This window comes from Choloepus didactylus, chromosome 2 (genome assembly GCF_015220235.1).
Source record: "Choloepus didactylus isolate mChoDid1 chromosome 2, mChoDid1.pri, whole genome shotgun sequence".
In the NCBI taxonomy this organism is placed as follows: Eukaryota; Metazoa; Chordata; class Mammalia; order Pilosa; family Megalonychidae; genus Choloepus; species Choloepus didactylus.
In genome coordinates, this window is record NC_051308.1 from 66703510 (window position 1) to 66847688 (window position 144179).

At 36.0% G+C, this 144179-nt stretch overlaps 1 protein-coding gene across 1 annotated transcript; it reads right to left on the reverse strand.

Moving 5' to 3' along the window:
- Positions 1 to 3871: 3871 nt before the first annotated feature.
- LOC119511834 (60S ribosomal protein L23a-like) lies at positions 3872 to 105483 on the reverse strand. The gene is made up of 2 exons (XM_037806355.1): positions 105073 to 105483; positions 3872 to 4021 (listed from the first exon to the last, which is right to left on the reverse strand). The coding sequence occupies exons 1-2, from the start codon at positions 105481 to 105483 to the stop codon at positions 3872 to 3874; spliced, it is 561 nt and encodes a 186-aa protein (XP_037662283.1).
- Positions 105484 to 144179: the final 38696 nt, after the last annotated feature.

Below are 144179 nucleotides of genomic sequence, written 5' to 3' on the forward strand. Positions count from 1 at the left end.
GTTGTTTTTGGGCTCTTGGCATTTGCTTTACTTGATAGTGTTCTTTCAGGATATGAAGAATTATTCAAACCTCAATCTCTAATTTGTCAGATCTACAGCTGGTGGCATACAGTTTCTCTAACTAACCAGCAGATGGCATCTGTGAGTCACCTATTCCCCTCAAGTCAGTTCTCCCCAACTTTGTCTTTGTGGTGTGTGGGGGTCTGGTTCTTGTGGGGTCCAATTGGTGCACCAAGTTTGGGTGTGTTGGTGCTGTCTGCCCTGAATGTGGGGTGTGTGTCTGAGTGGCTAGAGGCAGGGCAGCTTTAATAATCAAACCTCCCAGGTGTTCCTGGAGATTTAAGGCTGTTGCAAGAGTCTAAACCTTCATTTCAGTCTCACCACAGATTGTCTCTGCCACTGACATGCAAGTCCTTGGTATTGGCATAGGGTCCCTGGGATTTCTGAGTGAGTCCATCTTCCCAGCCATGGCTCTGCTGGGGAAAGGCTGTGCTACATCACAAGTGTGCACCATCCCTCAAGGGAAGCCCTGGGCCACCGGGCCATGCATGGGAGTTCTCAGCCTGCTGTAAAGATGGCTGAATGTGGCATGTTAACCTCCCTCTTTTTGCACAGCTCTGCCTTCCCAGCTGTGGGTGCGCAAAAGGCCACTGTCCATGCCTGATATCATGGCAGGTGCACAGTGTGTGGGAAATACTTCCTGTCACACTGGGTCCCTCAGTGCAGCTTTGGTCTGTGTCTCTGGTGCCGGGCAGGAGCATTCCCAGCCCACTGGGAAGATGGCTGCAAGAGGCATGGTTTTTTCCTCCTTTAGGCTCACTTCTGTCCTCGCTGCTCCAAGATAATTAGTGGTGGGTCCACGAAAGGCTATCTTCCATGCCAGATAATGAGGAATTTGCACAGCCCCTTCCCACTGCACTTCACTGCGTGGTTCTCACTGCTGTATCTCTGCAGCTGCTTTTGGGTTTTTTTAAAAAGAACTAGTCCGCCTTCAAACAGCAACCCACAGTTTTTCCACACCACAGCATGGATGTTGATGCAAATATGAAGCTGGTCTCTGTAAGGAGAATGCATTCACCCAAATAGTGATTTTTTTGGGTATACATCAAATATGAAAATGCATAATGAATAACCAATTGCATAGTAATGGTTACATAGCAGGAAAATTTGGTGTGTTTACAATAATTTGAAATTATCTTTTTTGTTTAATTAATATAACAATTGCCATTATTAATCTTTGGAAGTGTGTTAAGTGTGTGCAAACATAGATTAAATTTTAAAATGCCCATTATTCAGCTGTTAAGATTGCAAGTTACTAGAATAGTTTTCTTATGCTTTACATAATTTTCCTATATATATGCCTTTAATTTAATAATGCATTCCCACATTTAATAAATTGTAATCTAAAAGTATTTATTTGTGCAATGTGCTGGCTCAGAATCCTGATATTTTTTAATGTGTATTTTTTTTTTCTCCTCTAGTGGTTGCCCTAGATTAAGACACTTTTACATAGTGTATGTCAATTTTATCCATTTAGGTTGTGCTTCAATTTTATCCATTCTTTGTAATATATTCTCACTGCTCCAGGGATATAGAGAATACAGAATACCTGGTTAATTACAACCACCTGGAATTTAGCCAGTTTTACCTGTCCCTTCAGTTGCCTTAGTTTATTTCCAGCTCTACAAAATTCTTGCTACCAAGAATCCCTATTTCTTTTTCTTAGATTGTTCTTTTCTTTTCTACATGCCTTCCATAATCCTTCCACCATACTCAGCAATAACAACAATCAATAAAACAAAGCACACAGTCCTAAAAAACAACATGATCCTGTACCCTATGTTGGAAAACATCAACTACTAATGCAAATAAAACTTACTAGCAACACTATTCCCCTGGCCCCATTTTATTGCTTTTTCTTAAGCCCTTTATCCAACTTTTAACATCAATAGCACTCAAATCTTCATCTTCTGACTCTCTTCTGCAAAAGCAAACTGGCTGTGAACATCTTAACCCATTCTCAATTTCCCTTAGCTAAGATACTGAAAGAGAGCATGTGTCATAAATTTAACTCTAAATTGCATTGGCAATTAAAAGCCATAGGGATAAAAATATCATTATGAATTAAAGTGTATATGAACTATTTATATTAAATACAATTATGATTTGATTTTATTTTAAAATTAAAATAAAATACTAATATTTATATTATTGCAATGATATGCATCTATGAATCATTTAAAATTTATTTTTACTGTGTGATATTTAAATAAACTTTTCATGATAAACACAAATTTCTTAAACTGAATGATGATATAAATTTTTATTTTCAATATTTTAATACACTTTCAGTCACATATTACTTAGAAATGATAATAATTGATATAATTAAATATTTATGGAAAATGTCTTAAACTGAGATGATTTTTAATATATATTTCAGGTTGTTATGCAAATTCTGAAATATTAGTAACATTGCAAATAGACTAATGTTTTAAGTAAATCAAGGTATTCCAGTCTTGTATCTAGCTTTTAGAAATACCCTAGTGATTCAGTGATAAAATAAACCTTATTTAGCGAATTTGTGATTGCAAAAATGTATTATCTCATCATGTAATTTAGAGAGTACTTAATATTTAATGGGCTATAAATTCACATTCTAAAATTTTCCTATTTTAATGAACCAGTTAAATGAAAACTATTAGTAATCAAGTGAAATTCAAATGTCAAGTAAAATTGAAGTTTATTTCAAATTATTTCATTTATCTATGGCTAACTATAAACAATCAAGACGATGAATTAGAGAATGATGACTGTGAAAGTATAGCAGTAACAATGACAACAGTGTATGTTAAATGATGAAAATGTGTTGATGCCTTTGGATTAATTATCTACAACTCATAGCAAGCCTACAAATTATTGTCATTCTTTTTTTGCTTTTGAGCTAGCTGTGCTTTAAATAATTCAAACCCTAAACTTCATTGATGATGGGACGATAAACACTTTCCATTTTCACTAGGATACCTGTTTAAATCCAAGAAAGGAATCTTTCAACACAGTAAACTTCTGTAACTGTACATTAAGTCTATAACTGTAATTAGTTGTGGGAGACCACCAACATATTCAGTGAGTGCCTCTGGTCACTCAAAGGGATAAAAAGCTCATTAAAAGGATGTGATTTCTATTTTGAACAAGGGCACTAAGTAGGATAGAATTGAAATACAATATTATGTGTTTCTCCCACTTTCTCTCTAATATTTATGCTATGCAGACACTATTCTTCTTGTAACAATGTGAAAACTCAGGCAAAGCTTGAGGTTTCTCTGTTCCCTCATATTTAATAAATTGTCCTATGTTATTTCATTCAATAAGAACAGATTCATTTCAGTAATTGATATTACCCCCTCAAAACATGAATCAAACCTTCATTCTTCATTCAGACATACCACTTTCTTCATTTTTCCTCCAGCTAAGATCTCTACTAGGTGAGACAGATGCTTTTATCAAGGGAGTGTGGTTGGCTCCTTCTCTCTTCCAACTCAGCCCCTTCCATCCCATTCCCTTGGGTACATGTAATTACAGACAATCCTGGGGTTTGAGCTCAAATTTTACTTAAATGGCAGTATAATAAGATGCCTTCTGTCTCTCTTGACATGACCTGATATATAAAACTGTTTTTCTTATCAGCTCATCAGATATTTCCTCTGAGGCTCCCCTGATGTGACTTAACAGATAAGATATTTGTGACACAGGTTGTTCCTTTCATTAATCTGCTTCATCACTTTCCACTCAAACTCTGTTGTGTTTGGTTGGTTGGTTTGTTGGTGTGCTGGTTGGTTGGTTTCAGTCCATGTTACAAAGACCTCCTCTTTTATACCATACAGACAAGATAAGGCTCACAAGCAACAGCAGAAGCACCAACTCGAGGACCTCCACAGAGCTGGCTGCAGCTGAGCGCTGGCCCTGCACGTCTTCCTTCTTGCACCTTGCACCTTGCACCTTGAAGCTGCATTAAAGGTTTCTTTACAAAAAAACAAACAAAGGCAGGTTTATTAGGCTACAAATTTACAGTACTCTGGGCATAAAAGTGTCCAAACTAAGGCATCAACAAGAGGATACCTTCACTGAAGAACACCTGATGGCATCTGGAACACCTCTGTCAGCTGGGAAGACACATGGATGGTACCTGCTTGCCCATTGCTCCTGGGTTGCATTTCAAAATGACTTTCTCCAAAATGTCTCTGGGCTCTGTCTTTGCTCCTCTCTCTCAGCTCCTATGTGTTCCTGCTTCTTTCTCCTAGGGCATTTCTCTCTAAAAGGCTGGGGGTACTCTCCTGGCTTCTCCAGGGCAAACTCTCAGCTTCATCTTAGCTTAGCATCTCCAAAGCTCCTTCTGTCTGTATCTCCAAGCAACTCCAAGTCTGTGCTGGCTCCTGAGCTGTCTTAAGTACTCCAGTGAACTAATCAAGATCCACCTTGAATGGGCAGGACACCTGCATGGAAATAATTTAAAAAATAGGTATCACCCACAGTTGGGTGAGTCACATCTCCATAGAAACACTCAATCAAAAGTTTCCACCCAACAAGATTTGGTTAAAAGATCATGGCTTTTCTCGTGTCCATAACAGTATCAATTGAGCCCATAGTCCTTTGCCCAGCTATTCAATAAGGACCTACTATGCTTCAGGCATTATATTAAGAACTAGGAATGGCAACAAACTCTATAAGTAGCAAGAGTACTTATACTAATGTGTCCAAATTTTCCATCTCAAAATTAGGATGTATTCCTAAAATGTGAAGAATCAAACACGAAGAGCAATTTTTAAGTATCATTCAGTGAGATTCTGCTTTGAATGTACTATACCAAGAGAATGAAACACAAATACAACAAAAGAGCTATGTCAGCCTGACATACATTAAAATGATTCATTTTTATTAAAGGTTTTGTCTCTTTATATTTAATGGAGGTAATGCTGGGTAGCACACATCATTTCTCTGTGTGAAATCACTATGGAAACTGCCACAATGCATTATAAACTCGGTGACCCTGCATTATAATACTTTTATTTTTTGAGTTGAGTTTTATTGTTTTTTTTTTTTTTCCTCTCACAGATCTTTCAATTCAGCATTAACAGGAAATACTCACATATGCCCATACCTTAGTTAAAGAAAATAATTAAGATATGTTCAATTGTAGAAAGCAAAAAGCCTTTGAACTCTGTTACTGATTAAATCCTAGCCAATTTTCTTTTCATTTTGAATTATTTTACAGTGATAGGTTATTTTTCTTTCAAAAATCTGCAATTTTTTTCATAACAAATAATCAAAAAATGTTCCCTGGCCAAAAGTGTCACTAATATATAATTGACCAAGGCTGAGAGAGTGGCCAGACAAAGGTAGTATAGCCTCACTATTAAGTAAATGCTCAGGTCATATTTTTGTAATGGAGGTTCATTAATTGCCAATGTAGATGGATATAGGCAATTGAAACTTATTATCCTTTAAAAAAAAAAACACAAAAACATAAAAATGTAGTGATTGCCTGAACCTCTTTTCTGAGTTGAAAATGAGATTAATTTCAGGCATGTTTTATTTTTAAAGTTTTATGTAAATATAACCTTTCTTGAGATTTTAGATGTTTTTGAAGCTCTTCTTGTCACATATCACACTTTCAGCTTTATCCCAGTGTGTGTATATTTGTGTGAATGCATGTGAATTTTATTTAAATTGCGTTTTGCACAGAGATGCAATATTTCCATGGCTTCTATATGGTTCAGTTACTGTCATCTTAATCTCATGTAAGTCACTATTTTAAGATTTCATACTGTTAGCTTTTCAAATGGAAATCTTTTCATTGTTAATGTAAGCTCAGTTATCTGTAGTGTGTCAAGTATCTTTGTGAGCCATAATACCGGTACTGAAAAATTAATATCTCACAGATTTTAAAACCTATTCTCTTAATAAGAATGAAATACTCATTGTTGTATTTTAAACAGACATTGTTTTCTCCACTGAATTATAATATTTTTCATGAGCATTTATCTTTGAATTGAAGAAAAACACATTAACCAGGTTTTATTATATCATATAGCTCATTGCTAGAGGATACTGATGTCAGTACTTTGGGAAAATCAATATCAAGGTTTACAATATTTCAAGAGATCTTAATTTTAGAAATATATGGGTTAATTTTCTGTTAACTACAAAGTTATATTGTAATTCCACCTGCACTCTAATCTCCATTACCCTAGCCTGTCTAGGTTATCCTTATTAAAAGGAGGCTACATGTTGCATCTCAAATAATCTCCTTTAAGCAGACTTAATTTTTTGTCAAAAAATTTAAAGTATCTAAGGAAGAATAGCAATTTGGCAAATTGTGAATTCTTTAATAGCTCATGCTTTAAAAAGAATGGTACTATAAAGGAAAATGCATTTGTCAACATGTTTGTTAAAATAAGAACAAACTATAAACCTCATAATAAGCCTGATGAAAATTTAAACAATAACCCAAAGAGTATGTAATCTAGGTTGTTATTATTAATAAGCTATAGTGACTCTGTCAGAGGTGATTTTAAATTCAACTAAGCACATCATCCAACTATAGATTATGTGTTAAATGTGTCATAATTTTCTCTATTAAAGCAAAAAATTATTATTCTATGTGTTTTGGAATTGAGTAAGGAGAACTAATATGTTACAGTGACTCACTTGAGTTTATCTGGCTAAATAGGAGATGACAGGATTTAAATATAGATTGCTGCTTTTATTCTGATGTTTGCTAAACAGATATTTTAATTTTAAAAATTGTTGAAACCAAGCTAAAATATAACAGAAGCATATGCCTGTTTAGATCCTTCTTTGAAGATCCATATATGAGTTTTGACAAAAAAAAAAAAAAAACACGTTATGACGGGTATGAACATACATTTTAAGGGTGTGTATTTTAAACTAATACTGATTAAAGCTCTATGAAAATAGGAAGCTAAAATAGTGAAAATAGCACATCCAATTGTGCCTGGTTTCTTTTGTTATCAAGTTGGTATTTTGGCATCATCTCTCTTGATTTAAATTTTCACCAAAATTCTGATCTATGCATCCATTTATTTCTGCTTGTTTGTCTAATCACAGTTTGTTCTCACTGCCTCATTCATTGTGTGATAAATAGGAAATGATCAATAATTGTTTGTTGATTGAATAAATGATTGTAGCTAGTTCTCTTTGCAAGTAATCAAGCTGCATCTCCCACACTGTGTAACTAATACCAAATGAGCAAAAAATAGTTATGATATAATATAAGGTTTAAGGAACACTTCAATCATGAATTTATATTCAACTACAGTAAATTCAAATTTTAGTGAAAGATAAACTAGAGATCCCCATTATGTACTTCTTATCCCTGCCTGCCGGCTTAGGCCTGGAATGGATGGATCTGGCTTCCGATGACTCTGGAGTGGAACCCGGAGCCAAGGCAAGCCAACTGGATTTCCTGGAATGGGAATTTGGAATAGGAATGTAGAAATTTAGCCATTTAACAGTGAGGGCTGGTCATATGAAAGCAGATGAATGAGGAGAGAACACAGTCTTCAGAGAAAATAAAATGAAACAGCCCAGAGAAGTAGGACAGCTTGTCTTGGTGGCCCCAGTGGAAGAAAGATGTGGAGATAATGACTTTCCAGTTCCCATGAGGCCAACTGTAATAATTTTGCTCTTAAATCCTGAGATATCCCCATACATTGTGATAAAAACCTCTATTTTCTAGTGTTAACATGAGTAGATTTTGTTCTCTTTTAAATAAAGCAAACTAAATTAAAAATATACACTTAGGAAAATGTAGATGTGAACCAGGTTTTCAATAAATTGTGCTGATTAAATTGTTTAATTCATGGTGTGATCTGAGCACTGTGAAAACATAACTGTACTGAATTCTGCTTCATCAGGCTCTCTGTCAATGCAGCGGTGGAAACCATGCACTTTAAAAGTCTCTGCACATTTGGAATATTTAGAGCATAACCACCTTCATTTGGCAAGAAAACAAGGTAAAGGATTCCTGGGGGATCTTACTCTTGGAGTGTGCTGCATCCAGTGTTCTTGTTTTCGTTCATGAATAAAATGTTGTAAACACCAGACTCTTCCTAAATTTTTGCCGAACATCAGTAAACATTCTAAACTCCTGCAATATGGCATCATATATCCTTCTCCAGTTACCCCCCCCAACCCTAAAACCATTATATTTTTATTTCTACTCATATATACAAGCACTCAAAAACAATACAATAGATAGCTAGTCACATATTATATAAAATAGGCAATACCACTGTATTTTAGCAAAATGAGTTTTATTTGTCTTATTACAATTATTTATCACTGTTTCAGTTGTTCATAGCCTCTCTTTATTTTTTTTTTAATTCAGTTTTATTGAAATATATTCACAAACCATACAGTCATCCATGGTATACAATCAACTGTTCACAGTATGATCATATAGTTATGTGTTCATCACCACAATCTATTTCTGAACATTTTCCTTACATCAGAAAGAATCAGAATAAGAATAAAAAATAAAAGTGAAAAGAGAATACCCAAACCATCCCCCCATCCCACCCTATTTGTCATTTAGTTTTTACTCCCATTTTTCTACTGATTTTTTTTCAATTTTTTAACTTTGTTTATCAAAAAATTAAAAACAAACAGGCAAACAACAACCAAAAAAACCCCACAACATTTCAAACAAAGCAATGGATTAAGGAAAACAAATAACCTAAAATAACTACTTTGCTTCCAATATGTTCCTACCATACCCCAAGAAAATTAATAAACCATGTCCAAACAGAGGAGTAAGAAAAACAAATAATCTAAAATAGCTACATTGCTTCCAACATGTTCCTTCCATACCCCAAGAAAATTAACAACCCCTAAGAAAACAAAGGAATAAGAGAAAAAAAAAAAAAACCTAAAATAACTCTATTGCTTCCAACATGATCTTACTATATCCAAGAAAGTTTACAAACCATAATCATTCCTGAGCATTCCCATAACATTGAGATTACCCTCCATAGTTTATCTGTTCTTATTAGATTATCATTCCCCCTCCACTAATTGGTATCTCTAGGTCCCCTACATTCTACAGTATAAAACATTGTACATTTTTCACAGAATTCACATTAGTGGTAACATACAATATCTCTCTTTTTGTGCCTGGCTTATTTTGCTCAGCATTATGTCTTTTTTTTTTTAATCTTCATTTTATTGAGATATATTCACACACCACGCAGTCATACAAAACAAATCGTACTTTCGATTGTTCACAGTACCATTACATAGTTGTACATTCATCACCCAAATCAATCCCTGACACCTTCATTAGCACACACACAAGAATAACAAGAATAATAATTAGAGTGAAAAAGAGCAATTGAAGTAAAAAAGAACACTGGGTACCTTTGTCTGTTTGTTTCCTTCCCCTATTTTTCTACTCATCCATCGATAAACTAGACGAAGTGGAGTGTGGTCCTTATGGCTTTCCCAATCCCCTTGTCACCCCTCATAAGCTACATCCCTAGACAACCGTCTTCGAGATTCATGGGTTCTGGGTTGTAGTTTGATAGCTTCAGGTATCCACCACCAGCTACCCCAATTCTTTAGAACCTAAAAAGGGTTGTCTAAAGTGTGCGTAAGAGTGCCCACCAGAGTGACCTCTCGGCTCCTTTTGGATTCTCTCTGCCACTGAAGCTTATTTCATTTCCTTTCACATCCCCCTTTTGGTCAAGAAGATGTTCTCCGTCCCACGATGCCGGGTCTACATTCCTCCCCGGGAGTCATATTCCACGTTGCCAGGGAGATTCACTCCCCTGGGTGTCTGATCCCACGTAGGGGGGAGGGCAGTGATTTCACCTTTCAAGTTGGCTTAGCTAGAGAGACAGGGCCACATCTGAGCAACAAAGACATAGCCTCTCTTTAGAGAGTGCTGCTTTCATCTTCAGTGGCTGAGCCAACAGCAGATCACTAGCATAGTAACCACAGATGAACTAAATATGCAGGAGACCCCAGATCATGCAGGGGCACATTGTCAGGTTCAGGAGTATATTGCTGTCATGGTGACCACAAGTCTGAGGAAATTGCATTAAGGCTATGTTTCCTCATTTGATTACCCCAGATTTTACACTGCTGTGCACAAGTGGCTGGAGAACAATTGCTTGCATTTATCACTTCTCCTCTAATTATTAGGTGCCTGTGAATCACCTGAACCCTCTTACTGAAAAATGCTAGGTAAGGGATGGCCCAGGGCAATGATGTGCTGATATGCTATTATTCTGCTGAAATTCATGCTGAAAAACAGCTCACAGTTTTGAGAAACTCAGATGTATCCCCTTCTTTTCATTCCCACAGCCTCTGGCTTAGTGTAAATCTTCATCAATTGAAGTGTGGAATTGTACCAGTTTTCGAACAATCTTAGAAATTCCAAGAAGGGGAAAAGCAACTTCACAGGCTCAAGGTGAGACACAAATTGAAGTTAGCCTTTTAGTTTGGATGGAACATGGATCTTTGAGTAAGCAGGGACAAGAGAAGTCCCTGCAAGGAATTTTTTGAATGTGAACTTACGAAGACCAATAGTCACACTGAGGTATTTTAAGCAAGAAAGTGCACAAGCATACATGCATTTTTAGAAAAATTCCTCTGTACAGTCTTGAAATAGATTATATTAACACTAAAGACTGGAACACTAACTCAGATAAGTTTACTTTCAATTATGCTATCCTTTTTTATTTTAATCAAATGTAATGATGTTTATTTTATTTTGGGGGTTCTGTTTTTCTTTTTTTGTTTTAACTATTTCTTTCAATTATCTATCTATATATCTATACCTATAAATATCTGTATATATCTATATCTATATCTATATCTATATCTATATCTATATCTATATCTAGTCTGATATGTCTGTTATTGTCCAGGGTCTGTTTTAGGATATAGAAATGAATAAAATGAATTTAAAAAGCCCCCTCTCCTGAAATGTGTGAATGTGTATGTGTGTGCTTGTGTGTGTTGGGGAATGTGGAGAGGTAAAAACAACTAAGTAAATATGTATGTAAGTCAGGAGGGGATAAAGTTTTCTTTATAGACTTCTTCTTATAGAGAAAAGTTAAGCAGAATAAAGGGATAGATTGCAATAAGGGTGGTTTTCAGAAAAGACTGTCAGGAAAAGCTCTGATAAGGGGCCACCTGGACAATAATGAGCAGGCATGAGAGAGCAAGCTAGTCCGTAACGCAGCAAGAACAATCCAGGCAAACACAATAGTAAATGCAAAAAGCATTTAGACTTGCAACGTTGTAGAGCCACATGCCAAAAGCAAAAGATTATACTCATTTATGGCTCTCCCCCACCCCCATGGTAAAATGTGGAAAAGTGCACAAATGGACATGATTTCAGAATATTATCCTATAACATATACCAAAGCATCTCTCCTTCACCACACTTAAATAGCAAGTCACTGGAAACTTGAAGAACAACAGAGAAAACGAAATAATTGTCCATAATGATCATCTCCTCCAGTGAATGTAAATTTTGTGAAATACAGAGAAAACTTTTTAAAAAGGAAAAAGAAAAGTTAAAAATAATGGATTTTTCCTCTGAACTGTTAAGAAATACTAATTTAGCTGTATCTAGAAAAGACCACACATTTGACTCACTGTCTGAGCCTAGTGGCAATGGAAATGCCATGGGTATAATTAAATTCCCTTCAAAATGCAGCATAAGACAAGTCAAAAAAGGGAAGTCTGAGTGCAGTCTAATGTTTGTATTCTTAATAGCATTCTTACTCGAACAATTTTTTAAAATTACTTCCTTTATCCACGTATGTAAACAATGAAAGTGCTCATCATTTAAATGGGCAAGTGCCAGTCTCTTTTCATTTGTTTTATCTGATTCCATGGTATTTTTTTATTCTGCAAAAATCAGATATTTCTTCAACTCTAGAAAATGTTCTCAAATTACACAATAATGTCAACTTCAATAACTCTGATATACATTTTTATAAAATTGTATATTTGTGGCTGCATTCTTATTTTACGCATCAGACTCTAAACTATTAACAGGAAGGAAAAATATCTTATAATGGTTTTCTGTCATCCACATTTTTTACCCATGGTGGTTGCATGTGTTGTGAGTGTGTGTATGTATACACATATGCACATGTGTTTATAACCTGCAATAATGAATAAAGAAGTTAAAAAAAAATATTCATCTTTCATACTTATAATACTGAATGAAGAAATTAAAGAAAAATTTTCATCTTTCATGGAATGATGTTGTTCCAGTTTGCTAATGCTGCCAGAATGCAGAATACCAGAAATGGATCAGCTTTTATAAAGGGGGCTTGTTTGGTTACCAAGTGACAGTCTGAAGGCCATAAAGTGTCCAAGGTAAGGCACCAACAATCAGTACCTTCACTGGAGGATGGCCAATGGTGTCTGGAAAACCTCTGTTAGCTGGGAAGGCACGTGGCTGGTGTCTGCTCCGGAGTTCTGGTTTCAAAATGGCTTTCTCCCAGGATGTCCCTCTCTAGGCTGCAGCTCCTCTTCAAAATGTCACTCTCAGTTACTCTCTAAAATGTCACTCACAGCTGCTCTGAGGTCCTCTGTCTGTGAATTCCTTTATACAACTCCAGTGATCCAATTAACACCCCCCCCCCCCGAATGGGTGGGATGACACCTCCATGGAAATTATCCAATCAAAAATCAAATATTTCACTCACAGTTGATTGAGTTGCATCTCCATGGAAACACTCAAAGAATTCCAATCTAGTCAACACTAATACCTCTGTTTCCACAAGATTATATCAAAGATAATGACATTTTGGGGGCCATAATACATCCAAACTGGCACAGATGGCTAAGTATTTTTGTGATCCCAGAGTTAGTGTGTTCTTCAAGGATTCTGTCTTTCCCAATAATGTAGATGGTAGGTGTGAAGTAGACTTTTATAGAAGTGGAGATAATTGTATGCCACCACTCCAAGAAGAAAACAAACATGGTTCCTTTTTTAACTGGCTTTTGCTCCTACATTTATTTTTCTCTACCTAGAAAACCTATTATCCAAAAGAAATGTAAAGAGAAATCATTATCTCAGGCAGGAGAAATAGGAATATGACTGTTCAAGATAGAGGTCAATTTTAGTCACCTATCTTAGTGACAAATCCTTTTAGCCACAGTTCCCAATGTAAAATTGTCTCCTACTCTCTTCCTTTGAGAATCATTTTGCCAAGTCCTTTATCTGATTTTTGCTTTGTGCTTTGCATTGTGGTTTGTAAAGATTAGATTATATACCTTAAAATTATTCTATCAGCAAAAAAAAAAAAAAAATTCTAAAATTTTGTTTATTTTACCTTCCTGATCTCAGTTATATTGTCAAAATACTTTTAAAGTTGTTTTAGAAATATCTATGTAAATAGCTTTAAACTAAAACAAGAAAAATAATTATTATAAGAAAATTGAAGAAAGTTGAGAAAAAGACAGCTTCATGCAAGACAAGACATAGAAACAAATCTCTAGGATGGAGATAAAACACAGATTATTTTATCCCCAGGCTTGCCCCAGGTGCTAACTGACAATTTAAGAAAAAGGTTATGAAAATCATCTGGAAGTTGTTCCTAATTGTCTCTTCTCGAACTTCTGATTTCTAAACTTTAAACCATGGAGAGATTTGAACCCTAGTGTGACTGAATTTCAGAAACTTGGAATGTTTATGTAGTCTGTCCTTATCTGGAGATAAATGCATGATCAGCAAGTATAGCTGCAAATTTTTAAGGAAAGAAGTCCAAATACCATGTACAGTTAAAAATATAACATTTGTGGTGAACTCACATGTAATCTGATTTAATTGCAAAGTGTAAGACTGAATTTTTCTTATCCCTTTATTATAAGACATTTTTTAAATGTTTGAGGGAGATGCAGAGAAGTTGAGGAAGAGAAGCAGGAATGGAGCTGAGGCAGAGAGGGCTTTGTTTACCAGATTCTGTCTGTCCTGCGCTCCTTTTGTTCCACTACTCATTTATCTACTCTCACTCCTTTCATTTCTGTCACCAGCACTAGAGTGCCATGTTCACTGATTAGGGGTTAATGATCACCTACTATTAATCCACACACTGATCTTTAAATTCTTTCACACTTAATAGTTTTCCTGTGGTTATTATTATTTTATTATTATTTCAAGTGCTAATGATGCTGAAAAAAGGTGTATGGCTTTAGAAGGACACTAAGTAAATGAAATATTCACAAACAAATATGGAATATGTAGAATGTCAGAATGGTCTCAGCAACTGAGAATCTGTGAATAAATACTAACGGCTTTTTGGTATTCTATCATATATGGAGTTATTCTTGAGAGGCTTTCTAGCAGTTATTTCCAAGGCTTGTCCTCCCACATGGTGAAATGAAGAACAAGCTGTGTGATTAATTGCTTTGTTTAGGTTGTTGCAGACCTTCTCTAAGTCAGAAAAATGGATGTGATGACCACAGGAAATTCCTTCAGGTCCTTCCCATAGTCTTAGGAAAACAAATATATTGCAAGCAGCCAAATCTATGGAAAAAATTAGCCTTGTAAATATACACATTTTCTATTCATATTGTTTTCATGTTGTTTTGTACTAAGAAATACTCGATTATTAGCCAATCTAATTTTCTGTTGGCATAATATATTTTACTTTGCAGCTATGCACATTTTAGATGTATGCATACTGCAGTTTGGGATTACCAGTGATAATTTTCAATTTTAAAAAAGTCATACACTCTTTTGTATGCAACTGTGTATCACCCTCCATTTTTTCCCCAGAGAACACTAAACAGCTACACACTTACCTGATGCTGAGCATACTGTTTACACACAGCAGATGCTGACATAGTTGTAAACTTGCCTGTAAGAATTAAAATGCAACACCACAAGTTATAAATGTTGCCAAGCCTGTGCTGCTAAAATGAAATATAATATTTTAACACACCATATGCTACATTAGAATAAAGTAAATGCTTGCTTAAGGAAAGAGAAGAATTTTCTTTTCTTTTTTTTTATTAAAAGTATGATACAGTCATTTTTACATAATATTCATCTGCTCATTGGAAATAAGGGAAGAGGTCTAGAATAACTCTTGACACATAATCTAATAAGTGCTCCCATCTTGTCCAATCTAGATCCTTTTTTCTGCCTTCTCTGTTTAACACTTTTATCAGTTTTTATGGCAATTTTATCCTGCAAAATAGAATAATTTTGTCTTTTAACCTGGGAACAGTAGAAAATTAGATAATGTAGATGTCTCTCTTTTTTAAACTGAGTTATCTCAGACATTGAAGCAATTTCTCACATTCTCCAAAGTATGTGATAATCTGCTTGTAATTCTTATACTGTGCAAGATCAAAACACATAAAATGGAAAATGTGTTTTTCAAAGCAGATACATGAACATTAACAAAAACAACAATTGAAAATCCTCTCCACAGCATGAAGCCTGATCTGCACCCTGATATCTGCAGCAGATGGGTGCACACAGCCTGGTACAAGCAGTGGTGGGAGAGGATCATTAGCGATTAACTGGAAGATATCTTTTTAAGCTTTTGATTTGTCACCCACTTTAGTTGTCCTACTTTTTAAGAAGAGACAGCAGAAACTGCTGGTTTTGTGTTTTTACAAGGGTGAGTGCATGTGAAAACGAGTGAAGACCAATAGCAGTCCTAAGTCATGTTCTCTTCCACCCTGGGTTCCTCCAAATTACAAGTCTCTAGCATAATCAATTAGAAAAACCACCTCTTGAAATTTTGCCTGTCCCTAAGATTTTTAGATGAAATCCTGCCTAAAGGGGTTCTCTTCTCTTTAAGATCTTGTTCCTCAAGTACTGTTGTAGTCACAGTTCTCTGAAGGCTTCAAATGGATTTTTTTTTTTTTTCTTTTGGCTTATCTGTTTTTTTTACTCAGTCTTTCTTCCCATCTCTTCATCCTAAGAACAGAATCCAGCAAGCAAATATCAAGGTGTGGGATGAATCAAATCTAAGATATATCAAGAATAGAACTACAGTGCCAAAATATACAAGAGTGCCAGAATAGGGAAAAATAAATACAAGTAGAAAGAAGAAAACAATTGAAAAAAATAATGGAAGTATTTTTTTATTAATTTCCAAAATGAATGGAGAATTTCTAGCTATATCTTTTTTTATTGATTCCTAATTTGTGAATCTACAAAACACCTCCACCCATCGCTCCAAATTATATAGACCAAGGACCAATGTATTAGTTTCTTACTGCTGCTGTAACAAATTACCCCAATCTTGGTAACTTAAACAATACAGATTTATTATCTTAAGTTCTGGAGGCCAGAAGTCCAAAATCAATTTCACTGGACTAAAGTAAACAGGTCATCAGGGTTGCTTCCTTCTGGAGGTTCTAGGGCGACTCTGTCCCTTGCCTCTTCCAGCTTCTTGTGACGGTATCACTCTGGTCTCTGCTTCATCCTCACATTGCCTTCTCCTTATGATTATGTGGGGCCTACCCAGATAATCCATAATAATCTCTCCTTCTCGAGAGCGTTAATTTAATCACATCTGCACACTGTCTTCTGCCATATAAGGTAGCATATTCACATGTTTTGGGGATTAGGTAGTGGAGATATTTGGGAGGCCATTATTCTGCCCACCACACATAGCAAACATAAAAACCAGTATCTTTAATAAAGCATCAGAACATGGGTTCACATGAAAGCAAACACAGGATCACCTTTAAAGGAGTGGTAGGTAGTGAAAGGTGACAACTGATAGGAACTGCAGAGAACAAAATTTGCCAGCAAATGCACATACATAAAAGGGTTGAACCTCGTCTATAGTGAAAACCTCACTGAACAAATCTGAACATAACCAGGGAAATTGGGATAAATCTTGTGAGGTTCCAATATAAGTATGGGTGCAAAAAATTTGGTGGAATCCAAAAGGATCAAATAGAACCTGTTTTAGTCTCCTAGGCTGCTGAAAGCAGATACCATGGAATGGGTTCATTTTAAACAATGGGAATTTATTAGCTTACAGTTTGAGGCCAGGAAAATGTTCAAATCAAGTCACCATCAAGGGATTGATTCTTTCCAAAGACTGGCTGTCCATGATCTTCAGCTTCTCTGTCGCATGACAAGGCACATGGTGACATCTGCTGGTCTTCCCCATCTCTTCCAGGTTCTGTTGATTTTAGCTTCTTGTTCCTGTCATTCTCTCTCTCTCTCTCTTTCTCTCTCTCCGTCCCTCCCTCCCTTCTCTCTCTGCAGTCATTTATTTTATACAGGACTCCAGTAATAGGATTAAGACCCATTTTGAATGAGGTGTGTCACACCCTAACCAAAGTAGTCTCATCAAAAGGTGCTACTTACAGTGGGTCCACACCCACAGGAAGAACTAACTTTAGGAACATGCTTTTCTGGGGTACATACAGCTCTAAACCACAATAGTATCATAGTTATCTAAGCACTTGCAGATGAAAAAAAAACAAAAGATACAGAAAATGCATGCTATCAGAAGAACAGACTTACTCTGAAGAAAGGCAACAAATTTATTTGAGAAGTGTTAAATTATGTGAGTAAAAATGTAGAGAATAATAATTTAAAAATTATAAATTCTGCCTTTCAGGAATTTAAAAGGAAATTAAAATTATTAATAAATATAAAATTCTGGGTAAGTAATGCAAACATCAGCATCATCATCATAGTTGCCTTTCCATGCATAACTGTTGGGAGATTTTCAAGGTCAAATGAGATAATTCCTGTTATATTAAATGTTTTAAATTGTAAAATGCTTTAAATGTGAAAAAAGATTGTGTTTGCTTAACTTGAAGTTTCCATATCCTGGGTTTTCGTTTGCTCATTCCACTCCTTGTTTTCTCTTTCTAGTTAAATTTAGAGTAGTTGTCAGAGTACATGAATGTAAGTCAACGTGTGTCCTGTCCAACAGATATGATCTATGTGCATTGTTTTGATGCTTGTTGAGCAATAACTAACATTTTATTGTTGAAACCTTTGTCTTGTCACTTAGCTTTCAGTAGGAGTCAGTGAAATGATAAAATCACCAAGTAAATCAAGTTCACATAATTGTTTAAAAGTTTGTATATATCATCACAAACATAGTGGTAATTTAATAGCATTAGAATAAAATATATTTTCATTCTTTGTTGTTTACTGCACAGTTTTTGCTTGTTTTAGAAAAGCAATTGTGTAGCATCACTGTAACAATTCACCACAGCTTAGGCGTTCCTTTCCTCCCTTTCTTTCAACATAAAGGTTGAATAATTGAGGAATGTTTATTAGAGAGTAGAAATAAATAACACAATTCAAAGTTCATAGTTGCCCTTGGCCTTGCCCAACTTCCATTGCTGAACTTACAACTTTTCTATTTCTAGAGACATTTCCCCTGATTTCTCCATAGTACACTCCTTGGTGCTGTTCTCTAGCAATGTTCCGAAGGAATATATACAATCACCACATTCCCGGTTGATGTGCCCTGGAAGTACATGTCAACTGTCCAAATTACCCATAAAATGCAATAGATGAACACATCTTAAGTGTGTTTTGAGAATCCAGACCAGTATTGTTCAAAAAGTTAACCTCTAGCCACAAGTTGCTATTTAAAGTGAAATTCATTAAAATTAAAATTCAGTTTCTTGGTTGCACTTGTCCTTTCAAGTACTCAGTAGTCACTTGTGGCTAGTGGCTACCCTTTTTTGGGGTTGGGCAGCTGAGTTATGGCACATTTCCATCACTGCAGAAATTTCTATTGGACAGTGCTCCTCTAGAGTGATACTCTCTTTGGAAACAGGTTCATATGAGCAAATATATTTCTAAAATGCTGTGCACTCCACTTTCTTGTTTGAGATTTGAATGTATAATAAAAAAGCAAACAATTATGTTTAAAATGTTGTAATTATAATTAAACCAGTGTTTCCAGATTAAATTAGCAGATACTTATTTTTACTTCTTGTAGAATAATTCTGAACTGAGGAAAATTAGTGTCCCATGGAACTCACTTTGAGGAAATATGATAAAGGATTTAAGAAACATTTTATTTTGTCAAGCACTAGTAAAAGAAATTGACTTCTACCTGATTTATGCTGAATTTATTGAAGATAAAGAGATTAAGCTTGTAAACATAAATGTAATAACTTTTTAAAGACACATTTTCCAACATATGCTCTACAGTACCTAAGCAGGCTAAGGAAACTTTGCACTCATTTAAAAGCTAGTGCAAAAACGCAAGTCCTCTTTTTTTTATGGGTGAGTTATGCAAGATATCACAGACTTTAATTTGTATATATAAGTGAAGGCATATGGATTACTAGAGTTACAAAAATTGTTTGATGTACATTAAATTTACTTCATAGCTGAAATGAACCAAAAGTTCTGATTCAGTCTTCTACAGAGCTGTCCATAAGCAAAGCAATGTTTGAAAAGGGAACAGGGCTTTCAATGTTTATGTACACAAAAAAATATATTGAAATCCCTTAATTTTGGTGAATAGAAATGTGTCATCAGTACATTGTCATTATTGCCTAAAGCTGGATGGGATTTTGCTTTGTTCCTCTTAGATTTATATTTAACTAACACATTCATAAGTTTGCTCTTAGTTCTTAAATTGGTTGATGATGTGATTATGAGAAATTGCTGAATTTCCTGCCATTCTGATCAGTTGTTTGGCCTCATTTCTTCAATATAGTCAAATTCTTGGGCTAAGTTGGCCATTAGTAAAAAGAATTTTCAAACATCTAAAGTTATGTTATTAGTGAGTGAGGGAATCAGGATTCAGAGCACATTCTAAAGTATAGTCTACTATTCTTTGCTTTATAATACATCTGCCTCAATATCGGACTTAAATATTAAAATGTTATTATGGTAAGTAAATTTTCTGTAATAGAAAAGACAAGAACAACATCTGGAAAAACAAGGGCAGGAACAGGACCAAAGGGAGCAATAAAAGTACTTAACCTGAGAGAGAGATGAAAACTAAACCCCCTCACTGGTGAGGTTAGCGTTTCATGAGATACAGCAAGACAGTCTGCAAGTGTGTACTGAATATGTAAAACCTAGTCCTTTTGTGAATAAACAAAGCCTGTCAGAAATCAGAAGCTAGTGAATCAGAGAAGTTTGCCCTTTGTGGCTGACATAAGAATCATTGTGAATTGCTAACAGGCTTGAAAATATAAGAAGAAATAAGAAATAGAATGCAGAATATTTTAACCTTTCCCACTGGATAAAAAGTTATCTGTGACAAGAACTTTGCCTTCACCATCTATCCTCACATATAAAAGCAAAGATTGTGCAAAATTAAGTTAAATTGAATGTATATAATGGAATGCAAGCTAGTATAAGACTATGTTTAAAACACATATTCATATGAAAGAAAAATTCTGAATGAGGAAATACATTATAAAATGCATCTCTTTGCATTTTATGTCAATTTGACTTGATTATTACATGGGAGCACTACATTGCCTGGGAAACTCAAGCAACTTATGAAAACCGGTATTGGCATCTCCTAATTATCAACTAATATTTTTACTGCATTTAAAAATATTACTTTTCTACATATACAAATCAGGCATACACAATGTTAAATTAGGAGATATAGAAATGTGTAAAGAAAATAACATTTGCCCATGTACTATTTTTAGATATTCTTCTTTTTTGTTTTATTTTATTTGATTTTTACCTTGGATTATCTAAATGAGAAAGCTGCAGAGACTATTTTTTCATGTTTCCCCCCCCAATAATAATGTGTGTATCTATGTATGTTTACATTTATATGGTATTTATTTGCTTGTTATTTCTTACTGGACATCTTTAGCTCTGTTTAGCTATTTAAAGCAGTCTGTTGCATAACTTTAGTTGAATTTTGAAGTAAATCCTGTCAAACAATTGTCTTTATTTGAGTCAAGAAAATGCATACCTACACGCATATATACATACATACGTGCATACATAATATCAATCATTGACCTTAAGCTATTATTTTCCTTGTATCCTGTCCTACTCTATCCCAATTCCAAGCCCTTACTTACATTTTTAAAGGTATTTAATTTCTTATATACTGACACAGCTTTTATGTTACCTTAATATTTTTCAGTTATTTCATTTACATACTTCTTATATCCTCAATAACTCAATAAGCTTTTGAGTACAGGAGTCACATAGTCCACCAACTTTGGATGCCCCAAACACAAGCAAACATTTTGTAGCCTCCTTACAATGAATGTTTATTGAGCCTCTGTAATATATAAGGTACAGTGAGGAATGCAAACAGTAAATGGTGTTCTCCTGAATTACAAACAATTGATAGATGCTTTTCAAAAATTGATGTACATTTGTTAGACACAATTTATCATTGGCATTTAAAGTTCCCACTTCAGCACCTCAGATGATAAAGCTGTGGGTTAGCATTTGTGATGAATGATTTAGTGAAAGTCCTCAGGGTATCATTGTGGAGACACACCCATGTGAAGCCTAAAAGATAAATTTTGACTGTTTTAAATATGTGACATTTATTTACTGATTGTTTTTGCTTGAATAACTTTGTTCTTTTATTCCATGCAGAAAATAGTATTTTGAAGATTATAGCAAATGCAATGTTTTCTGATATCTTCTTTCTCTATTATAACCCTAAGTAAGATGATTGTGGTATGTAGCTTCAGACATGGCTCATGAGGATCCACTCCTGGCATTCATGCTATTGTGCTCTCTCTTATGAGGGCCACATGGCAAGGAGCAGAGGCCAACTTCTACCCAACACCAGCAAGAAACAGAGGCCCCGAGTCCAACAACTGGTAACTGAATCCTGTCAACAGCCACTTAAGAAAGCTTGGAAGCAGACCTAAGATGACTGCAGTCCCAGTTGATATCTTGACTGCCACCTTGTGAGACACCCTGAGCCACAGGTCCCAGGTAAGCTGCACCTGGATTCCTGACTCACAGAAACTGCATGCTAATAACGTTCATTCCTTTAAGTGGCTACATTTTAGCGTAATTTTTATGCTGCAATAAGTAACTAATACAATGATAGTCATGGAGAATGAAAAGAAAAATCCTCATACACAAGGATACAATGATAATAATATATCTATATTAACCAGTAATGAATGCACTTGCCTACTCTAGCAGTCACAAAAGCAGAATATATTTTTAAATCTCTAATGTGATGTCATTATTACTGTTTCTATAAAATATGGTATAAGTGTATTGAAGACTGGGAGAAATCCTAGAGATTATGTATGCCAGTGCTCAAAGTTGTATGGTACCTTGGAAAAAGGACTTTCCTGTTTGTCTTTGGCTCTCAGTCATTCTGCCTTTACGCAGGTTTCATCCTTACTTTTAAAATACATATATAATCTCTTTTGTGTAAATCTATTTGCTTTGAGCAGCTGTTGGTTGGATAACGGGGTGGTTTGCAGAGACTCAGTGGAAACTATGGAAAGAAAAATTCAAATTCATGATTCTAGCTTTTTCTATTGAGCATCCATGTACACGTCACACATGCTTCATGAATTTCCACAAAGGCTCCTAAAATGATGGACTCCACTAAATGTGTAACACTCTTCCTGGACTATGGTCTTAAATTGATAAAAGACCAAAATCATTAGACATTGTGAAGAATAACATCCTAGAATCACAGATGCCTGTTCCATTCATTACCATATCTAGATGCTTTGGAATTGTAAGAGATTCTGCTTGCAAACATTTAATCTGCTTTTCAAAGATTAACTGAAGAACAGATATACTGTGCACTACCATTTTGTTTCCTGCAGCAAGTTCTGAAAGAAAAGTTCTTTATCAATTCTGAAATACCTGTTATGGTAAGGGTTTGTCATTTCAAATTAAACAGATATTTCTTAAATCACACACATTATACAATTTATAACTTCCCTGAAATATAAAATTATAAGCAATTCAAGTATGTAGACCAATAATTAATTAGAATTTATTCCATAGAGTGATACGAAATTTAGCCTGTTGACAGTATTTGACTTCCAGTGTACTATAGGTATTCAGTAGTGTTGCCTTTTAAAATTAACTTTGTAAAATAAGCTCAAAAAGTTAAAATTCAGTCATTTTTATTTCTTTTAGCATTCCTGTTTGCTCTTCATTATTTCAAGACTAAGCCTGTTCAATCCTTAAAACTTTTCCTCTTGAAAATGAGAGACATGATATCAAGATAAAAATAATGACTGAAAAACATTTCATTTTTTTATGTAACACCTGTGTCAAGGCAAAAATAGTTTTATGCAGTATTTCTTGATATATTCATTGTATTAAACATAATTAGATACATTAACAAGATAGGTACAATTTAAAAGAGAAAACTGATCAAATAAAATTTCTAGCAGCATTTTTTACATTTTATGCTCTATTTGGTTCTATACCTGTAATTAATATATATATAGGACTGTTAATCAAGTTATAATGAATATATTGAATTCAAAGCTGCATTAGAATCAAGTGCAAATTTAATAATAAAATGACATTTATAAGCAACTCTCTGCAGTGTGACATTTAATATCAGTTTCTGGCAGAAGTTTGAAATAGGATTTACCCAGTTCCCATTAGGGTTTTTCACACAAGAACTTTAAGGCAATGAAAAGAGAAGTAGTAAAAATTTTGAGTAAGAGGTGGTCCTGAGAAAATTACTGGAGTCTTATTTTATGGATTCTGTAGCTTATAAGGAGGAAAGATAAAGGCAGAAAACCTCTTATTGAGAATAAATAGGGGAGAATGGGGAGGTGACAGATTCATTGGGGTAAAGAACTGTGGAAATTAGTGAGAGTTGGAAAAACTAGTTAGAAATTCCATGTTTAATTTAGAGGTAGAGTTGTTTCAGATCATGATAAGAACCAGGGTATAGTTATGAGACTTGATTAACAGAGTGGAAGTGAACATCAAGTTGGAGGAAGCATGGGACCTCCAAAGGGTGGTCTGTGAGTAGTCCACAAATATACAGAAGTTATCCCAGTCACAAATGTAACAGCAATGGAGAACATGACTGGTACCACCATTTGTGGGAGAAGACTCCTTCAATTGCTTTCTACTCTGGCAAACCAGCAGTTTAAGGAGGAATCTGCTGTTCTGAGGTGTGTGGAGAAAACAGTCAAATTTTTAACAAACTTTTAACTGTTACTGGACTGGGTTGATGGCTAGACATGAGAAGTCCATGTCACAGTTCAGACAGCACTCACATGCTCTGTACATCCAGCAGACTTTCACTGAGTGTAGGCGGTGGTGCCAAGTATGCTAGGACAAGTCAGAAGACCTGAGAGAGGTAGCCCCAGATTGCAAGGGATCGGCACATTAAAGGCTCTAGATGGGAAACCTGTAAGCTCCTGAGGCCTTCCAGCATATAACATAGCAGCCTTCCAAATGCAGAAGGAAGAGTTAGAGAGCTGAAACAATTCTAATGATATCAATGTAACAACTTCTTTTTCCTTATGGTTGATGCTTTCTGTATCCAGCTGAAGTAATATTTGCTTTATGAATTACATGAAGATAATACCTTGTTTTACCTGCAAAAGATGTGTTGTACTGCCTTCCACATATAGATTAATTTTGTGACTAATATGAAGTAGAGGTTAAGATACATTTTTTTAACATATGGATATCCAATTGAGTGAGCATTATTTATAGAAAATGTTGTCTTTCTCCACTTGGATAAATTCCACCTTTGCTAAAATCAGTTGGTCATATTTGTGAGAATGAAATGGTAATATTATTTATCTATTTATCCTTACACCAAAATCAGTTATCAAATTGAGATTATTGAATCTTTATACTAGGTCTTAATAGTGGGTAAAGTACTGTAAGTCCATCTACTTTGTTCTTCAATATTATTTTGGCTATTCTTGGCCTCGTACTCTTCCAAAAAATTTTATGAATGTACTGGATTATTTCCACAAATTATGATGCTGGGATTTTTACTGGAATTTATCTGAATTCACAGATCAATTCAGGTGCAAATTAACACTTTAAAATATTGATTATTCTCATCTTTGAACATGCTTTATTTATCTACTTATTTATATCTTCCTCACTTTCTCTTAATGTTTTTAATTTTCTTTTTACAAGTTTTGCACATGTTTTGCTAATTTTAATCCAATTATCCCTATTTCTACATAAACAGAAACAACTACTAATAAAAATGTTATTTTTATTTTCCAATTCATATTCTGCTTACTTCCCTTTTTTCTGCTTTTTTTCTTCCTCTAGGATAATGCTGAATATTACCAGTATACATGGCCATTGTTTCCTTTTAATTATTTCATCATTAAATGTGATACTTGCTCTAGATTTTTTGTAGTTGCCCTTGAAAGATCAAGGAATTTCTCTGCCACTTCTATTTGTTAACATTTTTAAAAAATATTTGTTTGTTTGTCTGCTGAGGAATGGTGATTAATTTTATCAAATGCTTTTTGTACCTATAGAAAAAATAACATTTTAAAAAATAATTATTCTCTTAGTATGGTGAGTTACATTGATTTCTGAATGTTAAAAGACCAATGCATTTTGACTATGTTGTCTTTATTTCAAGAATGCAAGGCAGGTTGTTGTTGCTGTTGTTTTTTAACATTCTAAAAGCAATGTAACTCACTACAATAACAGAATAAAGGAAAGAAAAAATAAACAGAAGTTATTTTCTCAATAGGCAAAAAAATGTATCTTTATATGCATATATATAATTATTTTAGGTTTCACTGTGAAGCTCTTTAATGCATTTTGTTAGATTTATGGTTTTCTATTGTCAGTGATACTTCAAAAAATTTAAATGGTAAATGACTATTTTTTTAATATATAGAAAGACCATTGATGTTTGTACCTTGACCTTGTATGCTGAGAAATTGCTTAGCTCATGTGCTGGTTTGAATGTATGATATCTCCCAGGAAAGGCCTTATTCTTTGATGTAATCCTGTGTGGGCAGATGTATCAGTGTTGATTAGATTGTAATTTTTTGAGTGTTTCTGTGGAGATGCGCCCCACCCAACTATGGGTGATGACTCTGATTTGATAATTTCCATGGAGGTGTTACCCCATCCATTCAGGGAGGGTCTAAATTAAATCACTGTAGCCATATAAATGAGCTGACAAACAGAAGGAACTCAGTGCAGTTGAGAGTGACATTTTGAAGAGGAGCTACAGCCAAGAGGGACACTTTGAAGACTGCACAGAAGCTGAGAGAGGAGCTGCAGATGAGAGACAGTTTGAAGATGGCTGTTGAAAGCAGACTTTTGCTCTGGAGCAGCTAAGAGAAGACAAATACCCCAAGTGCAACTAAGAGTGACATTTTTGAGGAACTGTAGCCTAGAGAGGAACATCCTGGGAGAAAGCCATTTTGAAACCAGAACTTTGGAGCAGAAGCCAGCCACGTGCCTTCTGAGATAACAGAGGTTTTCCAGACACTGTTGGCCATTCTCCAGTGAAGGTACCCGATTGTTGATGCATTACCTTGGACACTTCATGGCCTTAAGATATAACTGTGTAACCAAATAAACCCCCTTTATAAAAGCCAGTCCATTTCTAGTGGTTTGCATTCTGGCAGCATTAGCAAATTAGAACAGCTCACTTACTAATTCTAGTCTTTTTAATAGATTATTTGGAATTTTCTAGGCAAACAAACATTTCTAAAATGTTGATTAAAAGTGGTGTTAGCATATAGCCTTGTTCTGTTCTCAATCATAGGGAGGCAATTTTCACTGTTTCCCTATTAAGTATGATATTATCTGCAGGTTTTATGAAGATATTAGCAGTTAGCCTGCTTGAGGTTTTCTAAACTTCTTGGATCTATTATTTGATGTCTTCCATTATTTTTGGAAAATTCTATCATCTATTCCACTATTTCTTTTGTCCTGTTTTTTCCCTCTCATTTTGGATTGCAATTACACATATATTAGACCATTCAACATTGTATCACAGAGCTTTAATATTTCCTTCCTCTAAAAACAAATAAACAAAAATCTTTGAATAATTTCTATTTACTAATTTCAAGTTCACAGAATGCCAGAATTCATGTGTAGACAGTTGAATCTAAGATGAAATTAGTAAAACCTAGAAATGGGCACGTCACTTCTGATATTCTCGAATGTGAGAATTGGGACACTCTAGCATGAAGTTAAGCTGGGTTTGGGTTTTATTGTTACATTTATCTTTAGTTGACCACTAGCTTCCAATTCCTTTAACCTTACCCAGTGCTGAGGGTGGGACTGGTATGTTGGAGAGTTTTACTCAGTGTTCCATATCCACCATTATCTGTGCATGTTCTTGTGTCTTGAGCCCAGAAGATAGTCTCTTCTCAAGATTTTAAATCAATGGCCATGGAAAATGGACTTAACACATTTATGTTTGCCCCTTCAACAGGTTCTTCAAGCAGCTTTATTACATAAAAAGTGTGCTGAGGGCAGAGAGGGCATTATATTAGCATTTTTAAGAACAACATATTTAGTAATTTATCTTGGAAATGTCTGTGAGGATTAACTTCTTTTCATTTTTGAGGTGTAATAAATATGAGAGCAAAAGGGTAAGGGCATTTACTTTCAACCAGTTTCTCTTTCGCAGAAAAGGTAAAATTAAGTATCGTTTTATTATGACATGACGTTCTAGCCTCATTTTTTTTCCTAATTTTCCTTATAAGCTTAATAAAAACTTATTATACCCACCTTCACAAAATGTTTAATACCATTGTTTCAGTTTGCTAAAGCTGCCAGAATGTAATTATCAGAAACGGATTGGTTTTTACCAAGGGGGTTTATTAGTTCACAAATTTACAGTTGTAAGGCCATGAAAATGTCCCAATTAAGGCGTCAAAAGGACAATACCTTCTCTGAAGAAAGGCAGATGGCATCTGGGGTTCCCCTGTCACATGGGAAGGCACATGACCAGAGTTTGCTGGTCCTCTCCCAGATTTAGCTTCTGGTTTCCATGATTTTCTCCAAAATGTGTCTGGGTATTCCAGTTTGCTAAAGCTGCCGTTATGCAAAATACCAGATTGGCTTTTATAAAGGGGATATATTAGGTCACAGATTTATAGTTCAAGGCCCTAAGTGTTCAAACTAAGGCATCAATATGAGGGTACCTTCACTGAAGAAAGGCCAATGGCACCCAGAACACCTCTGTCACCTGGGAAGGCAAGTAGCCAGTGTCTGCCAGTCCTTTGCTCCAGCAGAGTTTCAAAATGGCTTTCTCCAAAATGTCTCTGGGCTTCTGTCTTAGCTCCTCTCTCTCAGCTCCTGTGCATCCTTGCTTCTTTCTAAGCATCTTCAGGGCCTCTTTTAACTTCTCCAGGACAAACTCTGGGCTTCATCTCTTAACTTAGCATCTCCAAACATCCTTCTGCCCACAACTCTAAACATCAGGCATCTATATCAACTCATGAGTCCTCTTAAGTACTTGATTGAACTAATCAAGACCCACCCTGAATGGGTGGAGTCCACACCTCCATGGAAATAATTTAATCAAAGTTCTCACCCACACTTGGGTGAGTCACATCTCCATGGAAACACTCAATCAAAGGTTCCACCCAACAAAATTGGATTAAAAGATCATGGTTCTTCTGGGGTCCATAACAGTTTCAAACCAGCACACTGGACTTCTGTCTTAGCTTCTCTTGTGGGTCCTTCTTGCTTCTCCCAGGGAAAACTCTAGATTTCCTCTCTTATCTTCTCTATGCACTCTCCAAAATGTCTCTGCCTTTTATCCTCTCATGGAGGACTCCAGCAAGGGGATTAAGACCTACATTGAATGGGTGGGGTCACATCTCCATGGAAACAACCTAATCAAAAGGTCCCACCTACAATAGGTTTGACCTCACAAGATTGGATTAAAAGAACATAGTCTCTTCTGGGGTGCATAACAGATCCAAACCAGCACACTCTACCCTCTGGACCCCAAATAGATATGTCCTTTCCATATGTAAAATACATTCATTCCATCACAATATCACAAAACCTTAAATCATTTCAGTACAGTATTAAGTACAAAGTTTTATCAAAGTCAGTTACAGGTGTAGTTTGTCCTAAGGCAAAATTATCCTCTGGATATGAACCTGTAAAACTTATAACAAGTTATCTGCTTCCAATATACAAACAAGGGACCGTTATAGGATGAACACTCCCATTGCCACATGGAGAAATTGGAAGGAAAATAGAGGTCATGGGACTCAAACAATTCCTAAAACCTGCAAGGCAAACGCCATTAGATTTCAAAGTTTAAGAGCCATTTTTAGAATGATATTTTATCCTCAGGGTTTGAGAGAGCAGCAGTCCCACCCTTTCCAAGGGCTTATGCAATGGTCTTGCTTTCTTCAAATGCTGGGGTGATTGCTCCAACATATCCGAGTATTGGGGAGAACACCCTGTTCTTGGACCGACCCTCCTGAAGCACTGAGGCAGCACCCAGACTCTGCCATCTCTGGGGTACAGGTTCTCCCCTCTTCAAACAGTACAGTGGTGACCAGGCTTTCCTCAATCCCTGGAGGATGTGCTGCAACCTCTTTGAACTCCAGAGAAAACTAACCTTCTCCACATGAATGAGTGGGTCCACTCTCCTGGCTTGAGATATCTTAGTTCCAGGTCTTGGCTTCCATAGTTCTGCTTCTGAAGTAATTTTCCTTCAATATGTCCCTTTTAGTCCAGACTGGTAGTTTATACAATATCTCACAAAAAAATTTGCTGGCTTGCCATGCAGCATACAGGGATCAAAACTGTCAGACAATAGGACTTTCCACAAATCTTTTCTGGAAAACTGTATTTCTACTCCTGTCCTGCCCTGAAGTGGCTGTTTGGTTCTGTGTTTGGTTAAGTCCTCACATAGGGCACTATTCTCTGGAGATTCATTTTCCAAAGGTTCAGAAATTTCCAAACTATCCATTTCCAGTTTCTTTGTACCCAAGAGTTCAGTTCTCAGCTTATCTTTTCCCTCTTGCACTTTGCTATAAGCTGCAAGGAGAAGCCAGGCTGCATTTTCTACATTTTGTTTGGAAATATCCTCAATTAGATGTCCCAGCTTGTTGCTTCCAAATTCTCCCTTCCATCCAGCATCAACATTCAATTTTGCCAAATTCACTGCCACTTTAAAACAAGGATTACCTTTCTTCCAGTTTGCAATAACGTATTCCTCATTTCTGTCTAAGGCCTCATTGGAAGAACTTTAGCATCCATATTTCTACCAACAATCTCTTCAAATTAATTTAGGTCTTTTCAATCAAGCTCCTCACAATTCTTCCAGAATCTTCCCCATATCCATTTAAAAAGCTGTTCCAGAGTTTTTGGTATTTGCATATTTTAGCACTCATCTTCTCTAGTACCAAATCTCTTTCAGTTTGCTAAAGTTGCTGGAATGCAATATACCAGAAATGGATTGGCTTTTACAATGGGGGGTTATTAGTAAACAAATTTACAGTTGTCAGGCCATAAAAATCTCCCAGTTAAGGCATCAAAATCATGATACCTTCTCTGAAGAATGGCAGATGGTATCTGGTGTTCCTCATGTCAAAAGGTACATGGCCGGAGTCTGATGCTTTTCTCCTGGGTTTAGCTTCTGGTTTCCATGGCTTTCTCCAAAATGCCTCTGGGCTTCTGTCTGAGCTTCTCTTGTGGGTTCTTCTTGCTTCCCCCTTGGAAAACTCTAGATTTCCTCTCCTAGCGTCCCTGAGCACTCTCCAAAATGTCTCTGCCTTTTATCCTCTCACAGAGGACTCCAGCAAGGGGATTAAGACCCACATTGAATGGGCAGGGCCACATCTCCATGGAAACAACCTAATTAAAGGGAACCACCCACAATAGGTCTGTCCCCACAAGCTTGGGTTAAAATTACACAGACTTTTCTGGAATACGTAACAGATCCAAACCAATACAACCATCATTGCTGTTAGAGTTAAATATAGCATTTATATGTTCATTGGATTTCAAAATGGATAAAAATCTCCTTAAATCTTATTCTCAGATTATAATGATATAACCCCACCGACTTATTCTCATTACCCTAACAAGCAAGGAGTGGTAAAGGAGAAAAATTACTTAGAACTTCACCAGAAGATTTATGTTTATCTCTCAGCATCTGTGAGCCTTCTTTTCTGCCTTGTACATGTCAGTTAATTAAATAAAATTACAACTCAATACTGCTATTTTTTGAGACAAAATATACATTTGAAAAACAATCTGTGCAAAACTGTATATGCTTAATTTGAGTTCACAGTGTTTCTACATGTCAACATGGACTTAGATCTTTGGAAACAAGGGAGTTAGCTCAAAAAATATCTAATATAACACAAAAAAACATGAGGCACTTTGCTCTCTAAATGGAAGAAAATAAAATGTCCTTTTTTTCAGTGGTGGAAAGGTACATTTGATAGTTGAGTACAGTTCATATTCTATATCTGAGAGAGAAAGAACAAAAGAGATTGATTCCATGCAGTCTAAGCAATAAAGAAAATATAAGGAACTACCTTTTTCCTTGGCAGATGATGATCATTTAATTGGGTAGAAAATTGGGTAAACTAATTGAGTAGACAAAAATTAATGAAAAGCAATAATGGAAGATAATATAGTATGTAACAAAATACTTTGAAATAACTACTTACAGTCTTTATGCAAAAGTTTACAAAGATGAAATCATTTTGTGCATATTAATTTAGTTTCCATATGTATTTCATATTCACAAATGAGAAATAAGTTCATACAATAAATCCTTCTAAGTAATGCAAATTATGGAAAATATGTAGAAATATTTTTTTTACATTTTAAATTGTTTTGCAAGCTTATATAAAATAACTATTACTACTAACTATAAACCATTTGTTTTTTAAGTTTAATTGTAAAAATAAAGCATACATGCCAAAAATGCATATATCTATAATTATACATATACATGCATACATATACATATATCTATAATTATAGATATATGTCTAATCTACATCTAATATATATCTACATTTATACATACATTTTAATAAAGTAAAAACCCCTGTAACCATCAATCTGTTTCAAAAATATAGCATTCATAAAATTGTATCTTCTTTCTTGTTGACCATACATTTCATCCTTTCTGAGTCAATTAGTACCTTCATGTTTATAATTTTGTTTATCTTTGTAAATTTACTATCATGTTTTTAAAACCAAAAACACAGTATATTTTTGCATTTTTAAATATTTTATTCAAAAGGATCATATTATATGAATCTGATGAGCTGGTAAATATATTATTTTTTTCTTTCTTTTTCTTGCCTTATGTGTGAAAGATTCAGCCCAGTGTCCTACAGCTTTGGATCATAGAACTTACTGCTCTATATATTCCATTGTGTGATTATACCACAATTTATTCATCTATTCTAATGTTGATAAACATTTGGATTATGTATAATTCCCAAAATTTATGAATGTTGATGCTATGAATGTTCCTGAATTACATATGCACTCTTTTTCTAGGGACTACACCTGGGAGTAGAATTGCTAGGTTATGAGATATGCATATAGTTAATCTTATAAAAAATGCCAAGTTGTTCTCAAAAATTTCCATCTTATTTGCATATATGAGAATTCTCAGAGATCCTACATCCTTGCCAACTCTGGCATTGGCAGTCTTCGATGTTACCCAATGAATCTGCAATGCAATATCATCACAGTGTAACTTTGATTTGCATTTGCCTAGTTATTAATAGGTTCTGGGCCTTTTCATGTTTTTTTGTCATTTGGATTTCTTTTTTTGTTAAGTGTCTTTTCATTCACTTCTTTGTTTTTTCTTCATTTATTTGTGGAACTTCTGTATATATTTTTTATACTTACCATTCTTACCTCTTCAGCTTATCTTTTTTCACCTCTTATGGGATCCTAATTTTAATATATATATATATACAATATGTCAATGTATATAACATCAAGGTAAGTGCTTTTGTGGTTAGTCTTAGAAATCCTTTCATTCCTCAAGGTTGTGAAGATAATCTCCTACATTACCTTCTAAAAGCATTTATTGATTTTACCTTCACACATAGGTCTTCAATCACTCTGGCATTGATTTTCTTTTAATTGTGTAATGTAGAGGAAGATTTCAATTTTTTTCCTTATATGGATAGCTGGATTCTTAGCACCAATTATTGAAAAGTCGATCCTCTTTTCTCTATCTGATAGGTAAACATCTGTATATGTCAAGCTTCTATATATATATGGGTATAAATCTGGGCTCAATATTTGAATATTCCATTTGTCATATTGTCAATTCCTATGGTAATATCATACTTCCCTTCTTTCTGCACATCTTGATAATTGGCATATTTTTTCCGTGTTCTTTTTCTTCAATATCATTTGACTATGTTCTAGCTATTGCATTTCCATACAGTTTTATAACCAAGAAATAAAAACTTTGTTGCCTTTATTTTGAAATAAAATTTATATATGTATATACAGCAATCTTGATAATGTCTTGTTAATTCTAAAACTTTTTATTGAATATTGACAGTTTTTGCTACTTCTTTTCTAGTTCTGATATTTTTCACACTGAAATTTTGGGTTTATTTATTAGAGCAACTTGTTTTCCTTAACTAATAAAAGGCATAATGTTTGCTGGATTTATTCAGATTTTGAAAGTAACATACAATATTTGGCTGAATATTTTACTCTACTCATGAATTAAGCAACTCAGGATAGAGTTTAGGGCTCCTGGCTACTTTTCACTCTATTCAGTGAATGCTCTGCTGGTCCAATAGATGTAAAGGAGCCTTGATGCTTCTATGTTGGATGAGGATTCTGGTTAGGGCCTGTGGAAATCCTTTATCAGAAAAGCACATCCCAGACCTCACAAACGGATCAAAGCACATCACAGACGGATCAAAGTTATGCAAATAACCACTCTTCTCATGAAAAACAGTCTGATACTTCTACAGCCTCCTGGCAGTGCCTGAATACCTATTCAAAAGACACAATTGGCCATACCTCCCTCAATACATGTAGTAAAACATGTGCAGCTAGACTCCTTTGACAAGTGGAAATGATATGAATGAGGAAGGACTAAATGTCCTAAAGTCACTAATACTTGACACCAAAACTTAATCATACTGTATTGTCACATTGTCTTCCGCACACACCTACAGACCCATGGAAATATTTTAATGAGAAGTTTCTCAGGAACTCAAATTTAAGCCTAATATTTTTATCTCATTGACTGTCTCCAGCCAGCAGTGTCACGCTAATTCATTTCATCTGCCATCTCAAGGATGGACTTAAGGCCAGTGGGGAAGATCAATCCTCAAAGAGAACCAGCATAACAGATAAAGTCATCTAGCTTCAATAGCTGAATGTGATCCACTGTTGTACTTTGAAACACTTGTCTGTTTTTTTTTTTTTTTGATAGAACTAATATTGAGCTCACAGCATAACACATAAAAGGCAATTTTGAGAAAGTACTAAAAAAGTTGGTATAGACTTAGAACAATGTGGAGTTCCATTTATATAGGTCATTTTTAATGCCATCTGAATGTGCATTAGACTGCCAGTAAAGCAGTCTTTTTTTCCATAATTGAGTAGTTAAATGAAGTATGGCATAAAAGATAAATTAGAATGTCCAAATCACACTCATTGTATCACCTAAGCACAGCTCCACATAGAATATTACTAAGATCAAAGTGATATATCAATAAAGACCATTGTTAGTCTTTCTTTAAAAGATCAAAGAAGCAATGATTTCAAATTCTGAGCAAGATACTTTTCTCACCCCCTTAGGAGCCAGTCTGTCAGGTTTTAGGTTAGATGAAGAAGCAAATCGATACTGATTAATACTTGTCTGGAATTGGTAGGAGGCTATCAGGTTATAAGTTCCCAAATTTAGTACTACAAAAGAGATCAAATTTCAAGTTGATGTAAAAAGTCTAGGGACATTGGACAAGGAATCTCTAAGCTTTGAAACACTTGTCTGTTTTTTTTTTTTTTTGATAGAACTAATATTGAGCTCACAGCATAACACATAAAAGGCAATTTTGAGAAAGTACTAAAAAAGTTGGTATAGACTTAGAACAATGTGGAGTTCCATTTATATAGGTCATTTTTAATGCCATCTGAATGTGCATTAGACTGCCAGTAAAGCAGTCTTTTTTTCCATAATTGAGTAGTTAAATGAAGTATGGCATAAAAGATAAATTAGAATGTCCAAATCACACTCATTGTATCACCTAAGCACAGCTCCACATAGAATATTACTAAGATCAAAGTGATATATCAATAAAGACCATTGTTAGTCTTTCTTTAAAAGATCAAAGAAGCAATGATTTCAAATTCTGAGCAAGATACTTTTCTCACCCCCTTAGGAGCCAGTCTGTCAGGTTTTAGGTTAGATGAAGAAGCAAATCGATACTGATTAATACTTGTCTGGAATTGGTAGGAGGCTATCAGGTTATAAGTTCCCAAATTTAGTACTACAAAAGAGATCAAATTTCAAGTTGATGTAAAAAGTCTAGGGACATTGGACAAGGAATCTCTAAGCTTGTGTATTGATAGATTACAATTTGGATAATGATAAAATAGCATGATAAATTATATTAATGCATATATTTGTATGGTCAATCTTAATGCTTAATTTCTACATTATTTTCAAACCTAACATTATAGGAGAATTCTAAATAAAATGAAATACAAGATAACTTAATAAATCAAAGGTGTTTATAAAAATATTGGCAAATTAATAAGTTGTTTATTAATGTTAAATATTTTCCTAAAGATTATGAAATAACTGTAGAAATTGTAACGTAGTATACTGCATAGGAAAAATGGGATCTAAGTACTGTGAAATAAAATATTTTAAAACCACCAAATACTAGCTAGATCTATACATGCAGCTTCTTTAAAAGCTTTTATATAGTTTGGAAGCTAAGAATCATAGAAAAAATACTTTTCGAGTATTTCATCATTAAATTCTGACATGGTTGTAGTTTCCCAGATCACTTACATCATGTCTTGTCCATTGAAGAAATAATAAGTAAAATGTACAAGTGAATATCCAATGAAAGTCTCATGGATATAGACTGATAAGAAATTTTTAGAAAGCAGAATTGAAGAAATAATTGGTAAAATGTACAAGTGAATATCCAATGAAAGTGTCATGGATATAGACTGATAAGAAATTTTTAGAAAGCAGAAATATAAGAAGAGATAAAATTCAACAATTTGGTTAATTTTGACTTTTAAAAATTAGTTACAGAGATTTTATTTCATTTTTTTTCTAAATTTATTAACAAGGACAGCAGTAACTAAGGCATTATTATTAGCTACAGAGATTCCCCTCATGTCTTTTTGAATTCCAACTTCAAAATATCAGCCCATAAAATACTATACCTTTAAACTCTGGCTACATAATTTTCACCTGTATTTTGGTTTTGATTTCTTAGGCCTTTCATAGGCACTGAAAAAAAGTTAAATTGTATGTTTAAGAAGCCATTTTGATTGAAATGTAACATGCATGTAGAAATGGGTCCAAAGCTTAAGTGTATGGCTTGATGAATTTTCATAAAAGCATCATACCCATTCAAGTACTCATAGATTGATGAATAGTACTCCACACTTACCTCAGAAACACCTTCCTTCCCATATCTTGTCACTATGCCCCCAAATAAATACACTACTGTAAATTCTGTCACAAATTATTAGCTTGGCCTGCATTTGAAGTTTGTATAAATAGAGTAATAATTTTGGAAGCTTTGTGTCTGACTTCTTTGGTTCTACAGTATTTATTAGATACATCTGTTCTGTTGCATACAGTTATAGTTTTTATGAAAATTTATTCTGTTTATTGATGGGGATACATATTTTTAATGTTTTAGGCTATTATGGCTAGTGCTGCTAGGAACATTCTTGAAAATGTCTTTTGTTGAATATATATACATATTCCACTAGAAATATATCTGAGTATAAAACACATATATGCCACACTGTTAGAAATATATCTATACAGGTAAATGCTGAGTCACAGGATTTGAGTGTGCTCAAATTTGCTTGACTACTAAAGAGTTTTCCAATATGGTTATAACTAATTTCATGCCCTATAGCAGTGTCTAAGAGGTCTCTTTGCTCAATTGCCTCAACAGTATTTCAATACTTGTTTGTCATTCTTTTTCATTTAGTCCTTGTGATGATTGTGGTATCTTAACTTACATTTTTCTGATTACTCATAAATGAAATTGAAAACCTTTTCACTTATGTATGAATATATATGAATGTAGATGAATACATATAAATATACATGAACACACACACACACATGTATGTGTTTGGTACTGAATAGGCAAAATAGGCATGTTCAGATCCCAACCCCTGGTCCTGTGCCCTTTTTAAAAAAAAAAAATAATTGTCTACCAAGTTTATAAAGTTATATTCCTATGTTTTCTTCTAAAAGTATAACTCTTTTACCTCTTGCATATATATCTATAATTTACCTGGAATAGATGTTAGTGCATACTGTCAGGTAGAAAGACAGGATCCAACTTTTCTATGTTTGTATAAAATTGATTTTGCACCATTTATGTAAAAGGCCATATTTTTTCAACATGGTGTCCATATTTTTACAAATCAAGTGATGATAAATGGGTGAGCCTATTTCTGGACTTATGATTTGGTTCCATTAATCTATTTGTATATTCTTGCTATAGTTTCATAATAGTCTTGGTAAATGATAATGTATATAAGCCAGTTCTTTTCATCTTTCTTAAAAATCCCTTTGAAATTCTTGACTCTTTGCATTTTCACATAAATTAGAATCATCTTGTCCATTTGTGCACACACACACAAACATACACACCAAAACCACACAAAACTCCATTGGAGTTTTGTTTGGGATTCTTTCCATTAACATGGGAAGCACTGCATCTTTATAATATCAACCCTTCAAATTGAGCATCCATTTAGATCTTCTTTGCTATATCCCACTAATGTTTTATAGTTTTTAGAATAAAGTTGCACATATTTTATTACATTTACTTCTAATTATTTACTGGATTCTGATGCTACTATAATAGCCACCCTTTCATATTTTTTTTATTTTCTGTTTGTTTTTATATATATACTGCTGATTTTGACCATTGGCATTTTATCCAATGACCTTGCTAAATTCACTTATTATTAATGTCTGTAGATTAATTTTTAGTGTTCTATATATCCCAAACCTATTTTCCACAAATAATGACAATTTAATTTTTTCCCTTCCAATTATTTTGATATTTATGTTTTTGACTATTTATATAACTGATAATTCCAGGAAAATGTTGAATGCATTTTAGTGACAACAGGAATCCATATGTAATTCCTTATCACAGGAGACACTTTTAGCAAAATTGTTTGGTTTACCATAATTTTCCATAACTTACCAAATAAAGGAAGTTGATTTCTACATCTTTTTTGAAAAGGGAGTTTCATTTGATGAACCCTTTTTGATATTTTTTTTTAGCCCTTGTTCTTCATCTATGGCCTTTGTAGACATAATCAAGTTAAGATGACGTCACAATGAATTAGAGTGAGCCCTGAGACAATATGACTAGTGCCCTAGTGAGAAAATAGGAGACACAGACACAGGAAAGTTGGCCATGTGAAAATGGAGGTAGGCAGACATAGGAGATACGCTGCCGTAAGAAAAGAAATGCTGGCACCGTCAGAAGCCAGAAGGGGCAAAGGTGGATTTTTCTTCAGAGCTTGCAGGAGGGAGCGTAATACTGCTGATACGTTGATTTCAGATATCTAGCCTCCAGATGAGTTGTTTTTCTCTTGAGGCTTCAAGATTTTCTTTTTGGTTTCTGCTTTCAAAAATTTTGATCATAACATCTCGGTGTGTGGGTCTAATCTGAAAGGATTAGAGGATTGCGAATATTTGAGATTTGCTCTGACCTATTAAGGGCTATTTTTAGTTGCCTCTCTCCTTTGTTCTTTCTGTTGCATTTCCAGCTGGTCTACCATTTTGGTTGTTGTTGCTGGTATCATGGAGCTTTCAGTCATCTCATAATTGGTCACCATCAAGAGCTCCATTGATTTTTAAAATTGCATAGGCATGGATTTCCCCATGTTATTCTAAATAAAGTCTGTTCCCTTAAGGAGAGCTGTAAAACTCTGTTCTCACTGCCTCCCTTTCACACTGTTTCACTGCTCCAGAGCAGAGATGAGAACATTGGCCTGCTTCTCACAGAGAGGCACACAGATTGCCATAGGATGCTAGCTCCTAGACTTCTCATTTTGCTTCTCTTGAAAGGGAGCCTCAATCCTATGAGCTAGGTGGTCAGAGCAATTAGTATCTTGTTTTCTTGAACTGCCATGCCTGGGGTATAACTGTTCTCTCAAAAAGAGGAGTCAGGGCTGGGTTAGGGAAGAAAACTCTTGTCTCCTGACCACAGCTGTGAGGAATAGGTCATCTACAACACGAAGATGGAAGTGGATGAGGAATGTTGATGGTCTGGTATTTCTAGGAAGAAACCTAGCCCTAGCCTGGAAACTAGGGGAAGAGGGAGAATATTTTCTTGGCCACACCAATCCAGAGTAGAGCTTTTATCACACTGAGCTGGCAGTGAACTGATAGCAGATCATGGCTCAATTCCACAGATTCTTGCTGTTCGTACAAACATTTTTACAGATTTTCTTAAGGAAACTTTCTCCATTTAGTCTTTCCTTTATGGAAGATTCCAGAGATTTTAAATGTTTGTTTAAAAAAAAATTCTTCAGTTAAATGGTTGTTTCATTGGGATATGATGAGCTTATCACATTGCTATTTTGGAATTTCTATGTTTATAACCAGTTTTAAAGGTAGAGTCATTTCATATAATAAATGAAACATTTCAGAATGTATCATGTATATTTTCAGTATTATTTTTTCAGAAAAATATGTGTATTTCTTCATGACTTTAAAATTATGTATGCTTGTGTTTTTATTTGTGGGCATGTGTGAGTATTTTAGGGTCCTTGCTATTAGGATATGATCAATTTTATTTGAAATGGGAAAGTGTAAAGGAAAAATTTACCAACTGTGCCTCATATATGTTTACTTCTTCTAGGGCATAAAAAACTTAATGGTATGTTCTTTATGCATGAGCTTCCACTCATAATAATTTTGCATTATCTAATCTAATTCTAAATCTAACAATAATCATAATCTAATTCCTATTTTTAAACACTAATAATGTAATGCTTATCAGCACACTGATTAGAACATAAAACATAGACTAAAAAATCTCTTAATGTCTTAAATGATTATAAAGTGCATAAATTAAAATTCCAAAACCCACATAAAATAATAAAAGTATTTAAGTTGTAAAATTGAAACCTTGAATAAGAAATTAGAGTAAATAAGGTTATGCACATTTTGAAATTCATATTCATATTCTGTAATGACAGGAAGTAATTGTGGTGCAAACAAATAAATCACCATGTTTGAAAAAATGGAATTATAACAGTTGGTACATGTAGCATAACTTTCATTGTACCAATGATTTCTGAAGTCAATCTTAGCTCATATATAGGCAAACAAGCAAAAAAAAAAAAAAAAAAAAAAATCCCAACCTATTTTCTTAATGCAACTTTTAGAATAGGAGATTAGACTGGAACATTATAGACCCAGAGTTTGGAATTTATTATTTAATATTTCTGTCTAAGTGAAGTACGAATTTTTGATGGCCATCTCAAATACTCCAACTCTTACTGACAGGATAAGTGTCTTTAGTAGTCTATTCCACAATTCCACTGTCGTTTTCAGAGAGTTACGGCTTTGGAATTGTCTAACAAATAGCCCCACAGAACAGTCAGCCTTTTTCTTAGATTTGCATTGAAGAACCAATTCGTAACTAAGCAAAAAAGAAAACAGGAGTCTCACAAAACTTGTAATCAACTTTGGTGGAGCTTTACATATATATGGTTTCTGAGTGTTTTTGTGGCAAGCATATTGTTACATCATGGTAACTCTTTCAATGAAAGGATATCTTTCTTCATGTATCCATTACCTTCATAGTGTATCAGTTTTGGCAAGGTTAGTGTGTCACAGATTTATATCACTTTTCAAATTGTTTGCACTAACAGGAACTTGGGAGAACTGGATTATGTAGTTAAGGTGGGGATTGTCTCTAGTATATCCTATACTCAAACAAGGTATTTTTATTAGTGAGATAAAAATGATAGACTAAATTAGAAGTACATAACTTTAAATCATTTAGAAGGAAAATTATGACCAAGAAGATAATAAACAACTTTTACATATAGATCAATCTTGTTCCAATGGTCTTGGGAAGAAGTTAAGTACTCCATGTAGTCATCTGCTTGTTCTGAAGAGTTTCTGCTTTTACAAATTAATGATACAGGCAGTGTACACATGAAGGTGTCAGGTTACCCAATATCTAGACGATTGTATTGTTTTCAAATTCGCAACAGCTGTGTTTTTTTCAAATTGGTAATCAGTCTAACAGACTTCCAATCATTTGCTTCCAGGGACTTTAGAGACTTTTTGGACCTATGCCTCCTCCTGTTCCCCATGAAACAGTACCTCATAAATTCAACTGAAACAAAACAATCTGAAAAGAGGAAGGAAGCACACAAAAAAAGTCTTTATACATATAACAGTCAGAAAACTATGGCTCATGGGTCAAATTCAGCACTTGACTCATTTTATATAATGCTCAATTAAAGATGTTTCTACATTATCTAATAATTTGTAAAAAAAAATAAATCACAATGAAAATATGCAATAGAGACTGTGTGTGAACAAAAAAGCCTAAAATATTTCTTATCTGGCCCCTTACTGTAAAATTTGCAGACAACAACAATATAAAACAAACTGTAGGAGAATAAGCAGATTAATGTGAAATATTTACTCGATTTTACACTTCCAAAACAAAAAGTCTAGTGACCTTCTAGGAAGTCAAGACACACCTAGATACCTAGCAGCCATCTCCCAGTTTTTGCCTACCCCATCTTCTTTTCTATTGTATGCAGATATTTCAATATGCTTCCATTCAACATTCCAGAGGGGAAGTTTGTTCTAATGTACCTTAAACCCGTAACTGCAACAAGGAGTTCCAGCTGCTTATCAGGGTGGGAACTTCCAATGGCAGGGCTGCCTCCCCCTTGGGCCATAAATACCCAAACCTGGGCAGCACAGATTTATCTCTCCTCTCTGTCCTGAAGTGGGGTATGTGGATTGCCATCCACCTACGCTGACCCAAACAACCATGATGGAATCTTCAGAATACCAGCCATGAAGGAGTCTCTTGTGTTGGTCTTTTGGACTCTTTGTTGCTGTGTAAATAATAGAGCAGTCATTTGCTGAAAGTTTCTGTTGTGCCTGAACATGGGTTCCTACAATGTACCACACAGCAACTTGTTCCACGTGACCTTATACAAAACCTAAGTGTAATTATTTACCAAATAGTGCAACTCCAGAAAAAAAAAAAATGACTGCTTAATACAAAACCTAGGCCTGGTTACCTTTTACAAAGAGCAAAGTCTATTTACCATGTAGGATACCTTGAAGTCAAAAAAAAGTCTAATTACTATATATAAATATTGATGCCAAGTTGTATTAAGAAATATGTGGGTCTGAAGACCTTGTGGTGGCTTGGAATTCTATGCACCCCAGAAAATCATATACTTAAAGCTAATCCAATCCCAAAAGTACAAACTTATTGTAAGTAGGATCTTTTGATGCGGTAACTTCAGTTACGGCATGGCCCAAGATAGGTCTTAATTCTTTTACTGGAGTTCTTTGAAAAGGAAATGGAGAGAGAGAGAGAGAGAGAAAGACAGAGAGAGAGAGAGATTGAGCACCACAGGAACAAGAAGATGAAATCAACAGAATCTGGATGAGAAGGGACAGACCAAGAGGGGATGCTGCCATGTGGCAGAGGAGCCAACGTTGATTTGGGCATTCTCCTGACCTCACACTGTAAGCTAATAAATCTCCATTGTTTAAAGCCAACTCAGTCCATGGCATCTGCTTTGAGCAACCTAGGAAACTAAAACAGATTTTGGTACCATAGTAGTGGGGTGCTTCTATCACAAATACTAAAATGTAGAAATGGCTTTTGAATTGGTTGATAGGTAGAGGTTAGGAGAATAATGAGCCATTTGATAGAAAAAGCTTAGATTAACTTGGAGAGACTGTTGGTAGAAATATGAACACTAAAGTATTTCTGATGAGACCTAAAAAATAACGAATGTGTCACTGGAAATTGGAAGAAAGATGACCATTGTTTTCAAGTGGCAAAGAACTGGGAAAAATTGAGTTCTGAAGTCAGATGGAAGGTAGAGTTTCAAAGCAATGAGCTTGGATATTTTGCTGAGATTTCCAAACAAAATGAAATGTACAGTCTAGTTTTTCCTTGCAGCTTATTGTAAAATGTGGGAGGAAAGGATAAGCTTAAAACTAAACTCCTTGGCACAAAGAAATCAGCAACTGATGGTTTGGGAAATTCTAAGCTTTCAGAAAGTGAGTCCCCAGAGAATAGTGCTCCATGTGAGCATTTAAATGAGCATGGAACCAGTCAGCCATTTCAGTGCAAGTCAGGAGTGGAAATGCAGTTACCTAGAGAGGATTTCTATAAAGTTCTTTTGTCTGATTGCTTAGACCTCTGTGTATTACATGCAAAATGGACAGTTTTTGCAACATCTGCATGAACAGAAATACTGCCAGCCTGGACTTAAAGGGACAGAAAAGGGACAGATTGAAGGAAAAATCCCTTCAAAAGTGGAATGATAAAAGCTGAAGTCTGGCCAAAGACATCTTTTGGGTCCAGAGAGGGAGCCTATCCATGTGTGTGGAAAGGGTGAGTCTGCTCTGCCACTTGGATATGGTGAGTCTTCCACCCCATTGCTCAGGAAGAGTGTTGCCACCCCAGCCTTCAGAGAGTGAGACTCTCCCCAGGGATTGCAGAGAGTCTAGCCACCACCCCCACTGTTCAGAAAAGGTTGAACCTGTGCCCTGGAGATTGTGAAGTGTCTGGCCGTCACCCTCGTATTCTCAGAAGTTGGAGACTTCACTCCAGTGTTTGAGGAGAGCATGGTGGCTGCACAAGCACCTGGAAAGGGGGGCTGCCACTCCATTAGGTTTGGAGGAAAATATATTGATCTATAGATGACCCTTAGACCTTGAAATCTAACAGAGTGTGTCCTGCAGGGCTTTGTAATTGTTTGGTAACTGTGGCCCCTGTTTTCATTCCAAGTTCTCCCTATGGGAAGGGATGTTTATCCAATGCCTGTCCCTCCTTTATAAATTGGAAGTAGATAACTTGTTCTCTGGGTATCACAAGTCAACAGCCAGAGGGGAATTGTGCCCCAGGAAAGTCACACCTATCACTGATTTTGTTCGGACTTTGTACTTAGTATTTTTACTGAAATGACTTTAGGCTTTTGGGATATTGGGATGGATTGAATGTATTTTGCATATAGAAAGAACATTTTTGCAGTACAGAGGATGGAGTGTGGTGGTTTGGAACAGAATAAACCCCAGAAAATCATATTCTTAAAGCCAATCCATCCATGTGGGTGTTAACCTTTTGTGAGTAGGACTTTTTGATGGGGTTACTTCAGTCAAGGCATGACCCAAAATGGGTCTTAATCTCTTACAGGAGTCCTTTATGAAAGGAATGAAAAGAGAGAGAGAGAGAGGGAAGTTGAAATCTCACAGATCACTTCCAGAGTCAATATATTTATTTATGTTTTTCAACTGATCTCACTATTTAGACAGTGTGGCTTGATTACATAAAAACTCTGCTGGGAAATTCTTCTTTGAATCCAAGATCATACAGGGAGATTGGCGATTCACTGTGGAAACAGAACTCCATGTGTGCTAATAATGACCCTTGGGAGCCTGCTCATGGAATGCTTCATGCACTATCTTTGTCTTGTAGCATGATATCCTTGCCTTTAAATACAAGCCTTCCATGAGAATGCACTGTGGATATTGTAAGTCCTTTTAAAATAACTAAACTTGGGAATGTGTATTATCTTATTTCACCTCCCAGAACTGGCAAAGATGATGAGACCACAGATCAATATCTAAAATGAAAATATAAAGCTGAATTTAAGACTTATGAGAGTAAGTACTTACTATATATTTGACTCAATCACATTATTTCTAACCAGAGCAGATACCTGTTTAATAGGTCTATTTGGAAGCATGGAAATCAGTGGGTGGAAGACTTTCAGAGGCATACATTGGTTGACATTATTTGCAAAAGTATAGTTGATTGATTGGCATTCAGAGTTATGTTTATTGGAGTGAGTTCTTCACTAATGTGCTGACTTTCAAAAATAGGAGGCTATCACTGACTTGTGTTCACTAATGCAAGTTGCTGTTGATGGATGAACTGGTGTAATACCAGTTCTGCCTGCTTGTTTTTGTCTCTGACTTTTGCTCTGTCCCTCTCTGTTTGTATCTGTCTCTGTCTCTACTTATACATGAAAACACACACACACACACACACACACACACACACACACACTTGTATGTATATAAACACATGAACATTGTATAGTAATGCCCATACTACATTAATAGTCTGCAAAGACTCTGGTCTGTTATTCTAAAAGCAGAAAATGATCCAGAGCAAACACTGAGGAATACACTTACACTATTGCTTAAAAAGCTTTCATGTTTGTACAACCTCTTATAAGTGAGTTGCTTAAAGAATATTTTGTAATTTAAGGGATTTTCAAATCATTCCTGTATCACTTATGTCTTTTTCATTTACTTCATCTCTTTTTGCTGTTTTAGCAGGCAGTATAATTTGTACTAATCCATGTCCATTGACAATAATAATAATTTAAATTTGCAAGAATATAAAGGATGATATTTCATGACATGAGCTAAATCTGTTTAAATAAATAAAATAAAATAAAAACAGGACTAAGATATCAGAGAACTAGTCATTAAACTGTCAATAGCTGAAGGTTCAGATAATACCCTGAAACTTTTCCACATTTTAAAATATGGAATTATGACTAAATAATTTATAAATTCCCTTAAAGCTTAACATTCATTAATACTAAAATCAATGGAAGCTGGGTATACAGTAAAAATCTAGAGTTAAATTGTTGCTATAATCATAAAAATAAGGGGATAGTTCCACAAATTACTATGAAAGAAAGAGAGAGAGAAAGAAAGAAAGAAACAGAAAGAAAGCTGACTTATTTACCCTTATATACAGGGAGGAATGAAAAGTGAGCTATAATGGATTATTCAGATATTATCAGATTTTATGTTATTAAAAATGTCTACAACCAGTTAACTCTCTTTACTTAACTGCTTAAACTAAGCCCAGGAATCAGCTTAGGGCTGCAATTAAATCATTGATCATATTTTTCATATAGGAAAACAATAACCTCATCTAACCTACGTTGCTTAATATCTTGAAATGTAATGACCATGTAGAGAGCTGATTACCATATATTCTTTGTAGAATTTTGGTATCAAAAATGTTAACTGTGTTCATTTTATAATTGATCTAAAGAGAATAATTTCTTTTACATTTCACAATAACTTTTATAAGAGGAAACAATCCTTAATATTCTATTAATTACATACTTAGTCTAGTATACTCTTTGAGATGTCTTGTGGGGATGTTCATTCCAATTATGGAAAGAAAAACTATTTCAATATTGAACAGAGAGCTATATATAAATTATAAAATTTATAAGTTTATAAAAACCTGAAACAACACAGCAAATAAATTTTTTAAAAATTTCTTTTTTAGAGAAGTTGTAGGTTTACAGAGAAATCATGCAGAAAATACAGAGTTCCCTTACATTCCCTACTATTAACACTTTGCATTAGTGTGGTAACTATGTTAAAATAGATGGAAGGATATTATTATATTTATACTATTAACTATAGTCCATAGTTAATGCTGGGGTTCACTGTTTGTGTTATACAGTACTATTAAAACTTATTTAGCAACATATATACCACCTAACATTTCCCCTTTCAACCACATTCAAATATATAAGTCACTGGTGTTAATTGCATCCACAATGATGTGCCACCACTACCACCACAAGCATTCATCACCAACAATTTTTAATTACCTCAAAGAGAAATTCAGTAACAAATAACCATTAACTCCCCATTCTCTACCCCACCCCAGCCCCTGGGACCTTTATTCTAGTTTCTGAGTATAAGAATTTGCTAATTCTATCTATTTCATATCAGTGAGATCACACAGTTTTTGTCATTTTGTGTATGCTTATATTACTCACCATTATGTCCTCGAGATTCATCCATTGTTGCTTTTATCAGAACTCAATTCATTTATGGTTGAACAATATTCCAGTGCATGTACTTAACAAATTTTGTTTATTCATTAATTTATTTATGGATACTTGGATTAACTCCATCTTTTGGCAATTGTGAATAATGCTGCTATGAACATCAATGTACAAATATCTGTTCAAGTTCTTGCTTTTAATTTTGTTAGGTGACTACCTTGAATTGGAATTTCTGGGTTGCACAGTAATTCCCTACTTAATCTTCTGAGGACTCATAAACTGTTTTCTGCAGTGGCTCCACCATTGTTCATCCCAAGCAACAATGAATGAGTGTTCCTATTTCTCTACAACCTCTCCAACACTTGTTGTTTTTCCCTTTTTATAATAGCCATTCTAGTGTGCATGAAATGTTATATCATTGTGGTTTTGATATGCATTTTCATAATAGCTAATGATGTTGATCATCTTTTCATGTGCTTATTAAGCCACTTGTATATCTTCTTTGGGGAACTGTCTTTTCAAGTCTTTTTACCATTTTTAAATTGAGTTTTCTTTTTGTTGTTGAGTTGTAGGATGTATTTTTATACTGTGGATATTAAACCCTCATTAGACATGTGGTTTCAAAATATTTACTGCCATTCTGTAGGTTGTCTTTTCCTCTCAAGATGAAGTCCTTTGATGATCAAAAGTTTTTAGTTTTGAAGATGTTCCATTTTTACATATTTTAATTCTTTTGCTCTTGCTTTTGTGTTAAAATCTAAGAAACCATTGCCTCACACAAGGTCCTGAAGAATCATGATTCCCTATATATTTTTCCAAGTATTCTATAGTTTTAGTTCCTATATTTAGGTCTTTGATCCATTTTGAGTTAATTTTGATATGGTGTTAGGTAGGGACCAATTTTTTTTTTTTTTTTTTTTTACATATGGACATCCAGTTTTCTCATCAGTGTTTGTTGAAGAGAGTATTCTTTCCCCATTGCATGGAATGGCACCCATATGAAAAATCAAGTGACCATAAATGTGAGGTTTTATTTCTGAATTCTCCAATTGATTCCATTGCTCTATTTATCTGTTCTTGTACCAATATCATGCTGTTATGATTAATGTAGCTTTGTAATAAAATTTAAAATTGGAAAGTGTGAGTGCTCCAACTTCATCCTTCTTTTCCAAGGTGATTTTGACTATTTGGGGCATCTTACACTTCTATATAAACCTGATGATCAGCTTTTCCGTTTCTGCAGAGAACACTATTGGGATTTTGATTGGTATTGCATTGAATCTGTAAATCATTTTTGGTAGATTTGACATCTCATCAATAGTTAGTCTTCCAATCAATGGTCATGAATAAATCAACACCCATAAGGGAACTTTATAAAAAAAAAAAAAAAAAAAAAAGGATATGATGACATCAATACCCAAAATACCTGCCAACAGACCCAAAACTGTCTAAATAGTGTCTAGTAAAATGTCCATAGACCGGCCACACACCTGACTCCAACTCAAGATTCTGCTTTTACAAACCCTGTGTTTCAGTGTACTACCCGTAAGGCTGGCAGAAGCAACACTGGATTGTTCTTCCTTAATACAGTGGGTCACCATCATTGCAGCTGACAAATGTGCTGATATAATATATCTTTTATGAATAAAATGGACCTTAATTACCCAGGGAGAAACAGCCCAGAGGTTCAGTAATAGTACCCCTGATGGCATCAATAGCCCAATGTTCTAGTTTGTTAATGCTGCCAGAATGCAAAACACTAGAAATGGATCTGCTTTTATAAAGGAGGTTTATTTGGTTAAGTAGTTACAGTCTTAAGGCCATAAAGTGTCCAAGGTAACACATCAACGATTGGATACCTTCACCGGCCAATGGTGTCTGGAAAACCTCTGTTAGCTGGGAAGGCACATGGCTGGAGTCTGCTCCAAAGTTCTGGTTTCAAAGTGGCCTTCTCTTAAGATGTTCCTCTCTAGGTTGCAGTTCCTCAAAAATGTCACTCTTAGTTGCTCTTGGGGCGTCTGTCCTCTCTTGGCTTCTCTGGAGCAAGTGTCTGCTTTCAATGGCTGTCTTCAAACTGTCTTTTTGGACTATACTGTGACCAAGAGTAGAAGAGATAGTACAGTCCTGGGAGAGTTCAGTGGCTGTGTACTGCTGACTTTTGCACATAAATATGAGCTATTTTTGATCCTCTTTACTGATGGACATTGAGAAATAGTGTATTTGTCATATCAGTAGCAATGGTGGTGTTTCATTTCCAAGATGATGCCATTTGGGCAGTTTAACAAAAGTTCCGCATCCCAATGGCCATGCTTATAATGCAAACCCTGTCCACTGTCAAGAACTGATTGACCCAGGGGAAGACCTGTGACCCAGCTGGGCCAATCAAATTAGTTTAAAAGTAACATTGTATTCAGACCACAGAGAAACAGGAAATGGAAATCTGGAGATTAGCTCTGTTAAAGGCCTAGAGAACATATCAGTAAACTCTTTATAGTACGGTCCCTCCTTGTTGCTTTTCTTTGTGAGTCCTTCCTTCAATGTTGTGTGATGTTTCAATACCTCTCTGAAAAAATTTCTCTTTTTCTGTTAGGTAGATAGTGTTGTTTTTTCTTATTTGTAACCAATTTAATAGAATAACAATAAAAATATTAACCATAATTTAAAAGAGTTAGCAGAGTATACTTGTTTTAGTTTCCTAGGGTTGCCATCAAAAATTGCTACACACTTAGTGGCTTAAAACAACAGAACATTTTCTCTCATAGTTCTGGAGGCCAGAAGTCTGAAATCAAAGTACTGGCAGGGACTTGCTTCCTCTGAAACTCTGAGAAAGAATCTTTCTTTGCCTCTTTCTAACCTCTCGTGGTTTCTAGCCACCCTTGACACTCTTTGGCTCATATGTTTCATCATGACTGTTGCTCTTCTTACAATGAAACCAGTCATTGCATTAGGGCCCAGCCCAAACCAGTGTGAGCTCACCTCTGCATAGACCTTATTTCCAAATTAGGTCAAATTCTGAAGTTCCAGGTGGACATGAATTTTGGGGGAACACTGGTCAACACAGCACAGTGCCAATTCAATGTCACAAAAGATACTCCAATTTTTACCTGTAAGGTCCTCATTTCCCTGTCAGTTATCTTTCCTCACACTCTACTAATGGATAAAGTAATAGCAATTGTATATTTAAAATACACTTATAACTTTATAAATTTGTTTTGAGACAAAGGAGTCAAGCTTCCTGCCAATGGTAGCAAGTAGTTTGATTTTTATTTAGCAAAAATATCTGGCAATTACACTATAGGCACAGGATGGTGATTTCATTCTCCACAGTTAATGGAAGAGTCTAAGTTGGAAAAGGAGCAGAAATAAATAGAAAAGAGTTCTTGGAAGGGAAACGTATTCATAAAATTATGTTTGTCAAACTAATAATTCTATATGATTAGGTATACAGGAATAAAGTTTCCCTCAATAATTATGACAGATAAATGTTGAGTTAAACAAAGTTATCAGATCACTTTAAAGCAGATCTTCTCAAAGCTTCTGATATTCAATGTGTGCTATGAATCCCCAATAAGAGGATATTCTACAGCAAGTTTCCCAAATTCCTTTAACTATGAGACACTTTTCTTTTGAAGCATCAGAAATGATTAGTGTTCTGAAGTACACACTTACGGAATGTTTAACTTAAAAAAAAAGAATTGATTATAACTTTTTCTATGGATTCTTTAGGGGAGTTAAGATGCTTCAACGTGTAACAAAAGTTCTTAGCATGTGTCTCCACACCTTTTCAGTCTTACTCATTGTGAGTATCCATTTCTCAGAATCTCTTTACTTATTATTTTCCCACTTTTTACTTTTAAAAAATTCAATTGTTCACTCCAAACTGTGCATGAATTTGACACACATGCACATACATATACACCTTATCTTAATCTCTTTTGACATTTTTTCTTTATAAATTAATATAATCAGCATAACAAAAATCTCAGAAGTCGTGAAGCAAATGCAATAATGTCCTTGGTTTAGTGAAACAAGCTTTAAATATTGATATATTGATATATTTGCTAAAAAATATAAACATATTAGAAACTATACATATGTGTTTGTTCTATGTGTCTGAATATATATTTCCAACCTAAATAATTATCAAAAAGACAGAGTATAGGAATTGCTGGTAATAAAACAATAAACAATATTAACCATAGTATTAATATTATTAACAATAATAACAGCAATAATAATATATTATATACTTGGCCCTGTTCATCAGTTTATTAAAGTATCTTCTTACTCTACAGATGTGGATACTGAAGCTCAAATAAGTTCAATAACTTGTCCAAGGTCACAGAACCAATGAACAGTTGTAACCACCACATGAACTCAGGCAGTCTGAACTCTATCCCACTGTTTCTGCTCCCACTCTTCCAGAATGCATGCTGTATTTCTGAACTTTCTACAAAGGGCATTACTATAACAATCTGTATGTGTGTCTATCCCAATTTGCACAGACAAGGATTCCTCAGTTCAGAGGTATTTATTCTAAAGTTTCACAGGGAAATAAAAGAAAAAGGATAGAGTTTGAACAGCTATATTGAATTGTAATTATCTTTTTATGGAATAACTAGGTGCGGCAAAGACGAGTGACACCAGAGATGTTTGAAAAAAGTGCATCAGTAGAACAGAGATCAAGGCATGCCTTGAAAGGTCATACAGGGGAACATGTCATACGGTCAAGAGCATAGGCTTTCCAAGTAGGCAGGGAGCATAAGGTTATAGTGGACCTGGGGACTTTTGTCTTTATAATATTGTGTGGGTAGAGTTGAAGAGATTGGCCAAGCAAGCATAGGGATTGGGGAGTTTGTACTTGGCTTTCACAGGGGTGTGAACCTTGGTAGGATGTGGGGAGGAGAAGGAGAAGCTACTTATCTTGCATAAGCAGGTGTCAGTGGTGGTCACTGAGCTACCAGAGGACAGGGTCTAAGATGTTGAGATATTATGATACTGCAAAGACCTTAAGTTTTTCTAAATGCAGGGTCTGAGATGCTGAGGCAGCATAACAGTGTTTAAAACAACTGTTTTATTTTCATTCACTACATCAACCCTGTAATGCCCCTGCAACCTTAGGATTGGATTATGTTTGTTATTTGGGTTGTGTAGCTGTTATAAGAGAAGGGTGTTTGTATATTAGCTGGAGATGATGGCCAACAGGAGTTGCTGTGGATTTGTAGGAGAATATATAGGATGGGCAAGTCCTCCAACAAAGGGTGAGGAGGCATCCTGTGATGATAATCCCCCATGTGATGTGCTTTTGTAAGCATTGCTTGGCTTCCTGTAATATTTATGTGCACCTCAGGGCAGTCTCACAACTGTGGGGTTTATCATTCCCAATTTGGAAGTATGGTAGTATCTGCTGGGGATTGTCCTGAAAGCAGGTGGCAATCTCAAAGATGTGAAACTAGGAGGGGATTTGGTGGAGGGGGGAGTATTGGTGAAGACATTTCTGAGGTTGTTGTTGGATATCTGGGTCAGGAGTAGGAACTGGGTTAGCACAATGTAAGCAAGCAATGTCTGGTAAAAGCAAGTCCTGGGGGAGTAGACTGTTGTTAGTGGCCCCATAGTGAGGGGCATCATCATTTCCAATGATGAATTCTTAGGATGATGTGATGTTGTCTGAGGCAAAGTCATCACCATCATTGAGTTCTTAGGCCAGGGCAATGTCTTCTACAGTGGCCAGTCTGCTAAGGGGTGACCTTCTTTGGTGGCTATCCACCAAGGAAAGGTGAGGTCCAAAAGGCCTTGTCTCATAGCGTACCTTTGAGCAATGAAGGGTGGGAGTTGTCTGTGGCTGACCCTGTGGATTCTGGATTCACATATCTATGCTGGGTGTGCTGGCTTGGATGTATTCTGTCCCCCTAAACACCATTATCTTTAATGCAGTCTTGTGTGGGCAGGAAACATATTGGTGTTGATTGGGTTGGAGACTTTTGATTGATATTTCTGTGGAGATGTGATCACTCAACTGTGAGCGAGATCTTTCATTGGATAATTTCCATGGAGGTGTGGCCCTGCCCCTTCAGCTTGGGCCTTGATTAGTTCACTGGAGCAATATATAAGCTCAGACAGAAGGAGTGAACTTGCTACAGCCAAGAGGGTCACTTTGAAGAGTGAACAGAAGCTGAGAGTAGCTGCAGATGAGAGAACTTAATCGTTTTGACAGTCACAGAACGTCTTGTTGGGCCACTTCCTTGATGACTTCATGCTGACTTGACCCAGTATTCAGGGAGTGGGCAGTAGTCTGGATGCTGTAGAAAGAGCCCTGCTTGAGGTGAGATCCCTGTAATGATGCATCTTTTCCTCACAAATTGAGACTTTGGTGGATTACAATTCCTGTTTCCCAGGGTTATAATCGGTTCTTAGTATCTTTTATGGATAAAAGCTTGTTATTTGGGTTTCTGTGGTTGGGTTTGCTACTTGTTTTTGTTTTTGTGGTTTCGATTTGACTCTCTGCTGAATGTTACTAAGCTGGAGTCTTGGGTTTGGTGCATGTGTTTACATATTGTTTATGGACAAGTGAGGTTACAATTGGGGAAGAAAGTGGACTGTGAGGTAGAGGAAAATTGATGTGTGACTAAAAAACAATTTTAAAATAATAAATAAGAAGAATATAAATCAGAGAAAATATTAATAGATATCAGGTAAATGGATATTAAATTTAAAAACTTAAAGCATGTGGAGGTCAGAAATCACAAAATTAAAACTGAAGTGGCAAACTGAAAGAAATATTTTAAATATGTATAATAGATCATTAATGTCTTCATTTTATAAGTAATTAAAGAAAATCAATAAAATTCTTATTTTCATATTTGGAAAGAATTGCACAAAATACATTGTTCTAGAACATAATATAAAAGTGCATTTTTATATTTATAGTTTCTAAATTTTTGAAAAGACTGTGCTTTATCTTTATAATCATAAAATTAATATTAATGACAAGTAAATATTGATTTTTAAAAATTACTTGACATTTAAATATCTAAAAATTCAGAAGTCCATCAAAAAAGAGAATTTTAGTTCCAATGTGATTTCTCTATATCTTTAAGATACAAATCTTAATTATATTATAAGATATAATATGCTTGATGTCTGAATGTCTGAATTTTGGCTAATTAAAAAAAATACAAAGATGCTAGTGAAATTGATTTGTTTCTCACTAACTCATTCAATGAATGAATATGTAGTTGGGAAGTGATCTTTTATAGATACCTGAAATCTATACTGACTAAAGACATACCATCTCTTTTTATCCTAAACTGAAAGTATTCCAAAAACATTTTAGTCATTTATTAGCATATTTAAAAGTAATGTTCAGATGCTTCTAAACAAAAGTAATATACATTTATTATATTAAACTGGGAATAGCAAACTAAAATGTTTTATTGTGGAAAGAGGCATAATACAAGAGTTAGGATTTTCTTTCTACTTTTATTCCTTTCTCTCTCTCTCTTAGGTATGTGCAAGTAAATGAATTCCCAAGAGCAGTCACTATTGTACAAATTTGGAAAACCATGTCAGATAGAAAAAAAAAAATGGCTCTATAAATGTCCTCAAGGAGTTAATGAACCTGATATTGTCTATGAACTAGATTCATTTTAAAGACACCCTTTCACAAATGAGGTTTGTGGATAATTATGTTTGCACATTTGGCTAGCTGCTTAGCCATGCAAAATAAGTGATATTATGGGCCATGAGTCACCAACATTATTGCCATATGGACATAATTTTCTGAATATTGTATAGCTGTTCAAGACTTTATGACAATGTACCATATTGCAGAATAATATATAAGATTGCTTTTGTAAAATTGTTTCTGTCCACTAAATATGCTTGTAGTAACTTTTTGTTTTTCTTAATGAAGATAAATCCTTTAAAATATCATTTCTGATGAAATAGATTACATTTTGAAATGGAGTTAAAATAACTGCTTATTTTTTTACATGAAAATCTCCAGCAGGAGCTTCATAAGGAAAGTATTGGAGGATTTGGGGGATTATCGTGCAAGAGAAATCAGAAGAGAACAAGATGATTCATACATTCTTCCCCAAAGTTTAATGTAGGAATGAGGTGTCTTAAATAATCATTCTGTGTCAAGTTCTACTTGATTGGAAAGGATGATCTGGGCAAGATTAAAAGTACCAGTCTTCTGTGTTCATTTATGTTGGTTTTGAAACAGTCAGGAAAGAACTTCCTGTGTCTGCTGCTGACTTTATGGGACAAAATTTAATTTTTCAATTAATTCATATGTTACATTTGCCATAAACTGATACTGTGACTGTCAGCATTCACCCAAATGACTGTTACCAGCCAACCAAAACAAATAAATATTGTAAGATAATTGTTGATCTCGAATAATTGGGGATATTTGTAAAGAATGATGGTTAAAATACAATTTTAAATGAATGGTTTCTTGGGCAGCTAGTGAAATGAATAAGTCACATTGCATAGAATGCACCAGTTAGAATTATTTTAAATGCCTAAGAATTTCTTTCCCATATTATGTAGAATTTTTATTTCATGAGATTTTTTAAACACTCATGCTAAATATGAGAACACTCTAAAGTTAAATAAGATACCTTTTTAAAAAATTGGTGACATTAAGCTTTTGTTTAATAATTTACATTAGATTATTAACTAAGTTAATGGTGAATTTTACTGGAAAAAGGAAAACTCGTTATTTTTAGAAAAAATATAGCTATACATGGACATGTATATATATGCCAGTTAGACAACCCTTTGAAGTATATAAGAGAACATATTGAATTAATTAAAGGAAAAAAATTGAGACTGGGGGGAAGTGGTCTTGTATTGGGTAAAGCTCAATTCTGAGGTTCAAACAATATAAAATAGCCTAACTTTCCTTCCGTTTCTGGGATCTGTTTTCTATTTTCTTCTGTCTCAATTTCCCAACAACTCCAGTCTCACATCATCTGTATTTTGAGAATTCTAACCAACAATAGAGAATGTATCTGTGGGTTCTTCTCCGTAGGCAAAGAAGGAAATATTCCATTTCCTTGGAAAGATAAATCCTTTGCCAGAGGGATGTGAAGCTCTGCTTTAGCTGGCCTGACTTGAGTGATGAATCCTAAAGCCCTGGATGAAGTCAGTCACCCCAAGAGTGAAAGAAGGGGCAGTCCTTCAAAATTGACTTACTATTTCCAATAATGCAGTGAATATATCTTGAGGTGCAAAAATAACATCTCCGTTATTAACCATGATATAACCCAAGTTTACACCGAGTCTAGCCCCCTTCTCAAATGGTTTGATGGAGCCATTTGACAGGCTGTGGACATTGGGATGTCATTGTTCTTTCTATATCCTTTTCTTTGGTATCCTGGTTCTCTGCTGCCCACTTATCCTTTCCTCTACACTAGGCTAGTTGATGTCTGGGGCTACTTCATATTTTATAATGGATTCCTTTATTTATTGACTGGTCAGGAGTGACCCACTAATTACAGTGGATTGTCACTTTATGTACAGTTGTTCAACATTTAGAAGACAAATGTATGTAATGCTAAAATTTTAGCTGGCTTCTGTTTTGAAAATAGTGCCTGCTATTCTGATTGGTATTGCATCTTCCTTTCTGTACACTTCATGTTGGATTAGTTTTTTGTTTGTTTGTTTTTCTTTAAACAACTCTGACTTATGGCTAAGGGAGAAATCATAGTGGCTGAGTGCTTTCTCAGAAATTAACCCCATTACATCCAAAAAGGAAGGCAGGAAGATAGGAAAACTGGGAGGTAAGAAGAAAGGAAGAAAGGGAGGAAGGAAGGAAAGAAGGGAGGAACAAATGAAATTAACCAAACAAAAGAATATTCTTTTTGTTGACTCCTCAACTTTCTGGAGTAGATAGGAAGAAATGGTTTTCCTTAAAGTCCGTAAGGTTGCCAAATAACAATAATTAGTCCTTCCATATTTAAGCATCTTATTAGCTAGAAATAGATTTGTGTTGTTCTAGGAACTGATATGATTTCTAAATATGGATTTACTTTGGTAGAAAAATTAATTATCTTGGTTAAAATTCACATAAAATAATCTTATAAAAGTTAGGGGATCATCACTTCCTATCTCTATTTCAAATGATTGACACCTACAAAATATTCAAATTATGTTTTAGTTTTCAAACATTCAAGTGCATATAAAATAAAACAATTATACTTATTGCATTGATGTGAAATTCAACTTTAATATAAAACAAAAATGTGTATTTAATGAACCAGGACTTTGGAAAAATATATATAGGTAGACAAAATGAAAAATGATGACTTCAATCACTTTTAAATGTTTGTATAGTTAGAAAAAAATATCTAATAGTCATAATCTACCAATATATCCCCAAATCCTTAATGTTTACCATGCAAAAAATGCTATGCTAAACCTCTTATAGATGTAAATCCATTTAACTATTATAGCAAGCCTCTTTTTAAAATAAGGAAACCAAGCACAGGCAGTTTAAATAAGCTGCCCAGCTTAGCAGAAATGGAAATGTAATAAAAATGAATCCCTGACACCGAAGTCTTTCTTTTTACCACCATAAATTAGAAGTTTATGGGCAAAATTTCTATCAGCAATATTTATACTCTTTACGTCATCACACCTAATTTTTGTTCAATTTTTAGAAACACTTCATTACTCCAGACAAGAAATAAAGTGAAAGATGAAAAAAAGAAAAAAAGGAAAAGGAAACTCTAATCCTCCCCATCCCTAACCAACCCCCCTCAATTGTTGACTCGTAGTATTGATATAGTGCATTTGTTACTGTTTATGAAAAAATGTTGAAATACTACTAACTGTAGTATATAGTTTGTAATAGGTATATAGTTCTTCCCTATATGCCCCTCTATTATTAACTTCTAATTGTATTGTCATACATTTGTTCTGGTTCATGGAACTGATTTCTAGTATTTGTACAGTTGATCATGGACATTGCCCACCATAGGATTCAGTTTTATACATTCCCATCTTTTGACCTTCAACTTTCCTTCTGGTAACATATATGACTCTGAGCTTCCCCTTTCCACCTTATTCACACACCATTTGGCGCTGTTAATTATTCTCACATCTTGCTACCAACACCCCTGTTCATTTCCAAACATTTAAGTTCATCCTAATTGAACATTCTGCTCATACTAAGCAACCACTCCCCATTCTTAAGCCTCGTCCTATATCTTGGTACCTTATATTTCATGTCTATGAGTTTACATGTTATAATTAGTTCCTATCAGTGAGACCCTGCAATAATTGTCTTTATGTGTCTGGCTTATTTCACTCAGTATATTGCCCTCGAGGTTTTGTCATCAACCCATTTTTTTTTTTAATATTGTTTTGTTCACTCACTATACATTCCATCCCAAGTAAATAATCGATGGTTTTCTGCATGGTCATACATTTATGTGTTCACCACCTTCACCACTATCTATATAAGGGCCTCTATATTTCTTCCACCAGGCAGGAGGGAGAGTCAAAGAAGGTAGAGAGGCAAAAGAAAGAGGAAAAAAAAAAAAATGACAGCTGGGAAGCAGCAAAAGGAAAAATAACCTTAAATCAAAGTAGAATAAAAAATCAGACAATACCACCAATGTCAAGTGTCCAACATGCCTCCCCTATCCCCCCCTCTTATCTGCATTCACCTTGGTATATCACCTTTGTTACATTAAAGGAAGCATAATACAATGATTCTATTAGTTACAGTCTCTAGTTTATGCTGATTGAATCCCTCCCCCAATGCCTCCCCATTTATAACACCTTGCAAGGTTGGCATTTGCTTGTTCTCCCTCGTAAAAGAACATATTTGTACATTTTATCACAATTGTTGAATATTCTAGATTTCACCAAGTTACACAGTCCCAGTCTTTATCTTTCCTCCCTTCTTGTGGTGTCTCACATGCTCCCCACCTTCCTCTCTCAACCGTATTCATAGTTACCTTTGTTCAGTGTACTTACATTGCTGTGCTACCATCTCCCAAAATTGTGTTCCAAACCACGCACTCCTGTGTTCTATCACGCTGCAGTGCTCCCTTTAGTATTTCCTGCAGGGCAGGTGTCTTGTTCACAAAGTCTCTCATTGTCTGTTTGTCAGAAAATATTTTGAGCTCTCCCTCATATTTGAAGGACAGCTTTGCTGGATATAGGCTTCTTGGTTGGCGGTTTTTCTCTTTCAGTATCTTAAATATATCACAGCCCTTCCTTCTTGCCTCCGTGGTTTCTGCTGAGAGATCCGCACATAGTTTTATTAAGCTTCCTTTGTATGCAATGGATCGCTTTTCTCTTGCTGCTTTCAGGATTCTCTCTTTGTCTTTGACATTCGATAATCTGATTATGAAGTGTCTTGGCGTAGGCCTATTCAGATCTCTTCTGTTTGGAGTACGCTGCGCTTCTTGGATCTGTAATGTTATGTCTGTCATAAGAGATGGGAAATTTTCATTAATTATTTCCTCTATTATTGCTTCTGCCCTCTTTCCCTTCTCTTCTCCTTCTGGGACACCAATGATATGTACATTATTGTACTTTGTTTCATCCTTGAGTTCCTGGAGACATTGCTCATATTTTTTCATTCTTTTCTCCATCTGCTCCTTTGCGTGTAGGCTTTCAGGTATTTTGTTCTCCAGTTCCTGAGTGTTTTCTTCTGCCTCTTGAGATGTGCTGTTATATGTTTCCATTGTGTCTTTCATCTCCTGTGTTGTGCCCTTCATTTCCATAGATTCTACTAGTTGTTTTTTTTGAACTTTTGATTCCTGCTGTATATATGCCCTGTATTTCCTTTACAGCCTCTATCTCTTTTGCAATATCTTCTCTAAACTTTTTGAATTGATTTAGCATTAGTTGTTTAAATTCCTGTATCTCAGTTGAAGTGTATGTTTGTTCCTTTGATTGGGCCATAATTTGTTTTTCTTAGTGTAGGTTGTAATTTTCTGTTGTCTAGGCATGGTTTCCTTGGTTATCCAAATCAGGTTTTCCCAGACCAGAACAGGCTCAGGTCCCAGAGGGAAGAAATATTCAGTATCTGGTTTCCCTGAGGGTGTGTCTTAGAAAATTGCTCCACCCTTTGATGCCTCAGGTCACTGTGCTTTTCTGCCCAGCAGGTGACGCCTGTTAGCCTGTAATTCTTGACTGGTGTGAGGCGGTATGGCCGTGTTCCCCCAGGCTCTGGGGTCTGGTTCTGAATGGAAAGGGCCCCACCCCTTACCTCCTAGAAAAGACAGACCCCTCAGGTGGAGGTCATTAGCATTTCAATGGTCTTGCTCTCTGCTTGTGCTGTCTCCACCCTTCCCTGAGTCACAGCCCTGGAAACTAAAAATGACTGGGGCTTTCTCCACTGAGCCGAAAAAGAAACAGATAGTCCCCTTCAGACCCAGTCCAAGGCGACCCTCCATCTCTCCAAGGTCAGTCGTCACCCAAAGCCTCTGTCTGTTTTTTGGGGATGCATACCTGTAGTGAGCAGTTCATACTCGCTACTTAAAACTCCAGTTGGAGCTCAGCTGAGCTATATTCACTTGCTGGGAGAGAGCTTCTCTCTGGCACCACGAGGCTTTGCAGCTTGGGCTATGGGGAAGGGGTTCTCACGACTTGGATCCACAGGTTTTACTTACAGATTTTATGCTGTGTTCTCGGGCATTCTTCCCAATTCAGGTTGGTGTATGATGAGTGGATGGTCTCGTTTGCCCCCTGCAGTTATTCTGGATTATTTACTACTTGTTTCTGTTTTTTTGTAGTTGTTCCAGGGGGACTACTTAGCTTCCACTCCTCTCTATGCCTCCATCTTGCCCCGCCTCTCTTTACGTCATAATGTGGCAAAAGTCCTAAAGAAATCAATCCCTTTTAATGAAAATTATTTATAAGAATGTGACCAATTTCATTCTTGTCTAACGATTAGTTTTTAAATAAGAATTATTCTAAATGAGATATTCAAAGATTGAAAATATCCATGAGAATGTGAGCTAGTAGTTTGTATAGTGAAATACAATTGTGGTTTTTTGACCATAATATTGCACACCTTATGAAAAGAAAAATGCATTTATCATTTGCATGAAACTGTAATAAGAAAAAATAATCATGTTGAAGGAGGAAAGCCATGAATCTGGTTTTCTCACTTTTGATAATTCCACTATGTTGCTCAAAGGTTTATTCTGGAAGTTTGGAACTATTCAAGTGGATAATTGAGTTTGTGGGAACTCAAATGATAGATGGAATCGGTGTTAATTAAAATAGTTGCCTGGGGCCTTTACAGTGCTTTCTAAAAGAAAATAACATGCCCCCAAAGCAGCCATCACCAATTTTTTCTAATATCCTCTTGTAAACATAAAAAATAAACTATTATTTATCTTCCTTCATAAAAATGATTCACAACTTACAGATATATAACAATTCCTTTCCTTCATTTTCAAGTACAGCATTAAGTGAACTAAGACCATAAAAAGATAAAAAAAAATAATATTAAGAATGGATAATCTGAGAATTAGGGGACATTAAGACTTTAAGTTATGGTTTTAAAAAGCATTGACTTTTTATCTAATTTTAGAAACTTTAGAGTTTAGCCATAACACTTAACTGTATTTAAATTTTATTTTAAATAATAAAATAGATATATACCCCAAAACAATATGCATGCTATATTGGGAATATAAAAATGACTGATAAAGTGGTATGCACACAATGCATATTTGTTCTTCAGGGATGAACTCACGGATATTTTCTTTCACATAGTAGCTTTGTATTTCTATAAGACTAACTCCAACCAACTAGGACCAATGCCTACATCCTTGGAACTGCTGTGTTCCCTGCCTTCCCAAAGCCAGGCTGCTAAGGATTTGCTTCAGTTCTATGAACCATTCCACATCCTTCAGTAAGTTTATTTTTACTTTACCGAATTGCTTTCATTTCCTGTCACCAAAGAATCCTAACTGATAAACTTCTTCCTTTATGGGTTTTAAATTTTAGGATTATTATTTTTTTTTTTTTTCTGAAATGCTTAGTTTTCTCCTGCTCAGTTCAGTTATTCTCTTTGGCTCAATTATAGCATATAGTCACAGTTTCCCACTGGAAAAAAATAGCTCAGTGATTAAGACTGTTGAATGCATTCTACTTATTTAGTCATATTCAAAGCATGTTTTTTAAGACTTGTTATTAGGAAATTATAAGTCAAACTATAACCATACAAATAGCACTATAACATGTAAGGCTAAACAAACAATTTAAAAAAGTATACTAATTGTAATGAAACAAAAGAGTAATTAATAAACATAAAGCAATAATATCTACAACTGAAAACCATAACCATTGTCATAACCATAATACCATGAAGAACAGATGACAAATAATCCTTTCTAAAGACAGTGCTCACCAACTGAAGCTTGTTCATTGCACAGCAGGAACTTCACAGTTTTGTCAGCCTTTGCCTGGCATGTGTGCATTGATTAGATTACTTAATAGGCATGACTGGGAAATTATAGGAAGGAAATGATATTATTTAATGATGGCAAAATTTTACTTTAATTGTTCAGTTGATTATTAGCAGGTAAACTTTAGTCATCTGCAAATACGAAAATCACTGAAATTGAGTTAATTTCCCATTAGGAACAGAAAAGAGGAATATTTTAAGTATTTTGTCCATTAAAAACACCTTCACTCTATGGCTATCCATTGTAATACTTGAAATATTACAGTCTTAGTTATCCATTGAATTCTAAGTTTGCTCATTTTCTACTTGAAATGTGTTACCCAACTAGTCCTTTTTGAGTATAGTAGGCCAATTTAACATATACTGGAAGACAAAAGTCTGGCTAGCCTATGTGTTTTCAAACTTGGATATTCTCAGAATATAAACAAAGAAAAAATTGGCTCTTTAAAGCATTCAAAGGGACCATTAGTGGCTTTGGAGCAATATATATATCTATATATATATATACACACACATATATATATGTAACTTTATATGTAATAATATATGATTTATAGCATATGTACATAAAGGGAAAATCAATATGTTCTTTCATCTATTATTTGCATCATCAAATATTTTTTTTAGTTTTCTCCCAATTTTGCATGTAAGTGAATTGAAATTCAGAAAGGGATTATCTCAAGTTCACCTCACTAATACGTAGTGAAGTAAGAATTTGAATATGGATTTTCTAAAAGTTCCATGTTCTTACATGTTTCATGTAGTACGAGAGAGACAACCTACATAGACAGTTACACCAAGTTTGTGGAAGACGTTAAAGTATAAAGGTATGAGGGACAGCATAAGTAATTAATAATGGAAAGACTGATGAGTTAAAACAGAAAATGAAACTCAGAAAAGAGAATGAGGGGGACTGAAGACCGTCTCTATTTCATTTATAATTCTGCCAAGGTCAAACTTGCCTTGAGGCCTTGCATATTGCTTTCAAATTTAGTTTTAATTCACCTGTGGGAAGACTTTATTGAAAGAGATCATATGATTAACCAGCCCGGGCTTTGGGGGAAGGAAGCATTAGGAAAGCATTTTAATAGTGGGCTCAATAAAAGGAATGTCATCAAAGTACACTTATTTTTGAACATAAAAAGCACTTCTTTGAAGTGCTTTCTGATGAGATTCTACTTAGTTACATATTCTTCCAAAATGCTCTCGTAGCATTATTATCCAAATGGGGAGAAGGAGTGCGAACTGGTATGGACTTCCTGAGCATAGAGAGCTTTTGGATCATTTATTTACCTTTTAGAGTATATTATATGCTACATTTGCAGTTACTTCTATGAAAACAATGGTATTTTTTCCTTCCATTGATCATTATGGAATTGTATGTTCCTTTAAGCAAATGCATCAGAAATGCATATACACATCAGTGTGAAAACGATATTTTGATTTTGAACAGGAAATTTGAATTTATTGATCAAGTGGTAAAACAATCATTCTGCTAATTGAGTGAATGCTTACCTTCAAATGACTATTTCCTGCTTAGAGGAATTATGCTTCTCACAATAATGATTAATGGGTTTCCTGTTGTAAACAACCCCATTGATTTTATTTTAACATAGGTCTACATAAAGTGTTTCCCTAATTATGTATGAAACTTTCCCTAGTCCAAAATTTTACATTATGATATGGGATGACCAAAGCCTTTTTGTGGATTTAGTCTTGACAGAAAAGTTAAGAGTAATCTTGTTCCTCAAAAGGGTGACTATAAATCAACATAAACCATTGTATTAGTGATTCCAGTTCAAATCAGTAATGCTTCAGTACTTACTCTCAGTTTGCCCTGTAGATCATGAAGTAAAGTGTTGTTCAACTCTACACAACAAACTAACTCTGTCTGAGAACTGAATAGTGAATATGCCGTTCTGAGGCTGAAGACTCGAGGGGGACCCTTTGCAGATGTCTAGAACTCTTGCTCAGTGGGTCTCTTTTCTCTCTGTATACTCTACCCTGCAAACTTGAGCTGCCTAGTCCTTCCCATTTCCCTATATTCCTCTTTTCAACTCAGAGAAGTGCCTCACTTCCCCTGGCCTGAATATTGTCTCTTGGCAACATACCAGGGCAGTTACAGAGCTCTCCTTCTCTGTTTCCCCACTTGCAGGTATCATCATCCTGTGCTGCCTTTTGTCCAAGGATTGAAAACTATTGCTATATATTGTCTTGTGTTTTAGTTGCTTCAAATGTAGGCTAAATCTGGTCTCCATTACTTCCTCTTGACTAAAAGCAGAAGTGTATTTATAAGCTTTGTGGAAAGAAACAAAGAACACCCAAATGAGAATAAACGAAGGCTATTTTTACAGAGCTTGCTATTATTACTTGCATTTGGCAGAGACTCAATTGTAGGTAGGGGAGTAGAAAAGTTTTACAATGGAAAAGAGGGAAGATTTCAGGTATGCCCTGATTGAATGCTGTCGTCATGGTTTTTAACTGGAAAAGGGGCTAACTAGAAGTGGGGCATCCTATGTGATTGGATGTGATTGCTTAGGGGAACATATTTACATTTTCGGCTTTCTCCAGTTCCTATGTTATAAAGGGAGAAGGGGTCAATAAACAGGGAAGCAGTCAGTTGTTGATTGAGTCCTGGCTATTTTGGGTCAGTTGTGGCTTGACTTACTGGGAAGTTTGCTATAGATGATGGCCAACTTCCTAGATCATTCATTGCATGTAGTGGGCCAGAATTGACCAGTCTGATTACTTGCCGCTGATAATGGGTCAGAACTTCCTGGTATTGTCCATTTGTAAAATCAGTCTCTCAGCTTTTAACAATAAAATAGACATATTTTGGAAATAAAATGGTGAAAGAAATACTGGTGAAAGTAGGTACAATAGTATTAAAAGCAGAAAAAAATAGGCCTTATGGAAAAATAATTATAGATGGTATAAAAGGAAACTGAATGATTATAAAATGGAAAAAATATTAGGGGGATATAAAAAACAACTCTTTTTTTGTTGCTACCGATGGAAGTAATTACATACCATCAAATATGTTGAGGGAAAAGAATACATGTATAATAATTTTATATATTTACAATTACTATCAAATTATTTAATATTAATGAATGTTCTTTATTTTTTGATATTGTATACTGAAATGTTTCAACATATGCAACTTAGATATCTCAGTGAACTGATATGACAAAGATGTTACAAAATCATTCATGGGTAAAAAAAATCCATTCAAAGTTAGTGATATGACGTCAGATTTCACAATTAACCAAACTTAAAGTACTTGTCAAGTTTTGGTGTAAAATCAAAGAATGTCAACAATTACCTGAAGGCTAATAAATATTCTGTGCTTTCCTAATTACATATCTGCGTGAAGCCAGCTTTTCCTCACAAGCTTAAACTAAAACATTATATGTTAACAGTTTGAATGTATCACATATTTAAAAAGATCTATTTCAGTAATGGATCTATTATGACCAACAAAACTTTAGAAAAGGTGAATATACAATATGCACACAAAAATAAAAATGTATTTATTTAAAAAACATGTGAAAAATTTCCAAAAGATAACCACTGATTTATTTCATATTTTTAGTATTATATTTTATTTTTTATTTTTTCACCAGTAGCAACAGGATCATCTCTGGGCTCAGTGGAGTGCCTGCTTTCCTCATGTTTGCAGCATTTTCAGTGTAATGAAAAGTATTCTTAGTTGTTTCAAGCACAGAAATATCTACATAATTGGAAAGTGTCAACAGCTCAATTAATGTTGGTGTCATTGCCATTGGCAATGTATATGGGTCTCGGTCTTCCATGGAAATCCCCCTGAGGCGGAAGCAGGGTCAATCTCCTAGGCCACTGCCAAGCTCAGTGGCTTTGCTATCATATCTGTCAATGACAGGGATAGGATGGCAATGAAACATTAAATAAATGATGCTTTGGAATTCAGTGTTCCACCTAACATCAAATATACATGTAAATTCCAGTTAATGTGTACTTTTCCATAGCATTATTATTTACTATCCCTTTTCTATGGGATATAATGACCAGTTATTCATACTGAAAATGTTACCTTGAATAACAATGTTGGAATACATGAAAATGCTATGTGATGGGAAAAAATAAAACTCTAAATATATATAGCACAAATTATTAAATAGAGGACAATATATTTTTGAGTTTAGTATAGGGAAGAATTTCTAGCAGAAGATATAAATCCCACAAGCCATTAAAAGCACATTTGATAATTTGTATAACAAAATGCAACAAAAAACTTAACAATTCCACTCACAGGAAAATGTTCCATAAAGGTCTTTGCATATATCACAAGAAGATAAAGGAAAACTGTTTTTTCAATAATATCATTTGTTTTAGAGATACTTGAAATAGCTTAAATGTGCATTAGATTAAAATGAATGTTGAATATATATAATTTAAGACTATGTATACATTATGTGTATGTATATAATCTGCTTATATATCAGAAAATGATATATAAATATATAAATATGAATTTATATAGGTATGTATTTATAGTATGTATTTATATAGTCATATATTGGAAAACAGTACAGGAATTGAAATTGATAAACAATATCAATACTAAGAAAACTCAAAAATGATGTTGCGCATAAAAAGAAAATTGCAGTAGAATACATAATTTATTTTATGTTTTATCCCAAGCAAACCAACATTTTCCACACTTTCCATTGGTTAAGCATTCCCCAAATCATTACATATTTTAATTCTAGTGAAAGAGGGAGAATAGATTGTAGAAGGATTCATAGTCTTTTCCATAGATGTAAGTTATTTTTGTTTAAATGAAAACGTGTTTTAACATTACAAAGATGTTTGCCACCTAGTAAGTTTTCAAATAAAATGTTACTATCTTTTGAGAAAAATATTAAAAACAAAACCATGAATTTAGACTCAATTCAAGAATTTATAAAGATTGAAAAAAAAAGAATATGGATATAGCAAAAATACATAATTGATAGGAATAAAATAAAAATTACTTACTTTAAAAATAGAAAAGAAAGATCCAAGGGCTTCAATTGCACATCTAAACCATCAGACAAATCAAAGAGAAGAAATAAATCATTTTAAATATCTTCCACAGAAAGAAACATTTCAATATATTACAATGAGAATGATTAAGACAAAATTCTATTATTGTATAAATATATGAGGTTTGCTAAGAATTAGAGATCCTGATATCATGAGTAATTTGGGGGAAATATTAATGTATTATAAGGTAATGCACAAGATAAAATTATAAAATGACCAAGTGTAAATAAACACCACAATGAGATGCCATTGCATACCCATTAGATTGGCTACTATTTTTAAAAAATTGGAGAGGATGTGGATAAATAAGAACACTCGCTCATTGCTGCTGGGAATGCAAAATGATGCAGCCACTGTGGAAGACAGTTTGGCAGCTCCTCAGAAACTTAAGTATTGAATAACATATGACCTAGCAATCCCATTTCTGTATATACCACAAAGTAGTAAACAAAGGAACTCGAAGAGATATTTGCGCACTGATGTTCACAGTGGTGTTATTCACTATTGCCAAAAGATGGAAGCAAACCCAGTGTCCATCAAATAATGAAAGGATAAAAAATGTGGTTTATACATATATGCAGTGGAATATAATTCAGCCATAAAAAGAAATGAAGTTGTGATACTTGTGACAACATGGATGAACCTTGAAGACATCATGGTGAGTGAAATAAGCAGACACAAAAGGACAAATATTGTATTATCTCACTGATACAAAATACTCAGAATAAGCAAACTCATAGAGTTACAATCTAGAATATAGGTTACTAGAGGGTGGGGTGGGGATAGGTAATCTAATGCTTAAAATGTTTCTATTTGGGATGATGGGAAAGTTTGTAATGGATGGTGCTGACAGTAGCACAATATTTTCAACAAAATTAATGGCACTGAATTATATATTTGAATGTGGTTAAAAGTGAAATATTAGGTTTCATATATGCCTAACAAAAATGCTTTTATAGCAGTATATCATGCCATTTTTTTTTGTATTTTATAAAATTATCAATCTGAAATGGGTTGCAAAAAAATGACCAGGTGGAAGTGGTTTATCTATATTAAAATAGTTGTACGCAAAAAATCAGAGAGCCATATTATCATGCTATCAACCATGTCTAAGTGTGAATAAAACCTATAAAATACAGGTGAATGCTGATCAACTCAAAAAAATTTTAAAAGCATAATTTGTTTAATTACTTCTTTTTTTTTTCTTTGAAGTTATTTCACTGTGTTTCTGTGGGATTAGGCACTCAGAGAATTAGAAGCATATGAACTAGAAGAGTCCTTTTTTTCGATAGAAAGAGGGTACTTATTTCATCTCATGTATCAGTATTTCATACCTCCTGTGATTATCCTTAGGGATAAGAGATTGTTTTATCAGTGGATTGTACTTGTCTTTTACCTTGAGTTTCTTGCTAGCTGCTGTAGTCATGGTTTGCATGCTCTAGTTGTCATGTCAATTGAGATATTTATTTTATATTTATTGTTATCATTTTACACAGATATGCTGCAGTTATTTAAGACCGCTTGTTGCAGAGGGAAAGCAAAGTAACAGAGATAAATCATCTAAAATTTTCAATCTAAGTGTTAATCTTGTAGAACTTCCTTTCATCATAGGTACTTTGCACTATTTTTGGAATAGTTTGTTTATCTGTTTGTCTTATGCAACTAAACTCTGAGTACATTTAGATAAGTACATCCACTGCATGTAGAACAGTGCCAGAAAGTGTAGGTACTTAATAAATGTTTTTGTGTGGAAAAGTATCAGTAGAATTTCCTGTGGATTATGGGACTATGTTATGAGGAAGGAATTATTGCTAATTTGTGGACGGATTTTTGTAACAGTAAAACGTGAAGTATTTGGTATTGGCACATTTCTGAGAATTATTGAACGTATTTCAACAAGCTTTCTATAGCTCACACTATAAGTGCTGCCACATTCTTTTCCTTCTTAACAAAGGCAGAATATGTAACAAAAGTAACAAAAAAGATAAAATGTAGGCATAAATAAAAGCTCATTTTGGCTTTCTAAGATTGATTTTTATTAAATATTTTCATTGAAAAACTAAAACCATATTGAAAATGTTTTTAAAACTGATCATCTGTCATCAGTTAATCTTTTTACTTTAGCTCAAGATATCCTTTCCAGATCCATATTAAATATGATATGTGAGGAAAGCATTGATATCTCCTTAATGACATAAAGGCTCTGGAGACTGACTGGCTTTTTGATATATGGTGCTCTTTTAGAGATTAAGTATTGGTCTCTGCTGCTGGCCAAATCAATATTCAAAATTGGCAGTAGCCTGATTAGCCTTCATGAATATAATCTTTTGAGAAAAAACCTAACTCCCATTACTGTCAACCTAGAAGCCTTTAAGCAAACAGTAGGTTGGCTGGGGAAAAGGCTCCCTGATGTCGTAGAGTAGATTGTCTTTGCAGCTGATTAAGAACTGTCACTGCTGAGGGGTTGGAGAATGAACACTTAACAGGAGGGATTTTCAATGAGCATTTATATGTCTATTCCAAAATCTCCAACCAAATATTTTCTCTAAACCTTCTATATATTAAAAAAAAAATTATTTAACTTGCTGACCATCCAGTGGGTCAAATAATTCCATTAACCACTGTCTGTAAATTGGAGTGGTTCTTTGCTTTCAGGTAGACTGCATTTCTTCTTCCAGAGGAAGTGGGCAACAAACAATACTTGCTGATTGAAGCCTGCCCACAAGGTGTCTCCCTCCCTACTTTCTTGCAGATCACCTTGAGTTGGTTTGTAAAATTAAAATAATCTGATTTCTTCTTGCAGAAGCATATTATGTAGAACCTTATTTTCTGGAGCCCAATACCAAATTAAGAGATGCTTTTTAAAAGGAGAATATGTACCTGTTACGGAGAACAGAGATTTGTTCCAAAATCTAAGGGGACCCTGCTGTGATTAGGAAGTGTCAGATCTCCATAGCACATTTGGATCAGAAACATTCACTTCAAGAATTGCTTGACCAACTGTGTCATAATCACCAAATAGCAGACCTGTTTGCAGCAGAGGGTTCTTTTATCTGGGTCGCAAACAACACTGGCAGTTTTCAGAGTTTCTCAGTACATGGGTCCTAGCATTACAACCAATGTATTACAAACAAAATTAAAGTGACACTGTGCCTTCCAAAATTGAAAGAAGCTCAAGAGTGCAACAACTTTTATTTCACTTCAGAAAATATTCTGACAAAAAAATGCACTAAGGGGCAGGACACTAAAATTTTTTAAGGGAGTTTTGCTTCATGGTATAGCATGTTAGGTCTTAGTAAAACATTTTAGTCAAGCTGCTAACTAGGTCCTACGAGCATAATATCATTAATTCAGGGGGGCAATATGATTTCTGGTGGAATGGTAAGAACAATCCTAAGTGATTAAAAAAAATTTTTTTTAATTAGAGAAATTGTAGTTTTATAGAAAAATCATTTCAAAAACACGTTACCTATTGCTAACACTTTGTACTAGTATGGTACAATTGACGAAGGAATGTTAAAATTGTACCATTAACTATAGTCCATAACTTACATTACAGTGTATTTTTATACCACCTCATTATTAATATCTTGCATTATTGTGGTACATTTGTTATATTTCATGGAAGAACATTTCTATAATTGAACTATTAACTATAGTCCATCATTTACACTATGGTTCACTATGTGCTACAGTTCTATGTTTTATCCTTTAACTTTGATTTTAGTAACATATATATGAGTGAAAACTTCCTCTTTTAACCACATTTACATATATAATTCAGGACTGTTACACTCACAATATTGTTGGAGAGAGTGTGGAGAAATAGGAACACTCATTTACTGCTGGGTGGAATGTAAAAAGGTGAAGCCACTGTGGAAGACAGTTTGTCAGTTCCTCAGAAAACTAAGTATAGAATTACCATACTACTATAATCCCACTACTAAGTATATACCCAAATAATTGAAAGCAGAGACTTGAACAGATATTTGCATGCCAATATTCACAGCGGCATTATTCACAATTTTCAAAAGATGGAAGCAATCCAAGTGTCTATCAACCGATGAATGGATTAAAAATGCTGTAAACACAACAATGGAATATTATTCAGCTGTAAAAAGGAATGGAATCTTGATACATGTAACAACATGGATGAACCTTGACATTATGCTAAGTAAAAAAAACTGAGACACAAAAGGACAAATATTGTATGATTCCACTGATAAGAAATAATTAGAATTAGCAAACTCATAGAGTTAGAATTTAGGATATAGGTTATCAGGGGCTGGGTTGGGGTTAAAGAATGGGGAGTTAATGCTTAATTAGTAAAGAAATCCTAAGTGTTTTTTGATAATATTAGTGCTATCTTTGGTTACCTTAGTTCTGGTTTCTCATTTCTGTTGCCTAAAATTTTCTTCTGTTTTATGGAATTAAGAATGCATGAAAGAGTTTTTATTTTGCCATTAGAATGTTGTTTACTTTTCTTTTCTTCTCTTTCTTTCTCTTTTTTTCGAAATTAATATCCTACTTTTGCCAGGTAAGTTTTCCCTCTGTGGATAATAAGGAAAAGCAATATTTTTAATCCCAATTTGTTCTTTTATATTAGCCTTATTGATCTTTTTCTAGAGTGTACTATTTCCAGGTTTGCTGGTAAAAAAAAAAAAGTGCTGCTTTTCTATTTTAATATTTTTATGAGGGAAGTGTTATATGTTCATATCTACTCCATTAACTTTCCTGGGAAATGAATAACTTCTGAAAATAATCTTCTCTCTTGGGTTTTGTGATCACTTTCTACTTATAAATACATTCATAGTAATCATATTAGACATGCTTCATGGTGTGTGTTTTATTCTTGTGTTTTTCTCAGAGAATCTGCTCTCACTCAGCAAAATCCATCAGAAGATAATCTGGCAGAAACAATACTATATGTTCAATTTTCCTCCTCAGCACATAGGAGGATACATGTCCTTGTGTGCTTTCTACTTGTGCTCTGGCCAAAGGAGTACGGGAAGAAGAGATTTTGATTATGATCTTTCCCATTCTCATCCTGTTTGCATTATAGGACATTAGAGATACCTCATTACTAGAGACACATAATGAAGAATCCTGTATCCCAAGTTGAATATATGGAGAAGACCATCAAAGAAAGCCACCTGACCAAGAATATTCACATCAGACTTTGTATAAGTGGGAAATAAGTTTTATTTTGTAAAGTTACTAATATTTTTGGGTTTCTTGTCATAGCAGTCCATCTTTCCTGATTAATACAGACATAGAGAGTCCCAGAATTTTGTGTTAAACTGATCAAAAAAGGGTGGGGGAGGCATCTGAACTGCACTAGCTAAAAATTGCCTTTTGGGGTAATCTGATTTCTCTGCAAGAAATTTGTAAATGCGGCACTAGTAACCTAACTCATTTAGCAGAATGCACCTGAAAATTATTATAGAACAATCCAAAACCTTCTACATCTGAGATTCCAAAACTGAAGTCCCTCCCACTTTCTTTATAATATACTTTTAAAGCATCAACTTACATTCATTTGAATGGAATTCTAATCCAAGGCCTAATTTTACTTAGAAAGAAGAGACTGTATTCCTCTGGATTCTGTTATTGGGTCAGTGGCCATCTGTCTGTGTAATCATTGTCCAGTCAGAATTCCTAGTCATAACATGAGGAGCTGGCTCTGGCTGCTTTAAGTGGACAATGAGTTCATTAGAAGGACATTGAATTGTTCTCAGAGATGGCAGGTGATGAAGGTTCAAGGCACATTGGCTAAGAGCAAGGCCCTAACCACCACACAGAATTGCTCTTGTATAAACTGCAACCACTCTCACCAAGCCCTAGATGCTATACCTTGTACCACAGTCCTTTCTGGGCCCGAAGCTGAAGATCACAGCAACAATTACTGGAATTACTGCTAATGCACCTGTTAATTCTCCACCAATATCTATGAACCCTTCTGTAAAAATACCACTACTGACTTCTAGTTGACACGTGCCTATCTTAAATTGATTTTTCCCTAGAAAACTAGTGGAAACATGTGGCTACGTTCTGGCCAGTTAGCTGAGAGAGGAAGGTATGCTTTCCTTTCATCTCAACACCTCTAAAAATAAATCCATTTACTCTCCCCTGCCCTTTCTCCTCCTTACTGCCTGGAAGATATTAAGTAGAGAAACCTCTTTTACTCTAACAGAAAAATAGACTAAAGAAACAGAAAGACAACTCCGACCTCCTCTTCAATTCTACCTTCCAGAAATCAAGGGAATATGTACAGTTGGTAGAACCACTTTTATACCTTCATGCTAGCTGCAAAAGATTCTGAATAATGTAAATCTATACAATTTTCAACCTTTGCAAAACACAGGTACCCTAAAATAAAGGTGGAAGGGAGAAGAACGAGCCAATCAATAGCATCCACCCAATAGAGACTTACTTGTTCACATACCCAAGCCCTAGGACATTGCATGAGAAAGTGGGAAAACTGTGATTTTATATTATATAGTAGTTGAGAATTTCTTAAATATGTGAAAAAAAGATTCAGATTATGGACAACAAAAAGATTGCAAATTCTAAAATATCCCTCCAGAACAATCCTTCCTACTTTCAAATCTGTAATCACCATCAATTTTCTGAAGACTCTTAAATCTAGCAACATGTCTCTCTACTGTATTTTTCACCAACATATGTGATTACCAATAAAAATAAAATAGTTACCTACCTGTCTTTCTGACACTGAAATACTGTATCAGTTCTCTTATAAAATTGTGTCACGGCTCCTTATTTTTCACTTTACAGAGGTTTATCATTAGCACTTAGTTCATTGCTTGGGACATGGTAGTCACATCATAGATTATACTAACTACATGAACGAGTAGATAATGACAAAGCTTCATTTATAACGGTTATAAGTGAACAGAGACATTGCTTATTTCTGAAGGAAAAGCATTCAGTTTTCCTGATGATTTGGGTTTTGTACATTTTCTTCATAAGAAGCCAACAAAGCACCTAATAAATTATTTTTCCTATTTTAAAAATACAAACCTAAGAAACGTGGATTACTTTTGTTTTCTCTTTTCTTGGAAGATTTTGTTATATGAATACATATCCAAATTGAATTACAGTCTTTAAGGTCCTTTAGTAATTTTAATTAGCCTAATTGATTATTTAATTGTTTACCAAATGTATTACTGTGGTATGAATCTATTAACATGATAAACCTATCGCTAATTAAAATATATTCATCTAATATATTTTGCATTTCTAAATGGTATAAATATAAGCAAATGAGAAGGGAGTGGGACATCCATTATAGAATTAGTTTTATACACCAAATTGCATAACATGTGGAAGAAAAATTTCCTTTCCAAGACAGATTTATGCAGATTTTGGGGAAAAGAAATAGAGACATGTTTCATCAAAAATTCTGCCTTCAGTTTCCCTCTTGTCCATAGGGGTCTTACTAATACATACACATATATATACACACACACTATACATATATACACACACACATACATACATATACATTACTCATATATGCATATATATATACACAACCACATATATATGAAATCTTTCATGAGGCACTGAAAATCATGATAGACATGAAGATTTGGGGAATTTGTGGAGTGGGTCAAACAGCATACTTTACTAAATACAACATTTCTTTTGGTTTTGCTATTGCATGTCCTTTTGTGCACCCATCTACTGTGAATTTGTCATGCTTTAGTGTCAACTGTCTCATATTTTTTCTCTTTTATTCTTCCTATCTCTGTTCTGCTATTTGGCCTCTTCCTTCTGGATTGCACTGGGAATTTCATTAATTACTGAATAACATGATCTATTCTAGGCATGCGTATTACATGTTCAAAAAACTTTATGGTATGGATATTACTATAATCTTAATTTTGTAAATGGATTAACTGTGTCTTAAGTTAATTTGCCAAATTTCTGTATGTGAAGTTTGCTTCCAATTTTCTGTCATCTCTTTTCAGAAAGATTGTCTATGTAGGGGTTAGAAAAGCCACTGGAGTCCTTGGACTTCACTGTAAACTTGGTGTTCTGGTTTGCTAATGCTGCCATTATACAAAATACCAGAAATGGATTGGCTTTTATAAAGGGGGTTTATTTGGTTACACAGTTACAGTCTTAAGGCCATAAAGTGTCCAAGGTAAGTCATCAACAATTGGGTACCTTCACTGAGGATGGCCATTGGCGTCCAGAAAACCCCTGTTAGCTTGGGGCTAATATGGCTGGTGTCCACTTGCTCCCAGGTTGCGTTTCAAAATGGCATTCTCCAAAATGTTGCTCTTGGGGCATTTTGTCCTCTCTTAGCTGCAGCTTTCTATGTCTGGGCCTGTGTGACTCTTTTTAAAGTACTCCAGTGAATCAATCAAGATCCACCCTGAATGGGCAGGGACACACTTCCGCGGAAATAATCTAATCAAAGGTATTACCACAGTTGGGTGGGTAATATCTCCATGGAAATATCAAATCAAGATGTCACACCCTAATCAAAAAGATTAATCAATCTGCCCCCGCAAGATTGCATCAAAGAACATGGCTTTTTCTTGGGGACATAATATATGCAAACCAGCACACTTGATTATAATGGACTTGGCAACATCATATATTTCAAATACCTTCTAGACCCTACCTAGAAAAGTAAAAATGGTCTGTCTACTTTCTTGTAGGTCTTGGCAGTAAGCACAGATGGCAGGAAAATGTTTGCTTTACCATTTTATCATAAAGGCCTTTTGTAATAACAGTGTTAATCATTGTATATAGAAATAAGTATGTGCTGAATGAACAAATATTTGGATATGTAAGTAAGATATCTCAAAGAAAATGTGACATTTTAAAAACATTATAAACTGAACTGCTTTCTAACTTCAGAAATTTGGTTCAAATGTCACCACCATTTGATCTATAAGCTTTTGTGTGTTGAAAAACTCAGAACTCAATAGTGTACTACTAAATATCCTGCCCTGCCAATATGAAACACAAATTATAAGACATTTTTATTCACAATTTGGGTTATAAATTGAAGCAGATATACATTACACTTATCCATGTTACAGGCTCTTTTTCTTTTCAAAATAAAATGCTAAAATAAACCAGTCACATTTCCATTTTAGAAGTATTATAATAAATATGGGCACAAATATTTCATAATAATAAATTGCAATATTTCAAGTAACTTGCTTAGAATTAAAATCAGTACTTGAACAGATTTAAAATAATATTATATGAATTATATCATGCTGCAGTGCACATTTTTAGAATAAGAATATTTTGAAGATATTCTACATCACATTCTTGTGAGCTTATATAGTTAGGATTTTTTTAAACATTACACTTTAAATTTCCATTTAGGAAATCAAATAATCTGACTCAAAATTCCATTATTTCATTCTTTAGCAATGATAGTCAGATTGTCACTATGTTAAAAGTCATTATCTGATATGTTAAGATTCATATAGGAAAGAGGCAAAGGACATAAAAGACTTCCTTCCAAACAGAAATCTCATTACTTCCTGTCTAATTCAAAACCATTTCAAACTTAAAGATATTGAAATAACTTCTCATTTGCATGCAGAGACTTACTTTGCCAGGAATTAATCTCATAGATTTCCCCCCAAGTTTTACTGTCTAGTCTCAGTGTTTTCTGTGAACTTCTCCCCCATTGTTTCCTAGTAATGGTGACTTGAACTCTCCTCGCCCCTCCTCCCTTTTCTTTTCCATGCTCCCACTGAAGAAGGCTGTCTGTTCACATGGATTGCAGTATCACTGATATTCAAATTATATTTCATTCCAGGACATTCTAAATTAAAAGCAACATAGAACACTGCTTGCACATTTCAGAAACATAGGAAACCTGATTTTTTACAACCTCACTGAAAATGCATGCTTCATCTTCCAGTTTCATCTCTCAGGTTGTTACCAGCTTCAACCTCTCTGCCCAGGTCAAAAACCTGAAGGTCCTTAAGACCTTTTTTTTAAAATCAGTTGTTTTCAATCTCTATCACCGCTCTAATAGCAAAAGGTGTTAGGATGCTTCTTATTGTCACAAAGAATTATTACTGGTTTATAGTGAGCTGGAGTCAGAAACCCTAAAATGCTGCAATACACTGGACAAAATATAAATAAAGAACTGTTATTCCAAATATGTCTATATATCCTACTTTAAGAGCAATGTACTATCAACAGCGAGTCAATCTTAAACCCTCTTTTTTTTTTTAACTGCTGCAATGTTTTTTATACTTGCTTTTTATTTTGGATCCCTAAACCCAATTGCTCTTTCGTTATCTCATCTATCTCATCTGATCCTGGCTGTTCAACTGCAATGTTTTCCTAAATATTGCATGATTGCATCATCCATGGATTTACTCAATGAATTTTAAGTGCCTATGTCAGACATTGTTCTAGGCTCTGGGATAGACCAAGTACCTGCTTTAAAATAGCATCATTCTGGTGAAAGGAAATAGATGGCAAACAAATACATAACAAAAAGTCAGAATACAAAGAATAATATTAAAAATAAAAATATGATGTTCTAGGTATTAATTGGAAAGTAAGGGAACTTTGAATAAGGTGGTCAAGCAAAGGGAATGGCAATTACCAATACCATTTGTCATATTGAATAAACAAATATGAGGCCTTGAGTAAACAAATATGAGGGGAGAAAGTAAATGGGAGAGTGATATGTAAAGAGGCTGGAGAGACAGGCAGGGGTGAGACCACATGGGCAATTACAGAAAGGGAAAGAAACCATACATTCTAGTCTGCCCCAGATGAGTTGGCATAATTATTATAGTGTCCCCTGTGCTAGTTTGGATGTATTATGTCCTCCAAAATACCATTATTTTTGATGCAGTCTTGTGTGGGCAGGAAACGTATTGGTGTTGATTGAGTTGCAGACTTTTTGTTATTGTTGTTGAATTTTATCTTGAAATAAATTCAAACTTAGAGGAACAGTTGCAAAAACAACAGAAACCCCATATGCAGAACTCCAGCATACCCCAACCCCCTCCACCGATACCCAGATCCATGAACTTTAACATCCTGTCACTCCATTTCTTTCTCTCCGTCCCTCCCTCCCTCCCTCCCTCCCTATCTATCATCCATCATCTATTGCTGTGTCTTCTGAGCATATGAGAGCAAGCAGCACACATCCTTGAACAAACAATATAATTCACGTATACATTTCCCATGAACAAGAATATTCATTTATGCAATCACGTTAGGCGCAGCTAAGAAGTTCAAGAAATTCAACATTGATACAAAGCTTACAATCTATATTTCATTTTTTTCTTATGTCCCAACTGTGTCCCTTTGAGCCTCCTCTCCTCCATCCTCAGATCCCATCCAGCATCATCCTTGGCATTTAATTGTCATTATCTGTTTAGACTGTCTTTTTTTTTTTCAATTGTGGAAACAGATATACAGCATAAATCTTCCCATTCCAACCCCTCCCAAGCATTCCATTAGTGGGATTAATCACATTCACAATGTTGCAATGCCATCACCTTCCCACCATCCATTGCTAGAAATTCCCCCTCACCCCAAACAGAAACCCTACACTCCTTTCTGATTAACTCTCCATTGCCCCTTCCCCCACTTCTCGTAACCCATACTCTACTTTTCTTCTCCATGATCATATTCTCTGATACTTTCTTTGTGTTTACCATGGGACTTAAATTTAACATCTTAAGTCTATAACAATCTTGTTTTCTTTGATACCAAATTAACTTCAATAGGACACATAAACTATGTTCCTATACTCCTCGATTCCCCCACCATTATGTAGTTCTTGTCAAAAATTACATATTTTATATTGAGTCCAAAACCACTGATTTATCATTATACTTTATGTCTTTTAGATCCTGTAGGAAGTAAATAGTGGAGTTACAAATCAAAATACAGTAGTATTGGTATTTATATTTACCATGTGATCTTTACTGGAAATCTTTATTTCTTCATGTGGTTTCAGTCAATTGTTTAGTGTCCCTTCCTTTCAGCCTACACAATTCCCTTTAGCAATTCTTATAGGACTGATCTACTGGGGATGAAATCCCTTGGCTTTTGATTATCTGGGAATGTTTCCATCTCCCCCTCATTTTTAACCTCCAGTTGTTTGTGAATTTTCTAAGTCTCTGATGGTTATTGACTTCTATTTGTATTCCATTGTAGTCAGAAAATGTGCTTTGAATAAATTCATTTTTTTTTTTAGATTTATTGAGGCTTGTTTTATGTCTCAGCATATGGTCTATTCTGGAGAAAGTTCTGTGATCACTAGAGAAGAATGTGTATCCTGGTGATTTGGGATGTCAGGTTCTATATATGTCTGTTAAATTTCTCTCTCTCTCTCTCTCTTTTCCTTGTTTCTCTGTTGTTAGGGCTCCCTTTAGTATCTGAAGTAGGGCAGGTCTTTTATTAGCAAAATCTCTCAGCATTTGTTTGTCAAAAATTTAAGCTCTGCTGCGGGACACTGATTACGTGCTTCAACTTGGCGGGCCTGGGCTGGGGGACCGGATCCACCCCTGGGGAGGGTAGTGGGCACGGGCGACAGCGCCCTCTACAGCCCCCCAGGCCTGGGAAAGTGAGGCCGGAGGCAGGCCCCATTTCCTCACCCAAAATACACCACTGTTAGGGGAGGCTTGCCGGAGGGAACCGCCTTTTCCCCACCCCCTTATCTTGCCCGGACACTCCCCGTTGCCAGTGCAACTCCCATCACCACCAGTGCGCATACATTGTTGCCAGACACCGTTACCGGAGCAACTCTCGCCCCTTTTCAATCAACCTCCGCGCCCTCTCAGAACCAATCCAAGCCTTTAACCTCTACAGCTACCCCGCCCTCTAAACGCCCGATATAAGCTTGTACTCTCCCCTAATAAACTCTCTTGGTTTCTTCACCCTAAAAGAACCGTGTCCCGCCTGTTCCTTTCTCACCGCCCTCCATACTTTGCACGCCTCCCGCCGGGGACCTGGCCAAGTCCCCCGCCTCGCCCTCGCCTCCGGGAAAGAGCCCCCGCCGCCGGTACCCTCGGAGCAATCCTGAGAGCCTAGGATTTAGCAACCGGCCGCCACCCTCCCCCAGACGAGTCAACTGCGACCGCACTCTGCCTCAAATTTGAAGGAAAGTTTTGCTGGATAAAGTGTTCTTGGCTGGAAATTTTTCTCTCTCAGAATTTTAAATATGTCATGCCACTGCCTTCTCACCTCCATGGTGGCCACTGAGTAGTCACAACTTAGTCTTATGTTGTTTCCTTTGTATGTGGTGAATTGCTTTTCTCTTGCTGCTTTCAGAACTTGCTCCTTCTCTTCAGTATTTGACAGTCCAATCAGAATATGTCTTGGAGTGGGTTTATTTGGACTTATTCTATTTGGAGTTCACTTGGCATTTATGTTTTGTGTATTTATATTATGTGGAAAGTTTGGGAAGTTTTACCCAAGAATTTCTTTGAATACTCTTTCTAGACCTTTACCCTTCTCTTCCCCTTCTGGGACACCAATGAGTCTTAAATTTGGATGTTTTATTTTATCTGTCATATCTCTGAGATCCATTTTGATTTTTTCGATTTTTTTCTCCATTCTTTCTTTTTTTCTTTCATTTTCTGTTCTGTGTCTCTCAAGGTTGCTGAGTCATTGTTCAGCTTCCTCTAGTCTTGCACTATGAGTATCCAGATTCTTTTTAATTTGGTCAACGGTTTCTTTTATTTCCATAAGATCATCTATTTTTTTATTTACTCTTGCAATTTCTTCTCTATGCTCTTCTAGGGTCTTCTTCATGTCCTTTGTATCCTGTGTCATGCTCTCATTGTTTATCTTTAGTTCTTTGATTAATTGCTCCAAGTACTGTCTCCTCAGATCTTTTGATTTGGGTGTTTGGGTTTGGGTTATCTATATCATCTGGTTTTATCATATGGTTTAAAATTTTCTGTTGTTTTTGGCCTCTTGGCATTTGCTTTACTTGATAGGGTTCTTTTAGGATATGAAGGAGTATTGAAACACCAATCTCTAATTTGTCAGATCTACAGCTTGGTGGTGTACACTTTCTCTAACTAACCAGCAAATGGCATCCATGAGTCACTTATTCCCCTCAAGTCAGTTCTCCCCAACTTTGTCTTTGTGTTGTGTGGGGGTCTGATTCTTGTGGGGTTCAAATGGTGCACCAAGTTTGGGTGTGTTGGTGCTGTCTGCCCTGAATGTGGGGCATGTGTCTGAGCAGTTAGGGAGGCAGGGCAGTTTTAATAATCAAACCTCCCAGGTGTTCCTGGAGATTTTAGGCTGTTCCAAGAGTCTAAACCTTCAGTTCGGTCTCGTCACAGATGGTCTCTGCCGCTGACCCACAAGTCCTTGGTATTGGTGTATGGTCCCTGGGATTTCCACCTGGGTCCCTCTTCCCAGCCATGCCCTTCTTAGGGCCTCTGCTGAGGGATGGCTGTGCTACATCACAAGTGCATGCCCTCCCTCAAGGGAAGTTCTGGGCCACTGTGTCATGCAGGGACATTCCCAGCCTGCTGTAAGGATGGCTGAATGGGGCATGTTAATTTCCCCCTTTTCACACAGCTCCACCTTCCCCGCTCTGGGACAATTAGCTGTGTGTGCAATAAAGGCTATTGTCCATGCCTGATATTGTGGTGTGTGCTCATGTTGCTGGAAACACTTTCTGTCACACTGGGTCCCTTGGCATGTCTCTGGGCTGTGGTGCCTGTGCCAGGCAGGAGCATTCCAAGCCTGCTGTGAAGATGGCTGCAAGGGGCATGGTTTTTTCCCCTTTTGTCTAACCTCTATCTTCCTCACTCTGAGCCAATTAGCAGCAGGTGTATGAAAAGCTATATCTTTCATGCCATATATTGAGACATTCACACAGCACGTTCCTGCCGTGCTTCACTGTGTGGTTCTCGCTGCTGCATCTGCAGCTACTTTTGTTTTTTTTAAAAAAAGAACTAGCCCACTTCCAAATGCCAACCCATGGATTCCCCACACTGCAGCATGGCCACCGAACATTTAGCTGGCTCACTCACTCGTTTCCGAACACAGACTCCCAGTTTCAACAAGTGCACAGTCCTTGTGGATTTAGCAGAACTTGTCCAGCTGGTGCTGCTGGAACTGTGTTCTGGGTCACTTTCTGCTTTTATCTAGTATTTTTCATGGAGGTGTTTTATTGCCCTGTCTCACCTAGCCACCATCTTAGGTTCTCCCTTGGTTGCAGACTTTTGACTGGATGTTCCTGTGGAGATGTGATCACTGAACTGTGGCTGAGATCATTCACTGGATAATTTCCATGGAGTTGTGGCCCCGCCCATCCAGCATGGACCTTGATTAGTTTGCTGGAACACAATATAAGCTCAGACAGAAGGAGTGACTTTTTGCTACAGCCAAGAGGAACACTTTGAAGAATGCACAGTAGCTGAGACAGGAACTGCAGTTTACAGAGACATTTTGGAGACAGCCTTTGAAAGCAGACTTATGATCCAGAGATGCTAAGAGAGGACAAATGCCCCAAGAGCAACTAAAAGAGACATTTTTGAGGAGATGAAGCCTAGGGAGGGATGTCCTGGGAGAAAGCCATTTTGAAATCAGAACTCTGGAGCAGATGCTGGCCACGTGCCTTCCCACCTAATGCCATTGGTCATCTTCCAGTGATGGTACATGATTGTTGATGTGTTATCTTGGACACCTTATGGCCTTAAGACTGTAACTGTGTAACCAAATAAACCCCCTTTATAAAAGCCAATCCATTTCTGGTGTTTTGCATTCTGGCAGCATTAGCAAACTAGAACAACCCCTTTTAACCTCAGAAACTTTTACATGATTAATTATATGAGCTCTACTAGGCCAAAAGTTGATGTCAGAGGAAAGAGACACCTATTGCCACATCCAAGGAAGGAATCTCACTGCATGCATGGTAGCAAAAAGCATAACAATGCCTGCCAGCAGGAACAGCAGTCCTAGGGTACCAACATATTTATAGATTGCAGGTGTTGGAGATGCCAACAAAAAAAGGACTTATGCAAGCACTGGATGGAACAATGTTTACTCACATAGAGAAGAGACCAAGCAAGGTCCGCTTCACTAGCGGCCATCAGTCCCCCATGGTCAGTGGGTCTTACCATGAGACCTATGCAGGGACCTCTCTTGTGCCACAAAATGAAAGAACTTGCTCTCCCCCCACAGGGAACAGATATAGAAGTGGGGGTGGGCCAGGTGTCATAAAATACACAAACTTAACCATGCCGCCTCCAGTGATTGTTAACAAATGGGACAAAAGTGGAAGAAACATGCCAGCAGGCCACTCACTATCTGTTAAGGGATGAGTTTTATCTCCAGGCACTCCCGAGAGGGGCATCTGCCCACATTCATCATCTGCTCTAGGAGCCAAGATAATACATCTAGACCTGAGCACAGGGTTAATTTGTGGAGCACTGACAAAGATGGCAGGCTGCCCTTGGAACATCCCCTTCCACATCTGGCATATAATATCTATAACTTGAGAAAATTTTGAACTTTTTAAGCAATAGAGAGGCATAAGGTGATTTAAGATTTTCAAAATAAACAAACACAACCACAGACTACCGTGTGGAATTTTTTTGTGAAGGATGAGGGAGGGGGCAGGGTGGGGAAGACTTGAAGATGAAATCCAGTTAGGAGGATATTGCAGCAACACCAGCAAGAGCTAATTATAGAATGGACAAGGTTTGTGAAAGAGAATATGGAGATGAGTGAGTAGATTCAAAATTTGTGTAGGTGGTAACTATGTTGTACACTTGCAGGAAGACTTAGAGTCTTCTTCCACACAAGTCCAACAGAGTATAAAAGGGAGCCTATTCCTGGATATCCCTGTGCCATTTGAGCTGTATTCCCATCTACATCCTGACTTTCACTTTATCATTACTGTCATTTACTTGCTTTTCCTTTACTACATATATACAAGTTTTTCCCCACTTCCCTTTCCTTTACCAGTTCTTCTTACTTGGAAATATTTAACCCTTCCACTTTTTTCATCTATTCATTCTTTGAATTCAGCTCAAGTCATCAAATTAAAGTTACCTTTTATGACCTCCCACTTCCCCAGTTCAATAATTTTTCAAGGTTATTAGACAGCAAGTTGGCTAGGAGTACAGACCAAGTCTTATCCCCTGTCCCCATTAGGTACCTGATGTGATAATTATTATATCATTTCCAGTTTTTAGAGTTAACATCATATATCACTGTGCACCAAGATATTTCTATGAAATATGGGAGGCAGAGGCCCCCTTTAACTATTGGCTCTCTTTTGCCACTAATCAGAAAGATATGACAACTAAATTATTACTGGATTTTGGATTGATGTTTCTTTGAATGCAAATTCCCCTTGAACAAAGGCCAATATTACATTTACATGATTTACAATCTGGCTCCAGTCCTTCACCTGCCTTCCCAAACACACATATCTTTTTCCAAAGGATACATACATTTTTAATTTTTTTACATTATATTTGCATTTCTAGTGCTTACCTGGTGTTTGGTGTTTGGATTCAATATATATTTGTTAAAATAATTCCATTTGAATTTATTAAGGTGGAAGTCTTAAACATAAAAATTATTTTTTTCCAGGCTATTGCTCCATTTATGATCTGGAAAATCTACAAATATTTCTCATACATATATCAAATTATTGTGTACTACATATATCAACATATCATGAATATTTACTCCCAGAGCAATATGTCTCCCATCAGTCAATTGTGATCTTTGAAGACCTACCATATATATGATCTCCACTTCTCAGCTTACTCTGTCTTTGTGGTGACTTCTAGTCTCCTCTACTAGAGACATGGGACTATAGGTCTGCATTCTTTGGTTTTCTAAATGAGGAAGCTGAGATGGTACTTGCTAGAGAAGAGGCTTTCAAACAATTTTGCCTCCAAATCCCCTAAAGTTAATATTAAAAACTAGGAATAGCCTTGTACTGTGTTGAGTTGATATCTAAAGTTTTAATCATGAATTTATTTATTTAAAAATAATCATGGAATTTATTTATTCCAGTTTGCTATTCAAATGCTGACATTTTAAAATATAACTGTCATTTCACTTTTTTAGTGGAATTTGAATAACCTACCAATGTGAAATTCATATCATTGATTTAAGATATACGAGAACAAGTCTCCTTAATCGTCAGAAATTTTACATGACTTTTATTTCTATGCAATTGTATTTCCATTCCATTCATAATTTAAAATATTTATCCTAATATTTTATGTATCTATGATTACAAGTCTTTTATTAATCATCATGTCATACTTCTCACCAACAAAATGTTAAGTCACCAAAGGCTCTAATTATCAAATAGAAAAATATTTCATCACAACTCTTTTAGTATACAATTAATTAAGTCAACATGAATATTCTACTATGGCGATGAATAATTTAAAAGTTAAAAAATGATATTCTTTTGGAAATGTATTTCTTATTGAGATGAGTGAAGCTGCTTTATTTTGCTTTGCTTTCACATAGCTTTTATCCCTGAGGATTATAGCCTTTGCTAGAACTAGTGTTTTGTTTTATAGGTGTAACATCTGAGAAACCTTGGTCATGTGCAATAGATGGAATTGGAAAGAGTTTTAATATGACTATAATTCTCAATTATTTGAGCTGCTGTCGACCAGTGAACCAAAATATAAATAACTGTATGTCATCGCAAAATAAGTTAGACCCCTTTTCAATTTTGTTTGAAGCACAGGAACAGAAACCATCTGATATGTGACAGGATTTCTATCCCTACTAAATACATCTACTTTTTCAACTTCTAGGAATTTTACCAAAAGTCTTCAGCAAGTCATGTCATAAGACTAGTTGTTATACTCTGTCACATAGAGGCCATTCATTTCATCAGATTTATTCAAACAAGCTTGGGAAAATAAAAAAAAAAAAATTATATCACCATACATGTACTATTACAGTTTGTTAAAAAAAAATTATTTCTCACATGTTTAAATAGATCTTGTCAAAACCTTGAATTTTATTTATCTACTTTTTGTTTCACTGAAGTTTTACATGATTTAACAATTTAGTAAAAGTAGTCCTCATTGTTAAACCGCTCTGCCAAATAAGATTTAACTCTCTAGAAAATGTCGATTTTCATGTTTCAATTCAAATAACATGCTAAGGTGCATTTCAAGATTTTTTTTTAAAAACAAGGCAGATATAAATTATGAAACAATTTTTAAGATGGATTACTAAAAGCAGATAAGTCATGATCAAATTATTCATAGGTAATGCAATTAATTTTCCATGTACATATTAAATTATGAAAGAAGATGGATCTGTTTCTCATTATCTAAATTTTAATAAAGTCATCTAATATGCAGTTAAAATTATGCTGTTCATGAAACAAGTGTATGATAGGAAAGAGGGAATTATCAATATGTATGTATATATGGATATGTAGAAGTCTGATATTGAGATTTGAATAATTATTAAATCAGAACATAAAAAAAAGTAAATCGGTTTATTTTGATAGTTTTCACAATCACATTTCCCTTGTATTTAATGCAAGAAAATATTTTACACTGCTCAAATTGAATTTTAAGTAATGGTTACTATAGGGATAGTAACTATTTTAAGAAAAATTAAAATGATAACTGGAACAAATATTTGATGAAATGATTTGTACAAATTTATGTATGAGCTACTTCATTAATATATGAACAATTTATCAGAAAGAAAACTTTTTTTTTTTCATTTAGGGTATCTGTCCTAGTTTGCTAATGCTGCAGAATGCAAAACACCAGAGATGGATAGGCTTTTATAAAACGGGGGTTTATTTCACTACACAGTTACAGTCTTAAGGCCACAAAGTGTCCAAGGTAACACATCAGCAACCGGGCACCTTCACCTGAGGATGGCCAATGGCGTCCAGAAAACCTCTGCTAGCTGGGAAGGCAGCCGGCGTCTGCTCCAAAGCTCCGGCCTCAAAACGGCTTTCTCCCAGGACGCTCCTCTCTAGCAAGCTTGCTCCTCTTCAGAACATCACTCCCAGCTGCACTTCTTTTCCTCTTTGAGTCAGCTCATTTATATAGCTCCACCGATCAAGGCCCACCCCGAATGGGTGGGGCTACGCCTCCATGGGAACATCTCATCAAAATTATCTCCCACAGCTGGGTGGGGCACACTCCAAGCAAATCTAACCAACACCAAAACTTCTGCCCTGCACAAGACTACAAAGATAATGGCATTTGGGGGACACAATACACTCAAACTGGCACAGTATCCTAAAATATTTGACTGTCCTGGAAAGCACTCCAGTGACATTTAAAAGATTCAGCATCATATACAAATTTAGCTTTTGTTAAACAACTTTCCAGTTACTCACTCATCCTAATAAATACTGTTTACTTATAAATACTGTTTAATAATTTTAGCATTTGATGTTTTCTTTGATTTGTTTTTAAAACTCTCTTATTGAGGAGCCATGCATTATTTGTCAAAGATTTTGCAGGATGGAAAAGCAAAAATCACTTTCACTGACTACTCCACAATATATTTGAATCTATATCTCAACAAGGGCCATGATATTCTACTCCTAAATGTCATTAACTCAAGGCAGGAATGTTTTATGATATAATAAATCAAAAAGGGGCACCCACAAAAACCAATAATTCTAATTGACACTTTCTTTTCATACCAGGTGTTTTTATACCCTAGAGTAATATATCAAAATGAAATTCAGGACAGCAAGGAATGCATTCCTTTTATAAAGTAGGAGATATTAGCAAAGGGGTACGTGAACGTTTTAGTTAGCTAAAGCTGACAAAATGCAGGATACCAGAAACAACTTGGCTTTTACAATGGGGATTATTAACTTAACAAGCTTGTAGTTCTTTGGCCATGAAAACGTCCAAATCAACAGGCATCAACGGGATGATACCTGGACTCTGAAGACAGGTTGCTGGCATCCGGGGCACCGCTGTAACATGGGAAGGCACATGGCAGTTCTGCTGGTCTGTCCCTTCTCTCCCAGGTTTAGTTGCTTTTGGCTTCTGGCTTCAGTGGCTTCCTCTCTGAGCTTCTGCATGTTTCTCTCATTTGGTTTCTGTCTGTCTTAGCTTCTGAACGTCCTATTCTCTAAACTTCTCTGGGGATTTTTTTCTTTATTTTATCCTCTTGTAATGGACTCCAGGAACAGGATTAAGACCCACATGGAGCACACATCAACTGAAATAACCTAATCAAAAGGTCCCACCCACAGTGGGTCTATACCCACAGGAATGGATTAAAAGAACATGATCTTTTCTGGGTTAATAGAGCTTCAAGCCATCACAGTGAGAAAGAAGAACTTATAGATTTATATGGATGAATTCTCAAGCAGATTAATTTTAGTTAAGGGACTATAGGTTAATTAAGGATGTGGAAAATAATTTTTATAAAACTATCCATAATCTCATTGTTTGTTAACTTTGAATAAATTTTCTGTACAATATTTTTAAGACTGTGTTGTGTATCAGAGCTTTGAGCTGGGATAATTAGCATGCTATTACATGAATCTGAATCTTGAATAGGTATTAGTTAATATATTGTTATGACTATTGGCATAGATTACTGGGTGGGGTGGCAGAGGGAAGGGGAATGATTAAATAGCTTTATTCATTAACAACATTTAGGTATTTCTTACAAATATGTAGAATTTCTGGATTTCACTTATCGGATGTATGATGTTTCAATGAGGTGGAAGATGCCACTAAATACATTTTTTAACAGTTTTATCTCCACTCATCTAACAAACTAATTATATTAGTCTTTATACTGGCTTCTACAGATAAAGTGGTAGACAATCACCAACTGCCACCTCAAGTAATTCATAGTGTATTAGTCAATGCTAACAAAGTAGACACATTCAAATGTAGAGTGATGATCCTTAAGATGGAATTAGCAAAAATGCCACTGGAAGGAAACATATTCCAGTGTTGGACTAAGAAAAGCTTTATGGAGGAAACTAAGCAATCTATAGATTATGTGAAGAGTTGGTAGATAAGCAACTGAAATGGACAAGAACATGCTGACTTCAATGAAATAAGGAACACTTATTACCACATTGGTAATTTTTATACAGAAGTACACACAGTGTTGATTTGAATCATTTCCATATAGTTCTTTCCAAAAGGCAACAAAAATTCATAAATATTTTCCTAATCCTGATATTTGATACTCTGCTTATTGTGTGTTCTATGTATTGGCGATTACATAAATATAAAATTGCTGCCAATGACACCAATGATAAATACAAGACAAAAGAGATTATCTTATCAGATAAAAAAGACGGCTATAACTATTATAACCTAGTAAGTGACTGTAGAATTTTGTTAACTGTATAATATATAATATATAATATATAATATATAAATATATTCATTGCAGCTTGTCTGAGTGCATATCTACATGGGTGTATATATATGTCTTTGTGGGTAAACATGGAGGGATGTACAGAATTACATCTATCCAAATTAAGTGATAAAATCTGAAAAGAGTAATGAAAGTAATCAAGTAATTTAAAATTTAAAAATTATTCAGGGCATGTTTGATGCACTGGGTTTTGAAATGTAAATATTAAATAAAGTGTGTATGTACAAAGTACTTTGTTGGTTGATGCGGTAGACAGAGCATGACTGTAAAAATTGATTCCGTACATTAATAGTTGCTCAGGAAAATCAGTGTAGCCATCTGGTGCACTGGTCCCAAGTTTCCTTCTACAATATATTTACATTACTGATGAAATTTTTATTTTATTGATACATTAACTTCAGAATGATTAACATGGCAAAACTGTCCCATGAAGGTGGATTAGAATGAGTTTATGACCCCAGACATTTTAAAAATAACTTGAACTATTTATAACCCACTCTATTAACATATTTGTTTCCAGCCTAGAAAGAAGTTAATTTATCTTTGGTATACTTATAGTGTTTAAGATTCTTCTTGAAAGAGGCAATTGGAACTGTAAAGCATGTGAGTTGTGCTGAAATATGCAATCAAATTTGTTAAGGTTTGTAAACAATATTGGAATGTGCTCTGGAAATTAATTGACTTCTCTATTATTTTCACTTATTATGTTTACAAGATTTATTTAAATTCTTATAAATGCCTTGCTTGATAAATACTAAGGATGCCCTGGAAAGTACTAAAAGTGCTCAAGCATATCATGTTGTCTTTGTAAATACTGTATAAAATATTATAGTAATATAATTAAACAACTTTGTAAATGGAAATGATTGTTTAGTAGAATTTAATATTTTAACATAGATTGAATAGTAATTAAATCACAAGTTAAATAAAATGCAATTTGTTAATTGAAATTATAAACTTAAAACAAGCTAAATTTTCAAATTAATAGCATTAATAAGTTGAATTCTGACATAAACCTCCATTGTTAAGGTCCCCATTATTACTAACATAACTAACATACTGATAGATTGCATATATGCACACCTGCTGGCCTTTGCCCCCAAGTCTCAATGGGAAATGCTGCAGTGAGGCACATTTTAGTGGGACATAGGGAAGACCATGAACCTAGTTGGCTATATTTTCACTGACTCATGGGCTTTCCTTACTAGCCTGTCCATTTGGTTAGGCCACTGACAAGCCTCGGACTGGCATATAACACTAGGTCCCCTGGGAGGATGAGACCTTTGGATAAAAGCAGTTCTGCTCCTAATAAGTTTTTTGTTTCCCATATGGGTGCTTACCAGAAAGGCCACTATGCTGAAGTCAAAAATATAACCATCAAACAGACCATGCTTGCCAGCTAAGTACAAAGACAAAAACATCTTCTCCCTAGCACAAGCAAATAACATGATGGATTGTCACCTGGATCCACAAGAGGATGGCCCATGAGAGTTCAGACACCTTCTGAGAGGGGACCTAAACACATGGATTGCCACTGTCATCAGAAGATGTCAAAACAGCATGGAAAATCAGTCCCGCCTACAAGACCCTGACCAAGGCTAAAAGTACTGATAAGGGACATATTCCCATATCAGTAGCCTGGGAGGTTCTGAGCAGATAAATGAACTTGGGTCTCCCATCCCATGCAGAATTTCATCCAGGATACTGACCACAGTTGACACTTTCTCCAGGTTTGGCCTAATTCCTGTGTGCTCCACTGACTCAGGAGTATCGCTTGATACTACCCAGGTCCTACAAGACCACATATTTTTCCTGTTCAGATTTCCTGAAATATTGCATTTCTGATAATGGCCCTGTATTTGCAGTCCAAGCCACAGATCAATGGGCCCAATCATGAGATATAAGATGGACTTTCCATGTTCCATATCATCTCAAAGCTGAAGGGGTGATGGAGCATTTTAATTGGCAATTAAAGGACAGAGTTAATTAGCCAATGGGAGGGGAAAAGATAATACCAGATTGGACCACATATCTCAGGTGAGCAGCCTGGGGACTCAAGGCAGCAATTTACAGCATGTATTTTATCAGTCTTTCTGCCTCTTCAACTGTACATCATTCTTTTATAGTCATTAACACCTGTGGAGGGAGTTGCTGTATTGTGCCTCATGTGAACACAGGTTGAACAGGAATACTCAGCAAATGACTGCTTTATTTCTTACACAGCACAAAGGGTCCAAAAGAGCAGGGGAAGAAAGCCTATCATGGACATTCTTCCCAGAAGGCCAACTGCTTCATACACTGTACTTTATATTAGTCACTTTGGAGAGGAGAGACAAATTTGAGCTGCCTAAAGTGGGGTAGTTGTACAACCCAGGGGGAGAGGGCCCTGCCACTCAGAGTTCCCACCCTGATAAGCAACTGGGGCTTCTTGTTCACATTCATGGTTTTAGTATGATTAGGCCTTTTCATTAGACCTAATGTCTCCCCCTGCTGTGGAATGAAGATACATGGAAACATCCATACACAGTAGAAAAGGAGGCTGGGGGAGGAGAGGACTGGGAGATGGCCACTAGGTATGTCCCTGACTTCCCTAGCAACATCTTTTTAATTCCTGAATGGTTCACACTGAATCAAGACAATCAAAATAACAGCACGTGTGGAGGCGTGGATGAGGTCAAGAAGGACATTAATGATCTTTATGTTTCAGGTTCTCTCCCTGAAACATTTCCCTTCTCCTGAAAAATAATCCCCGTTGCTACCTTTCCAAGTTGTTTAAGGTTCAGCTTGACTGCTGACGTAAGATTGCACCTGCCAAATGCTGACTATGAGTCAGTAGGAGGTGACCTCAACTCCTACATTCTCCATGCAGAATACCTCCAGATGTTGTCCACACTTGCGGAGCTGAAGAACTGATGTCCTGGACAAACAAAACTGTTTAAAACTGACTGCCTCAGACAGTCTTCCTAAAACCAAGGACTGAATAAAATTATTCAGACTAGACTGGAAACCAAAAGTAGGATATTCCACAGTGGGAGGCCACCTAGGGGCCCTGATAACGTGAATGTCTAATTTTAAAATGTCCTATGTAGGATGCTCTAATATTTTAAACTCCTTGTTTCCAGGGGACCAGCTGTACCATCTGGGGTTGTACTTCTGGACTGTGTACTCTTACTATCATGACACTGCTGCAGCCCTGGAAGGCAATCACATCAGCCTCAGCTTACTGGCCAGAGCTGTGTTGCCTCTGAATTGATGCCTCATGCCAGATGAATAAAAAGGTTCATAAAAAAACCATAAGAAGGAGGACTCCTGGCTCTCTAAAACAGACCCAGTGGAGTATGGGATATTTTAACTGGCTTGCCAACAATTGGGGCTTGTGGTTATGTTAAATCCTCCACTCAGGCATGCTAATCCTCCTTGTAATGATTTTGATCATATTCCTGATCAAAACCTATCTGTTTTTCAGGCTCAACCCTAGACAATTACATAGACAATTACCTGACAGCCCTTATGGGAGAAAGCTGTCCTCTCCAAACAGACTTGGTGCACAGTCAGTGCAGCAGTCCCTAAACGGAGCTGCAGCCAAGAACTCAGGCTTCTTTGGCAGGTCATGCTCTTACACATATCCGCATTCCTAAGCTGAGGACTTCCTTGGGTGCCTCTGCTGAGACCTCCTTATCTGGAAGAGGAAGGGGAGAACTTGAAGATACTTTTCTCCTCCATGACTCAGTACTCAGTAGTTTTCCATTCCCAGCACCACCCACGCCTACCCTAGTCCCCAGGTTCATAAAACTTCAGGAGTCTTTTGTTTGGGGCCCCCAATGCAGTGAGAGAACCACCACTTTGTGCTGATCTATCTGATCTTGACTGTGATGCTGTTCCATGGGGGTAAATGGAAGTGGGGCTTTACCTCCAGATAAGTTTCTTGTTTATACCATCAGAGTGATGAAAGGTTTGACTGCTACTTTCATTTTTGGCTCATTTTCTTAATCAGCTAATTTTGGCACTTGGCAACTTAGTTCAGCTCAGATTTCTCAGTTTTGCTCAGCTCTTGACAAATAGTAGTTAACATTTATTTAACATCAACTGTATACAAGGGAAAGCAAGTTCTTTTGTACTGTATCTCCCTTATTCCTGACAATATTTCCATGAGGAAGGCTCTATTAGCCTGCATTTGACAGATTAGAAACCTGTAGCTTTGAGAGTTTCAGTTAATTGCTCAGGGCCTTGCACCTGGGAAGTAGTGGCAATGGGATGCTAAACCTTATCCATCATTATAATTGTGTTACAACACCTCCAGTCTGCTCCGTTATCTTTGAAAAGGAAAGTAAGCTTTTGTGTAAATTAGTCTGACTTAAATTCCAATGTAGTCTATTTCTACACATATTCTGATAGCTGCAAATAGAACATTACGAAGATATTTCCAAGTATATATTGACATGTATGATAATTCATATATGTATATTTATAATATTTAATAATTGGAAATATTTGAGGTTGCTTTAGTGGTTGAAGATAAAAGGAACATATGTTCTAATGGGTCTTAGAATTATACTTGGATCAGATACAGTGAGACAAATATTAAAGGAAAAACATTCTGGTTTTTTGTGAATTGATTTCTAATATGCAGCTCATACATTGCCTTTCTTCTTTGATGCTTTTGGAATGAATTCAAGTACATTTTGGGTAATTCTGAAGCTATATATAAGTCTGAAGCCAAGAATTTTTCAAGTTATTATGTGTATATATTTTTATAAATTATCAGAAAAATTAGTACCTGAATATTATACATACAGTGCATTTTTGCCATAGTCTTCAATTTTATTTGTTATGTATATTGAGATGGCTCTAACTCATATTTACTTGTATATGATACATATTAAATCAAGTTTTCAAAAATAAATATTTTACCTCTTTATTTTTACCTCTGTGATACAAAATGAAGTTATATCACTCACTACTATTCAATGAAATATAATAATGTTAGAGAACATTAGATATGAGTAGTGTTTTGACTTAAGACACAGAGCCACAATTATGATATGATATATAAAGTAGAAATATAAAAGCCTGTTTTGAAATATTATCTATTATATAATATTTAATATTTTTGAGCAACTGCTCATATTACTGAAAAAGTATTATATTCTTCTACTGCTTTATACAGCTTTAGTGAAATTAAATGATAATGCCAGGAGTAAATTAAGAACAATCAGTGGGTAAGTTATTGTTATGTTCCAGTTCTTAACTAGTCTTCATTAACCTAAAATGGACTTCTTGCGCTAAAGACATTACTTACTTTTTATTGTAACCTACTAACTATGTATAACCCACTAAAAATGTGATTTTGCAATTAAAATAGCCCCAGGAAACCTTCATGCCCCTCTGAATTTTAGGCCACTTTGTGTTCAAAATCATTTTAGAGGAGCTGTAAAAGGTCATTTCCCCACAGTCCTCACAGTCTCTCCTGTCTGACTCAGTCATTGAAGTGAGCATCTTCAAGATCTGATCTCTTTTTTTGAGGTTTCATCAAAAGGAAATGACATCAAAATCTTATCTTATGCTCCTTATTGGGAAGTTTGCTCTCCGGCACCTGGGAAAAGGGACAGATTCACGGTTATATCTAACTTCCTTCTGTCACAGTTTTTGCTTGGCATATTAGGGCCAACAATTTTGTCTTTATAAAGACAAAATAAAAGTGGAAAGTTTGAAAGACTGACTACACTGTCAACTCCACAGTTTCCCATTTACTTGGCTCAACTCTTTAGAAGATAGTTATTCTTAATTGCCATTTTATATTATCTTTTGGTTTTTTAGACTCTTGTTTTTGTTCTTCTAAGTATTTTGCTTTCTCTTCTACTTTTTTGTTTGTGTTCTCCCAACCATATAAGCAATGAATCCCTGCCATTTTTTTTCTGGTGAACTCTTAAAATATGTAGAAGGGAAAAGAGAGGCAAGGCAGAAGAGTACAGACCCGCATAATGAAGAGTTGTTTGTTTTGCAAATTATGGCAGTGAGAATGAAAATGATGAAAGAAGAGGAGAAAATATGTGAATCCTTTCCTAAGAAAAGTAATTCCCAAATTTACTAATGATTTGAAGTTGTGTGTGCGTCAGAGTGTGTGTGTGTGTCAATGTGTATTTCCTGATGGTAAGGGGAGCAAGCGTGAAAGAAGAGAAAGAAAAATACAAGGGGAATTATTTCCCCTCAAATTTTGATAATTTTCAGGAGAAAATTATGGATATTCAGGAGATAATTATTTCCTAAATAATTTCAGCCACTAGTTTAGCAGAGAAACAGGGACCAAGATGTATATGTGTGTGTCTCTGTGTATAATAAAATCCTGTTTTATCATTGTGAATGCAAAGACAGTTTCCTTTGAACTCCTTGAGCAAAATAATTATTTGAATTACTTTTAATTAGAACTTTAATTATAACACTTAAGTATTTCTAGGACTTATAGAGTTTAACATTTCAATAAAGACATAAGAAGCAATAGGGAAAATATTCATGTTGTTCATAAATTAGTTTCTCTTTTGTTTCTTGTAGACTAGAAAATTTCACTTCAAAGGAAATATGAGAAATTGAACATTTTTCACTGAAAACTCTTTGGGCAGAAATGATTTTGTGTAATATCAATCCAGTTACTAAGTTCAAATATCTCTCTTTTCAAATTATGAAAACCAAAAATAGAAATGAATTAAGGTAATCATAAAAATATAAAAGATATTGTTTAGAAATACAAACAGCCAGAAATTGAACAAAATTTAAATTATATTATAAATCTACAGAAACTCACATGGAGAGAAATTCCATCATCTTTCTTACAAACTGCCTAAAAATGAAACTGGAGTGAATCAGAAAGTTTTTTTTCCCTTTGCATTTTTCAAGAAGAAATGTCATTTGTAAGGCATTTCAATTAAACAGTTGAAATTGCAATCATTTAAATAGTTCAAGACTCTTGAACATTTTAAACACAATTAAACAGAGTAGCATCCATGTCTAAAATGCTTAGTCATTTTATTTTACAAAACTTATTGCCAAAACGTTTCCATGAGAATGAACCAACTCTTGAAATATGTCATATTCAGTACTCCTCTGGCTCCACCTAAATTCAGATTTTACCAGGAAAAGAACATGTTTATGCATATAAAATAATGCATTTTAATGGCTTTTGAGCTTAATGTTGAATTTTAAACTCAACACTCAGCTGGAGTTTCTCTTTCTAATTAGATTAACCTTGAACCAACTGATAAATATCCACACTACTCTGCCAGCTGCTTTAGTTGCAGTAAAGTTCACATGGAAAAAAGTGAAAACAGTAGAAGGAGATTGTCTGTACAACACTATATATGTGTGTGTATTTGTATAAACATACCATATATATATACACACACACAAACACACATGGCAGACACATCTGCTTATATCTACAATAATACACATATAAAATAAATATATATTTGATAAAAGCACATGACTTATTAATAACATCTTCACATATATAGAAGGGTTTCTGTACAGAGTTCTTTGACTCCCAAAAATGTACAGGGCATGCAGTTAATTTTTTTGCTCCATTCTAAGAAGACTGAGTGGCAAGCATATCCATTGCCCTCTGAGAGGATTCTTTAGCCACAAACCTCAGTAGTCTATTTAAAAAATATTTATTGTACACTTGTTATTGCTATTACACTAGCAATATGTTAGAGAGAAAGCATAAGTCTTTGCTCTCTGTATATATAACAAGCTATAAACAAACAGAAAAACAAAGATGTGTACCATTTAGTGAAAAATGCTATGAATCAAAGTAAAGTGGGTTGCGGATATCAGAAGTCAGGGAAGGCTTCATGGAGCACATGATATTCACAAACAGTACTGAATGAAATGAGGGAGCCAAAAGTGTCCAGTCATAAAGAATAGCAAGTACATAAACCCTGAGGGAGGGTTATGCTTCGAGTGGGCAAGGCATATATAAAGTGTGTCTGGGGTGGAGGGAGAAAGAGGAGGGTGGCAGAAATAAGATTCTGAGAGGTAGACAGCAATCAGATTATACAAAGCTCTATAAGCCACAGTATGAACCTTGGATTTTATTCTACATATGGTTTCAGTGATAGGATTGTTTTGATTTTAAAAAATGGCAAGATTTATGTTTAAAAGAATTATTCTGGCTGCTCTTTGGAGAATGAAGATGGGGAAGGCAAGTGTGAAAACAGGGAGACCATTTAAGAATTCACTTCAGTAAGAAGTAACTGAGAGCTGTCGTTGATTTTACAAAATTGTTGTTTTCCCTGTATTTGAGATTTGCAATCTCTGTGGTTAAAGGACATTCCACAATTCTCCAAACTAGTAAGGATTAGAGCTGGGATTTGAATCCAGACAACCAGAAACTACATTTTTAACCTCTACATTATACTATGGCAATGATGATGGTAGAAATGGAGAAAAGTAGTACTATTTCTTTTACATTTTCAGAGGTAAGCCCATGAATTTGTCATGTGATATAGAAGAAACTAAACAGTTAAATATATCCAGACTAACAGCAAATCCATTTGCAAAGTTTGGGGAAACTGGAGACTAGAACTAATTTAGGAATTTGAATACATGTGCATGAAACAAGAATTGCATTTTTGACACATGAAGTATGACATATCTAATATAGATGCATATACAGATATACTTCTAGAGAACTTGACCAGGCAGTTGGTTATGTCTGTTGCTCAGGATGTCAAGTTGCAAATTTAAGAACCACAAATATATACATTGTTTTAAAGTATTGCTATAAAGGAGATTGCAAACAGAGTGAGTAAAAGTAGAAATAAAAGGTTCAAAAGGGCTTCAACTCAAGGTATTCCAAACTTTAAGTTTCCAAGATAGGGAAGATTCAACAATGAGAATGAGGTAGACTGGACAGTATGGTAAATATGCCATTTGGAAGCCAAGGTGAGAAACTGAATGAAGGAACAAGAATAAACTGTGTTGAATGCTGCTGAGAGATTGAATAATATGAAAACTGAAAATCAACTCTCAGATATTTCACCAGGTAGATCATTATTAATCTCAAGAGTGGTTTCAAGTGAAATATTAGATAAAAAATCCAAATTGAAGTGGGTTCAAGAGATAATTGGAAGAGAGAAATCACAGACAGTACATTTAGGCAAATGTATAGAGTATTATAGAATGGGGAAACTGGAGTGGGATATGTGATCAAGGGACTTTTTAAAGACAAAAATGATCTGGCATAAATGGAAAACTGATAATAGAGAAGAGTAGACAATTACAATAGAAAAGCAAATGGTGATGAGATCCTGGACAAAATTGGCTTATACTTCATTTGACTATGATATTCTTTCCACAAATGATTGGATCAGGGATATGTAGTAAACTCAAATACAGCTTTCTCTTAGTCATTCTAAAGTACATGAGGTACCCCACTCAAAAGCGGATGTCTGAGAATGGGTTACAATGGGCTGACTTAGGACACAAAGCAAAGTGTGTGTGTCTTGGGGAAGGGGGATGTTGAGGTACGTGTGTGTGTGCGTGTGTGTGTGTGTGTGTGAGTGTTTGTGTATGTGTGTGTGTGTTTGAAAAAGAGAGCTAATAAGTTAGAAAGTAGAATGGGGGAAGGAAGATAAAAGAACAGATATGGGGAAGTTGTGTTATAACCATGCTAGACTCTAAGAAGTGCTCCAGTGCAATAAATTTCTAGAGCTTTTGGGGTATCCAGAAAATCAGTAAAAGATAATAGGCTTCTTCATAGGGTTTCTTTCTTACTTGTGTATCCAGTCAGGGAATCTGCTATTCCATGAAGGAGTCTGAGGATGGTCTATTCCCTGAAAATTGAAAGAATCTCACTAAGATGTAGGCAAAATAATTTATTAGTCTTGTGAAAATCACAAATGGGTTTCTCTTATTTCATCCTATGCCTCAAGAATTTTGATGCCAGTCAAAATGTTGAAGTAGGATAAATTCATTTTTGTTGCTTGCCCACTTACCCATATATTATTTCTCCCTCTTTTTTTTTTTTTTCACCCACTCATTGATTTGTTCAGCAAATCCTTAAAGCACTTGTATTCCAGGAACCATGCTGGGATCTGAGAGCGGTAAAAATTGTAAAACTTTTGGTTTTACTATTTGTGTTGTATTAGGAATTTTAATATTTTTTGCTTTCTTCACTTGTCATTTCATATTGTTTCTCATGAGTAAAAGTAGTGATATTCTTTTTTTCTCTTTTATGGCATGACACATAATGTAGACTATTAATAAGAGATCCAAAACAATGACCTGGGGAAGAAACAAAAAAAAACAGTGAAATGCAAGCAAAAAAGGATTTCCATCTGAAGAACTAAAATTCTGCAATTTCAGTTATATAGATTTTTACTTATTAAAGAGTGTGTAATTGTTAAATATCTACTTAATTCACCAACCTAAGTAATATCTGTGAGCCATAGATTACAGAAACTTGAAAAAAAAAAAGATCAACATTGGTACTTTTTGATTTTCATTATTAAATTGTAAGTAAAAATACATATTTACTCCCAGTATAAATAAAATAAATAAAATTAAATTAATCATTTCATATTATTTGAAAAAATACTGTTCAATTCTTGACAGATATTTTCAATTTATTATGCTTATTTAGCAAATTTGTATTCCTGTTTTCCAATTTCCAAACTCTTGTCATCTTTGCATGAGGAAATCCATTAGATGAATTTATAACTTTCTAAGTGCATGACATTCCTCTTTTTTTTTTTTTTTTTTTTGCAGATTCCTTCTAATAGGCGTTCTGTTTGATATTCAATTACAGTGTTTGAATGAAATAATAAGGGAGGGAACTTTTAAAAGTTATATTTTAGGATCAGTGTTCAAAGTATAAATCTAGTATCAAATATTGCATCAATACTATAAAATTAAAACATTCTTTGGGTGGTCATTTGAAATTGATAATGTCTTTGCTGTTTCCTTTTCCTAAGATTACAGCATTATAATGACTATTATTGAAACTTTATATATATATATATTCACTGACTTCATTTTCCAAATGAATTTATTTTGCCATCAATATATGCTCATATTGTTCAAATAAACTGTTACAATAGGAAATTATTGAGACAACCACAAGCAAGAAAATTTGTGAGAAATCCTGTTATAAATCAATTTGAAGAGACTTATAACCTCAACAATGTTGTGTCTTCCAATCCATGAACACGGAATGTTTCTCTATTTAGGTATTCTTCCATTTCTCTTAAGCCCTATTTTGTAGATTTTTACACATTTTCTTAAAGTTATATCTAACTGTTTCATGTCTTTTTATGTTCTTGTAAATTTTATTGATTTTTATTTTCATTTTTCGAATTTTTGTTTTTAGTACATTGTTTTGATTTGCTAAAGCTGCTAATATGCAATATACCAGAATTGGGTTGGCTTTTGCAATGAGGGATTTATTAACTTACAATTTACAGTTCTTAGGCTGTGAAAATGTCCAAATTAAGGCATCAACAGGATGATACCTGGACCCTGAAGACAGGCTGCTGGCATCTGGGCTCCTCTGTCACATGGCAGGGCACATGGGAGTGTCTGCTGGTCCTTCTCTCTTGGGTTTCATTGCTTTCAGCTTCTGGCATCAGTGACTCCCTCTCTCAGCTTCTCTGGTGCTCTCCTCTGTGAGCTTCTCTTGATTTTGCTTCTTCTGTATGTGTTTTATCTTTTAATAATGGACTCCAGCAAGAGGATCAAGACCCACCGTGAATCAGGGAGGTAACAAATCAATTGAAATAACTTAATCAAAAGATCCCATCCACACTAGGTCTACACCCACACACATCAAAGCTTCAAGCTTTAAATACATAAGCACATAACAGCTAATGTATTTACTACATACATAAACATACAATTGATTTTTGCATCCTGTTATCTCTTTAAACATAAATATTAGTTCATGAAGATGTTTAATAATTTCATATTTTCTAGGTACATGAGCCTGTCATTTGCAAATAAAGATATTTTCCTTTTCCCTTTCCAGTAAGTTTATCTATTTTTTTCCTTATTAAACTTCTTCAGACCTTCAGTTAAATGTTGAATGTAAGTAATAAAAATGGGCAGACTTTTCTTGTTCATGATATTAAAGGTAAACGATTCACCCTTTCAAAATTTACAGTTATATTTGGTGTAAGTTTTTTTTTATTTCCATTTTGCTTGGAGTGTTAAAATAAATGTCATATAATATCTTTATCTGATTTCGGTGTTAGGGTCATATTGACTCCATAAAATAATTGGGGAATTGTTCACATCTCTGTTTTATGAACACTTTTCTATAGGATCACTGAAAATTTTTCACTAAATATTTTATTGAATTCACTAATAAAGCCATCTTGGCCTGGAGTTTCCTTTATGAAGGATTTTTAATTATTTTCAATAATTTAAAAAAAAATCATAATGGGGATATTTAGATATTATATTTCTCCCATGTTAGACTTGGTAACAGATCTTTCTATTATCTGTCCATTATCTAGATTGTTGAATAGGTAAACATAAGATTGTGATAATATGCCCTTTTAATAATTTATTTTCTGAATACGTGCAATAGGGTCCCTTCTTTCCTTCCCTAATATTGGTTCTTCATATTGTCCATATGTTTTTCTGATCATTCTATTTGGATGTTTATGACTTTTTTGAACTTTCAGAAGAATCAGATTTGGTATAATTGATTTTCTCTACCATTTTTCTGTTTTAAGTTTCACTGATTTCTACTGTTGTGTGATTATTTCATTCCTTCTACTGGCACTGGGTTTGTTTTCCATTTTCTAGCTTCCTAAAGTGGAAACTTAGATCACTGAATTTAGAACTTTCCATTTTTTCATAATATAAACATTGAATATTAAAAACTTACTTTTTAATCATTGTCTTAGCTGCCTTCCACAAATTTTGATATATGTTCTCATTATTATAATTTCAAAATGTTTCCTAATTTCCTTTGCATTTTTTTCATTGACTCATGTGCACTTTAATGTGAGTCATTTCATTTTCAAATATTTGTATTTTTGATGCATCTTGCTGTTATGTTATTGATTCCTAATTCAATACCATGTGGTCAAATGGCATATTCAATATAACTTCAATCCATTTAAACACATTGATTCTTGTTTCAATGGCTCAGGAGATGGTCTATCTTGCTGAAAATTCCTGTAATTCTTTTCAGTTTATTGATATGAAAAACAATGTTTCATTAGATTTTAGTGTGCAAGCCTGTTTATGATCCTTCAGTAATAATGTTTCCATAACAGCATAATCTCAGTAGCAAGATAACTGAGAGAGAAATGGAGAGAAATATTGCCAGGTTAATTTTTTAATTGCCTAAAAGGCTATACATTCCTTGGTCACTATAAATATATGATGCTATATTTCCCCCAGTATCTTCCTAACAATAGTTATCATGGTTTCTTAAATTTTTGATTATTTGATGGATATAAAGTTATTTTGGTTTATCCTTCAATTTACATTTCCTTGACTACTAGTTAAGTTTTGAAACTTTTTATGTGTTTATTATCTATTTGGTTATGCACATACAAACCCTTGGTTATCATTTGGATAATTTTATAATTGATAATTTTTGTGAATTGATTTAAATTACATTTTTTTTACATATACCAGTCTTTATCTTGTATATATGTTGCAAACAATTTTTCCTATGTGGTATCTTTTGCAATAAACAATTTACAAGTTTTTATATCATCTGATACGTCTTGAGGTATGTGTGTGCTGGGGTGTAATTATTATGCAGCATCTTTGATTCTTGTCTTTTTTACAAAGGCCTCACTGACCTTGACTTATGCCTGTCGTCTAACTTTTTCTAAGATATTCACTTGGTTTTTTGTTGTTGTTGTTTGTTTGCTTGTTTTTAACAATAGCTGTTTTCATTTCACTTGGTTTTAATAGTTAAAATATTCATCTATCAGGACTTTAAGTGCTAGGAAGCACAAGTCCAATTTCTCTTTATTCTAGATGGATAAGTAGTTTTGATAATACTAAATAAACTATTTTGTTCACAGTATGTATTGAATCTGTAGCTTTGTTTTTATTGAATCAAAATTAATAATGTATAATAATCTGTATGATTTCTATACTGACTTCAGTGTATTTTAAATATTTTAATAATAAACAAACAAATGTATAATTGCGTGCTAAAATGTGCTATGAACAGTTCAAAGTGTTCAGTGATTAACTCATTTAATACTTATAACAATTCTAAGATAATATTATCATTCCAAGTTACAGATTAGAAAACCCAGGAGTGGGATTTAAATCCTCACAGACTGGTTCGAGGGGTCAGTTATGTAAGCACTGAATAAAGACAATAAATGATACTGTTAATGCAATCCCCCTTCATTTCACTGATGCCAGACTTTTTGAAAGCAATACACCAAGCAAGAAGCAAATGAAATAATGCTTTCTAAGTCTGAAGGAAATAAACTCAAACTTGAAAGTTTATATTTATTCCAACAACTATTTAAATTGAAGGCACTCTAAAGATGTTCTCAGGGCTCATAAGTTCTACTACATAAATATATTAAAAATATGTTGGAGGAAATAGTCCATTAAGAATGATCATAAATAGCCCAAGAAAAATGAAAAGGTAGGTTGAGGAATAACCTATGAATGACCCTTGACAATCATGTGGCCTCATACTGCAGAAGATGCACACCCACAACTTGTTTACATTTTCTCCACTTTGAGCACACGTTTTCTGTGATCCTTTTGTGCCATGCTCTCTCCTACTTTGGCAACATGCAACATTCTTTCTTTCTTTCTTTCTTTTTTTTTTTTTTTTCTCTTATGGCCAAAAAACTTATATTTAGAATTTGCCAGCTGGACTCAGTTTAGATGATCCCAATTTTGTTGGCAAGATCCAAAGCATCATAGGAGCCAGTCGAACATATGCCTTCTTCTCTCCATCAGGCCTGATCAGGGTGTTGACCTTGGCCACATCAATGTCACAGAGCTTCTTTACAGCCTGTTTGGTCTGGTGCTTGTCGGTCTTGACATCCACAATGAACACAAGTGTGCTGTTGTCTTCAGTCTTCTTCACGGCTGACCCAGTGGTCAGGGGGAAATTGATGATGGCATAGCGGTCAAGCTTGTTTCTCCTGGGGGTGCTCTTCCGAGGATATTTGGGCTGCCTTCTGAGATGCAGCGTCTTGGGCTGCCAGAATGTAGTTGAAGTGTGGATCTTCTTTTTCTTGTGGCTGTGGACACCTTTCGGTACTGCCTTCTTGGCTTTCAAAGCCTTTGCTGTGGCTTTGGTTTTGGGAGGGGTAGGGGCTTCCTTCTTCACTTTCAGTGCCATCTTCGTGAAAAGGCGCAACATTCTTTCATAGTGTTTTCCAAGGTTGAATATTTACATATATTTTGCAACCATTTCAGTTATTTATTTTTCCTTCACAAGCCTATATTTTCCATGTGTGTAGAGACCATGTCAATGATAGTTTGCCATATAGCTTCATTGCCACAGATGGTACTTGGAATATCATTATAACTGTTCGATAAATTTGATAGAATTTTCATCAATCAAGTTTAGTCCCAAAGTTAATTTTCTTCTACAACTGGCTCTTTAAGCAGGATGTCCGGCGCTGCCCCGCTCGGTCTCCGGTTCCCGGCCGGCGAGGGGAAACAGGGAAGGAGAGAGAGAGATGCAGACTGCGCGAACTAACCTGGTCATGAATCACGACTCGAACCACACGGCAGTTGTGAAAGCAAGCCCTTTACTACAGCTAGATGAACATTCTGTGTTACTGGTTCCCACACGGGGCACGGCGCCTCGTGGGAGAGCAGCCTCGATGTGGCCGTCAGGCACGGCTCCTTGTGGGCTGTCTCACCCTACCCCGTCCGGGTAAGACCTTTTATACACAATTAACAACCAATAAGCTTCTAGGCTAGTATCGCGTATACAGGATTTCGATTGGTAGGAGCGGGTGGCGGATACATGCGTCACTATGCGGAAACAGGATGCAGGCGCCATCTTGGCTCACTCGATGGGCGGGGGTAACTCTAGAGCAGGCTGCAGCGCATACGCTAGGCCCGATTCGGGAGGCGGCTTTCCACATCTCCCCCTTTCTTATTTATTTTTGACCCAGTGTCTCCAGTGATGAGCGTGCTCCCGTGAACCCAAATGGTTCACAACCTCTTTGGTGCTTTGGGGAGTCTGGACTAGACCTCAGCCATCCAGCGGCGGAGCCTCTAGCACCAACCAGAATGCTCACGTCATATGGAGACCGGAGAGTCCGTAAGCTGGAAGCAACGTGACTCTCCCTGCAGTGCTTTGCCTGGCAACTGGGGAACAACGACGGGGGCAGGAACAGCAGTAACCAGAGTCGGGGGTGTCACTAGGTGTCTCTGTGCAATGGCTAGGGTCCAGTCTGGCCACAACTAGGACTCTGCCCTAGAGACCCACCTGAGACAAAATTATGACTACTGGTGTCGCCTTTTACACCCGAGAAACAGCCATGCGATTCGCTACAAATTTTGCTCCAAAGCGCCCCACCTGAGGCGACCAGGAAGGGGTATGGTTAATAAATCGGTCACTATCGGGGGTAACAGAGGTGGGAGTCATAGCCATCATAGTGGTAACACGCAATTGCTGCTGCGCTTGAAACAGGCATTCTAGCAAACATTTAACAACGACTAATCCCACCAATAATCCCACTGCAATGAGGATCCAATTAGTTAAATTGGGCCAAGAGAACCAGGAAGAAACACTGTGCAATAGTTTCTGTAGAACCTCGCCTAACCCGGAGAGATCGACTTTAACGGGTTTTAACTTGATCCCCCCAATTGTGTCTAAACTAGACTCCACCTGTTGGGAGAGATTAACAAATTCAGAAAAATATGACCTTTTCAGCCAATCAGAGATTCTGGAAATGCTTCCGGTCACGTTGGCCCTGACAGGAGTGACACAGAGTTTAACCGTAAGCCACCGGGTGTCACATGTTTGCTGAAGCACTCTCCAGAGTCCATCTGTTTCCAGTCCAAGTTCATCTATCTCCGCTTGGAGTTTCTGAATGGCCTGGAAATTTAAGTTCAGCATCTGATTGTGGCGGCGTAGCACGTCTCGGGTAAGGTTGACCAAGCCATTTACCGTTTCCATCGTTATGGCGAGCTGCCGATCTGTCCATGCTTGTAGCACAGCCTGCCCGATCGTTGGGACAAACAAAGAGGAAGCTACACTGGCAGCATTCGATAGCCATTCTTTTATGCCTCTTGGACGCCTAGACTTAGAGAAGGGGATATTGTTAAGTGAAACAACTTGAGAAACAGGGCCAACCCAGTCGGTTGCCTTGACGGGGAGCCAGACATAACTTGGGCGATACACTAGGATAGCGGGGCGGCGAGGCATCCGGGTCTTTGGAACGGTTGCAGACTGTAGGAGCAAGCCCTGGAAGGAAAAGGCACCTTTGAGTCTCCTTTTTACTCAAGATCCCTTCACAAGACTGGCGGCTCTTCCCTGTAACGTTAAGAAATTCAAGCAAGACTCCCTTACTTAACTCGCCAATACCAGTTTCACAAGTAGCATTCGCCGCAACTGTGGTGTTGACAACCTTGACAGAGAGGTTAGCAAAAGAGAGGATCAGTGTGTCATTGGTGAGGGGGAAGGACTCGTTGAAGCTTGTGGAGGAAATATAGTTCCACTAAAAAGAAAAAGGCAGATTAGAAGGATTGCTATAGGAGAGCAAAGAACAGAGTTACCGATCCTCTTTTTGGGCAACCGCGGGGTGGTCAGTCCTACTATTATTGTCTTGTCGGTCGTCGCCATCATCAGCAGGGTCGGAGGCTTGGTCTAATGGTTCAGGTTGTATATTCGTTGGCGTTTCTGACAGCTGTTCCTTGGCTTCTTCAGGTGATGTCACGGTTCTCACCAGTCTTTCCGGAACCCACACTGGTTGACGTCCTGGTTCCTGGGGAAAAACACAAACAGAGCCTCTGGCCCAGCTGAGCACCGGGTCAGGGCCTTTCCACTGCCCCGACAGGACATCCTTCCAACGGACTAGACCTCTATGCGGAGGACTCGGGGTGGTGTGTTGCAGGGCAGGTGTCATTCCTTGTGAATTTTCGTTTAAAAAATTATATGTGAGCAAGGCTACAGACAGTCGAGCTTTTGGGGACAGGCCGTGGCCTATACCCTCTTTCTGTTTTTTAAGCAAGTCTTTGAGAGATCTGTGCGCTCTTTCAATGATTCCTTGCCCCTGAGGGTTATAGGGGATGCCATGTTTTAATTGGACATCCATGTTGTCACAAAATTTTTGGAAGGATTTACTAGTGTAGGCAGGCCCGTTATCCGTCTTTAACGTCTTTGGCTTACCCCAAGCTGCCCATGCAGCAAGGCAGTGTGCAATGACGTGGGAGACTCTTTCTCCTGGTTCAGCAGAGGCAAATAAAACTTGGGAGCATGTGTCCACCGACACATGTAAGTACTTGATCTTACCATACTCTGAATGATGAGTGACATCCATCTGCCAAGTATCCCCTGGGGTGAGACCCCTAGGGTTGACCCCAACCGAGGGGACTGCTCTCTGCTCTGCACAATTGTTGCAGGCTCGGACAATATCTCGAGCAGCTGCACGTGGTATGCTGAACCGCTTAGCTAGGGTACTTGCATTGATGTGAAACTTGGCATGGAATTCTCGGGCTTGTTGATACGGTACCAGCGTCGGAAAGATGTGCAGCTGTCGAGTGGCTACATCTGCGCTATGGTTCCCCTGGGCCATAGGGCCAGGCAAACCTGTGTGGGCTCTAATATGGGTTATGTAAAAAGGGTGTTGCCTGGTCCATATAACCTCCTGTAGTTTGGCAAAGAACGTCCTTACTGTAGAGGAATGTTTAACAATGCCCACCGTTTCTAAAATTTGTACAGAGTTCACAACATAAGCAGAATCCGAGACGACATTTAAGGGCTCGGAAAGGCTTTCCAGGACTGCAATGATAACCTGCAGTTCTACCCATTGAGGCTTTTGTGGTTGGAAGAGCACTGTTTTAGGAGTGTCCCCCTCCACACAATACGCCCCTGTTCCAGAGCTGGAGCCGTCCGTGTATACGGTGGGGGCGCCTGCTAGTGGCCTAGGAGAGGTTACTTTGGGAAAAATCACTGGGTGCCGGGGTGACAAACTGCAAGAGAGGAGCCTTAGGGAACTGATTGTTAATGGGACCAAGAAATGTACACCGGAGAATGGCCCATTGATCTATGCATCCGGTGAGTATCTCAAGCTGCTGGGAAGAATAAGGCACCCTGAGATTTTTGGGCTGCTGACCGAAATGCTGCACAGCCCTTTTAATGCATTCTAGGGCCAAGTCTGCAACCGCTGTAGGATAGTGCTCTAGGACTTTTTTGGGGGAAACTCCAGGGTGGACCCAGAGCAGCAGCCCCCGCTGCCACAGTACCGCAGTGGGCTGTAATTCTGTCGGCAGCACGCAGGCTTCAAAAGGCTCATCAGGGTCTATTCTCTTCAATGCAGCGCCACTGAGCGCTTGTTCCACCTGGCATAGTGCTCGCCTTGCCTCTGGAGTGAAGCTTCGAGGTGAGTTTATATTAGAATCCCCCTTCAACAGGTCGAACAAAGGTGTTAGTTTGACATTGGGTATTTTTAGGTATGGACGGATCCAATTGATATCCCCCATGAGTTTTTGTAGATCATTGAGAGTGTGTATATTGTCTAGCCTGAGAGACACCTTTTGGGGGGGAAACATGAGTGGGTGCGACTTTCGCCCCCAGGAAAGTGGTAATGTCAGTCATTTGGATTTTTTCAGGGGCAATCTCTAGGTTAGCTTCTCTAAGACTAAGGACTAAATGTGACAAAACTGTTTTAAGAAGATCTGTGTCTCTATGGGCTAAGAGAATGTCATCCATATAATGGATGATTTTCACTTGAGGGAACTGCTGCCGAGTGCTAGCTAGCTTCGCAGCGACATACAGCTGGCACATGGTAGGACTATTAGCCATGCCTTGGGGCAGGACTGTCCATTCAAAGCGTTGACAGGGCTCCTCTTGATTACTAGAGGGCACAGTAAAGGCAAACTTAGGGGTGTCTTCAGGGTGGAGCGGAATAGAAAAGAAGCAATCTTTCAGATCTATGATGAAAATCGACCAGTGCTCCGGTAATGCCGAGAGGAGGGGCAGTCCCATCTGAACGGGCCCTAAAGGCTCCATGCAATCGTTAATAGCTCTTAGATCATGTAGCAGTCTCCATTTACCAGATTTCTTTTTTATTACGAATATAGGGGTGTTCCACGGTGACGTGGAAGGGGCGATATGGCCCTTTTCTAGTTGTTCTGATACTAGGGCGTGCAACGCTGCAAGTTTTTCCTGTGGCAAGGGCCACTGAGGCACCCACACCGGAGCCTCGGTTTTCCATTTTAGTTTTATAGGTGTGGGTGGGAATCTCTCCTCAGTGGCCCCTATGAAAAACCCAAGCCTCATCTGTCAGACTTGGGGGCAGCTTGTATAGGCTCCGCACGTCCGTGCAGTGAAGCTCCTAAACCCTTGCCGGGGGTATACCCCATTTCTTTTAGCAGTCGCTTAGAGGTTGGGGAGTAGCCGCTAATTAAAGTAACGTCCATTTGGGTCAGAATGTCTCTTCCCCACAAAGACACAGGCAGGGCTAATACATAAGGCTGGAAACTGCCTTGGTGTCCTTCTTCATCGGCCCAATGAAGGGCAGCTGCACTGAGCATGGGCACTGAAATTTGGCCTATTCCTCTAATGGGCTCTTCCGCCCTGCTCGTTGGCCAGGTGGGGGGCCATTCTTGTTGTCTTATGATACTGGGCATGGCCACTAGAGGGAGCTCTCGGCAAGGTCCTTTGGTGGGACCGCCCAAGGCGTCAGTTGGGAGCTGGGGTGTCCCTGGGGGTGCAGCGGTAGACATTGGCGGGGCGGAAGGCCGCACGGGTGTGGCAGGAGGCTCCTCCCACTCAATTAGCGGGGATGCTTCCGCCTTCTCGTCAGTATCGCTATCTGACTCTGAGTCAGAGTCACTGGACTCCGGCGGTTTGCCCTTACAGGAGCCGTCCGCTGACGAAACTGACTGGGTTTCTTGGAGCGCGCACCGTGCTTCTTGCAAGACAGAGGACGGGCTTAGGCCGGTAGCCGATTCTAGTTCAAGGACCGCACGGACGGTCTCCCATACGGGTACTAGAATCGGGTCCATACACACGCCCGTCTGGCGCGCTCGGTCTATGTCGCGACCGAGCTTCATCCAAGAGGGTAGGCTAAGGCTGCCGGTGCAGGCAAACCAAGGGGCAAAAGTATCAACATCATCAAGAAAACGCTGAAGGGAGCTTTTCCTGACCGAGATACCCCGTTGTTTCAAAAGGTTCTTTAAGGGAGCTAAGAGAGGTGAACTTCCGGACTGCCCCATGATTGCAGTCGGCACTATACTTCAGTCACTCGGAGAGCTCTTCCGAGTCCCCCGGGGTCACCTGAAAACCCACGGGCCCTAACTATCATGTAATAAGACGCACTCACCTTCTCGCGTTGATCAGGCGCGGGAAGTCCGCCGTAAGCTCGACGCGCAGCGCTGCTCTCCTCACAGAGGGACCGTCGAGAGCGAGGCAGGAGGAGGAGCTTCCCCGTACGGGCCACCACTTGTCCGGCGCTGCCCCGCTCGGTCCCCGGTTCCCGGCCGGCGAGGGGAAACAGGGAAGGAGAGAGAGAGATGCAGACTGCGCGAACTAACCTGGTCATGAATCACGACTCGAACCACACGGCAGTTGTGAAAGCAAGCCCTTTACTACAGCTAGATGAACATTCTGTGTTACTGGTTCCCACACGGGGCACGGCGCCTCATGGGAGAGCAGCCTCAATGTGGCCGTCAGGCACGGCTCCTTGTGGGCTGTCTCACCCTACCCCGTCCGGGTAAGACCTTTTATACACAATTAACAACCAATAAGCTTCTAGGCTAGTATCGCGTATACAGGATTTCGATTGGTAGGAGCGGGTGGCGGATACATGCGTCACTATGCGGAAACAGGATGCAGGCGCCATCTTGGCTCACTCGATGGGCGGGGGTAACTCTAGAGCAGGCTGCAGCGCATACGCTAGGCCCGATTCGGGAGGCGGCTTTCCACAGCAGGAAGCATTTCATTTAGTGCCTAAAGAATACACACATGCACACACACACACACACATACATATATAATCCCACTTTTGGTTATTAATTTAAATTTAGAAGACTCAATTTGCCTTACATGTTCTGCAAATATTTAATATTATGTTTAAAATTGTGAATATTCAGGACAGATCATAGTTCTGCAACTTCAATAATTGCTTACTAGCTCAGCGCCTTTCTTTCGTAAAGATAGCTTTGACATTTGAGTTCATCAAAGGGTGAAAAACAAAGTATTACTAATTTATGAACTCTGTAAGTTTAGACTTTGACTATTTGGGTGGAAATTTGCTGCTAAACTTTGCTTGTACCTTCAGAATTTTCTTTCAAAATAAATTTGAGAGCAATAAAGTCCACTGTGGTTGCAAATGATGAACATGATTTTCCTGACTTTTTGGGAGAAGTACATATTTTAAATAAAATAATGTTTTAAAATTTTTGAATAAATATCACAAAATAATGTCACAATTGGTAGCTCCAATTCAATGAAGCAACAAAGAAAGACATTTCCATATAATTAAATGATTTGTTGGAAAAAGTTTTTCTATTGGAATTAAAGTTTATAATTTTTCATGTGTGTGTGTGTTTGTGTGTGTGTGTGTGATTTCTGAAAGCAAGCTAAGTTCTCATGCCCTTGTAAAAGTTTAACCTCTGTTTAAATTCTAGCTATGTTTAGAGTATCTTTGTGTAAATGACTTAACCTCTCTTGGATTCAGTTTCCTCTTCTGTAAAGTGAAGATAATGCTACCAGGCATCTCAAAATGTGGGGCTTGTTATTAAAGAAGGTGATGCATATAAAGCACTAGGTATAATGCCGTGCACAAAGTGAGCACTCAAAATGTGCTAGATTTAATCCATCAAATCAGAATCTTACATCTATAAAGTACATCTGTTTATTCTATCTATATTAATAGAATGTTGTAAAAATCTGGGTCCCTTTCATGAAGCATTTTATAATGTCATTTGAGGGATAAAATATTCAAGTGGACAAATTAAATAAAAAACTTTAAGATGGCCAAAATGATGAGCTCAAAAAGTAATTGCTATATAATTTCAAAATAGGTGACCTAATGAAAAGGACAAACAGTAATTCCTCTAAAAATATAGATATAAGATTAATCACTTTTTTTTGAAATAGTTAAGGAAGACTTCAAGATATATTTGAATTGTTAGGGATTGGTGAAGTAGAGAAAAGGAAACACAGTACAAAGCATATTTGGGATAATTGTATAAGTTTTTAATCCAGTACAGAAGAATTGGAGTAAGGCAAAAATTGGAAATATAGCTAGAAACAAAGTTTTAAATAGAGATTGATGAATAAATATTAAATATTACATTCATTAATAATAATTTTCTATTTCTGATACTATTGATAAAGGAAGAGAGTAAAATAACTCGGTCATACCCACTTGAGAAAATTATTTTAAAATTCCTTTTGATATTTAGAAAAATTATATTTCAAATATGTTTTCTACATGTGTGTATATATATATATTCTTACATATAGTTTCTTTTTCATGAATTTAATATCTCTATGGGATATATACATATTTCATACATAAGCAATTTAAAACCATAATTTAAAAGTTGCCACATCCCCAAACCTAAAATCACTTAAATATCAAGTGAATTTGCTGGATAAATTTGGAGAAATAAATAAATATTGTAGAAATATAACTTCTATAATAACATTACATCTATAAATTAAAAGCATGAATTATTAAAAGCAACTAAAATTATACAAATACACTGATTTTAGCAGCATTGTAGGGATTTGATTATTAAAGAAGAAACTTAAAAGTGAAAGTAGTTTTATTAAAGTTACAAATAGATGCATTGATTTTGTAATCATGTAGTGACTTCACTTATTTCCTTCATGAGAAGTATTCAGAGAGTTGGAACATAAATAGAATAGGCTAAGAATGAAAAATTAAATTACAACTTGACACACAATACCTCAGGAAGGGAAGGTGTTGCCATGGTGATTGGGAGCCATCCACTTGTACATGAGCTATGTTACAGATTTCTGCTTAGACTTCTAGACATATAACATACAGGAGGTAGCACCATTGTAAAGAGAAGAAATTTATCTTTCATTCTTATAAATTCCTTGACTAAAAGGCAACCAGTATGAAAACCTCAACTATTTAGAGATAAAACTGTACATGATTGTTATCTTCAGTTGTTGAAGTGGTGCCAGCCCATTCACCACTGAGGACTTTGAATTGGTTATTCGTAAGACATTTTATATAATTACCTATGTTTTGTCTTAAAATTAAAAGAAGGAAAACAACAGAATTTCCAATGACTTGAGAAAATTGAACGTGTCACTATACATCTTTTAAGTTGAAATTAGCATTAAACAGGAGAAACTAAGATGGCAGCTAGGTGAGACAGGCAAAAAAAAACACCTCCATGAAAAACACTAGATAAAAACCAGAAAGTGACTCAGAATACTGGTTACAGTGATGCACCAGCTGGTCGAGTTCTGCTAGTACCACAGGGGCCATATACTTGGTGAAACAGGGAGTCTGCATTCTGAAATGAGTGAGTAAGCTGGCTGGAAGACACGCAGCCATGCGGGGGTCTGGGGAAGCCAGGGGTTGGCATTTGGAGACTGACTTGTTCTATAAAAAAAAAAAAAAAAGGGAAAAACCCACGAGCGGCTGCAGTTGTGACAGTGGGAACCACGCAGTAAAACACAGCAAGAGGGGGCTGGGCTGGCCTCTCAGTGTCTGGCCTGAAAGATAGCCTGCTGCAGATACCCTCGGGGCCAGGGGAATGGAGGGGAGAGCCAGAAGCTGAAAGAAACCCTGCAGCTAGCAGCTGGCTCCCCGGAGGGCTGGATAAACTCCTGCCTGGGGCCGTGCCCACAGCCCAGAGCCCTGCCAGTTGTCCCGGAGCTGGGAAGGAGGAACTGTGCGAGGAGGGGGGGGTTGAGACACCCTGTTCAGCCATCTTTGCATCAGGCTGAGAGCGTCGCTGCATGGCCTGGTGGCCCGGGGCTTCCCTTGAGGGACGGTGTGCACTGGTGACGTAGCAAAGCATTCCCTTGGCAGAGGTCCTAGAAGATCACAGCTGAGAAAGGGGGCCCGCTCGGAAAACCCAGGGATGCTATGCCAAGTCCAGTGGTTTGTGGGACAGCAAGAGAGAGGGTCTGGGGCTGAACTGAAATGAAGGTTTAGACTCTTGTGGCAGCCTTGAATCTCTGGGAACCTGGGGGATTTGAATATTAAAGCTGCTCTTCCTCCCTGGCCACCCGGACACACCTCACATTTAGGGCGGACAGCTCCAGCAACACACCCAAACTGAGTCCTCCAACTGAACCCCACAAGAATCATTTCACCACACACTGTGGGGACAAGGTTGAGAACTGACTTGAGGGGTATAGGTGACTCACAGATGCCATCTGCTGGTTAGTTAGAGAAAGTGTATGTCACCAAACTGTGTTTCTAAAAAATTAGATTGGTATCTTTTTTTTTACAACTTGGAAGAACCCTATCAAGCAAAGCAAATGCCAAGAGACCAAAAACAACAGAAAATCTTAATGCATATGATAAAACCAGATGATATGGAGAATCCAGTTCCAAACACACAAATCAAAATATCAGAAGAGACACAGTACTTGGCACAATTAATCAAAGAACTACAAGCAAGGAATGAAAACATGGTAAAGGATTTAAAGGACATCAAGAAGACCACGGCCCAGGATATAAGTGACATAAAGAAGACCCTAGAAGAGCATAAAGAAGACATTGCAAGAGTAAATTAAAAAAAAATAGAAGATCTTATGGAAATAAAAGAAACTGTTGGCCAAATTAAAAAGACTCTGGATATTCACAAGACTAGATTAGAGGAAGTTGAACAACATCTCAGTGTCCTAGAAGTCCACAGAACAGAAAATGAAAGAGCAAAAGAAAGAATGGAGAAAAAAAATTGAAAAAATTGAAATGGATTTCAGGGATACGATAGATAAAATAAAACATCCAAACTTAAGACACATTGGTGTCCCAGAAGGGGAAGAGAAGGGTAAAGGTCTAGAAAGAGTACTCAAAGAAATTGTTGGGGAAAACTTCCCAAACCTTCTACACAATATAAATGCACAAAGCATAAATGCCCAGTGAACTCCAAACAGAATAAATCCAAATAAGCTCACTCCAAGACATATTCTGATCAGACTGTCAAATACTGAAGAGAAGAAGCAAGTTCTGAAAACAGCAAGAGAAAAGCAATTCAACACATACAAAGGAAACAACATAAGACTAAGTTGTGACTACTCAGCAGCCACCATGGAGGCGAGAAGGCAGTGGCATCACATATTTAAAATTCTGAGAGAAAAATTTCCAATGAAGAATACTTTATCCAGCAGAACTCTCCTTCAAATTCGAGGGAGAGCTTAAATTTTTCACAGACAAACAAATGCTGAGAGAGTTTGCTAATAAAAGATCTGCCCTGCTTCAAACACTAAAGGGAGCCCTACTAACAGAGAAACAAGGAAAGGAGAAAGAGATGTAAAGAATTTTAACAGACATATATAGAACCTTACATCCCAAAGCACCAGGACACTCATTTTTCTCTAGTGATCATGGATCTTTCTCCACAAGGGACCATAAGCTGGGACATAAAACAAGCCTCAATAAATTAAAAAAAAAATTGAATATACTTAAAGCACATTCTCCAACCACAATGGAATACAGGTAGAAGTCAATAATTTTTGAATTGTAACTCCACTATTTACTTCCTACATGATATAAAATACACAAACTCTAATGACAAATCAGTGGTTTTGAACTCAATGTAAAATATGTAATTTTAGACTACTATATAAAGGTAGGGGAATGGAGGAGTATAGGAACATAGTTTATATGTCCTATTGAAGTGAAGGTGGTATCAAAGAAAAACAAGATTGTTATGGATTTAAGAGGTTAATTTTAAGCCCCACAGTAAACACAAAGAAATTATCTGAGAATATGACCATAGAGATGAAAAGCAGAGTATGGGTTAAGAGAAATGGGGGAAGGGGCAATGGGTAGTTAAGAAATGAGTGTAGGGTTGCTGTTTGAGGTGAAGGGAAATTTCTAGTAATGGATGGTGGGAAAGAGCATTACAAAATTCTAAATGTGATTAATCCCACTAATGGAAGGCTAGGGAGGGGGTGGAATGGGAAGATTTGGGCTGTATATGTGTTTCCACAATTGAAAAAAAAAAAGTCTAAATAGATGACAATTGAATGCCAAGGATGAACCTGGGTGGGATTGGAGGATGGAGGACAGGTGGCTCAAAGGGACACAGTTGAGACATAAGGAAAAGGAAATATAGAATGTAAGCTTTGTATCATTGTTGAATCTCTTGTACTTCTTAGCTGTGCTTAATGGGATTGCATAAAAGAATGTTCTTGTTCATGGGAAGTGTATATGTGAATTATAGAGTTTGTTCAAGGATGTGTGCAACTAGCTCTCATATGTTCAGAAGACAAATGATAGGATGATAGGGAGGGAGGGAGGGAGGGAAAGAAATAGCGATGTGACGGCATGTTAAAGTTGGTGGATTGGGCTATCGGGGGAGGGGGGCAGGGTATGATGCAGTTCTGTGTATGGGGTTAGTATTGTTTTTGCAACTGTTCCTACAACTTTGACTTTATTTCAAAATAAAAAAAGAAAAAGAAAAAATTAATTTTGGTGATGAACGCACAACTATATAATGTACTGTGAACAATTGATTGTACGCTTTGTATGACTACATGGTATGTAAATACATCTCAATAAAATTGAATTTAAAAAAAACTAAAAAAAATAGTATTAAACAAATTTATGTGAATTTTACTATCTCTGTCAGTCTCATATGTAAAAAGTGTATATTATATATATTACCATATTAATGAGAGCAAATATCTTTTCTCATATTCGTTATCCATTTGTATTTTTCTTTCTATGAATAACCTGCTTACGTTCTTTGCCCAACTGTGCTTCTAAAATTAATTTGTAAATGCTTTTTTATGTATTATAGGACAATAATACTTATTTGATGTTTCCCAGTTTTGCAAACATATTTCTTATTAATGCTTATCTTTTTTAAACTTTTTTTAAATAATTTCAAACCTACAAGACATTTGGAAAAATAATACAAACACCAAGCAAAGAATTCCAACATAATCCCTTCAGACACTCAGATCCATCAATTTTAATTATATGATTCCAAATTTAAAATTTATCTATCTAGCTATCATAATCATATATCTAATTTTCTGAACATTTGAAAGCAGTTGCACACATAATCCTTGAATACACAATATTTCTATGTACATTTCCTATGAACAAGGGTGTTCACTTAGGTAATCAACTTAAGTGCAATTATCAAGTTCAAGAAATTTAACCTGATTATTCAGCTTATATTCCATATTCCAATTTTTTTCTTATGTTTCATTAAGGTACTTTTTTTTCTTTATTAGAGAAGTTGTGGGTTTACAGAACAATCATGTATAAAATACAGGATTCCCATACACCACCCCACCACCACCTTTATTGGTGTGGAACACTTGTTACAATTGATGATAGCATATTTTTATAATTCTACTCTTAGTTAGTGCTATGGTTTAACATTGGGTTCACTGTTTGTGTAGTGTAGCTCCATGGATTTAAAAAAAAGTTATTGGGTTACCATATATACAATCTAACATTTCCCCACTTAATCATATTCAGATATATATTTCAGTGCTATTAATTGCTTTCACAATGTTGCCCTACCATCACTTCCATCCATTACCAAAACATTTCCATCATTCCAGTTAGGAACCATATACATTTTAAGCCTTAACTTCCCATGTCCTATCCCCTCTCAATCCCCTGATGACATATATTTTAGATTCTGACTCTATTAACTTGCTTATTCTAATTATTTCAAAACAGCAAGATTATACAGTACTTATCCTTTGTGTCTTACTTATTTCAGTCAACATTATGTCTTCTAGGTTCATCCATGTTGTTACATGTATCAGGACTTCAATCCTTCTTATAACTGAATAATATTCCATTGTATGTATATACCACAATGTATTTATCCATTCGTCAGCTAATGGACACTTGAGTTGCTTCTATATTTTTGCAATTGTGAATAATGATGCTATGAACATCTATGTGCAAATATCTGTTTGACACCCTGCTTTCAATTATTCTAGGTAGATACCTAGTAGTGGGATTGTAGCAGTATGGTAATTCTATACTTAGCTTTCTGAGTAACTGCAAAACTCTCTTCTACAGTGGCTGTATCATTTCACATTGCCTCCAGCAATGAATGAGAGCTCCCATTTCTCTGTAACCTCTCCCTCACTTATTATTATTTTTTTCTAATGGCAACAATTCTACTGGGTGTGAAAGGTATCTAATATTGGTTATGATTTGCATTTCCCTGATGGCTAGTGCTATTGAACATCTTTTCATATTCTTTCTGGCCATTTGTGTGTCTTATTTAGAGATCTGTTCAAGTCTTTTGCCTATTTTGAAATTGGGTTGTTTGTCGTTTTTGTTTTTAATTTGATAGATTTCTTTATATATTCTGGATATTAATCCTATGTCAGATATATAGTTTCCAAATATTTTCTTCCAATCTATAGGTTGTCACTTTAGTTGCACAATAAACTTCTTTGAGGAACAAAAGATTTTTTTTTTTTTGATGAAGTCCTATTTATCTATTTTTTTTTCTTTTGTCACTTCAGCTTTGGCTGTCAGGTCTAAGAAACCATTGCCTAACACAAGGTCCTGAAGATGCTTCCCTATGTTTTCTTATAGTACTTTGATAGTTCTAGGTCTTTTATTAAGGTCTTTGATCCTTTTGGAGTGGATTTTTGTATATGGTATGAGGGAGTGGTCCTCTTGTGTCTTTCTGTTTGTTTGTTTGGAATTGAGGTCCAGTGTTCCCAGCACCATTTTTTGAACAGACTGTTCTTTTCCAATTGAGTGGTCTTTGCCAAGTTGTCAAAAATCAATTGACAAAAAAATGTGAGGGTTAATTTCTGTGCTCTCAATTTGATTCCATTGATCTATATGTCTGTACCTGTATCATGTTTTTTTGATTACTGTAGTTTCATAGTAAGTTTTAAGATTGGGAACTGTGAGTCCTCCAACTGCATTCTTCTTTTTCAAAATAGCTTTGGGTATTCAGGGCCTCTCACCCTTCCATCAATTTCATGATTGGTTTTTTCGTATCTGCAAAAAAGGTTGTTGGGAGTTTGGGATTGCAATGAATCTATAAGTTGCATTGGATATATTATTGACTTCTTAATGATATTTAGTCGTCCAATCCATGAACATGGAATATCCTTTCCTTTATTTAGGTCTTATTTCATTTCCTTAAGCAATTTTTTTTTTTTTAATTTTCTGTTCGCAAGTCCTTTACATCCTTGGTTAGATTTATTCCCAGGTATTTGATTGTTTTAGTTGCTATTGTGGATGGAATTTTTTATTTGGATTCATTTTTTCTGATTGTTCATTGCTTGTGTATGGATTTTTCAGTATTGATTTTTTACCCTGCAACTTTGCAGAATTCATTTATTAGCTTTCAGAGCTTTGTTGTGGATTTATCATAATTATCTGTATATAGGATCATATCTTCTGCAAATAGGGAAAGTTTTACTTCTTCCTTTCCATTTTGAATGCTTTGTATCTCTTTTTCTTGCCTTATTCCTCAGGCAAGTACTTCCTGTAAATGTTGAATAACAATGGTGACAGTTGGCATCATTGTCTTTTTCCTAGTCTTACAGGGAAAGTATTGTCTTTCTCCATTAAGTAGGATGCCCCTTATCTTGTTGAGTAAGTTTCCTTCTATTATAGTGTTCTAAGTGATTTTATCAAGAAAGGTGCTGTATTTTGTCAAGTACCTTTTCTTCATCAATTGAGGTTATCATTCTGTTAGGTGGTGTAGTACATTAATTGATTTTCTTATGCTGAGTGAACCTTGCATATGAGGGATAAATCCCACTTGATCAAGGCGTACAATTCTTTTAATATGCATTTGGATTCTGTTTGCTAGTATTTTGTTGAGGATTTTTGCATCCATATTCATAAGAGATATTTGTAGTTTTCTTTTCTTGTGGTTTCTTTATCTGGCTTTGGCATGAAGGCAATGTTGGCCTCATAGAATGAGTTAAGGAGTATTTGCTCCTATTCAATTTTTTGGAAGAGTATAAGCAGAATTGGAATTAAATATTGGAATATTCATTAGAATTCACCTGTGAAGCCTCCTGGTCCTGGGCTTTTCTTTGCTGGGACACTTGATTACTGATTCAATCTCTTGGTTGCTGAGGTCTTCTATTTCTTCTTGAGCCAATATATGTAGTTTGTGTGTTTCTAAGAATTTGCCCATTTTATGTGGGTTATTGTGCTGGTTTGAATCTATTATGTCCCCCACAAAAGCCATGCTCTTTAATGCAATCTTGGATGGGGGCAGACTTACTAGTCTTGATTAGGGTGAGTCTTGATTAGTTCACTGGAGTATTTAAGAGAGAAGCTAAGAGTCAACACAGACACAGGCACTTGCTGATGCTTGGATACATTTGGAGATGCAGAGAGAAGGACACTTGGAGATGCTAAGCTAAAAGATGAAGCCTAGTATTTGCCTCAGAGAAGCTAAAAGAAGACCCCCAGAAGCTTAGAGAGAAATATCCTGGGAGAAAGAAGCAAGGACTCACAGGAGCTGAGAGGGAGGAGTGAAGACAGAAGCCCAAAGACATTTTGGAGAAAGACATTTTGAAACACAACCCAGGAGCAAAGGACCAGCAGATGCCAGCCATGCGACTTCCCAGCTGGGTGCATCAGCCTTCTTCAGTGAAGGTATCCTCTTGTTGATGCCTTAGTTTAGACACTTTTATGGCCTTAGAACTTTAAATTTGTAACTAAATAAATCCCCTTTATAAAAGCAAATCCTTTTCTGGTATTTTGCATAATGGCAGCATTAGCAAGCCAGAACTGTTATCTAATTCATTGGCTTACAGTTTTTCATAGTATCCTCTTATACTTCTTTTTTTTTTTCATATCACAACAATGGCCTTTATAATATCTTTCAACCAAGCAATACATTAAGAATTATGAAAATATTATAGATGAAAGTAAAACTCAATAACATATTACACCATCCTGTCCCATAACATGTTACACTTTTTTTTCATGTATATTTATTCACAATATGCTCATTTTATTGAGATATATTCACATACCACACAGTCATACAAAACAAATCGTACATTTGCTTGTTCACAGTACCATTATGTAGTTGTACATTCATTACCAAAATCAATCCCCGATACCCTCATTACCACACACACAAAAATAACCAGAATAATAATTTAAGTGAAAAGGAGCAACTAAAGTAAAAAAGAACACTGGGTGCCCTTGTCTGTTTGTTTGTTTGTTTGTTTCCTCCTCCCACCTTTCCACTCATCCATCCACAAACTAGACAAACGGGAGTGTGATCCCTATGCCCCGCCCCAATCCCACTGTCCCCCCTCATAAGCCACATTTTTATACAATTGTCTTCAAGATTCATGGGTTCTGGGTTGTAGTTTGATAGTTTCAGGTATCCACCACCAGCTACCCCAATTCATTAGAACCTAAAAAGGGTTATCTATATTGTGCTTAAGAGTGCCCACCAGAGTGACCTCTCAGCTCCTTTTGGAATCTCTCTGCCACTGAAGCTTATTTCATTTCCTTTCACATCCCCCTTTTGGTCAAGAAGATGTTCTCCATCCCACGATGCCAGGTCTACATTCCTCCCCAGGAGTCATATTCCACGTTGCCAGGGTATACTTCTTTTTATTTCATCAGAATTGGTAGTAATGCCCACATTTTTGTTTCTGATTTTTGTTATTTGTATTCTCTCTCTCTTTTTTTTTTTTTTTTATCTTTGTCAGTCTAGCTAAGGTTTTTGTGGATTTCATTGATCTTTTCAAAGGACCAACTTTTGATTTTGCTGATTCTATTGTTTTTTGTTGTTGTTGTTCTCCATTTAAATTCTGCTATTTGCTATTTCCTTCCTTCAACTCACTTTGGGTTTAGTTTGCTCTTCATATTATAGTTCTTTCAGTTTTGAAGGTTAAGTCTCTGATTTGAAGTCTTTTTATTTTATTTTATTTTATTGTATCTTATTTTATTCTATTTTTTATTTATTTTTATTTTTTTGCGATTGTTCAGATACAACTATCCAAAGATCCAAAGTTTACAATCAGTTGCCCATGGCATCACCATACAGCTGTGCATCCATCACCACAATTATTTTTTTTTTCAATTTCTAGAACATTTTCACTACTCCAGAAAAGAAATAAAGACAAGAAAAAAAGGAAACTCAGATCCTCCCATACCCTAACCATGCCCCCCTCCATTATTGATTCATAGTTTTGGTATAGTACATTTGTTACTGTTGATGAAAGAACGTTAAAATACTACTAACTGTAGCATATAGTTTCCAATAGGGATATATATTTTTCCCTATATGCCTCTCTATTATTAACTTCTAGTTACAGTGACATTCATTTGTTCTAGTTTGTGAGAGAGATTTCTAATATTTGTGTAGTTAATCATGGACATTGTCCACCACAAGATTCACTGTTTTATACATTACCATCTTTTAACCTCCAACTTTCCTTCTGGTGACATGCGTGACTCTGAGCTTAACCTTTCCACACCTTTCCACACCTTTCAGCATGGTTAGTTATTCTCATAACATGCTACCATCACCCCTGTCCATTTCCAAAAATTTAAGTTCACCCTAGTTGAACATTCTGCTCATAATAAGCAACTACTCCCCATTCTGTAGCCTCATTTCTATATCCTGGTAACTTATATTTCATGTCTATGAGTTTGCATATTATAATTAGTTCATATCAGTGAGACCCTGCAATATTTGCCTTTATGTCTGTCTTATTTCATTCAATATAGTGTCCTCAAGATTTCTTCATCAACCCATTTCTTTTAAGATGTTTTGTTCACACACTATACATTCCATCCTAAGTAAACAATTGTTGGTTCCCCATATAGTCATGTATTTATGTATTGAGCACCATCGCCACTCTCTATATAAAGGCGTCTCCATTTCTTCCACAAAAATGGAGGAAGAATCAAAGAAGGCAGAAAGGCAAAAGAAAAAGAAAGGAGAAAAAGAGAACAAACAAACAAACAAATAAAAAAGAAACTTGATAGCTAGAAAGTGACTAAAGGAAAGATAGCATTATCCTAAAGTAGAATAAAGAGTCAGACAACATCACCAATGCCAGGAGTCCCATACCCTTCCCCTATTCCCCACCCCCCCATATGCATTTAGCTTTGGTATATTGCATTTGTTACATTAAAGGAAGCATAATACAATGTTTCTGTTAATTCTAGCCTCTAGTTTGCATTGATTGATCATATTTTCCCCCCAATCCCAATCTATTTTTAACACCTTGCAATGTTGACATTCATTCTTTCTACCTCATGTAAAAACATATTTGTACCTTTTATTACAATCATTGAGCACCCTAGGTTTCACTGAGTTACACAGTCCCAGTCTTTATCATTCATCTTTTGTTCTGGTGTCCCACATGATCCCAGCCTTTCTCTTTCAACCATATTCACAGTCATCTTTGTTCAGTGTACTCACATTGCTGTGCTACTATCTCCCAAAATTGTTTTCCAAACCTCTCATTCCTGTCTTTTCCTTTCTGTCTGAAGTGCTTCCTTTAGTGTTTCCTGTAGCGCAGGTATCTTGTTCACAAACTCTGACATTGCCTGTTTGTCAGAGAATATTTCAAGCTCTCCCTCATATCTCAAGGATAGTTTTGCCAGATATAGGATTCTTGGCTGGTAGTTTTTCTCTTTCAGTATCTTAAATACATCACCCCACTTCCTTCTTGCCTTCATGGTTTCTTTTGAGAAATCCACACATAGTCTTATCAAGCTTCCTGTGTATGTGATAGATGGCTTTTCTCTTGCTGCTATCAGGATTCTCTCTTTATCTTTGATGTTTGATAATCTGATTCTTAAGTGTCTTGTAGTAGGCCTATTCAGATCTATTCTGTTTGGGGTACACTGTGCTTCTTGGATCTGTAATTTTATGTCTTTCATAAGAGATGGGAAATTTTCATTGATTATTTCCTCTATTATTGCTTCTGCCCCTTTTCCCTTCTCTTCTCCTTCTGGGACACCAATGACATAAATATTCTTGATTTTCATTTTGTCCTTAACTTCCCAGAGACATTGCTCATATTTTTCCATTCTTTTCTCTATCTGTTCTTTTTTTCAGGTGCCTTGTTCTCCAGCTCCTGAGTGTTTCCTTCTGCCTTTTGAGATCAGCTGTTATATGTTTCTATTGTGTCTTTCATCTCTTGTGTTGTGCCTTTCATTTCCATAGATTCTTCCAGTTGGTTTTTTGAACTTTCAATTTCTACCTTATGTATGTCCTGTGTTTTTATTATATGGTTCAGCTCTTCCACCGTATCTTCCCTAAACTTTTTGAATTGACCTATTATTAGCTGTTTAAATTCCTGTATCTCAGTTGAAGTGTAAGTTTGTTCCTTTGACTGGGCCATAACTTCATTTTTCTTAGTGGACTTTGTAGTTTTCTGTTGTCTAGGCACTGTTGCCTTGGTTACCCCAATCAGTTTTTCCCAGACCAGAATGGGCTCAGGTCCCAGAATGAAGAAATAGTCAGTATCCAGTTTCCCTGAGGGTGTGTCTTAGAAAGTTGGTACCCTGTGATGCCTCAGGTCACTGTGCTTTTCTGCCCAGCAGGTGGCACCTGTTAGCCTGTAATTCTTGAGTGGTGTAAGGAGGTGTGGTTGTTTTCCCCCAAGCTCTGGGAGCTGGTTCTGAATGGAAAGCAGGTAGTAGAGCTTCCCCCTCTTTCTTCTTAGAGAAGTAGACCCCCTAGGGGAAGATCATTAGCATTTCAGTGGCCTCTCTTTACCTGTGCTATCTCCACCCTTTTCTGGGTCACAGCACAGGGAAATGAAAATGGCTGAGGCTTTCTCCACTGAGCCAAAAAAGGAACAAAAATTCCCCCTCAGAGCTAGCCTAAGGTGACCCTCCAGCTCTCCAAGGTCAGTCATCATCCAAAGCTTCTGTCTGCTTGTTGGGGATTCTTAGCTTGTAGTGAGCAGTTCACAATGACTAATTAAAACCCCAGTTGGAGCTCAGCTAAGCTATATTTGCTTGCTGGGAGAGAGCTTCTCTCTGGCACCATGAAGCTTTGCAGCTTGGGCTTTGGTGGGGGAGGGGTCTCCCAACTTGGATCCACAGTTTGTACTTACAGATTCTATGCTGTGATCTCGGGCATTCCTCCCAATTCAGGTTGGCGTATGATGAGTGGATGGTCACATTTGTCCCCAGTTATTTCAGATTATTTACTAGTTGTTTCTGGTTTTTTTTTTTTTTTTTTTTTTTTAGTTGTTCCAGGGGGACTACTTAGCTTCCACTCCTCTCTATGTTGTCATCTTAGATCCTCTCTCTGAATTCTTTTTTAATTTTAGCATTTAGAGCTAGCATTTCTCTCACAACACTGCCTTTGTTGCATACCATAAATTTTGATATCTTTTATTTTCATTTTCCTTCACTTCAGGATATTTCTTAGCTTCACTTTTGTTTCCCTCTTTAATCCTTTGATTGTTTGGGAGTATGTTATTTAATTTCCACATATCTGTGAATCTTTCATTGTCCCTCTCTTATTTATGTCAAAACTGCATTCCATTGCAGTCAAAGAATATATACTGTATGAATTCAGTAGTATGAATTTATTGAGAATGTGTTGGTGAACCAACATATGGTCTATCCTAGGGAATGATCCACATGCACTCAAGAAGAATGTGTATTCTCTTTTTATTGGGTGCAGTGTTCTATGCATGTCTGTTAGTGTAACATTCAAGTCCTATACATCCTATTGATCTAATAGATTAGATGTTCTATTCATTATGAGAGTGTGTGTTAAAGTCTCCTACTATAAATGCAGAACCTTCAATTTCTTCATTCAAATCTTTCAGTAATTGCTTCATACATTTTGGGGCTCTGCTGTTAGGTGCATATATATTTATAATTGTTATGCCATCCTATTGAATTGTCCCTTTTATCAGTACATAATGAACATTCTTGTCTTTCATAACATTTTGACTTTACATATATATAGTTATAGTTATAGTTATAATTATAGTTGTAGTTACAGTTGTAGTTATAGTTGTAGTTATATAGTTATATTGTTATATAACTTAAAGTATATTTTATCTGATATTGGTACAGCCACTCCAGCTCTCTTTTGGTTACTACTTGCATAGTATACTTTTTTTTCCATCCTTTCACCCTCAACTTACTTGTATCTTTTACTTTTTACTTTAAGGTAAGCCTCTTGCAAACACCATATAGTTGGTCATGCTTTTTTATCCATTCTACCAATCTGCCCTTTGACTGGAGAGTTTAATATATTTACATTTAAATTTGCTACTGATAACACAGAACTTTCTTCTTCCATTTCACTATTTAACCTTTTTAAGGCTTATACCATTTTTGCCCCTCAGTTCTGCTGCAGCCTGTTTTTAAATTTATTTGCTTTTTTGTATTTGACAATTTTGAATGCCTTCTCAGTACTATCTGGATATATTTTTCATCTGTTTTCCTTGTGGTTACCATGGGATTAAGATTTGTCATCCTTAATATATAACAATCATATTTGGTTTGATACCAACTTAACTTCAATAGCATTCACATATAATTTACATACACCCCTCAGTTCCCTCACCATTTTTGTACTTTTTACCACTTATATCTTTTTACGTTGTATGCACCAAAACATAGATTTATCATTAATTTTTATGCATTTGCATTTTATCCCCTGAAGGAAGTAAGAGGTGGGGTTACATATCAAAAACCACAATACAATAATACTAGCATTTATAATTACCCAAAGATCACTTTTACTGTGAATTTTTATTTCTTTATGCTGCTTTGAACCACTGTCTTATGTCCTTTCCATTCAGTCTGAGGAACTTCCTTTAGCATTGCTTAAAGGGCAGATCTAGTGGTGATGAACTTCGTCAGGTTTTGTTTATCTGAGAATGTCTTAGTATCCTCTCAGTTTTGAAAGAGAATCTTGTTGGATATGAAATTTTTGGCTGGTAGTTGTTTCTTTTAGCACTTTAAGTATTTCATCCCACTATCTTCTTGACCCCATGGTTTCTGATGAGAAATCGGCACCCAATCTTATTGGGACTCCCTTATATGTAACACATCGCTTTTCTCTTGCAGCTTTCAGAACTCTCTTGTCCTTTGCATTTGATAGTATAATCAATATATGTTGGGTTGTATTTTGCTTGATGTTTATCTTGTTTGGTGTTCCCTAACCTTCTTGGATGTCTGTATTCATGTCTTTGCTAAGTTTGGGAATTTCTCTGTCATTATTTCTTTGACTATTACTTCTGACCATTTCTCTCTTTCTTCTCTTTCTGGGATTCCCATAATGTGCATATTGGTGTTGATGATGTTCCATGATTGTGTTAGGCTATTTTCACTTTTACTGTTTCTTTTTTCTTTCTGATCCTCAGCCTGACTTATTTCAAGTTTCTCATCTTAAAGTTCACTGGTCTTCATTTTGCCAGATCCAATCTGCTTTTGAAAGCCTCTTGGGCATTCTTCATTTCAGTTATTTTGGTCTTCAACTCCAGTAATTTTGTTTGGTTCCTTTTTAAAATTTCTATGTCTTTACTTAATTTCCCATATTGTTCATTCAATATTTTCCTGATATCCTTTAGTTATTTCTCTGTACTTTCCTTCAATTCCTTGAACATTTTAAACATGTTTTTTAAAAGGCTTAGATCAGTATGTCCATTTTCTCATTTTCTTCATTGGTATTTTCTGTATTTTTAGCCTATTCCTTTGGATGGGCCACCATTTCCTATTTCTTTGCTTGTTTTCTGCTCTTCTGTTGCACACTATACATTTTAATATTTTTTTAAATGTTAGCTCTGGGATTTACTCCCTGGGGTATCTATTTCTTGGTTTTGTAACTAGCTAGTGATAAGACAGATTTTCTTGAGCTTCAGCCCTCCTGTCAAGAAGGACTGCCCAAGGTAATGCATGTCCAAGGTTTTCCCTGTCTTTGTGGGCCTCTGTCTTGTCCTGAGCTTTTGATTATTAGTTGTTTTGGAGTTCACTGTTTTCAGGAGTTTCATTGTCCTTTCTGGTTCCCAGGAGACAGATCTCCCTCTCCTGGGTATTTGGAGTCAGCAGACCTTGTCCCAGATTGTCTGCCTCTACAGTTGCATATGCTCCATTTATTGTCTCATGCTGCTTTTACCTGGAGTGCAAATTCTGGGAGAATGGTCTCCCTGTAGCTGGCTTTCCCAAGTTGGTATTTCCCAGTCAGAACAGGACCAGGGACCCTCAAAAGGAGGACATACCAGCCCCAAAGTGCCCTGGGATGGATATCAGAAAGAGATCCAAAAGCTTCTCTGATGGCTTCCAAAGCTGAGATTTTCTGGCCTGCGCAGCAAATTCTGCCCTTCAGCTAGCTGCCCCCCCACCTCACAACCCTGAGCAAGAACTGCAGCTTTAAATCTCCACTGCCTCTTCCCCTGTCTGGGGAGGGTTGAAACAATGGCTGCTCTGGACTTTGTTTTGGGTGGGGTTGAAACAATGGCTGCTGCCATCTTTGGCATGGGTTGAAACAATAGTTGTCCTCAGAGCTGGACCCAGTGATCTGAATTCCCAATGATCAGTGATTGCTCATGCCTACCCTTGTTTTTGAAGAGGAAGATCTTTACTTTCAGTCACCAGAGCTAGCCAGGAACTAAATTCTGTGGTGGCCTGCTATGAAAGTGGAAAGTGGGTGCTAGTAGTTACCATACAGGGAAAGTAATTTACTGTCCTTTTCCATAATTTATCACTCTTTCTCCTGCTGCTCCATGATGCAAATGGTGTTCTTTTGGTCTCTGGAATTTCAAAATAGTCATTTCAGACAGTTTCTGCCAGTTTAATAGTTGCTTTGTTGGAAGGACTGCCCTACTCTGCCATCTTGCCTGGAAGACTCTTCTCCCAACAATATCTCTTTAAGCCTTTTTTTCTCATCCAGATCCCATTCAGTATCTTGTATTGAATTTAGTTTTCTTTCTTTCTCTTTCTTTCTTTCTTTCTTTCTTTCTTTCTTTCTTTCTTTCTTTCTTTCTTTCTTTCTTTTTTTTAGTAGTGGAAACTATATACAACAAAAACCTTCCTGTCACAGCCCCTCCAAAGCATACATTCAGTGGGATTAAGCCCATTCACAATTTTAGTATTCTCACCTCCAACTATTAATAGAGCTTTTTCATCACAAAAAAGAGAAATCCTATAATCATTTCGCATTAACTCCCCATTGCCCCCCCCCCAATAACTTGTACTCCACTTTCTGTCTCTGTAAGTTTGCATATTATCTGATATTTTTTATGGTTACTGTGGGGGTTAAATTTGACATCCTACATTTATAACAATTTCCTTTGTTTTGATACCAACTTAATTTTAATAGTATAAAAACACTATGTTACTATACCACTTTGTCCTTCCACCTATATGTAGTTCTTGTTACAAATCATATATATAAATTGAGTCCAAAATCATTTATTTATCATTACATCTTGTACAGTTGCCTTTTAGATACTGTAGGAAATAAAAAGTGGAGTTATAAATCACAAATGCAATAGTACTGATATTTATATTTACCCATATCATTACCTTTACAAGAGAACTTTATTTCTTCATGCAAAATTCCTTTTAGCATTTCCTGTGCAGCCAGTCTATTGGTGATGAAGACCCTCAGCTCTGTTTACCTGGGCATGTCTTAATCCCTCTATCATTTTTGAAAGACATTTTTGTCAGCTATAGATTTCCTGTTTGGCAATTTTCTCCTTCCAGCACTTTAAATATGTCCTCCCACTGTTTTCTTGCACCCATGTTTTCTGATGAGAAATCAGCACTTAATCTTATTGAGGATCCCTTGTATATGGCACATTGTTTCTCTCTTGTAGCTTTCAGAATTATGTTTTTATCTTTGACATTTGGCAGTTTGATTGATTATAGCATGTGGTGTGGGTCTATTAGGTTTTATCCCATTTAGAGTTTGTTGAGAATCTTGAATGCATACATTCCATGTCTTGTAAAATTTGGGAAGTTTTCAGCCATTATTTCTTTGAATCTTCTATCTCTCCTTTCTCTCTTTCTTCTCCTTCTGGAACTCCCACCGTGCATATCTTGTTACATCTGATGATGTCCCACAGGTTCCTCAGGCTCTACTCACTTTTCTTCATTCTTTCCTCTTTCTGCTCCTCATACTGGATGATTTCAATTGTTTTATCTTCAGGTTTACTTATCCTATCTTCTGCCAGCACTAATCAGCTGTAGAACACCACTAGAGAATTTGTAATTTCTGTTACTGTGGACTTCCTCTCTGTTTGGTTCCTTTTCAGAATTTTCATGCCTCTATTGATATTCTCTTTTTGTTCATCTGTCATTTTCCACTCCATCAGTTTTTTCCATGTTTTCCTTTAGTTCTTTGAGCATACTTAGTACCATGTTCTTAAAGTTTTTCTGGAATGTCCCATGTCTGGTCCTCCTAATTGTTGTTTATAATGTCATAATTTTCTCCTTTGCAGGGCCATTGTTTCCTATTTCTTTGTATGTTTTTGCAACCTTTTGTTGAAGCCTGGATGTCTTTATATTTTAATGTGATATGGCTGGAAGTTAGACTGAGGCTTCCTTTCTTAAGCTTATATCCAACTAGTGTTGTGACAGAACTTTCCTTGAATGCCAGGACCGAATGAAAGAAAGAGAAAGAGACAGAGACAGAGAGAGGGGGGGGGAGAAAGAGAGAAAGAGAAAGAAAGAAAGGAAACACCTTTCCCAATATTTGCAGATTGACCTGCATGAGAACTCCTTCAGAGTTTACCCAAACAATGAGTTTAGAGATTAGCTCCAGACTAGATCTTTGGGACCAACCTGGTCCTTAATGTGCATGTCTTCTCTTGGGCATGCAGTTTTTCCCTAAAAAATCTCCTATTTAAATGGTTCTGAAAGTCCCCTTTTCCCTGGGAAACAGTTTCCTCACAGTCCCATGAACTGCACTATGTATCCTTTGCCCCAGGCAGCTACTTAACTGCTCTTTCATAGCATTCTGTGGGATAGTTCTACAAGCTGCCTTCTACTACAGGGCAAGTTCTGGGGCAGTGAGTCCCTCAGGCCACCACCAGACATATTGCACCAAACATGCTCCCAGGATGTGTGTACGAGTTACTGTTCTCCCTCTAGAACTGGGACCAGGGATACATACTGGGTGCACAGACAAGCTCCACACCAAGCAGATGAGGGCTGGGAGAGAGCCAGCCAGGGTGCCACCAGATCCTATTGCTTTTAAGTAGCCTTTTTCTTGATTCCATGCTTGCTCTTACTGCAGTCCATTAAATATTTTTGGAGCTTTGAGAAAGATGTTTCTGCTGGTACTCACTGGTTGTTCAAAGCTTCTGTCAGGGGATGGAGATCTAAAGATTGTCATACCATCATCTTGATTGAGGACAATATTGCCCAACTTTTGATTCTGTAATTGTGTTTCCTATGAAGAAATGTTCAATATTTGTGTAATCAAAATAATCTCTTCCAGCCCATATATCTTTGTAATATTTTTAAAGTTTAGTCAGCTTTAGTTTTAGTTTAGTTTAGTGTTGTTTGTATCTCTCTTGTTTTGAAAGGTTGAAAAAACCCTGATATCTGATAAATTTAAACTTTCTATTTCCCCTAATATTGTTTAGAAGTGCATATTAATTCATCTAGAAATAGGTTGGTTTATAATTTTGTGTTCCAATTAAAATCAAGTTTCTAATGTATAATTATTCTAGTACCATTTGGTGAATAATTTATTCCTTTTCATTTGAAATACTATTTTTATCATGTAAGAACATTTTAAATGTTAAGTTTTGTACGTAGTGTTCACCTATTATTTATTGAATCTTTCACTATTATAGTTTTACAGACAAATAAATATGATATTGCATATATTAAAAGTTTCAAAATGTTGCAAAAATTATTACCTATTATTCAATAAAAGCTATAATTATTTTGAAATTTCTCCACAGAATAATTTAAGACCTTTGATAGAACTAAAATGATGGATACATAAGCTTGGTTGTGAAAGGTTTTGTTAGGTCAAATACAGTCTATTTTTTTACATCAATTGTCATCTTTATGTAACAATTACTAACTGATTAATAGACATTATTTTAATGATGTTTATATTTTTACTTTAAAATGTTTAAGAATGTGTAATATATATTTTTCTCTTTTACAAAAAAGCAACATTACCATCTGATAGAAACTACCACTAAGTACAAGCGTTTGCCTTTAGTTTATACATAAGGTCTAGAAATTTTGACTTGCTCTTTTAATCTTATTGAGAAGCACACTTCAAACCTCCTTAATTTATCTATGAACACCAGATCCCCTAAATCCTTTCTATTATTTGTAAAGATCACTTACACTCTGAAAATTTTCACCATTTAGCACATAAATTTTAAAGAGCACCTTTTATGATTATAGAAAGTCTTAATAAAACTCTCTCAATAGTGATCAAAAATTTTGTGGGTGTGGAATACAATGATGTAAGACCTTAAAATATATTGCCTATTTGTTCATGATTTACTGCTTCAGATATTTAACTTGTTTTTTGTAACAAGTTCTCTTTCTTTGAAATGAATCTCCCTGAATATTGAGGGAAGATTAAATAGGCAATATTTCTATTCTTGCAATTCTATTACTTTTAAACAATAATGATTTAAATATAAAACCTGAATTCCATACATACTATTGAATAGCCCTAATATTATATTATGGCTTCTGATTTCAGATTGTAATTCATATACATTATTTTGTTTAAAAATACTAACATTATACAAATATTAAATGCATTTTTTCCATAAAGAATTATTATAGCTATCTTGTGCTGATAATTTTACAGATATTGACTCTTTCTTAATGCCATTTTGTTCCATGGTTCCTTATTCTTTTGAAAAGAAGGTATGTACTACAGATAAATTTTTAATCTAATATTAAAAGCTAAAGTGATAACTCATATGGTCAACAGAGACCACACATTATAATCTTTGTACATCTGATTCATTGATGTAATATCAAAGAAAATAAGTTTAAGTTTATATAAACTGGACTTGTGTTTTAATCAAAATATTTTAAATGCTTGAATGAAAGATATCCAACATTTTCTTATATTTTTGTATTTACTTTTATGACTTATCAATTCCTATTACTATACTGTGAGATTAAAAGGGCTACATTGAAAGTAGTTACAAAAATTCCAGATAAATAAATGTTATTTGAAAATTCTATTTGCATATACATGTGTAACCACATATTAATCATTATGGTATAGAAGCCAATTTCAATTTTAAACATGAAATTAAAATCTTATACCTAAGTTCACCATAAATTATTTCATGATAATTAGTTCACTAAAAAGTCTACAATTAAAAGTTAATAAATCAGAAATAAGAAATTTTAAAAATAGTCCAAATATAATACCCATTTGTTCATCAAGTTGCAGCTAAACATCACCTTACTTGAATTGCTCTGCTTACTCATGCTTTCCCCTTAACAACTTCTTATGAAGAAGAAAGAGGTTGCTACCTCAAGTCAAGCTGTGTCTTAGTTTTCCATGGCTTCTATAACAAAGCACCACAGTCTATTTGGCTTAAACAACAGAAATTTGTTATCTCACAGTTCTGGAGATTAGAAGTCTGAGATCAAGGTGTCAGTAGGACTATGCTTGCACTTAATGAAAAGAATCCATTCCATACCTCTCCTCCAGCTTCTGGACAGCCATCTCTTTCTCTGTCCCTGTCTGTTTGTGACACCTTTCCAACACCAGTCATATTGGATTAGGGCCCTCCTAAACCAGTTTCACCTGATTTTAACTAGTAAAATCTTCACTTATAAATAAATTCACCTTTACAGGCATGGAGGTGAGGGCTTGAATTATGTCTTTTGGGGGACATAATTCAATCTATCACACAAAGTAACAGGAGACCAAGGAAAACCTCTCAGAAAAATCAGGAATGCATTTAAGCATATGAGACCAGAAGTTTGCCCTCATTTTGGTTGAATCCTGAGGAGCTACTGGATGGAAGGCATGCCATGAAGTCCCTGGAGGGTAACGTTAGTGAGTTTTGGAGGAAGATGACATTTATCCAAGGAATTTCGTGGTTATGTGTGAAAATAGAGAGAGATTTCTGTAACTTGTTTTGGAAATCTGAATATGTGAGGCAGGCAAATTTCACTGATTGTATAATAGGGAGGGAAGGCATATGCATTTGTTAAGGCTAGACACTGATCGTTCAAAGGGATAGGGGTGCATGAAATCATGTGGGTCCAGAGAACCTGGGGAAGGAAGTTCAGATCAAGCCAACAGGAAGAGTCTTATATAAAGCATGCCTTCCAGGTGGTACTATATGTGAGTTTATAGGATTAACACAGATAATATGAACAAGTGTTCATTTCAATGCCTGACAATGCATAAGATATTTAATACTCAAGAAAGAATGACAAACAACACCAACAATGGAAAAAATAAAACTTTCTTCCCTAGTTCTCTAATCCTCCACCCTCTGCATTCCCATAACACATGCAAGGATACAATGTGTTCCTTGGCTATTCCAGATATTAATTTTTGACTGATTTATACATTATATATTTTATCTTGATTATCCCTGTAAAATCTTTGTCTCATCCTTTTTTGAACAAAGTAACACTTAAATTTCATATAATCAAATAGATCACTTTTTTGTGTCTTAAGCTTTGCAATTTTGGCTTGCTAAAAAGCCTTTCTATATTTTCTTCTACTAGATATATAATTTTGCATTTTATATTAGTGTTTTGTTCACCAGATGCCTACTTACTCATATAGTATAAGATAGGTATCCAGTATTTTTCTCTATGTAACAAGCCAGTTTTCAGACATCACCTACTAACCAATCACTTCAAGCTTTGTTGATGTGCAGTGCCACATTTATCACATATAGATATTGTGATATCTCTATTTACAGAGATTTATTTATGAACCCTTTTTAGTTCTATTCTTTCTTACTTAAACCTCTACCACACCATACTCTCTTTTCCCTTTCCTTCCTTCCTCCTGTGAATTAATACTATGGTTCATTACTGCTAAGTTAAGTTTGCCTTTCATTGATTTTTGCTTTAAAAGATGGCTTAGCTTTTCACAGATACTTACTTGACATATTTAAAGATGATTTTGCTATTATTCTGAAAAGTGTTAAAGATGGAAATAGGACTATTTTGGGTTTATATATTTGGAGGAAATCCACATACTTTCCCTTTCTCTTACTTTGCTTTATTATTACCTTTTATCTCATTTCCCAGTCTCACTATGCCTCACCAAGCAGCCATTCCAATGGCTAATATGAATATTAGCTAATGTGAATATTTGTGATTATATTATTTCTTTTAAAATGTGTACTGGTGTATGTGTATTTAATTTTGACAAAGGTATTGTGTTTCATAAAAGATTTAGCATCTGTTCTGGTAATGCTGCCAGAATGCAGAACACCAGAAATGGGTTGTCTTTTATAAAAGGGGGTTTATTTGCTTACACAGTTACAGTCTTAAGGCCATAAAGTGCCCAAGGTAACACATCAACAGTCAGGTACCTTCACTGGAGGATGGCCAATGGTGTCCAGAAAACCTCTGTTAGCTGGGAAGGCACATGGCTGGCATCTGCTTTGGAGTTCTGGTTTTGAAATGGTTTTCTCCCAAGACTTCCTCCCTAGGCTTCAGCTCCTCAAAAATGTCACTCTTAGTTGCTCTTGGGGCATTTGTCCTATTTTAGCTTCTCCAGAGCAAAATTCTGTTTCCAAAGTCCATCTCCAAAATGTCTCTGTAAGCTGAAGCTCCTCTCTCAGCTCCTGTGCATTCTTCAAAATTTCCCTCTTGGCTGTGGCAAGCTCTCTCCTTCTGTCTGAGTTATATAGTGCTCCAGTAAACTAATCAAGGCCCATGCTGATTGGGCAGGGCCACACCTCCATGGAAATTATTTAATCAGGTTTATGACCCACAGTTGGTTGGGTGGGGCACATCTTCATGGAAACAACCTAATCCAAATGTTCCAACTTACTCAACACTAATATGTCCGCCACCACAAAATTGCATCAAAGAACATGGCTTTTTCTGGGGGACATAATATATAGAAATCAGTACATTCCACCTCTGGACACGATCTTTCCGTATACAAAATACATTCACCCCATCACAATATCACAGAAACTTAAATCACTTCAGTAACAATAGTTAAGTATAAGATCCCATCAAAATCAGTTATAAGCATGGTCTGTCCAAAAGGAAAATTCCCCTCTAGCTGTGGACCTGTGAAACTTTAGAGCAAGTTATCTGCTTCCAATATACAAAGGAAGGACAGTCATAGGATAAACATTCCATTTCCATAGGGAGAAATTGGAAGGAAAACAGGGGTCACAGGACCAAAACAGTTCCTCAAACCTGGGGGGCAAACTCCATTAGATTTCAAAGTCTGAGAGTCATTTAGATAATGACATTTTATCTTTGGGGCTTGAGAGTGCGGGAGTCTAACCCTTCCCCAGGGCCTTTGTGGCAGCCCTTTTCTCTCCAAATGCTGGGGTGAGTGCTCCAACATATTCACACATTGGGGAGACCACCTTCTCAGCCCCCCTCCTCAAACATCAGGGCAGCACCTGGATTCTCTTCCATCTCCAGGGCACACACTCAACCCCTTAAGAAGATTGGGATGGCAGCCAGGCTCTCCCCAATACCCTGGGAATGTGCTCCACCCTCTCCGAGGCCTAGGGTAACAGCACACTTCCTGAACATCCAGGTGGAAGGCCCACCCTCAACCTCTGGGACAAACTCACCCTTTCCATGTGTGTGGACCACTCCACTCTCCCAGCCCAAGACCTGACTCCAGACCTCAGCCTCCATGTCTCTGACTTTGAAGAAATTTTTCCTTCAATTTGTTCCTTGTGTCTCCTCCAGTCCAGACTGGCAGTGGCTCCATCTATAAAGATCTCACAAAAAATTCTGTTGGCTTTGCAAAAAGTACACAGGGGCCAAAGCCATCAGACGATAGGAAGGACTTTCCACAAATCCTTTCTGGATGACTCCATCTCCAATCCTGGCTTGTACTGAAATGGTGGCTGGGTTCCATGTTTGGTTATATCCTCATGTTGGGCTGTAGCTTCTGGCGTTCCACCCCCTGGAAGCCCAGAATTTTCCAAACCATCAGTTTCTGATTTCTTTGAACCCGAGAGTTCAGTTCTAAGTTTATCTCTGTCCCCTCACATTTTACCATAAGCTGCAAGGAGAAGCCATGCTATATCCATAATTTTAGTCTCAAAATCTCATCAGCCAAGTATCCCAGCTCTTCACTCTCAAATTCTTCCTTCCATCTGACACCAGGACTCAATTTTACCAAATTCTCTGACACTTTTACACAAGAATCACTTCTCTTCCAGTTCGCAATGACATGTTCATTATTTCTGTTTAAGGCCTCATCAGAAGTGGCTTTTGAGTCCACATTTCTACCAACAGTCTCTTCTAAGCCATCTAGGCCTTTTCTATCAAGCTTCTCATAATTCTTCTGGAATCTTCCCCTTATCCAGTTAAACAGCCATCCCAACATGTTTGGTATTTGCTATCTCAGCAGCACTCCACTTCTCTGGTACCAAAATCTGTTCTGGTTTGCTAATGCTGCTGGAATGCAAAACACCAGAAATGGATTGGCTTTTATAAAAGGGGATTTATTTGGTTACACAGTAATAGTCTTAAGGCCGTAAAGTGTCCAAGGTAACACATCAACAGTAGGGTATCTTCACTGGAGAATGGCCAGTGGCATACAGAAAACCTGTTAGCTGGGAAGGCACATGGCTGGTGTCTGCTTGCTCCCAGGTTGCATTTTAAAATGGCGTTCTCCAAAATGTTTGCATCAGCTTCCAATGGCTGTCTTCAAAAACGTCTGTCTCAGCTACAGCTATGAGCTCCTTATGTCTGAGCTTATATAAGGCTCTAGTAAACTAATCAAGGCCCATGCTGAATGGGCAGGGCAACACCTCCATGGAAATTACTGAACCAATAGTTCCAACCTAATCCACACTAATATGTCTGCCCCCACAAGATTGCATTAAAGAATATGGCTTTTTCTGTGGTACATAAAATACACAAACCAACACAGCATCTTTTTTTTTTTTTTTTTTTATCACAGCAGTGTTTTCAAATTCAATGAGTTTTGTTATATATACATCTATGTTATTGCTTCCAACTTTCCTATAATATCCTCTGATTTATTCCCAGCCCATTTTAAACATCCACATCCTAGTGTCGGGCATTTCAGATCACCTCCAGCACTTTGCCACTGCAAATAGGGCTTCAATGAACATCTCTGTATTTGTGCACCTAAGGAACTATGTGATATATTCAGTAGCTTAAATTTTGGGTTGTAAGTTAACCTTTGTCCTATTTCTTTTGTATATTCTACATAGTGGCTTTTTGTTGGATTTATATTCCAAATATTTTCTTCCAATGTGTCACATAATTTTTGAATTAGCTTGTCCAATTACACAACAAAACAAACGTACAGAAACAATGCTGTTATTTTTGAGTAAAATATGTTTTCTATAAGTAAAAGTTTGCCATATGCAGATAATGAGTTCAGTCCTTTCTTGTCCAATCTGTTATATATATATATATATTGGATATATATTGAAACCTACTTCAATTTGTTTAGAATTTTAGGGGAAATTTTATTATTATTGTGTGACTGTAATATATTCTTGTGTCACAACACTGGCTAGGAATTCCACTTAAAGGCTGAGTAGAAATAGTGGCAGTGAGAATTTTTGCCTTGCTTCTGAACTAAAAAGAAAGAAGAAAGAAAGAGAAAGAAAAAGAAAGGAAGAAAAAGAAAGAAAGAAAGAAAAGAAAGAAAGAAAGAAAGAAAGAAAGAAAGAAAGAAAGAAAGATGCATTCCTGTTTTACCAGTTAGAATTTTTTATTCCATTGCTATTATTACATTTTATTTTGATGGAATGTTAAATTATATGGAACACTTTTTTAATTTGCATGTACTGAGATGATAGAGTTTCTCATTTTTTCTTTTAATCAGAGAATTACATTGACTTTTTAACCTTTTTATTGTTTTTCCTTTTTAAAGCAATTAATAGATTTTATGAGACAAATTCAATTTTGCATGGTATGTTTTATTTTCTCTATATTGCTACATTTGTTTTTCTAATATTTTGTTTAGGAGTTTGCATCTATATTAATGAGTGAGGTTAGCCTATAATTCTCCATTCTCATAATACCTTTTTCAAGATTTTATTAAATGTCATAACTTCATACAATGGGATTGGATCAGGTGGAGTATATTTCCTTATTTTCTTGTCTCTGGATCAGTTTATGTAAGTCTGAGAATATTTCTTTCCTCAAGATCTAATTGAGTTCAGCCATGAAGTCCTCTGCAGATTTTTTTGTTTTGTTTTAACAAGCCAGGGGGAAATTATTACACTTATTTTAAATTTATTTAAGAATTGTAATAATTACTAATCTAAATTGGGGGTATATCTGTTCAGACATGATTTGCCAGGAATTGCCTTTTTTTACATTTATTTCTGTTTTTTGAGGTTCTTTTATAATTATGGAAGTTGAGGTTTACCGAAAAATCATATAGAATATCCAGTGCTACCACATACCCCCCTATTATTAACCCCTTTTATTAATGTTATACATTTGTTACAATTGGTGAAATATTATTTTAATTATACTATTAACTGTAATCCATGGTTTACATTAGGGTTCACTGTTTGTGTAGTACTGTCCTGTTTTTGTTTTAATTTAAATTTTTATTCTAATAACATGTATATATATATATCTAAAGTTACTATTTGCGATGATGGAAAAATTTGGTAATGGATGTTGGTGATGGTAGTACAACACTTTGAATATAATTACTAGCACTTAATTATTTATTTGAATGTAGTGAAAAGGGGAAATTTTAGATTGTATATATTTTCTTCTGCCAGTTACTTCATGGCATTTGTCTGTTTCTTGGTTTATGTTTCCTAGGACAGCCAACACATATTAATATTGAATCCAATTTGCTTAGCATTTTCAGGGAAATTTTATTGTTTTATTGTGTTTTTAAGCTCATAGCCCAGAAACAGACACAATTCACCATGGACTTCCCATGTGCGTGTGTTTGGAGGCAGGTGTGTGTGTGTATATGGTGGTGGTGGGGTGGGGGGTGTGCACATTTGTTCTAGTCTAATTTTCCCTGAACACAGAGCCAGGGCTGAGTCACTATCAGCTTTCATTATACTGTCCATGCATGGATTGTTATCAACTAGCCTCTTCCCACAGACATCAAGTGACCTCAGGGCAACTACGACTTGTGCTATCAACTTAGTTTCCATCATTTTTCAGCCCTTAGTGATAATCTTAGGTCTCTTGAAAACTAAAAACTGTTCATTTAAGACGGTTATTTTTTCCATGTGGATTTCTATATTACTTTTAGTTTGAATCATATGCGTTCTAGAAAATAGTCTGTCATATTTCCAGGATACAAATCTTTATTTTTATTAATGTACTATTAAATTCAATTGCTTAATATTTTATTTAGGAGTTCATAAGAATGCTTACAGTTGCCATTTTTCTATAATATTATTTTTGTGCCATTTTTATCCAATTTTATAATCATAATTATAGAATGAGTTGAAAAACTTTCTTCATTTTATGTTTCTCATATGTCTTAAAGTGTATTGTCTGTTCCTTGAAATTGCACTCACCATTTGAATCTGGAGCATTTTTGTGTATGATGGTATTATCTGTATTTCATATTTAATTATTTCTCAATTAGTCATACTTCCTTAAGGAACTCAGCAACTTCGGTGGTAACGTCCTTGGGAAGAAGAGCCGAAGCTGATGCTTTAATCAATGACCACTCTGGTGAATTAAGATGCCATTTGACTTGCTCCAGGGTTTGAACTTCGTAACACCACATTTGAGAATCATGCAACCTAGAAGCTCTCAACATTTTCCCAGGAGCTGCTCCTCTCCCGGGGCTTTACCACCTGTCTATATTCACCAATTAAAGAGATTGGAAAACAGGCTATTTGGCATGTGGGCACTTCTTTTCATCTGCTCTTCACTGTAGCTCTGCTCTCATCGTTGGACATCACCCTGGTGCTGGGTTCCACTGTTGTTCCCGGAACTACCCTACAGTCAGCTCGGGATGCTCCTATATCAGGGAGATGTGCCCTTCCCTAAGAGCAGTCCATTCGTTTATCACAAATTTTGCTGCTTTTGGGGGAGTCATATTCCTCCCACTCATATCCATCTTCATGACTGGAGTGTTGAGTTAGAGCACGCCAAAGGTGTTGGTAAAATTTGCTTAAGGGATTATTTTTATTTTACTGTGATAATCATTGAAATGCAGAAATGAGTTTTCTGGGTCCTCAGAATTCTAAATTCCTATTTGTGTGTGTGTGTGTTTAATGCTCTGTAATTCATCCATATTTCTCTAAGTTTGATTTGTTAAACAGTCTGGAAATCTGACAGGAAGAAAGTTTCACAATTTTTTTTTTCACTCTTTAACTGGCAAGATCAGAAATGCCATGAGGAGTAGACTGCCTCATGGTATATTTTCTACTTCAGCTGGTTTCTGAACTCATGCTGACAAGTACTCACACACATGCCACACATGCACACATATACTCATATTCCCAAATGCTAAAAGGAGAGAAAAATGGGGGCTGCATTCAATTATCCTAAGGGTTTTGTCCATATGTTCAAAAATTAATTGATCTAAGAGACAAATAACACCTGTTAACGTAATCTTTTTTCATTTATAAGGGGACTCACAAAGAGAACTGAATGTGTAAGTGCCGCTCATATTGATAATAGTAAAAATATCCAAATTAACAATTCAGACAAAATGCAAATTCAATTTTTAAATATATGGATGTCTAAGACATTCAATTCACAGGTTAATTTGGTTTTTAAAGGATTAACTTATGTACATAGAGAGATATTAACATATATAGCAACATATTACTTAACTACCCACCTCATTTCATTTTATTTCACTCTAGGCACAATTAAGTCTAGATAGCATAGTTTATATGTTTTATGGTGTATTGAACTGGTAGCATATGAGAGAATCATGACCATTATGGCTGCTGTTTCTGATACAGTGGGAAGATAATAGCCCAATCTGCTCTCTTGATGACTCCTTCCTGACCAGAGAAGATGAGGGAGTAGAGGAATTGAATCATTTTAAAAGAGGCATTTGTGCAGAATGGACAGTGAACTCTCAATTGAATTCTGCTTGACAGAAAATGGCACTTTTGCCTTTGGGCATCTTTTTAAGATGATTACCAGTTATATTTAATGCCTTTTTGATTTCATGAAATGAGCATTGCATTTTCACCTGCTTATATCAGAATAAATGATATCTTGTCAGTGGTATCATCATATACATCTTCATGGAAAAATAGGGACTAAACTGCATTTATGCCACTGTCTTGGATTGAATTTCCTTACATAAGGTAATACAATTGAAAACATAGAGAAATTTCCTTAACACTAAATTAGAGACATAGAAAAAAATACTATACCTCACCAATAATGCTTAGAATACATGCCCATCAAGCTCTCACAGGATGTGTCATGAAAACTCACATTTTTTCTATGAATTACAAAATATCATTCATCTTATGCATTTGACTCTATTTTTTCCTTATCTAGTGAGTATGAAAAATAAAAGCTCTGCCTAAATCTTCTGATCACCATAAAATAAGGTGAATTTACATTACATTTTTAT

Coding starts and splice junctions, on each gene's coding strand:
- LOC119511834 (XM_037806355.1), bottom strand. CDS start 105,483: ATGGCACTGAAAGTGAAGAAGGAAGCCCCTACCCCTCCCAAAACCAAA. Junction 4,022..105,072: donor ATGGAGAGAAGAAGGCATAT/GTTCGACTGGCT, acceptor TTTTTTGTAAAG/AAACCTTTAATGCAGCTTCA.